The 126,800-nt window shown below is 40.5% G+C and overlaps 2 protein-coding genes across 4 annotated transcripts; one reads left to right on the top strand and one right to left on the bottom strand.

The window, feature by feature from the left end:
* The first annotated feature begins 5,690 nt into the window (after positions 1 to 5,690).
* On the top strand, positions 5,691 to 87,504 carry IPCEF1 (interaction protein for cytohesin exchange factors 1). 3 transcript variants are annotated; one of them, XM_086877304.1, is made up of 12 exons: positions 5,705 to 5,762; positions 42,184 to 42,234; positions 47,433 to 47,660; positions 47,891 to 47,927; positions 48,592 to 48,761; positions 56,443 to 56,516; positions 57,655 to 57,726; positions 60,638 to 60,699; positions 64,416 to 64,504; positions 69,703 to 70,069; positions 77,869 to 78,062; positions 81,553 to 87,504. In XM_086877304.1, exons 5-12 carry the CDS (start codon positions 48,603 to 48,605, stop codon positions 81,751 to 81,753), a joined length of 1,218 nt encoding a protein of 405 aa, XP_086733430.1. In that variant the 5' UTR covers positions 5,705 to 5,762; positions 42,184 to 42,234; positions 47,433 to 47,660; positions 47,891 to 47,927; positions 48,592 to 48,602; the 3' UTR covers positions 81,754 to 87,504. The 3 variants fall into 3 exon arrangements, with proteins under 3 accessions (XP_023779172.2, XP_086733430.1, XP_086733429.1); XM_023923404.2 differs by lacking the exon at positions 47,433 to 47,660 and having other exon boundaries at positions 5,691 to 5,762; XM_086877303.1 differs by lacking the exons at positions 5,705 to 5,762; positions 42,184 to 42,234; positions 47,433 to 47,660 and having other exon boundaries at positions 47,904 to 48,122.
* Positions 87,505 to 95,879: 8,375 nt separating this feature from the next.
* On the bottom strand, positions 95,880 to 119,466 carry OPRM1 (opioid receptor mu 1). Its single transcript, XM_086877301.1, has 4 exons — positions 119,107 to 119,466; positions 104,813 to 105,165; positions 103,388 to 103,908; positions 95,880 to 98,286 (listed from the first exon to the last, which is right to left on the bottom strand). The coding sequence occupies exons 1-4, from the start codon at positions 119,424 to 119,426 to the stop codon at positions 98,248 to 98,250; spliced, it is 1,233 nt and encodes a 410-aa protein (XP_086733427.1). The 5' UTR covers positions 119,427 to 119,466; the 3' UTR covers positions 95,880 to 98,247.
* Positions 119,467 to 126,800: the final 7,334 nt, after the last annotated feature.

Below are 126,800 nucleotides of genomic sequence, written 5' to 3'. Positions count from 1 at the left end.
ACTGAGAGTATTACAATAATTTTGTGCTAATGAGCCGATAACTTTTCGGTCCTCATAAGCAGGGCTTCTTTTGAAAACAACATGCTCACTGAACAGAAAGGAGAGAAAGTAAAAATCCAAAACTTTACCAAACCAGGAAACAGATGGTGAAAACTAGCTTTGCAGTTGGAGTGGATAAAGAATTTTCTTCTTGCACAAATGTTTTAGTCCAGATCTTGCATCCTGTTTTATTACACTGCCACCAGGTAGTCTTCACAAACTGCTCTATTCCCACAATCACATCCTGAATAGACCAATTTCAAGCCCTCATCAGGCTTGAACTTAGATCTTGATGAATTCAGCTCAAGCCTTTTTATTGCAGGTTTTACTTCCCTGGGAGCTTTCCTGTGTTCATCATTCAGTTTTTGGAATATTTTACACATGATTCAGGCAGAAAGGCTTTCCTGCACATGCATTCTCAGAAATGCCTTTGCCAGCAGGATTGGTATCTTGGAGGAGTGTGAATGTTGGCTTCTGCTTGTGTTTTCTGCACTAAAATATTCATCCCCCAGTTTCCACCATACATCCTAGTGCACAATCTCTAAGTGTTGAGACAGAAATGCCCATGGTCAATTGGAAAGAAGTGGTGTGTCCTTTGGAGTAACCTTTGTCCTGCTGTACAGCTGTGGCTTCTTCTCTGTAGCCTGAGCTTTACTTTGCACATGCTGTGGTTATGCAGCACGTGCTCTTTATGGCTGTCACAGGAATGCTTTTGTCTCCTTGCAGGCTTTAAGGTTTTTATAGTGGATAAGAGCTCTTGAAGAAGCCACTGATTAACTCAGCATATTCTGTGATTCACTTAAGATGTGGAAAGAGCGCTCCAAAAAACCTCTGTTTGGAGAATGAAAAAAGAGGGATCAGGCTAAGCTAAATGTATGGGTCTGTGTTGAGTTGAATGCTGCTTCAGTAGTGTGGCAGTAACTCTGCAAAGAAGACACCCCACACCACTGCAGCATGCACATTTGTTTTTAGCCCTACATTTGTAGTATATTTGCTAGAATAATATGAAACAAGGGCAGTCTTTCAAAGCAGTTATATACAGTTCCACACACCACACTTGGGCTGTAAGATGTATGACAAAAGCAGTCAAGAGCTGCTGTCAGTGTGTAATTTCATCAAATTCTGCTGCCTGTGCTGCTGCCGTCTCAGTTTAAAATAGTAACCTCTCTTTATCCTGTTGCCTGCACAGTGCAAGTCCCTAACCATCAATTTTGTCTTCCTTTGTGATAGTTAGCAACTGCTGGTAAGATTGTGTCATTTCCACAGGTCCTTGTGCAGTGGTCTAAAAGCTTAGTTTGGGTTATTCTGGACTTTGTCCAAACGTAGAAAGTCAAATTTAAAAACAGTATTACTGTTCCAACATCACTTAGAGTTGGGATTTTTTTTTTTATACATACTAAATAATAAACAGGCAGGAGTTGTCTGTTGCACATACTTTGCCACTGGAAGAAAAAATGAGGATTACATACTCAGTGGAGGAAAAAACCCTAGACTTTTGGGAGTCCTCCAGTTCCTGCCAGTGGGAGAAATGTGTTTGTTTTAGCATGACATAGAATAGATGTAAACATTTCTTTTTAAACCTCCCTGTGTGGTCACCTCAGTTATTCAGGATGATGTAAGCCACTGACTTTCTCCCTTAAGTAGTTATGGAGTTACTTAATATATTTTTTTGGGAGAGGGGAAAGATATCTTAGGAAATTACATGATTGATTAACAGGTTAATGGAGGCAGAATAATTAAGCATAAAATAAGTGCCAGAGAGTGCCAAGTTTTTATGATTGTGGTTTGTGTTTGTTCTCTGGGGAGGGTGAATGTTCTCTATGCCAGACAGCCGCCAAGGAATTGGAGGACAAGAAGTCAAATTTGCTGTGCCATCTTCATCTGAGAGGGGTACTTGCTTGGGCTTTTTTGGTTTATTGGTTGGTAGTTTCTGACACCCCACACCCTCCTTGGTCAGTGAAGCCCTTTTTCAGTGCAGCCAGAGTAGGAACTGTTGAAATGTACCTGTGGAGCAAACCTGACAAGATCCTGATGGATCACTGGGCTGTGCTCGCTGATGGTGCTCAGCCACCACGTGTTTAGATGTGTTCTGGGAGTGCCTTTGCAGGTGAGGAGCTTCAGACCCTTGTGACCTTTTCTTAGAGGCTTTTTTGTCTGGGCAATATTTACTGAGAGGCATAAAATATGCCATATTCTAAACTGATGTTTAATGTTTTGACCATGTATTTAATTTTTTTTTCCCAAGTAATTGCATGCTTCTCAGTGCTACTTATTAATGTTTTCCTCTTTCATCCCCCATTAGCTGTTTTCAGTACCAATGTTTCTAATGAAATCCTCCCATATTTCCAGTGAAAATGTTCATAATGCCAAGTAGTTACAAATGAGCCATAAAATTTTAATCTGTAAACCATAAAAGAACCCCAACCATACAAAACTCCATTAGCAAAACACAAGAAAAAACCTCTTTTTATACCTTGTGAATAACAGCTTTGTGAATGATAATGAATAATAATGAAACTAAGGATTTTCATCCAGGCAAAGGATCAGCCAGACTTGAGTGGCTGCACCTTGGGTGATTTGCTTGATTTTATTACATGACAGTAGAAAGTGAGGGCTGTAATTCAGGTACTGTAGATTCTTGCAGAGCAACTGTGGTGTTTAAATGTGTCTCCACAGAACATGACCAAAGGCTTTCTCAGGTGTAACACAGTTTTAGCTGAAACTCTTTCCCATGTCACTGAATGTCCCATTGAACATGCAGAAGTCTTAATATTGTCTGGCATAGTTCTTGACCACTGGTTTCTGGGGGGAAGTTGGTATAAGTTCTGTAAGTGGGTGGGATGAGACCAAAATAAATGATGTCCTAAATTAATTATTTCCCTTTTCCTATGTCCTTCCTCTCTGACCTTTTCCTTCCTACATTAAAGCTAAGGGACTCTCCAAGAATTTATTTCTCAAACAAACAGCTAAAAAGTCTTTATAGTGTAATCAGTTTGTTTTGATGTCTGTGACAGTTTTGACCAGTGGCTTCCAACAAAAATAGTGCTGCCCACAAGACAGCATTTCCAAGTTCTTGATTCGTATGTGAATTCCTCTCTGCTTAGTAAGCTGTTGGCTTAGACTCTGCTTTGAAGTTGCTTAGACCACCCCAAGCAGTCCTTGGTCCTTTAGGTCCAGAGACATCGGCTTCTTATCACTGGATAGGAAGAAATGTCTGGTTTTCCCCTCTTTCAGAGTTTTGTAATGCTGGATTCATAAGTTGCATTGGAGAGATGGGTGTGGACCTCCTGCCCTTCCCTGCCTGCCCTCCCCTGCTGTCTGTGCAGTGACTGTGTGGGACAAGAAGGTGAGGGGAAACTCATCAGCTAAAGCAGCAGCCCCTCTCTTCCCTCCCTTATGCTCAAGACATGAGTGACAGGCCTCCGAATAAAAGTCTAATGGGACAAGATCCGTGATTTGCAGAGTTTGTGTTCCTGTGGAAGTGTGGGAACATTGTGGAGGGATGATGTGTCACACAGTGTTAGCGCAGAGGTGATGTGAGTGAGCTGTTATCTAAAAACCAAAAAGGTTTGGCAGCATTTGAGCACCTGGTGTGGCACAGGCATGTTTCACCTAGTGCTGCACAGAGAGACCTTTATTGAAGCAAAGGGGACAAGCGAGCTGGGGCTGCTTGGGAGAGGCAGCGAGGCAGAGACCCCGGGGTGTTCACACATGGGTGAATCTGGCCACAAGTAATGTGTTTGACCTGCTGCTGACCGTGGCTGGCTGCTGTGCTTGGAATGGATGGGGTCTGTGTGGGAAATAAGGCTTTTAGAAGGATGTGGAAGAGGCTCAGGTTTCAGCATCATGACTCATTTTCCCAGTGGTTGACCAATGCGGGGGGATGTGTGATGGGAAGCTGAGATGAGAAGTACTCCTGCTCTCTTTCTATCAAGAAGTGTCAGGGAGTGAAAACAAACATCACCAAAAGTCTGAAGTTCAAAAAATCTGAATCAAGCATGGTAACCGAAGCTCATGACTTCTCCCACAGATCACTCCTGCAAATGTGGCTTTTTCATCTAGTTTGCAATGCAGTATTAGGTGTGTTTTCAAAATGCAGAAGATTTTGGAAACCCTCTGGTCTCACACAGCGTTTGCTGTTCATGTATCTGGCTGTGAAGAGAGACATCTTGGCTGATGAGGCTGACTCTGGCAGTGTTGTCTCAGGGCAGGAGCTGCTGTAAGATGATATTTGCATCACCATGATGAGTTTGATACAGCTTTTTTTGGGTTGGATGTGCATAACATGCCTACATTTATAATGAAGTGGAAGTCAGTTATAAAATCACAAAAAGTGTATAAAAGCCATTAGTGGGAGAAGAGATGCTGCAAAAACATCTGGTTGCTTTCCAACACTCTTGCCTAGTTTGCACCCTTAAGACAAAATTCCAGGTGCTGCCCTAGTGGAAGGTGGCACACTGTGTGATGCCAGAGGCTCATTTCCATTTTTCAAAGCACAGGCCAAGCAACATTTCTGTTGTTTTTCTCTAGGTCTTGAATGATTTCCAGTGAAGATTAGTCTAGTCAGTTTGTTGCCACCTTCTCCCTTTGCTCAAGGTGCCCTTGCTGAGCACCTCAGGCAGTTTTGGCATTGTCACACTTGGGTGCCTGCAGAAGGCAGTGTTGTGTTCAACATGCTTGTGCTGCTTTTGTACTTGAGCATAAATAAGAAATTCTCCTGCTAAGTAAACAGGGCTTGTCAGGCAAGAGGCTCTGTCCTCAGCACTAGGTGTGATTGTCCTTTTTACTTTTTGTGTCAAATCTGATTGGTTACTTAGATCTGTTTTTGATTTATGATTGAAAGGGTGAAATGAAAATAGGATCCTGTTGATGAAGAGAAGACTCAAATGAACATTTGCACAAATTAATAAAGGCCAGAGAAACAAGAGAAGTAAAACCAGGCACTAATTCTTTATCTGAGCAGTGCTAAACAACAAAACCACAAAGTAAACGTGTATGTGTTTTGCATTTGTGTGGGGTTTCATATCTCAGCCTACTGTCTGGAAACTTTTAATATTCTCCTACAAGTTGCTTGACAGTGAGTTGCACATAGTTGTGGGATGCTTATGGTCAAGCTGCTGTTGTATTTTGGGAGAGCAGGCTTCTTGCTACACCTGGATTTTCTGTTCCTTCCCAGCCCTCCCACTCTAAAACCAATGCACATCACATCAGGTGGCTTTCAAAATTATAATCTCATCACTAGATCCTCTTTTCACTGTCCCACTCAGTTCAACTTTTGAGAACAATATGAAATGCATTTTTAAAGGCTGAAGATGCTGGAATACATAAACACAGGTAGATGTAATTATTGTTTGGTTTGAGAACTGGAGTCATTGTAAGGCAACAGATACGCTGCTGTATTTAAGATGAAAAGTTGTTCTTCAAGTAGAAATTGTGTTATGTACTTAGACTATTAAATACATGTTTGATTCAGAAATGCACAAAGCACCATTTGTGCCACTTAAAGTTCACATGGAAAAGCTGAATCACCCAAGCCATCTGAATGATGCACACTATTTGGTAGTTGTTTTCTTCAGCAGGCAGCTGGTGATCTCTCTTCCTGTATTCTGGGCTTGGGTGGGGGAGGAAAAGGAAGACAGAAAGGAGTCTCCGGGGTGGGGGCAAAAGCTATTGCTTCATGTGTGCAAACTTAATGGTTTTCCTGAGATCTCTCTAAATTGGTGGTAAGTTGAAGCTATGTTAAGAGGATTGAAGAGGCAATAGATATTGCAACTAGGTTATAAGGAGTTTTTATTTTAAAGTAATGATGCTTTATGAACATTTTAGGCATGATTTGTTCTTTATAAGTTGTATTTCTAGCAGTTCTTCGTGGTGGGAGACATGGGATATGTGCTAGGGATGGGGGTCCTTCAGACTTGGTAGCTTCTGTGTCTCCTGCTCCCCTCTTGAAATACAGAGGTAAACTGCGAGATTCGTTGCCTCAGTCACCCACCAAAAAATGCTAACTCAATTTCTCATGTGCTGCTCATGTTGTAAAGTTAGCACCCAATGTACATGTTTGTCTGCTGAAGCTCAGTGGTAGTGAAGGGCGTTTAGTGCTGAAAAAACCTCCCAGGTCAGGAGTGGGACAGACATGTGACAGAGTTGGGGGGAGCAGTAGTTTTGCAGAAAACCCCACACGTACTCTCTGAAGCCGCATCCTTAGTTTTCTACATTTAGGATGTATCTTTTTTTTTTGTGGATATTTTGTTTATATTGACATTGGCAAAGAAGTCTTTTTCTTCTTTTTTTAGTGATCTATCTCTTTATTACTCTCTGTTTTACTTATTTAGATGGTCAGATTTTTTTTTTTAGCAAGCCTTGTCTTGTAGTTTTAACTTCCTGAGTGTGCTGGGTTGGGGATTTAATTGTTCTCTATTGTACTTATTAGTACATTTGAATGGGTCTAAAGAGCAGCAGAATGGAAAAAGCAATACAGAGAAGCTTTGCTCAGATCTTGATTGTCTGGCTTTTCTTTGGGTTTTTCTTTTTTCCCAAAGCTGAAGAGGGATGCAGCCAGCAGGCATTCAAATCTTCTTTTGAGACTAAACCAAACTGTGTGACTGTCAGTGTGATTAATGAACTGCCTGGGAATTGATGGCAAATGACTTGTATTTCTAACCAACACAGAACTGGGCCTCTGGTTCTCAGCAGATTCTTCAAGAGAGCATCTCATTTACTGTGCAAGGGGGGCACTTCCATTCCTTTTGGTGACTGTCAATTTAGGGCTGGCAGTGCCTGCAATAACATGAAGTACTTACCACAGCAGGTAGTTTCAGCGAGGGGCAACAGCCCCTCTTGCTTAGAAAACATTGGCCTTTGAGAAAATATTAAATCAATCTATGTTGCATAGTCTTAAGAAAAGATGACTGCATTGGTGTCACAAGAACAAACATTAAAGATTTATGTGTGAAATTTATAGGACAAGAGACAATAAGCTTAAATTGCGGCACAGAGGTTGAATTTGGTTGATGTCAAGGAGAGCTAAGCACTGGTTTAAGATGCTGAAGGGAGCTGTGGAACCTCCATTATTTGATGTCTTAAAGAACGGGTTAGGCAGCCTCTGTCAGAAGTAGCCCGAGTATAATTGATCCTGCTGGGAGGGACAGACTTAATGATCTCTTGATATTTCTACAGCCTTATGAATTTGCAGAGATGTGAGTAGGCTGTATGTGATTGCATCCTGGTAGAGTTCATCAAGTTCTTTCAGGCCCTTCTGGATAAAAGCCGCCATGCACACTTCACCATAACCATAATAGTGACATGTGGAGGTTTAGAGGACCCTGAAGCAATCAAATGAATGTGTGAGAAGATGCACTTCAAGGCCACCACACAGGAAAGAGGGACAGGGAGCATACATTCAGAATCAGTAATTTTGCAGTTTGGTACTTACCTAGAGTAAAATCATCATCAAAAATTAACATTGTCGTTCTTCAGTTAAGGCACTTGCAGAACATTTCAAAAACACCACTTTTTGTTTTGAGGAACTATGGGGGTTTTCCTCTTAATTGAAGGAAAGTATTTGGAATGGTGCTACATTCTGGCAAGAGAAGGTGTATGGATAGCTCTAAAATATAATTTGGCCTTTTAAAATCAAGATGCTAGACCTACAAAGTCTTCTCTTTTATACTACTTCCTGAGTTGAAAGACACATCACTGCCATTTCTAATGTAATTTTTAATTTTTAAAAAGGAAAATAACTTGCAGACAGGTAAGGCAGCTCTGTGCTTATGGAGGTAGCTTGTTTCTGTATGTAAGTTCCTTGTTAAAACAAGCTGTGAAGCAAAAAATACCCACCTTCATCTTTCAGCCAGTGGGTGGCCCGGGGGTATGAGCTTTATGGGAGACACATGGGTGGCATGATACCAAGAAATTTATTTCTCATGCAGTGCAAATCATCAGTGGCCAGAGTTTCCAGAAAGCAGCACCAGATGTCCTGAATATTTTGACATTCAAGTCTGTAGAAAGTTCCAAAGAGGAGGAAGTGAAAGAATGGTGGCAAGTCTCTTGCAAGCAATTTTAGGGATGTGGGACTTCATTTGCACATGAGTGTGACAGCTCTTTTCAGCAAAAAGCATGGTGGGAAGTGGGATAGACTTTGTCTTTACTACCACTCAAAGGACTGAGCCATCTGCTTTTTCATGTCATCAAGGAACACTCTCTGGTCTGCTGCCTTTATCTCTTCTGTGGCATATTTACTCTTTCCATAAGCAACACACGTGCTTCTGCAGACCTGTCAGTATTGCCCTCACTACGATTCAGAGTGCACGTAAAGCCAGTAGTTATTTTAGGAAACAATGGCTGAGTCTCTGCATCAGATTTCAAGATACATTTTTGGGCAAGTTTTCAGATAATCCATTTATATGCAGTTGAAGTGCTTTGAAGATATAAAGTGCCATGTTACAGATAAGTACTGATTAGTCATGCAAATAAATGGAGATATTTTAATTAGGGCAATTTCAACATGACTTGTACTGTGGAAAAGAGCCTATGTAAACATACTAAATAGGTAATTTATTAGTGGGAACAACCTGTGATTAAGTGTGTTGTGTTTTAATTTTTGAGGGGGAATAATATACTTTGCAGTGTAACAATACAAGAGCGTAACATCCTGATAAGCTAAAAAAAACAAAAACAACCTCTCTTTTTTTGAAGTTTTCATAAATTTATGAGATATTTGTGTCTCTTCATGTCTGCTTGAGCCACAGTACAGCTCCAAGTAAGATGGGCATGTTCAAGTATGTACTGCCTGAAATGTGGCAGTCTTGCCAGCTGGTCAGTCTGAGACTCCTGTGGTGTTACAGTAGCTTTGTTCTGGGGTTTGCCATCACTTTTCTGCCAGGACCCTTTCTTGCAGTAACTTTTTGTGTGATCAGCATCATGACTGATCAGGAGTGACAGCAAGCGACTGGTGTGTTTTCCACCAGGCCTTCTGGTGTTGTGTGCGTGGTGTGTGAAGTGTTGCTGGGTCATTGTATATCTACTACAGAGTCACTTTTGTACATGTGTGCAATTATAGGTAAGGTGAATAGAAATGGGGGCCAGGATCCAGGTACTGTTTAGCTACACTTGCTCAGGAGGGCTTCTGAGAGTTGGAGCCAGACCTTTGATGTTCTTGGTATGGTTGCACACTGTGCTGTTCCTTTTCTTGGAATCAGGATTGGGTACCTCTGTGATGAGGAATGGAGCAGAATATCAGACTATTGTTATTGATATGTGTGTGTTTATCACCTTTGACAATATATCTGGACAATGTAAGTGATGAATATTTGATGAACTATGGGAATACATCCATGAAACGATTCCTTGTCTCTTTGTTTTTAGTGCCAGGCCTTGTTTATAGTGGAGTGTGCCAAAGTTAACCTCCAATTAAAAATCAGGAGAGGCAACAGCTTACCCCATGGTAAACACCATGCAGTGGCTCAATTTACTCTCTGTAAGTTAGTCACAACACCCACAGTCTTTTTAATTTATGACTAAAATGCAAAGGTGTAATGTAAGTGGATTTTCCAGTCTGGTTTCCTAGTTTCAGTGGAATTTGCCTGAGCTTTATAGAAGTATAAAAAGTATTTACATGTGTGTATGCCTGTGGGTGAATGTAAATACCCATGTACTGAATTCTGTTTAAACTACTCAACCATAATATTTGAGATGGAATGGCATGACTTGTCAGCTCTGTCTTTCCAAACCTTCCAAAGAGCTTAGACTTACAAACTATAGTCAAGAAACATGAGTCTGCTGTTGTCATATTCCCTGCCCACACAGCCCCCTTACCTAGAAAGAGGATAAAACCAGGCTCAAGTGAAAGTTTAGTGAAACAGCTTATGTGTAATTTCTCACTATATTCCTATATGAGAGGTATGTTTCTCTTTTCTTTTTTCTTTCAACTGAGAATATGTAAGACATTTTCACAATCATTGAGGCTGCAGTACCTACAAAAGTTCAGTCCAAAACCTATTTAATCATTGCTATTCTCATTCTAGTGTAAGAGTTACACTCACAAGTGCAGCTGTGTGCATCTCTGCCTATTTAAAAAGAAGTCAAATTTCATCTAGATTTGTGCTTTGAAAAAAACCCAAACAACTCATGTGACTTCATGACTTTGCTAAAATATGTTCTTTGCCTTTTAAATAGGGACTTTCACTTGAAGGAATTTACAACAGATTTTTCTCTCAGTCCTTCACACTTAGATTTTGGCTTTATTCCAGCGTGTTAAAACTAGATTTATAATTGCCTTATTTACAAGGTAGGGTTTCCCCTTCTCCTTGTTTGCTTAACTTGTCAGATTGTAGACTATCAGGCGCCACTTAGCCTTCTTAAAAAATAATGGTTTATTTCTATTCCTTTTCTGATAAATATCTATTTATTCTCCCGAAAAACCATCATCAGAATGAACAGAAAAAGTGGATTATTCTGAATTTAATTTATAATAAAAGAGAGTCTGGGTTTAACAGAATGGAAGAAACTAGATAAAGCGGTCCTTAATTTGATTAGAAGATAATTTGACTTAAAATTCCTGTTGTATTTTTTTCTCCCGAAAATTACGGATTTAGATAAAATTTGGGTCTTACAGTGATCTGAAATTCCATTCCAGGCTTTAAAGAAGGCCCAAGCATAGTAAATGTTTTGGGGAACAAAATTATTCACAATGGCTTTTGGCTTGAGACTGTAAGTTAATTATTTATTTTTAGCATCAGTCTCTGCCTCTTGGATACCTGACTGGCTCTAGGATACACAGAACCAGCACAGGGACACCTGTTGGGAACACTTGTGCTTTCAGGACATGCTTGAGCCTTTCTCTCTCAAACTTGCCATCGTATGTCCTTCAGCTTCCTCGCTATCTAAAACAGCTCCTTGTCAGTACTTTTCTCTTCCCAATGATCCTATCAGCAGGTCCAGCATTCTCTTTAGGAAGAGAAAGTTAATGGGTGAGAGGTAATGTAGTAAAAATTGGCTTGTCCGTAACAGTGCAAGAAGCAGATTATGTATCACAGCCTGGTGTACAAGTACTTTGGAAATTGTTTGCTTACATGATTTCCTATGTGGATTTTTTTGTGGCATTTGACTGCTTGGCTGAGCTCCTTGGGTCTCTGCTCCCAGACAAACTTTTGCAGTGGGAGAAAGATGTTTTATTGTATTCTGTGGATGAATGCTGGTATTCATACAAAACACAGCCTGTCTAGTCATGCACATAAATAAAAAAATCCATTCAAGATAATGATGACCAAAAGGGAACATACATATGTCAGATAGATCATATTCTGTAAATACAGACAATAATGAGGTTTGTAGAATCTGCTTAACTTAGGTCTTGGTCCTGCAGGCATTTATCAGCATGTGAATACATTTATGTAGCCCTGTTAACTTTTAGGAGTGCTCAAGTTTTTAAGATTAGTCCAAAGGTTCTGGAACACACCTAGTGATTTTGTTAAACTTACCTAGTTTAAAATGTTAGTGTCTTCAGGCTGTGGTGATATGTATGTGGCCATATGTATTTTCTCAGTGGGGGAAGGCTGCCCCAGAGGTGGCTGGAGCTGTTAACTGGGGACTGGCAAGTTGTGAGTGCAGCTCCCAGGGCTGCATGCTGCAGCCTGCCTGCCTCCCCTTCTTACATCTTGGCCTTAGGAAGAGGAAGGTCATGGTGGAGAAAGAAATGTTTAATTCTCATACTGTAAAGTCTTAGAAGAGTGAATGCTTTCAGAAGTGTGGGCCAATCAAGACCTAGCCATGGCTCTTTGTGTTTCCTGCTTGGGGCTGATAAGGTGACTGAGTTTTTATACTGCATGTGGCGTATTACTAGATTCAGGTGTGAAAGTTCTTATAAATGCCTCCAAGTTTGGTATCTGGAGAGGGAGGGAAACTTAGAATGGCTTGTTGGGCCTCATCCACAAGCTAAAACGGCCAAATGAAAAAAAGGACTTTGGAGCTAAATCATTGTTTAAAACCATTCTGTTTAAAACCATTAAAAACAAGACTGAATTTATTGGTTTACTTTTTTTTTTTTTTAAAGAGAAGAGATTTAAAGCACATATATGTTCAACATGGTGACAGTGAGCACTGATAGTATTTCGTAACTATACTTTTTGATACCTTGAAGCTTATGAGGTGTGGTCTCAGCAGACATTGAGCTGATTCCCACACTGTAACTGTTGTTGAATTGACTCAAATGTGAAAGTCCAGGTATCTCCTTAGGGGATATCTCATGCTTTATCATGTGCATGTGTGTTATCAGAATTCAGGTTTGACTGATTTTCTGCCAATGAAAAATAACCTATAGCTGAGTGGTAATGGAAACCTGGATACAATAAATAGCAAGAGAAGAACTTAAAGGGAAAGAATGAGAACAGGAAGCCTAATCTTCAGCTTTTCTATATATAGAAAACACCTCAAGGGTAAGCACATACTGTGTTGTATAAATGCATTTAAAATGTGTTTTGTAGGCACATATTTTCAATGTGTTGTCATGATCAGAAACACATGTAGACTCTGAAAAGTTATGTGAAGCATGCAGAACCCTTGGTCATGCACATAAGTAAAAGCTATGCACAGTGTATGTGTGTGTAAACATTCAGCTGGAGGAACAGCCACATAAGAACTACTTCAGAATCATCCCCAAGTCAGGAAGCCACAAATTATAGGTCTGAAATTTACCACACTGGCATGTCTACATAAATAAAACCAACTGGAAAGATAGGAGAGAAGAAAAACACATTTACAAATAGTATTAGGTTAGAGAAAAGAAAAAATGCTAAACCCTTTTCTTGGCTCCAGTCAGAAGGCAGAAAGATTATTACAGGCAAGAGCTTGCAGACTTTAGCCAAATAACTTCCCGGTGCTGAGTATGAGTCTTGATTTTTATTTACGTATATGCATACAATCAGGGCTTTACACATAATCATTATTTTGATAGAGGCCAAGAGGGAACATGGTTGGATTTGTTTTTTCCCTTTCCAGGTACTTTGTCATCATCTTACTCCCTCTTTATCTCTGCCAAGTCTTTGGGATGGGATGATGTCATCTTCTTTATCTACCTAGTATCTGCCATGATGAGCCCTTGATCCTGACCAAGGGTGTTGGCTGTTTCATGAATGTTGAATTGAGAAGCAGCCATAGGAAAGCTGAATTTCTATTGCAGACAGCAACACTTCAGCTGGAGTAAATACAACTGATACTTGTAAAACCACTGAGACAACTGCTAGTTGTCACAAAGCCTTATATAGGTCTCATTACGTCAGTCCTCTTCCAGTCCTCCCAGCCTTAGCCTGTGCCAGAGCAAACTCCCAGAGCTTCTCTCCCCTCTCAGTTGTCACACTTGCAACTTGCATCCTGCTGCAGCTGGGCTGATGGAGGCTTGGGGAAAGTAGCTGTTCTGAACCATTGGTCGCTTCTCAGCCCCAGATGTTCCTGGAACTGAAGTGAGCTCGGCAGGTAAAACAATTCTTGGAACTGAAGAGTAAGAAAAGGGGGTGCCAGTAGATCTGAAGAAAGAAAGCAAAGGGCTGACGTGGAGCATCCTCACATGGTTGAGAAAGTCTGGTGCTCACTTCATCTCCTGCTCATGCCTGTAGCACAACTGGTGAGAAGGTAGCAAGAATCACTGCTCTTCCTACTGCAGTCTTCGTGGAGCTCTGCCCAGGTCCTCTGCTTCATCCACTTGGAGGATGTAAGGGAAGAGGAAGAGAAGGCAAAGCATTATGTAAGTTGAGAAAACTTCCTTACTATCTAGCAATGTCTGAAATTTTTAAATGGTGGGGTAAAAGGAAGAGTTTTCTCAAGATTGAATGTTATGAAACTAGAATTGAACACACAGGTTCAGCTCTATCATCTGGCTTCCCTGCCAAAAAAATAAAAAAAATTGAGGAGTTTCCTCTGTAGGTGCCTGGAAGCTGGAGGCTTTCTATAGGAGAAGGATGGGTAGGTTTAAAAAATTTAGTTTTTTCCTTAGGCTCTGCTGTCAGACATCAGCAGCAGATGTTGCACATAACCCTAAGAAAAATGACTATTAAGAATGCATGGGCACTAATGCTGTTATGTGGGGACTGGAGCACTGGTAGCCTCTGGACCAGAGCTGTTTCTGTGGGAGAGTACCTCCTGTTCTTGTTCTGAGAGCTGACTTCTGTGTCATTGTAGCTATGGCATTGCCATCAGCTTCATTAACTTAAGCTCATGACAGTTTGGTCAGCAATTTTGCCTCTTTGCATATTTTTATTTCCTGTGTTGAAAGGCTAATTGCTACTGTTAATGAGGTGGATAGGTCTCAGCCAGCATTTAATAACAAGTACTTGTTTTGGGTGCTGGCTGGGGACTGCAATCCCCACATCTGGGGAGCGAAGTTCCCTAGTGTTCTTTGGATTTACATCTGCCCTTCACAACACTTCCATCTGCAGGAGAGAAGAGCCATTGCTTTCCTTGGATGATTAGTGGGACTGAGACAGAGGTAAACTGAGCTTGCTCAGAACAGCAAAGCAAATGGGGGAATGGAAAGGCCTTGAACTGTAAACCAGTGCTCTTCTGCAGCTGGACAATCTTCCCTGCTGTCAGTCTCCTAACTATTCTGTTACTGTGGATAACTCAGTAGTGCATGGCAGTGGTCACCACCCACTACTCAGTCTTTGAAATGCCCTGTGCTTGATGGGGTTTCTGTGCCTGCAGAGGATTCAGCTGAACTGTATTTAGTGAAGACCTTGAAAAAATTAAGTCTGCAGATTATCCCTAAGAAAAAAAAATACAGCTGGATATCGGTCTGTCCGGGATGACTTTAAATTTTCTTTCAAGGTTTTTAGTCTCTACTTTGATCTGTTTGGAGTGATTCCACTTTTTGTTTTTTTTGTGTGGTAACAGAAATTGTCAGTGTCTAAATCTTATTTGTTGAATTATTGTGGATTAGAATGCACAGTTTTCCTTACTAGAGAAGAGGGAAGGAGATGGTTTGAGCTGTGGTATGGAAAAGTTGTGTAAAGAGCAGCTTAGGGTTTGTGTTTTGTGGTGCAACCACTGCCCAGTCCATTGTGTATGTACAGAGCACCGTGTCTTTGGGGACAAGATGCCCATACTGCTGTCACCTTCTACAGCAGGAGGTTGAGCAGACACCTGTGGGAGGGGGACCCTCTCATGGGTATAATCATTGAAATGAACCTGTTATCTCTTACAGATTTTGGTAGAGTCAGATTTATATGTGGCATTCCTTCTAAAGTATCTTCACACCTAGCTCCTAAAAGCTTTTTAGCTATGGGCAATGTTTGGTCCCTTAGAGTTTCTCCAAAAAAAGAGAAATATGCGACAAGGCAGGATTGGAAAAGGATTAAATTAAATATTTAATTTGACTACTATTTTTGGGATTAAAAAATGGTTATAACTAATGATTTTTTTGATATCTTGTATATCTGTAGTCTCTAACAGTTTACACAAATGAATGCAGTTCCACATTACCAACTTCTACCCTGCTTTGGTTAAGTGGAATTCCTGGAGTCATGCACAGCAACTAGATATCTTTTTAGACTCTCATTATCTCCTCTCAGAGGATAAGAAGTCCCAAGGAGCATCCCACTGAATCCTGAGTCTTGTAGGCAAGCCTAGAATCCTTGCTTAGCTCTGCTGGAGCAGGGCACTCCACTAGCTTTCACATTCTGCTCTTTAAACCAGTGCTTCATCCAACCTTAATGCAGTGGCTGGACCAGGAAAAGTGCTGCTGATAGGAATCTGCTGTGGTCCAACAAGTAGTTAATGGTTAAGAACTCCATGGCCTAAGAAGGCTGGGTCATGCTGGTTCAGATTTTTAATGTGGGGTTAGTCTGCAGAGAAACCTACAGCTGATTGTTCCTCCCAGACAGCCTGAGGGGTGGGAAAGAAAGCCTTCTGCAAATTCACTGCTGTACAAATGTATGCTTCATATGTGCATGCAACCTAATATTTATTAAACAAGCAGGTTTTCCTAGCAGGAGAGCTGAGCAGATGTTCTGCATATGGCTGGGGCATGGTGCTGCTTCCCAGCAGAGCCTGACCCCTGTCCTCTCCTGCCAGGCGTCACCAGCGCCAGAGTGTGGGGCAGCAGTGTCCTGCTGCCTCCTGCAGCCTCCCTCATCCCTGCCTTGGCACTGGGGTGAAGCTGTTATTGTGGCTTTTATTATAACTGTTAATATTCCAGCTCAGGATTCCTGAGAAAACTAACATCAGTACCTAATATGTAGGGAACTTTATTTTTGGTGATGGACAAAAACTTTTCTGTTATCAAGATTGTTTACAAGGAACTGCTTATCAAAAAAAACAAAACAAAACAAAACCAACACCCTGGATAAAATTTATATTCCATACAGCAGAGGTTAAGGGGAATGCCAAAGAAAGCATTGTATATCTCGTCTTTATTAAGTTAAACAAATGTTGGAAACACATTAACTTCAAATTCAGTATCAATCTGGTAGTTAAAGTAAAGTAACTTAAAAGGTGGACCTAAATGATGTGACAGTGTGTGTTGAGAGAGAAATAAGAGAAACAGCTAAAAGGACAAGCTGTTTGAAATGGCATCAAGGCTCTTCAGTTGTGCAATTAGTAGAAACTATAGAGAGTAAATATGTATCCATGTCAAGGAAGATTTAAAAAATGCCAATAATAACATGACAAAAATGGTATGCACAAAAAGCAAATTACAGCAGTCTGTTAGAAATAAGGTGCTTTTTTCAAAAATTGTGAGGCATATCCAATAGAATAAAAATGGAAAAGACCATAAGTTCTGGTAGATATTTAGTCTTTTTTGTTTGATTGCTAAAGTCATAAGAAGTGGACTGGGGAGGAAGTCATAGCAAAATTCTTTCACATCATTAGAAACAGAAACCAGAGAAAGATTTTGATACTGTTTGAATTGTAAAAGAAGTAGGAAAAGATTATAAGACTAAGAAGTAGCACTATATGAGCTTCTAGTAGATGTTTCTAGACAAAAGCTTTTTTTTTTTGGTGGAGGAAATCTATGGAGCCATCCCAAAGTGTACTACTACAAGAATTAATTTTAAAACAAATAAAATAAGCTTGTACGTCATGAGCACCCATCAGTATTCATGGAGAATTCTTGAGCAGCTGGGAAAAGAAATTGCTAAAATAGGCACTGTGACATGTAATTAATTAGTTGAATTAGTACTAGAGGAGTAAGAAGAGGCAAATTAATAGACATCATACATTCATATGTATTGAGACATGCTGGTTTTGGGTTTTATTTGGGTAAAGATGATGCTCTTCATAAATCCAGCATTCTTTGGCTTGATGAACTAACCTGATCTGAAGGTGCATCCAGCTGATAAGATGTTTTGACGCAGGTGTGCTAATTCAGATAAGGAGAGCACTCCTGAAGCAAATCTCCAGATTATCCCCTTGCTGTAGTTCGCATGGCAGACAGATCTTGCATCACACAAAATGATGATGATACAAAATCCTTGGAATAAAATTAACCAGATGTGCTCCAGGAGTGCACTGATAATGAGTCCATGAGACTGGACTCATTTATTTGTGTGCATGGCAGATCCTTGGCACTGCAGATTTTGCTCAATGGATTCATTGCTGGTAGCTGATTGCACTGCTTGCCTCTGTGTGTATCACTGCAGCAGGCTTGGATTTCCAGACACCTTTTGGCAGGGCTATAGCCAAAGGCCCATGACAGCTAGGCAGCTACAGCTCTTTTGTGGGCTAACAGCTGATTAAACCATGGGAAGTGAGGGCTGGAAACAAGGTATGGAAAAGGGGAACTTGGGTTTCAGTGCACTGGGGCTCCTCACCTTGAAAAAGAGGATTGCGAGGTAATGTGAGAGGTTTGTCAGTTATGACCACCACAGAGGTGGTTACAAAGTGTCAGTGAATGTCCATTTTTCCACAGGAAAACTGGCATGCACCATTTATTAAAACAATACAAGCAAACAAAGACACAACCAATACCTCAAAAAAAAAACCCCACCAAACTCAGCAAGCAAAAAATCCCAACAAAACTGGCAGTAAATTTAAAGAAAAAATAAGTACCTTTTCACACACAGCAAAATTAAATTGTGGGAGTTAGTATAGATTTCGTTTTGGTGAATGTATAAATGGGTTCAAAAACCAAAGAGAAAAGTTTATGGAAGGACAAGCTGTTGAGAAATAAAGCTCTCCATACGATGAAGCTCTGCAAATCTTTCTTCAGGATGTGCCCAGACTGTGGAATGGCAGAATTCTTCATGGAGACCTCAGTGATGTTATCTCTGTTCTTGACTCTTCTCCTGTGTTCTGTTGATTTCCATTTTACCTTTATTTTGACAGCTTGAACACTAAATAAAAATGCCACTTTTATTTCCTCTCAAAGTCTGGTGTATGATTAAGTAAATAAGAAAATGTAATAATCCACTAGATCAAATATCTTCAGCTTGTTATTGAAGCCACAAATACTTCCTGTCTGCATCTTGGGACACCCAGATTATCCATACTTCTTTTTATGTAGCAGTCTTGGGTCGAGCTCTCTAGAAAGAGGTGAGGATGAAATTGGCACATGTACCTTTCTCTCTAACAATATTGCATTGTCTTGCAATGCCAAAGGGAGATTTCTTTAATTCTGGAGATGCTGCTGGTGCTGTGAAGGCTTGTGTGGGGCCTCTCAGCCTTGTGCACCACCTGTGACCTCATTTGCAGAGTCCTGCTGTAGTTTCCAGCTTTGGGAAGTGGCTTGCACATACTGTTTCTGTGTCAGCCTTGGGAGCAATGTTGAGATGTGAGACAAAGCACAGCAGTAGCAGGGAGGTGGCACAGGGAGGGTGGAAGGCTGCTGTGTCAAGGACTAAGACAAGCCAGAACACCCAAAGGGCATTTGGTAGTTTCTGACTCTGAGAAGCACCAGGGAAGTAATAGAAGTGGTTACAGATGTTGTAGCAGGCTGTAGTACAGCAAGAGAACTTCTTTTAAGTGGTGACACTGGAGAAAATGTGTAGAGTTTCTTAGAGAACTGAAATTATAAGTCCAGGTGAATGGGTATCCTAGTAAGCAGAGACTGCCTGGGAATCTATGGAGACCTCCTCAAGAGAGATGGTGCTTTCCTGAGTTTCAAAGGTTCTTTGAACTTTGCAGCCCAGAGCTGGTGCAGGCTCTTGCAAGAAACATGTGTAGCAAAGTGGGAATCTGTACCACTGGCTTATCTAATCACATCTTCTGTCCTGCCTTCTCACGTGTTATTTTTCACTCTTTCCGTAACCATTCACCTTTGTTTCCCTCCATCTTTTTTTTTTTTTTGGGCAGACAGGGAATTCCTCTATAACGGGAGTTGTTGGAACTTTTAATACATGAGTGTGAAGAGATTGTTGCACTGCTGTTAAGCCCAAAGCCTCACATAACAAGTTTTTTGGGTTTCAGAAGTTGTTTATAGTGGTGGAACAAACATGTAGGAGCAGCAGTGGGGTTGGGGAGCTCCAAGCCCTTCTTGAAGTGTCAAAGGTCATGTGTGGTAATGTCACTGAGTCATGTTGGCCACAGGGCTGGAGGACAGTGAAAGGTCTCTTTATCTGCTTCATTGCCAAGGGCTTGAACGTTGGTACTTTCACCAAATAAAATCATTAAGTTTGTAAAAGACCTCCAAGATTGTTGAATCTAACCTTTGACCATACAACACCTTGTCAACTCAACCACAGCACTAAATGCCATGTACAGTAGTTTCTTGAACATCTCCAGGGGTAGTGACTCCACCACCTCCCTGGGCAGCCCATTCCAGTGCTTAACCAACCTTTCACTGAAAGGATTCTTTCCAATGTCCAACCTGAACATCCCCAGTGCAGCTTGAGGATTTTCCTCTTGTTCTGTTGCTGATTCCCTGGGAGAAGAAACCAATCCTCACCTGGCTATAGCCTCCCTTCAGGCAGTTGTAGAGGTTTGCTCTGAGCCACCCTTTCTCCAGGCTATACACCCCCAGCTCTCTTAGTTGCTCCTCACAAGATTTGTGCTCAAAACCCTTTAGCAGCTTCACTGCCCTCCCCTGGACGTGCTCCAGCCCTTCAATGTCCTTCCTGCAGTGAGGGGCCAGAACTGATCACAGCACTCAAGGTGCTGTTCAAGTGCTAAGTTCAGGGACACAATCCCTGCCCTGCTCCTGCTGGCCACACTATTGCTGATCCAGGCCAGGATGCCATTGGCCTTCTTGGCCACCTGGGCACAGCTGGCTCATGTCCAGCTGCTGTTGACCAGCACCCCCAGGTCCTTTTCTGCCAGGCCACTTCCCAGCTGCTCTTCCCCAAGCCTGTAGCACTACCTGGGGTTGTCATGCTTCCAGACCTTCCTGCTCTCCAGCAGATGAACACTCCTGCCTGAGTGTCACCTATGAACTGATTGAGGATGCACTTGGTCCCCTCATCCAGATTATCAATAAAGGTATTAAAGAGAACAGGCCCCAGCACTGAGCCCAGAGAAACGTCACCTGTGACTAACCTACAGCTGGATGAACTCCATTCTGGGATGGAGTGGATGAACCACTGGGCTCTCTGGACCCAGCCATCCAGCCAGTTTTTAACCCAGTGAAGAGTGCACTTGTCCAAGCCATGGGCTGGCAGTTCCTGCAGGAGAATTCTGTGGGAGACAGTATCAAAGGCTTAAGTCCAGGTGGGCTAAATCTGGAGCCTTTCCCTTTTCCAGCAGACATGGGTCACTTGGTCATAAAAGGAGATCAGATTATTCAAGAAGAACATGCCTTTCCTAAACCCCTTCTGGCTGAGCCTGATCCCCTGGTTGTCTTGTACTTTCTATGTTTTTTCACTCAAGTTTATCTGCCCCATGACCTGCCTTTGCACCAAGGTCAGGCTGACAAGCCTGTAGTTCCTTGGATCCTCCTTCAAATGCTTCTTGCAGATGAGCAGCACATTTGCTGATATCCAGTCATCTGGGACCTCCCTGGTTAACCAGGACTGGGGATGAATGTTGGAGAGTGGCTGGGCGAGTCCTTCCACCAGCCAGTATCCTTGGGTGAATCCTCTCCAGCCCTGTAGACTTGTGTCTGTGTGGCTCAGCTGGTCATTAACTACTTCCTCCTGGATTGCAGGCTTTTATCTCTGCTCCCTGGGTCTGTCTACCACAGCCTGGGGGCCTGGTTGCCCTGAGGATAACTGGTCTTTCTGTCAAAGGCTGAGGCAAAGAGGCATTAAGTACCTCAGGCCTTTCGTTATCCTTGCTGACAATGTTCCCCCCTGTGTACAATAAAGGATGGACGTTTTCCTTGACCCTCCTTTTGTTGTTCATGTTTTTCTAAAACCCCTTTTTTATTATCTTTCACAGCAGTGGCCAGACTGAGTTCTAGCTGAGCTTCCTCCTTTCTCTCTACATGACCTAACAACAGCCTTGTATTCTTCCTGAGTTGCCTACCTCTTCTTCCAAAGGTCAATAACTCTCTTTTTTACCCTGAGTTCCTCCAAGTGCTCCCTATTTAGCCGAGGTGCTTTCAGGGCTGCTGAACACTGCTCAGTTCTGATATGAAAGGAAAATAAATAATTGCTTGTGGTGAAGAGTTTGACAATTAGAGTTGACAATATCGTAGATAATATTGTCTTCTTAATCAAGGATTGTTTGGAAGACTTTCTGAGAGCTGGTTAAGCAATCACTCTTACTACAAAGGAGAACCAGGTGGGAAATCCTCAGTCGTGCCTGCATGGGAGGCTTCAGCACCTTTGCACAGAATTGCTGTCATTAGCAATGTAGAAGTCTTGGTAGATGTGTCACAAGTTCTCAGGCTTTTATGGTTTTGTTTAGTCAGGGTGCAGTCTAGTCCTAACATTTTTACATTCCTCAACTATACCATGGGCTTAACTCTGAGCTGTTTTCCTTATGCTATTTGGAGCTTTTCAAGCTTGAGTTTTTACCAAGGTGAAATTCCCTGTTAAGGAACCTGAAAGATAAAAAGGCTTGGTAAAAAAGGATCAGCGAGTCCCAAATGCATTTCTTTAAGCCTTGAGCTTAAGTGTTAACATAGGAGCCTGTTCAAAATAGAAGGCGATTTTAACCACTGGACCACAGTGACTCAAATGTTTACTAAGATGTATTGCAAAATGCTTTCATTCCCTTCTCTTGCCTTATTATTATGACTGCTGAGCATGAAAAATGCAAATAACCTGGGAGAGTGGAGCAAGGGTGAAAATGATAGCTGGGCAGAAAGGATGACTGGAGAGCAGCCTTCACTGTCCTCACCTGCTAAGTTTGTTGCTGGGCCTGGGACAGCTGCTGTGGGGGAGGAAGAGAGAGAAAGAGGAAGCAGCAATTGTGAATGCTTTGCAACCTCAGCAGAAAATACTGATGAGAAATGGCAAAAGCAGCTGAGGTTGTTGCTCTTCCTGGAGAAGGTGCTGGCATTGCTGTGTGACCTCTTTTGTCCCGCAGAGGTGTGAGAGCTCAGCAGTCAGCTCAGCCCAGAGGGAATGCCCACAGGGAAAATGAGGGACAGAATTTGTCTGGGCAAATTCATTTAACCCAAATGAATTTTAATGATGTGCATATGCCTAATGGTAGTATAATTTGAAAAAACATTATTTGATAAATAGATGTGCGGACAGCAAAAAACCCCGAACAGCCAAAACGTGTGACAAGCTTTTCTTAAAATGTCTCAAAAACTGACCTCTTGCATGTTATAAATTTTTGAAAACTCTGACTTTCAGATGACTATATCCTGGCAGTATTTGAATTTAGGTGTAACTCGTGTGACCCTATAGTATAATTGAATTCGATGCACTCCAAATGACTTATATATAAAGTAATTAAAGTTTATTGATAAATTGCTGATGAATTGTTGACTTTAATAACATAAGTCAATGGCTGCATTGGCTTTTTATCTATTTATCTTGCAACTGGAATGGGACATTCTTCTTTTGGGTTCTTTACAAGAAAGCAGGTGGGCTAACCTTAGTGATCTTAGAGCACAACCTAGAGCTATTTGAAAAAATAGATTTAAGATATGTGAAAATAATATGGGGTGTGTTTAGAAAACTTTGAAGCACTTTAAGATATTTTCTTTTTCAGGAAATAAAATCAGTTTTTTTCCTTTTTTCCTTTTAATTTTTGCTTTTGCTAAATGACCTTGCAATTGGAATCGAAACAGTTGAGGGAGAACGCAAAAACTGTGCATGTTGTTTGTAAGTTTTCCTTTTTAATTTTTTTCTTCTCAAGTAAAGTGTTACATCCAACAACTCTCCTCTTTTCCTGAATAATTTTTTAAGTACCAAATAGTTTGATAAAGGTCTTATTCCTTTTTTTTTGTGTGTGTGAAAATACACTTTAAAAACTTTGGATGACTTGGCAGAACAGCTGAAATATATGAATGAAGAAGGATGTTTGCCGTGGTGAGAAAAGATAACTTCTAAGGGAGCATATTTTTTGAAATTGAATAGTTCATTATCATATACCTAATAGTGATATTTTATGGCTGGATTTTAGCAGAGATTTTAACACATGTACAAGTCTCAGGTTGTCCTAAACTTGTGTCTGTGCTCATACATATCCTGCTTTTTGAAAATATATGTGTCCATCTTCTGGGCAGACATTTTAGTATTTTTTCTAGAGATTTTTGGGTGATTTGCTGGTCAGATGAAGGTTTGGAGCTAACAAGGAATGACAGGCTCACTGCACCACCCAGGCAGGCAGCCTCACTCCAACCTGCAGCTCCCAGCAGGCTCAGCTATGAGCTCAAACCACCAGCTCCCACAGGGCTTTATCCTATCAGGGCTTGAAAACTTCCAAGGACAGAGCCTGCACAACTTCTCTGGGTGACCCACTGTGTCCCACTGTCTTCATAGGGGAGGAGGTTTTCTTTTTATTCTGCCTGTACCTTTCCTGTTTCAACTTCTGCTTCTTGTGTCCCAGCCTTTTGCTGTGTGCCACCGCTAAGAGCCACCTCCATATCTGGCTGATGACCTCATAGGTGGTGGAGGGCTGCTGGGAGAGGGCCCCTGAAGCTGTCCCTGCTCCAAGCTGGAGGCGTTACGGTCCCTCAGCTTCTCACAGAACCAACCATCCAGCTCCAACCCTCTCGGTGTCCCCTCTGAGCTTGTTTCATTGTGTCACCATCTCTCCTGTACTGGGGTGTGTGCCCCAAACTGGACACAGCATTTAGATGTGGTACAAACCAAGCAGAGGGGTATATTCATGTCCCTCAATCTCCTGGCTATGCTTCCATCCCTATGGCCTGCTGGCCAGCTTGCAAGCCCACCACATTCCCAGTGCATCTGGAATACCCACTTTCTGTCATTGGGTTAGTGATAAAAGTGTCCATGCCAACATCTACAGTGTTGCAGGCTCTCTGGCAGGCATTTCAAGCATATACAGCCAGAACAAGCAGCAGGAGCACTAACGTGACTACAGCTGCTGAGGGCTTTTTATCAAAGATGAAAGGATAGCGGTGGCATAAGGCAGTGCAAGAAACTACTTTGAAGCAAAGAGTAGGATTTAGGATTCTGTACGGATGCTGAAGTCTTTGTTTAGTATAGTATCACAATAAAACCAGTGTCAAATGCTTAACTTTGGCAACTGTTTGTTTTCAAGATGTTTAAGCAATTTTCTGGCCACTTCAAGATGTTTTTCTTTTCTGATGTGATGTGATGATTTTTCTTTTCTGTCCTTACAAAGGCAGCTCGTATGCTTCCTGCCTGTGAAGCAGTTTATCTGGGGAGCTACAAACACTTTAGAGGAATTGATTACTCAAGTTTAATAAATTCCTCCGGTGTAGGTAGTTATTGTGTTAATAATAATGATTTAAAAGCATGGAGGTAAAATCTGTGGAAGAAGTGGGTTCAAAGTCAAGTGGTAAGTCAGTGCCAGAATCGGGCCTGGAGCCTCTGAGAACTGATTCCCTGCTGAAAGGCTTTCAGTCTCATGTTGCCTCTCAGCACTTTATTTTCAGAATCTCACACTGGGATTTAGCCAAGTGGTAAAGGCAAGCATACAGCTGATTTCCTCCCCTTTGATTTTGCCAATAACCCTCCCACAAGGGTGACTTGATCTGGAGTAAAGAGAAATACAAAACTGAGGCGATGCGTGTAAACCCCCACTGTTCTCTCAACACTTGGAGCACTCAATGGCTGGTTAATGCTCTCTGCTTCAGATTCACTTCATTAACTGAAACAAGTTAAAATAGAAAAGAATAGAAAAGAAGCTGGAACATCTTTGCTGCTTAGAAGGAAAACTTTATGGTTGTGCTAGTCAGGATCTTGCAATCAAAAATGTTAAGTGCCGATAGCACCTGCTTTGCCTGCAGCAGGTGTGTTTGGCAAATATGAATCATATTGGTTGACAGAGTCTCATCTCATCCCACTTGTGGTCTCTACAGCCTGTGACAGTAGTCATGCAACCAATAGGTTTGCTGGTAAGTGATATGTTTCAGCAGCTTTCCCATACCTTTGGGTACGTTCATTGGTTACTTAGACATCTGAGTAGGCAAAGGAAAGTTTAGATGACACCTTGCTCTCCTGTCTGGTAAGAAACAAGCACTCACAGAGAGTTTTGAATACAAAAATACAGTGTGTAATGGGATTTTATTGCAAATAAACTTCAAATTGGGGGACTTTTTATTTTTTTTGATTTTTCTGTGACAACTGCTGTTCATCTCAAGGAAAAAAAGCCAGGTAGTATGTCTTGAATTTTTAACCAGACAGATGTGTTTTCTACTGTGCAATTCCCAACTCCAATGAAATCTGCTGTAGGAGCACAATGGAAAAGTAGTTTGACCTGCCTGCTTTCACCAAGTGTCACTCATCTCTGTGAGCTGCCCTTGTGTCCATATGTGCCCGGGTACATATGATTCTGATTTTTTCTGCTTACAACAATCCTTTATTTCCTTACAGGCAGCTTGTCAGAGAAACAGGAATTGGAAATTCCTAAATATTTTTGGTTCCCTCCTGCAAGTTTTCCCATGTCCTTGTAGCCATGTTGGCAGGAAGTCCCTTCAGAAATCTTTTTTCTACTCCAGCCTTCCATAACTGCTGGTGTGGAAACCTAGTGATTTCTACAGCCTGTATTTGCACAACTATGTAAATAACTTCTTTTAACTCTCTGCATCACTTACCCTACTGCAATTTTTATTTCTGTGTTGTGTATCTACCTCAAAAGTTAGTGATGGTCTCTGACTCTGCCACTGCTGTGGCCATAAGAAGCTAGTAAAATGAAGAGAATAATGTTTTTATGCTCTGAAATTTGCCATGAATGTTTTGACCTAATGTTCCTGGGAATTACTTAATTCTACACATATTGAATCACTATTTTCCCTGTTTCACAGAGTAATATTTCCAATTCTGTACCAAAGTTCTGAACACTGTGCTTGAATCCTCTTCCTTCTCTTCATTTTATCAGCTTCCATTGTTTGTTCCTTCCCTTTTTGTTTTACATGACAGAGAAAGAGATGTGTTTTCCCTATATAAATCATCATCTAAACTATTTATGTTGAATCCCTTATCAGTAAAGCCCCATTACAAAGCATTGTTTATATTAAAATCCATGTTTGTATTAAAATCCATCTTCCCACAAGAGTTTTTTTTTTTCCCCCTCACAATTCTTGACCATTCTTTTCACTCTTTTCTCTTTAGTCTTACAGATTCCTTCTATTGTTTGCTGGTGATGGCTGTGTTATGTAATATTCCACACAAAACTGCCATTGATCCAAACAAAAGCATTTCTAAATCCATCACATTATTCACTGTTCCCTTCCTCATCTGTCAAATTATTTTGTTCTGTTTTCTGACCACAGCTGAACATTAAGCATGCCCTTGAATATGTTGTACACCTCCTCTTTTAAAGTTCATTTGCAGCAACAGAACTATTAAGTAAATTGGTTGAGTACTTTCCTCTTCAAATGTTATTAATGGAAATTTAGCTACAACGATGCATCTGCTTACTCTTACCTTATGTCTTGAAATGATACATTGGAGGGAAGACCTTACAGACATTGCCTTAGCTATGGGTTAGAAAATGGAAAATTACTCTCTTGGTAAAGAGGGAAAAAAGAAAAGGGAAAGCAACATAAAATAAGTTTATTAATATATTTTGGAGGATATATGAGTGCTTTTCAATGCTGGTGCGAAGTAACATATGAATGCAATGTAAACACTGGTCAGTGAGATGTGATGTGCTGGGTTAACATGGTCCATAGTTAAAAACTAAATTGAGAGTGGAAAAGTTAAAAACAAACAAACAAACCACAATGGAAACTTTCCTTAGATTCAAGGGTGATGTGTCTCTTGGCTGGAAGTGGTTGAGGATGTGGCAGATCTCTCCTGCCTCCGCTGGCACAAGCTCTGAAGTGGATGAATGCAATGAATGCATTGTGCTGGCACATCCTCCTTCCACAAAAGATTCATCTTTGTAGCAAAGTATCCTCTTCTGGATGTGCTGATGCATGTTGCTCTATGTGAACAAAGCTTTCAAGCAACTCCCTGTAGACTGACGTGAGTCATCTGTTTTTTATGTTCCTACACTTCTGCCAAGACTACTAGAAAGCCCTATAATTATAATTGGCATTTGTGGCACCAGCAAGGCCCAAATTAATTTTTTTTATGGATGTCCTACAGGTGGCACTGTAATTTCAGTGTCATGAATAGTAAAGCATGGAGATCTCTGTATATCTCCTTTACCTGACTCTGGACCCTGGAATTTTGCTGTGACAGAGAAAGAGATCTGACAAAATGCAGGAGAATCCCTAAGCAACAGTATCCCTTCATCCTGCTTTGAGGAAACTGGTCTGTAATATTCCAGTGAGTAAAAAAGGAAAAAATAATTTCAAAGTATGTGATGGCCTGACTTATTTTTAGCAATACCTATTGCTTTGAAGAAGGATAAAATTTAACAGAGTACATTCTCTCTCTTTATAGACTAATGTGATATGTGAAATAAGTCAAGAATAGACAGAGCAATGAAAAGTTACTTGGAAATTTGTGCTAGATATATATTCATGCTTGAAGTCCACATACCTTTTGCTAAAACTGTTGAATACATAAGGCAGAAAAGTACCCAAAAATACAAGGTCCTGAATTTTCATTTCCTTTTTTCCACAAGCCTAGTGAATATGTAACTTACAGAGGCATCTCCCTCAAATTTTTAATATATGTTCCACTCTGTTGGTTAGTTGAAAAGGAAATGCGGTAACTAAAGATGGTTGGTTTGAAACTATTAGATCCATGTGCTTGTCTGCAGATCTTGCTGTCATCCCTGCTTGGATGGGATTTCCTGGGACACACCTTGCAGATGACCCAGAAAAACCAAACAGACAGCACTTCGTGTCCCGTCTTTCCTTTTGTCCCAAGGGCTCCCTGGCCTTGGTGTGGCTGGGTTCAGGCTCTACCACACCTTGGGGTTCAGGAGTGAACGCTGGGGCCCTCGGGAGACGGGGACTGGAGAGGTGCTCTGAGGAATGTGTTAGCAAGAGAGGCTGTGCTGGGCTTGGAGAGTGCCCTTTGTCACAGAGACTTGTATACTTTCTCCTGCCTCCCACAAGCCTCTGCTCAGGAATGTATGACAGCACAATTTAAAAACAAACTTCCATTTGGGAAACAAACTAAAAATATTAAAAACTAGCTATCTGGGAATATTTCTAGTATTTTATTCACATCTCCTACCCCATTTCCACATGTCTGGGTTCTAGCATTAACACTTCTGGTAGGCAAGGCTTTTAGCACTTGCTTTGATGCCTGACTGGCGGTTTGTGTAGTCACGGCTTGTAAAGGAGACATGAGCTTCCTCTTGGGCAATTTCATCATTGCAACTGATCTCTGTAAGAGTTTCCTCTCTGCTTTGCAAGGTGGATGGAGCTGACAGGGCAAGCGTGGCTATTCATCAGAATTCCTTGCTGGTAAGGCTGTGGCTTATTTCTTTTTGCTTAAGTGACAAATGCTGTTTTTTCTGTCTAGTCGCATCCATTTTCTTTTTCTTTTTAAAAGACAGCGTAGTTTCAGCTGATTAGGAACAATGTTTACTTGGTACAATAAAGGAAGTTCACAGGGGTAAGTAGCTACCTGATTTTAAAGGCCTGTGTAAAAGATCTCATGTTGTCCCCTCCCCCTCTCCATTTTGGTTAAAAATGCAAAAGGATCACTAAAAAGTAATGAAATAATTAGAAAAAAAAATATTTATTGAGTGGGGACAAGGGACAACATGTATATGGAATTATTCTCTTCTGGACAAGTTTAATTCAGTTATGCTTTAAGATCCATCAAGGGACACTGTGACAATCTATTCATGACTGTTTCATGTAAAGCTGATATTTTTGAAGACAAATGTGTAATATGGAAATTGAAGCAATTCCTTTATTGATTTTGGGTTCCTAGAGAAAAACATGCAAGTATAGTGCATCGTGTGAGGAGAATTTAGGGCACAATATGGGAGTAGATTTTATTGTGCTCTCGTGACAGCACTGAGCAGAATTATTTCTGTTTTCAATGTGAAAAGAATTTTTGAGTCCATTAATTTTAATGTTTCTCTCATACACATTAAATTGAATTAGTAAAGACATGGCTAAAATACTGTGTGAATGGGCTTACCCATACAAAAGGACAGCTGGAATTAGAATCTCCTGTCCTTTGTGCTGAAGCAGAAAACCCAAACCCCTGTCTTTATCTCTGGATTCGAGGTTTCCTCAACAAAATGTGCCTCTGGAGAAAGTGGAGATTAGCATCTAGTTTAATTATTCACTTACCTACTTACTTTCAACAAGTTCTTTTTGAAGTGTAGGTTTCAGTAGTATTAATTGGGTTTCTTGGAAGGTCTATTATCCCTGTGTAGGACCTGCAGTTCAGTTTGGCAGGGTTTTCCCATCATGCCAGTGATGCCAATGTTCAATGGATTGAGACAATTTAAAAAGGAGAGAGAAATTGTTTTGTGACTTCTTATGGAATGTACCTTCCCCTGTGGTGAAACTTTCTAGATGCAAAGAAAGGAGATTCCCACAGTGCCCCTCTCTTGGTGTTGGCTCTGGTGGCAGAGCTGCACACGGTGTGACCAGGTGTAAATCCTGTGGCATGTGGAGGCTGTGTGCCTTGGGTCAGGCATGCTGAAGCTGTCTGCTTTCAAATGCTGCATCACCTTCAGCTTGCCCAGCACGCTGCCTCGCTGCTGCCCCTTTTCCATCACAGGGTGGTGGAAAGCTCTGTTTCACTTTATAAATGGCAAGAGCTATTAATGCCAGGTTGCTAATGTTCGAATGAATTTTGGGTTCTAGCTGTTTGCTACTTGTGCCCATGCATCCTGAGAGACCTGATTTCTTGCAGGGCTGTCCAGCTGCCAAAACACAACATCTGCTTCTCACCTCTTTGAGTGTATTTCCTTGTAGGTGCTCAGCATGGCAGGCTCCCCACCAGCTCTGCAAGGTGATGGGGGAAGGCATCAAGCCAATACAGGCTGAAGGGCTTCCTCATCTTTTAAGAAACTCTGTTTTGTTCTTGTTGATTCCAGATGTTCCCCCTTGCCCCACAAATCCATCCCTTCCACCCTCCCCCGTGGTCTCTCTAGAGTGATAGTGCCTTGGTTGTGGGTTAGTGGGACAAGGTCTGCTGTGGATAAAGACACAGCTGCAGGGCACTGTGCAGATAGCAGTATTGTGCACTCGCTTGATTAAATGGCATGGATTTGCAGCCTGCTGCTCACCAGCCTGCCATGGGGAGATCCTAGGAGATTCTTCTAGGTAGATCCTGCGGTAGGAGCAGTAACCAAGGAAAGGGCTGTCATTGAATAACATGCTGAACAGTTTCACTCTTTGGTGCACAGAACTCTCTTCAAGGAGCCACTCAACCCCTGTTAACTCAGGAGTGCTGTTTACAGGCCAGTGTAGCTAGTACTGGTTTCATGTCTGGAGAAGGTGTCCTCCCTGATGCCTCACTTAATGCTGATAAAATCTGAGTGTTGCACAATCACTAGACAGGGAGATGGGCACAGAGGTAATGTTGCATGTGAAACTATTTCTATTACCCCTTTCTGCATCCCAGTTCCTCCTTGCCCGAAGGAGAGCCACATATTTTTCTCTTAAGAATTTCTCTGGAAAGCAGTATATGCCGAGACACAGCTCATCAAAGCGTGTGTGCTGCGTTTATGCCTTAGCGACATGTGTTTCTAAAAATATTTCCCTTTTGCAGCCTCCTCTACTCTTTAATTGCTCACTTCTCTTTCCTATCATCAAGTTACAGTCTGGCTGTCCTCCAGTGTCTGTTTCTTTTGCTTTTGCTATGGGGCATCTCTGGCATAAATCTTGTGAATAGACTGCGTCTGTCCTCCTCCAGCTCTATCCCCTGCCTCTGGCTTAGCTGAGTCATGCTTTCTCTGTGCTTATGCTTTCAGTTGTCCCCATATTCTTGTGTCCTTTCCCTCCAAACAGCTCTTGTGTGTTGCTTCTAGGGGGGAAGAAAAAAAAAATCTACATAATGACATGGCCTTGACTCACTAAAGACTACGTCTTTAACTGCTTCTTCTGCAGATATGGCTTCCTCATCAGGCCAGAGTTCATCTTCCTTTGACTTCACTATCTTGCTTTTCTCCAAAACCTCCTCTAGTCTTTCTTTCTCAGCAAGCTTGTTCTTATTTCTTCTATTGACTACAATCAGCAAACAAAATCCTGTCCACTCTGCCTTCATTTTATCCTGGCATTTACCTTCAATTTCATCTGAAAATCTCTTCTTAAAACCTTCCATCTGTCATTCTACCTGCCAATGGTTCTCCATCTGTTTTCTGAAAACATGTGCAAAATGTCTTTCAGAAGGTCCTGGTACACCTCAACATGTTGTTTATGATCTAATAAATGGTACTGTACTCTGATCCATTCCTCTGCACATTTTGCACAAATGATTTTATTCACAAACATCCTCCTAGGAAGTACAGATTTAATCCTAAACACAGAATTTTCTCTTCTTTTTTTTTTTCTTTTTCTTTTTTTTTTTTTTAAACCAGATGTAGAGCGTGGCCCGTTTCTCTGGTATGTCATGGCTCAGCCTCTAGTTGAATCCAGCCAGCATGATCAACTTCTACCTTTCCTAAGTCATACTTGCTCATTACTGACAATGAGATCATACTGATAATGCTATCACAGTCTAAGCACTTTCTTCAGTTCTTTGTCCTTATTTCCAAGCTGTTGGTTAAATTTCACATAAACTTTCAAATTGCTTCACTCTCCATACACAGAAATATACTGTTATCCAAGTGTCACTATCTAATGTCACTTTTACTGACATCTCCTATTGTCTGGCCTTGACAGAAGTAATTTCATCAACTCATATCAGTTCAGAAACTCAGTGCAAGGATAGTTTTCCTGCTCTCATTCCTTGATTAATCTCCTATCTTATTTATTTATACTTCTGAGCAGCATTAAACATACTGAGGCTGAACTCTCATTTTGAACTCCCTGGGATTCCTCATTCCCTGGGATCCCTCTCTTAGTTTTACAAGCATCACAGTGTATTCTATCTCATTATTTTTCAAAGCCCTGGTGCTAACACAAACCTCCAACAGTGCCTGACCTCAGGCTTACTGAGACCCAAAATATTGTCCTGCTGTTATCTTGGAGTGTCTGATTCCTGCCTACATCCTCTTGCTGTATCTTGTCTTGAACCTGTCAAGAGCACTTGTCTTTTCTCCCCTCTTCCTACAGTACACACGGTCCATTGTAATGAGAGCAAGCATACTGCAATCCCTGTTGCTAATACTTCAGAGGAGTTTCTTCAAAAAATATTTTGTGTGGTGATGCTGTGAATCACTTTATATATTTTCCTGCATTGTTACATTGTGTAGCTGCTTTGTTATCCTTGTTCCCTCTTGCAAGGTCTCAAGAGAGCTCATGCTCTTATTTTCTGGTGCATCCAAGTCTACCAGGTTCTTCTAGGAGCAGCTTCTGGGTACAAGCACCATCAAAATACTGTACCAGCTGAGTCATATTAATTGTGTTTATTTTCTCTTAATCTAAAGCAAAAACAACTACCAGGCAATTCAGTTTGCTTTAAAGCTCTCTAGTAGTTAATGTGTCTCAGCTAATACACAGTAATTTGCTTACTGTCTGAGCTTTCTGCAGCTCCTTAATAGAGTCTTTAAATGATTTGTGTGGATCTCACAAAGCGCAAGGAGAAAGGAGATGATGTGAAATCGTCAAATTTTCTCAGAAAGCAACAGAGTGAAGACGTTTGTATTTAGTAAGATGCAGCATTTCCCAAATTGGTTGTTTAACATCTCTACAGATAAGAGCACAATAGGGAATTTTGGGAGAGAAGGGAAGAGAGCTGCAATGGAGAACCAGAAAGTATCACTATTTTTTATTTATTTACTAGGAATTTAGTGCACTGGATTTTTTTTTTTTTTTCAGTTGTGGTTTTTGTATTGTGTCTCTAGCCTGTGGTCTTGTGGGTTTTGCCCAGGTGCTACCAGCACACATAAAGCAATGCTGAGATGAAGGTTGAATCTGTATTCTAAATTGCCATGGAGTACACACCATTGCAGGGGTAAGCAAGACCCTCCTTCAGTTTTCTGTGTTCTGGATGTGCTGTCTGTGCCTGGCATACACTTCATTTCCAAATGAAGTGCAAATGAAATGCAAAGATGCATTGTGAAAATAAAATCCTAGAAACACAGTGAATCACAACAATTTAGTCTTGGGTTCCTAAACCCACAGAAAAGTCTTGGTCTTGTACTGGTAATTGCTGAGTCCATAGGGCTTTTTCTCCACTTCAGTGATTTATGATCAGATAGACTTTCAGGTGGTGGTTGTGCTCTGGTCTGTCTCCTGGTGGTAACCTCGGCACAGCGTCAGAGACAGCTGCTCAGCATGTGGAGACGTGTCACTCCTACTTTTGGGCCATAATATAACTTTATGCTATGTCAGATGATATTCTGTTTGGGCTCTATACTGCTGCCTGGATGTGCAAGGACAGTGGGTGCTCAGTTGGAGTCCATAGCTTTCCTCTGCTGCTGCTTCCTCTGCTTTCCCTTTTCAGGACGTGACAAAGTAGGATCATATTGGTTGCACATGCAACACATTATGAAATGTGCTGAAGATTTGACTGACATCCAGTTTGAACAGCTGTTCAGCCTTCTGACCTGACTCTACGGAGTTTTAGCCTTGGCTACCTTGATTTCAACATTTTCAGCATACTTTCATGCTATCCCTGTGGTCAGATCTTCTTTTCCTGCTAAGAACTGGGGCTTAAACTCTGGAGTGGCAGACATTTAATAAAAAACAACACAAGCATGTTGAAAGTGAGTCCTCTGAAGTGGTTTGGAATGGCTTGAATTTTTTTTTCATCCTCATTGATCTCAATACATCACAGACTGATGGTTAAAAGTCTGTGAAATAGGTTTCTTGTGCCAACCTTCTTATGAATTTGGATGAATATTATATTAGTACTTAATTGTATATAAGTTTTAAAATTAAATTTAAGGACTGTAATATAATTTGAAAAATAAACATTTTCAATCACAACATGCTTAACTTTAGAAATTATATTGTTATTGGGATAAATTATATATTATAAATTGCTCTGCTGCAATGGGAAATGCCAAACGTGGGGTTGCTTTTCTTCAAGCATTTACCTCTCATTTATTAATTTTAATACCATATTGGGTTCTGTTGCCAATGAGAGGAAAAACTGAAGTAAAAAGTTAAAAGAATTTATTTAAAGATGATCACAGAAATAAGAATAACTATTAAGGCTTCAATTACTGTGAGATATACAAATAGGTAATAATAATAATAATTTTTTATTGTCTTGATTATTATTTTTTATTACTCAGAAATAAAGAATTTATTTTGATTATTTGTTTTTCTATTATAAAGCTTCAAAATACATGTGTAAGAATTATGAAAAAATGGAGGTGCTCTATATTGAAAAACACTCTTTTAAATATAAAAGGACATAAAGAGCTGGGAACATTTCAGGAGAAAAACAGAGAAGAGAGGAAGCCTCTCTTTAGAAGAGAAATAAGACACACAAATTAACTTTCTGTAGAATGTTGTGAGAACCATAGGATGGTGGAATATAAGTACAAAAGTTTGGTAAAACACAGCTTATGGCATTAAAGGAAATCCAGATGATCTGGGAAAACCTTGAAATTGTTCCTGTGAAAGAAAAAGTTCAGTTTCTATTCCTATGTAAGTAATTTTAACATATGGGTTTCTCCTTTAGAAAAAGGCTCACTGCTTTCATTTCATATTTAACTACAGTGAGGGAAACACTGCAGAAAAGGAGTACAGAAAAGTGTTCATTTCTGTAAGATTCAAGAAGCAAGTGCCTGATGTAGTCAGATCTTCATTTGCAGGAGCAGCAAATAGTTATCTCTAATGATTTATTTCTTTGTGCAGATGTTCTGGCAAAGGCTATGGTATTTAAGAAACAAGAATCAGTAAATAAATCCCAAATGCCTACAGGCTCTGAAGGCTGAAGAAAAGTACTGCAGGAATCATTTGCATGCAGACATCATTTGCAACCAGTCATAGGGGTTTTTTTAAATTTTATTGCAACTCTCAGGGCCAACCAGCTTGTTATGCTACCCACCTTAGACAAGACCCCCTTTTCACACTGGTGAGGGTCTGTATTGTAGCAGATGTCACTTACTGTGATCTTTTTGTGTGGTGAAGGGGCTTTTTTCTCTTGCTTATTGCAAATGTAACTCAAAGTAAATATGGCTGGTAGCAACTGAAGACAAGAATCAATCTCTTTAAAGGAAACACAAATCTACTGCCAAAACAGTCCAGAAGCAGGCAAGCTACTTGATAATTAAACTGGATTTCAGGGCAAAATGTTTCTAAGTGTCCCTTCTCATCCTAGAGATGATTTTTTTCTGCCTCTCAGCAGTCTGGTCTAACTCAGACACACTGAGAACAGCATTTGGCTCCCAGGTGCCTGCCCAGCTCACTGGCCTGCCTGTCCTAGACCTTGGAGAAATTCTATGTTATACATTAACATGTGGATGTTGAACTGAGGAATAGGTTCTGGCTAAATTTCTTTGGAGAAGCTGTAGTGTCAGCAGTCCAGTTTTTTTCCATTCTCTTGTTCCTGGGGAAATGCCTTTCAGCCACGGCAAAAAAGAGGCCACTTGCAAATCTGTATGGCTCAGCAGATGACATTGTGAGCAGAAGGAGTTCCACCCTCCTCTGGTGAAACTTGCCAGGGCAGTTTATCCTTGCTATGCCTCTCCCCACTGGGATTGCCCTATTGCAGAGGTGATGTTTGAGTGCAGCACAGGTATTTGCTGTGCTCTGATGTGTGGGAGGAAGATAAACTCTTCATTGCTCCTGGTCTTTTAATGAAGAGCCAGACGGGATTCTCGAGACTTCAGTTTCTTGAGAATGTGGAGTGGAATTCTTTGATAGAAGAAGCAGCAAGTCCCCCAGATATTTCTTACCTATTTCATCCTCATAATCATCAACATAATGATTCTGCTCTATTTTTTAAAAATCTGTTCTCTTGAGATTTCCCTGGAAGTGTGAATGCTGGCCTTTTGTATAGTGTTATTGATACAGTGAATGTTCCCTTAGTGGAAGAGAGAAGACTTACATCTAAGCTTCAGAGGGTGCAAACAGTAACAATTTTTGCTGGCCTGTTGTTCTCAAATGCAGGAGTTGAAAGCATGCTCCTGCAATTTTTACCTTCCATTGGATGCACAAACCTCCTGCAATGCTATGACAGCAAAGGTTATTCAGAACTGCCTTCCAGTGAGGATATCTCAGGGTCTTCTCAATGTAATAATCCAAATTTGCAATAGAACAGCAGTTCTGTACCTCTGTGCTGGGGTGAATCATGTCCTTGTTATCTCTTTATGCACTGGACCTTGCAGTGCTCCCTCAAAACTGTCTTTGCTGAACAACTGATCTGAAAAAATAGAGGAGGGAATGATGGTCCTCTCTCCTCATCTGTATCTTTTCACAAGGGACTTGCTCCAAGAGAAACCCCTTTGATTGTTGTCTCAGGAGGGTCTATAGGCTTTGTACTTTTTTTTCCCCTTCCTCCCTTCTGTGTTTCATCTTCTGGACTAGCAAAAACCTGTGCATCTTTGGAAGAGAGCAGAACATCAGGGAAGTTCTTCTTTATCCCTGGAATGTTTCCTTGCCCCTTCAGCACACAAACTCTTCATCTGTTTTTGCAGCCAGCTTAACTTTGCCTGCTTTCATTGCCTGCCACAGCAAAACCAAAAAGCCAGCTAGGAGGCAGTAGGAATTGAAGCACTGCGTTCAATGTTTCTGCAAACTCTTCCTTGGCCTTCAGGCATTGCAGCACTAGGAGTCAGTTCAACACTACAAGGAATTTGGGGCAGATGCACTTCATTAATCATGCCATTTTGCTTCCTCATTTTAGTCTGAGGCCATAGAGGCAGCTGGAGCATGTCTTCCTTTTGTTGAACCTCCTCTTTCTTTCCAGCACCTCTCCTTCTGAAGGCAGAGAGCACTGACTCCTGCAACTGCTTGCTCAGAGCTGTCAGCACACATAACCTGCTGCCCTTGGGCTTCCCAGCTGGGCTGACAGGACCTGGCCATGATCCAAGCAGGGCGATGTCTCCAGACCCTTTCTGTCTCCAACACAGGAGCAGTGAACTTTGTTCCAGTTTTTCCTGGCCCTCTCCCAAACAGAGTCAGAAGCCATCTTTTTTAATTGCTTTCACATGAGGGGATTGAGTAATTCCAAATGCATTTGAAAACAATGTTATAACCAATTGTTTTATAAAATATAAATGTATTAGGTATGAAAAATACAGTTTCTTGCTGCTAAGCCTGTGGAAAGAGCCCCTTGGTCTTTTCAAAGTGTAATGCTTATTCAAAAGGTTAAAGTTATCTATTGTGGCCAAAGCTAAAGATATACTCTGACAATTATGTCTTGTGACTATAATTTCATAGACTTGCTCTTTCTGATGCCAATGGTGAACCTGTAGTTTCATCTGCAATTGGAAACATGAAGTCATGGGGACCAAGGTGGGTGGAGCAACCTTATCCAGGATGGGATGGGTCCGTGAACTTTTGTGAAAATTACCTTAGTGTCTATTTGTCATTGCCCCGAGGCAAAGTATCACCTTAATATCCATCTTCCCTGGTGAGCCTGTGTGTGAGAGAAAATCTGCAGGCCAAGAAACTCCTTGTACAAGTTAGACAGTCAATTTAGATAGCTGATTAACCAGTTAAGTACCTGACTAGAGCTGACTAAATAGTGGTTAATGGCAAGGTTCTGTCAGATTAAATTGATCTCTGGTAAGCCCAAGGACAATTAAGTGCTGTGTTCACTGTGATCATTTTCCCCCTGCATTGTTGCAAGAACCCCAGTTAGAGGTAATGTGATAATTTAGGACTATTATGTAAGGCTGTCTCCTTGCCACAGGACAGTGCTTCAAGCGCCGCTGTAAATTGGGGCAATGCTATTCCTAATGTCTGGTGAAATATGTGATTAAGTAAACATTGATTTTTGGGGGGAAAACTTTTGTAGCACTCTCACTAGTTTCATATCACCTGTCAATTCATTGCCCGTTGAAGTGCAGATTGTTGCAGGCAGCCAAATGAACAGAAAACAAGCACAGGGGTTAAAGCTGCTGACCAGTGTGAGAGATGTAAACAGAGCTCAGAGCTTATTTTCCAGGTTGTCTACAGCCCTGGCTTGCTGCTTGGTAAGATATAAATGTTTTTTTGGAGTAGTCTGTGTCAATACCATCTGAACAGGAGCTTTAGCTATGCACATTTTGTGTGCTTCTGTGACACAAATAGTCTGAGTCATGTTGCATATATCAAATATTTTGCTTAGAAGCAGGAAGGCGTATGTCCACTCTGAATGTCATCTGAAAAATGCCTGGAAGGCATGTCTGGCAGGCTTACGCCATGATCATTGCAGATTGACATACTCACTGTAGCTTGTAATTGGCAAGAGACAGCATAGGGCCTTGTGGATTTTGATGTTCCCAAGAGGAATATTACTAATGAATTAAGATTGATTTTTGCAATTAGAGTCATTGGAACCACAGAGTTATCTTTTTCTTTTCCCTTTTTTCCACCCTTCCAAACTACGTTTGATCTTTATGGAGATACTTCTGTATATTTTAGGAGAGATGATGAGTCAAATAGACTACCTCTATCTATTCTTGCAAGACATTTCTGATAAGTCACCTGTCACATTTCCACGTTTGTTGCATCAGTTTATTGCTCACACTTGTTTATTACTCTTCTTGAAAAAGCAAGGGTGAAGTGAGACTAATAAAAATATCCAAACCGATTTTTATAGTTCAGTTGTTAAATCAAAATAAATAAAAAAAGCCCTTTAGAACTTGATTTAGAAATCCTTTAACTGAAACCACATTTGACATTGTATTCAATTCAGACTGAAATGAAGTCAGGTGGTTCAGATAACTCCTAGAAAAGCTAAAGAAATATAGATATGGTTTATCTATGCTGATAATGTAAATCCATCCCCTTTGCTTTTATTGAGTACATCCATTGCAGTTTAGCCTCCAGAAAATGAGAGATTCAAGTTTGGTTTACTGTTTCTGAAGCCATTTGAAGTGGGAGAGGGTTTACCGTGTTTAATTCTCTCTCTTTGATTTATTCCACATTTCAGTTTTAGCAAACTGAGCATCCATTACAGCAGACTGCAATCCTGTTGCACGTCTTCCACCTTAATCTGTAGGCTGGAGGGCTTTCCTCTCCTTCTGTTCCTAGAATTTATCTTGTTATAAGTGGAGAGTGTTAGTAAGAGGGTTAGAATCCCACACCCACCTTTTGGGGTGACACTCCTCTTCAAATTCAGTGTCCACCTGAGCCAGGACAAGGGTACACACAGGTCTTCAGGCTGTAACATAGCACTGTGAGTGCTGTGAAATGGGCTGAGTCTTCTGCTGCAGCTGCTCCAGCTAGGAGTCAGGACACCTTGCTGATGATGTGAACTGAAGGGTTGTCTCTTACTAACCTCTCACTGACCTGCAAATCTCCTGAGCTCAGGTGTGGCTTTCATGGGGAGCTCTTCAGTTGGCCAAGCTGCCAGCCCTGAGCACACCCCTGGGCTGCCTTGGTGTGACCACTACCACCTCACAGAGGGACAAGTGAGGGCATTGCCTATCATGAGATCCCAGCTGCAGCCTGTGTGAGGGGCTTATCGAGGGGCAGGGGGCTGTGGCTCCCAGAGACAGCCCCTGAAGAGTCATGCTGAACCATCCACTAAGGTAGATATTGATGGGCTCTATTTGAGTGGCCACATTTATCCAGCTCCTTCTCCTAATTCACCTGACTGTTTGGAAAGGATAGATAGTTTTCCCACAGTGCACCTGTACAAAATTGAAAATAATCACTTATTTCTCTCTACTGCAGAGATAAGCAGGTTATGCCCTTCCGAAATGTTAGCTTTGAAACAGTTGAGTACACTTGAGTGGATATAAAAATCCTAATGCCTTTTCACAGAGTAACTAATCTCATTCAGGTGGGGCTTTCTTAGGAGAAACAAACTCAGGTTAAGTGTCTAAGAGTTATTTCTGCACTGACTCTGTGATTTTTTAAAGTATCTTTCATTACACAGGGAACAATAAATTATATTCTGTTACTAGAATGGGAGAGAAGTCAATGCTGCCTTTGAACACTGGGTGCTGGCTCAAAACTGCTTATCCAGTTTCTGGAAACTAAACAAATGTTTGAGTTAAAGTCAGTGAGAAGGGTTAGCTGAAATCCATTTCAGCTTCTTTGGCACAAAGCATACAGGAGGAAACATTGCCTTGCCAGTTAACTAATGCTTCTCCTCTTGCTTCTGGTACTGTGTCTGATTCAAAGCTGTGCAGTTCCTCCCCAAACCCAAGGCACACGTGAAATTAAGAAATGACAGGAAATAGGCCACGTCACAATAATTACTGTGATATGGTCTGTTATCCCCTTTCTTTCTTGCTCTGCGTTTGAGGCTCAACGTTAATTTACTTGTATAACTCAAGGTGTTTCCTCTGCTTGTTTGTACTAGCTATGATTTCTAAACATCCTTGAAATTATTGGCCATAACATCTCTCCTCATCATGATATTACTTCAACTTGAGCTACTTATAGAAAGTGCTTCTTTCTACTTTTGAACAGAAACGGCTGCAAGCCAGAAAAATATATGTTTGTTTGCCTTTCTATTTTTGGTTTGAAATTGCTGGAAGCCAGTAGGTGGGTTTTTATTTTCTTTCTTAAGACTTTATTTTCAAACTAAGACAAATATTATGTATGAAGAGTGGCACATATCTTAAATAACTGGTTCTAGTAACAGGAACATGTTGTTGTTAGAAATTCTTCTGAAGTGTGGCTCTATTTCTGGAAATCCTTTCTTGCTTGCTTCAGCTGAGTTTTGTATCCCCTCCCATTTTCTTCCATGATTCTTTCACAGGCACAGGGGTGAGTTTTACAGGAACTTTGCTGGCACCAAAACATTGGTATGCTTTCATTCATCTTGTACACTGCATTGATTCATCATCTGCCCATTCTGCCAACCAAAGGAAAAACCATGCAGGGAGCTGACAGGTGCTTGAGTTAACCAAATGAAATCACCTCATCTGCCACCTGAATGGATACCTACAACCTGGTGTGTCTTTGGAAAATAGAATCCAGACTCTGCTCTTGGACTGCACAGATTTTGGTCTCCAGAAAGGAAAATTTCAATCCATTATAAAATGAGTAGTCTCATCCCATTCAAGAGAACCAGAAGGTTACTTAATTTGTATTCCCAGAAAATGCTGGGAATTACTTTAACAAAGCAGGAATCCAAATCCTATAGATTTCATTCAGACCAAAGACCAAAATTAACAAAAAAATCCACTCTAAATTTTATTTATTTATTCTCTCTCTTGCCTTTCCTCTTAAAACCCCCAAAACCTCCAATTCCACCCAACTTCAAAACCCATCATAATCAAGTAAAAAGCAACCCTCTGGTCACATCCATGAGCTTTGTTCTGTTTATTCCATAAAAATAAGCTTGGGCAGTTTTGAGTTAATGCTACTTACTGCTTATTGATTTCTAAATCAATAAAATCAGTTCACATAGCATGGGATTGTCTTTGGACAATTTTTTTTAGGGGTTGGAAGAAGTCAGAGGGTGGAGTTAGAAGGACAAAATGTTTTAAAGAATTTTTACTCTACTGCCAAGACTTATGTTGTATGAAAATATAATACAGAGCTTAAGTACACAAAATTTTCTTTTTTCACAGCTTTTCCACTGAGCTTTGAAAACATTCATGGAAGCTGATGGCAACATTCTTGTAAGTATAATTGAAGTTATGCCAGTGTTATTGATCATCAGAAGAGGTCATATGTTGGGATTATATCCTTGTAGTCACAAAGACCATGAGCAGCATAAAAGAGCAGCACATGTGAACAGCATCAGTATCCAAACAAGATCTTTCTTAGGGCCAGCCCAAGCAGAGAGGTTGCCCCAGTTCTGCTGTAAGCATAAAATGAAATCTACTGCACATGCCTAATGAGAGGGGTGCCCTCACTTCCATGTTCTACCCCTCCATGGATGAGATAACTGTAACCTAAGATACATAGGCTTAGCAAAGGGTTTTCTTAGCCACACAGCCTAACCCTTGGGAAGCTTAAAGAAAATACAGCTCTGTAGAATATAACTGTTGATCATAGCTGCCTTTGGTGCCTTCTCAGACTTAAGCATTGTGAGTCGAATTTCATGAAACATGAAGCCTGCTGTTTCGTATTAGCCCAATGCCTCCGCTTTTCCACATAGACTTTTTAAAAATTTCCCCTGAAACAGCCTCATATACCTATTTCACCCCATTTTTATTCCTGGGGAGGTCTGCAGGTTGCCCCTGACCAAGGGCTCATGGAGCCTTTGATGCAGCTCCCTCTGACTAGGAAGGGTCAGGAGTCCTTTAACTGGTGCTTGGGAGGGACCTGCCCTGAGGGCAGCCAGCAGAGCCATCAGTTTGTGCAGCAGGGTGTGAAGAAAGAGTGAAATAAGGGGGCCTCCATTGAAGCTGTGGGGCTGTGACAGACACGGTGGTAACAGGGCAGTTTCCCCAGAAGGTGAAGAAACAGCTGTCCCTGCTAGGGCAGAGGCTTCCACACAGAGTGGCTGCAACCCTCCAAGTCCCAGACTTGAGGGGGTGTCAGGAACCTCTCCCTGAGGTCAAGGGAGCTGTCTCTCAGCCCTGCAGCCCTCTTGGAGGAGCTGTGCTGGCAAGTGGAGGAGGTCGGGAGGAACATACAAACTGTGGAGCTTCAGAGGAAGTGGAAGGGAGAGAGACAGGGTCCTCTCCGAGACACAACAGCGTGAAGACTGTCAGTCCCCTCCTGCGATGGAAAAGCGGGCAGTGTCTATGCCTGCTAGCAGAGTAAGAAAATATTCTGGAGAACTGGAAAGATAGAAGCTGATGACTTCTTTTATCAAGAGGAAGCTCCCACCTCATCTAGGAACAGATTGACTGCCCTCATAATTGAGGAGGAGCCAGATGTGTCCCCTAGCAAAGGATGTGGCACACTTAGCTGTAAACCATGTGGGTCTAGCAGGAAGAATGGTGAAACCCTGCAGTGGGTGACTCCCTGCTGCGAGGACAAAGGATCCATCTGTAGGCCTGACCAACCATCTAGAGATGCTTGCTGCCTGGGAGGGGCCAGGGTCCAGGATGTTGTGCAGAGACTGCCAAAGCCTGTCCAGCCCTCTGACTTCTATCCCCTGTTGTTGCTCCATTTGAGCACAAATGATACTGCTAGGGGAAACCAGTATATGCTGGGGGCTGTAGAGCTAAAAAGTAGCTTTGCAGAGAAGGACCTGGGAATATCGATGGACATCACAGGCCAACAATGTGCCCATACTGCAAAGAAGATAAATGGTATCTTTGGCCACATTAGACAAAGTATTGCCAGCAGGTCAAGGGAGGTCGTAATTTATGCAGTGCTGCTGAGGGCACTCCTGGAATGACACCTCCATATAAGAGACACGTGATACACTGAAGAGGCCCAATGAAGGGCCAGAACAATTATTAAGGGATTATTTCTCATATCTAAGATATGAGGAAAAACTAAGTGAACTGGGAATGTTTGGCTCGGACAACTCAGGGCGCTCTTATCCATGTGCATATATAACTGAAGGGAGGATGTAGAGATGAGAACATGATTTAATGGCCAACATGGTGCTGGTGTTAAGTTGATGGTTGGACTTGATGATTTTAAACATCTTTTCCATCCTTAATGATTTTATGATTCTTTTCAGTGGTGCCCAATGACAGGACTAGAAGTAATGGACACAAACTAAAACATAGGAGGTTCCCTCTGAACATCAGGAAACTTTTTTTACTGTGAGGATGACTGGGCACTGTCACAGGTGTCCCAAAAAGTGTGGGGTGTCTCCACACTTGGTGAAATGCAAAAGTCATCTGGAAACGGTCCTGGAAAACCAGTTGTAGATGAGGGGTGGACTTAGATGACCTCCTGAAGTCCCTTCAGTCTTAATTGTACTGTGATTCTGCAGAAAAATAGGACATCTAAACTGACAGAAGTTTCTGCTGAAGTTGTCACTTCTCTCAAATGTTTTTGCTCGTTGCTGGAGCCTGCCTGGCACAGAAGCGGCTATGGACAATGCAGAGTTGAACAGGTTCCTTTGCAACTCACTCATGGTGTGTTTGCCAAGTGGAGGAGTAATAGTTAGCAAGTTTGAAGTCTGTGATGTTCTGCAGGATCACTAGCCCATCCTGTTCAGTCCTTAGCAAACTAAAGCCTACAAAATACAATTACTATAATAATATAGTTAATATAATCAATATAATTAAAACCTACTCTCTATTACCAGTCTTGCACGGAAGTGTATGTTTTGCAGTTATCCCAGAGCTTTCGGAGAACTATTGCTCTCAGATTTCCCTTGGTAAGAAGAAATAGAAATACATCTGATGTTCTTGTTTTTTTTATCAGTTGAACCTGTGATAATGAAATAAATCACTTCCCTGTAGGAACTCGAAAATTATAAAAAAATATCCACCATTGTTAAAAGCAAAATCACAACATTTGATTTAGTTTCAAATTGTTCCAGTGGCTATGTCTGCTAGTTATAGTACATTCACATCTTAAACTGCTATTATACCCCTGGTTTTATTGGTAACAAATCTGCCTTCCACAGTTTTCTCTTTGTTCTGCACTGGTATGAATCTCTAGAACAGTGAAACTTATAAGTATCTCTTAATCAATGTTCACCTAGGTCCGCTAATATAAAAGATTATTGACATTTTATAAAAGAATTTTCAGCAAAGTAAACTTTAATTTAGTTCTTGAAAAAAGTTTTGCCACTGGAGACTTGCTAATGTGTTGTATTCTCATGGAAAATTGAATCCAAAGTGTACTGGTGATGCATTTTATGAATTTTGTGGTAGATTCATTTAAATATAGTTTTTCTATTGGTTTGAGATGAAAACAGTTTTACTGAAAACTGTTTATTTCATAAAGTATCTATCTGACTCCAAACACTGTGCTTTGGAGAAAGAGGTTGTTTTTATTTGTTTATAGATCAACAAAATTTGAGAATGCAATTTAGTGAATCATACCAGATTTTATTGCTACAGTTGGGGATAAGAGCTTTCTCTTGTGTGGAGCAGAACACATATTTTTTTATAGGATGAAGCTGGGTTTCTGAACAGCACTAAAACACAATCAGAAGTTTCAGAGTTCCAAGCTTAGTGATAATTTGTTGAAAATTTACCTCAATTTTCAGGAATACTTGGAAAGATAATGAGAAATGTATCTTAATTCAAAAAAATTTCATTTGGCAGCTATTTTGTTCGAGATTTACCGCTGATTTTATCCAGGAAACTAAATACAGCTCTGGCTGGAGAAACTGCTCTGACTTCCACCATTAATTTCCCAACTCCTCCCACCATATGAAGAGGGTTGGTTCATCACCCATATCAACTTGCAGCAGGATACCATCATTGCCACAGAATAATACACACAAATTTGTAAATTCTTTTAGCTAGCCCAAACTCGCACTAGATGATCAGCTTTTGCCTCAGTCTGATATAAAGTGAAACCCAACTGATGACTTACATAATGTGGGTATTAACTCCTTGACAGATGAGCAACAGACCATGTTATTTTTCTTTAGATTATCAACAAGGTTAGTGGAAAGATTGCTTCCTCCTCAGTTGTGTAGAGAGAGCCACATCCTGTCTCAGTATCACTCTTCTTTTTGTATGACTTTATATTGGTTACAGATGAAATGACCCCAATATAGTGCCATGGCAAAGATGTGATGCTGCTTTGCTACATAGTTTTTGGGTCAGAAGACCAGATTCATATTTGTTTTTCTTAATATCATTTTGGATAGCTCTGAAGGAAAGTAATTAGTTTGTGTGACCCATTGATTCCCTGAGGCTATTTATTATTTCTGTGTGTCCTAAATAGGGCATAAGTTTCTTTGGAATGAAGACATGAAGGGTGGCCTATAAAGGATGGGGAAATAGCAGAGTCTTTAATAGAGCTGATGTGTTTTCTTATTGCTTTTCTTTGTGTGTTGTCATGGAGAATAGTCAGAGAGAGCAAGGCAGTGGTAGAATTAAAAAAAAAAAAAAGAGGAAAAGGAAAAAAAGAATACTCAGTAATTAAACAGGAGTCTGGGATTATTCATGCCTGCTAAAGCCTCCCACAAGAGTGTTCTTCAGGTCATGTCAAATAGGCACCAGATAAGCCCAGGACTGTGATACATGGCTCTGTGCTCTGTGGCACACGCTGCAGAGATGCCTGCTTCAGAAAGTTGTAGCTCTTGTAAATACTGGTGACGGGGTCTCTTCTATCATTGTCTGCAGGCGTTCTAGCTTTACTCACCTTTAACTTGCCTGTGAGAAGAGCCATCAGGTTTTTGAAGAGTGATGTGAAATGGGGTTTTGTTTTCCTGAGAAGCTGTCTGGTGAGGCGGAGGGGCTCCATTAGGGATGTTCATAGCGTAGCTCTGCAGTAGATCAGGTAGCTACCGGCTTGCATAGCAACGTTGTGGCCAGCATATTAAATCATACGTCACTTTAACCAGCATTTGTCATCCAGAGGCTTCAAACCCTTCCTAAAAATAGAAAAAAGTGAATGCTTTCGCTCTCACACTAGAGAAGGAAAGGTTAAGGCAAAGAGAAGTCAAGTACTTTCTCCACAACCAACCGTCCTATCTTGGGAGAATTTACTCCAAAATCCATACCTTCCATTTTCAATTATCTCCTTTTTTGTTCTGTGGTCTTCTCTTCAGTTTCTATGCATTAATTCAGGATTAAGTATGTAGACTGCAAATGCGTAAATAAATTCAATTGTGTTAGTTATGGAGTGACTAAAATTTCCATGTATTTTGTGTGATTTTTGTGAGAAGATATTTCTTAAGAAATATTATGAAACTATTTCATAGGGAAAAAAAATGCATGTTCTGCATTAAATAAAAAAAGGTAAAGGTGAAGATAATTTTTTTTTTCTTTTTCAGGATTTCTTAGAATGAGCTAAATGATTATCAGTCATCTGGCATGTATTTTAATCTCTTCATGTGTGTAAATCCTCCTTGTGGAGCCTAATGAAGCACTAAAATGCTGGAGTTTTAACTTCTATTTTTTAACTTCAAAACCCAGAATACGACTCAGGCAAGCACAGTGAAGTAGAAGCTGCCTGTGGATGTAAAACAGGAAGCAGAAGTAGATAGACACATGTGTAATAGGTTTGTGTTTGCTCTCTTGCTCAACTAGCTATACATCAATTTTAATTAACACGTTTTTTGCTTCAGCTGCTAACGTCCCTTCAGCAGTGAGTGGGTTATGTGTTTCCATCCTGCATATACCACCAGCATCACCACCACGTCCTTCTTTTGCTTCCCCCTCCCCTTTCTACACAAATGTTGCAACACAATCTGAAATTTCCTCTTTTCTTTCCTTCCTGCATTTCTTACAGGTTCCTTTGCGTCAGAAGGCAAAAAAGAAAAGTCAAGGTAATGAGAGATTGTTTTTTCTCTTCTCTCCTGGATTCCTCTTTTGTTATTTTCTTAGTATGTCTTATTCTTGGGAGGGTGAGGATTTTGTACTGCTGCTCATCTGGTGAAAAGCTGCTTTTTTAACTCCACTGATTCTTACACCGATTCTGAGAAAAATGACAACGGGCTGTTCCTTTGGACTAAATCCTTGTGGTATGTTAATTGAATCAAAGCTGGAAATCAGTGAGGCAGAATCAGCTGCCTGCACAGACATACATACTAGTGGTTTTCATGTACTTGGCATAGTAGTTTTCTCTAGCTGACTTAAATGTATTCTTTTCAGTGCAGCTGTGTGAGGGGAAATCTATGCATGCTTCTCTTAAAAGGATCAAAGGCTGTATTTTTAATTTACAAAACCTCATGTATAGTTATCTTAGCATTAATTAGTATCTGCATTATCTATAGCTTACTGTTTTATTTCTGAACATCAGCAAGCCTTTAAAATGAATGTGTGTTGCTGTCATAGCCATTATAAAACTCAATGACTTCTAAGCATATTTTAAGATATGCTTGGATGACTTGCTGAGATTCCTAAGAAAGGATGATATCCTTAATTGGCAGTAACATCTTTCCTGGTAATGCAGCTTTAAGCAAGCACAACACTGTATTTTTAATGGCACAGGGTTCTTTATAATGAGCCGACGGAGGATATCGTGCAAAGAGCTGGGGCAAGCCGATTGCCAGGGATGGCTCTACAAAAAGAAGGAAAAAGGAGCTTTCATTGGCAACAAATGGAAAAAGTTCTGGTGTGTGCTAAAGGAGTCATCACTGTATTGGTACAGCAGTCAGCTGGTGAGTACAGCGTCCAGCCAGCCCCGGGTGCCAGACAAACAGCATCTGCTGGGACTCAGACAAGGGAAGCTGGGGTCACAATTTAGGTACACTCTGAGTACAAATAACTGGGTTTATTTCTCAACCCTGACACTTCTTGGGATCTGGGAAGACTTGTGAAATGTTGTGAAATGTTTACTTGCTGTTTGTTTTGCACTGTAAAGAGTTGTTCTTTAAGGGCACTAATGGCATTTGAATTTGAGAAATGTTTTCCTGGGTATAGGCAATTTGCAAACACTTGTTGTCAAGACTCAAAACAGGAATGCTTCTTCACTTCTTCTTCTGCTTCTTAATTTAATTTTCATAAATGTCTCTCCTGTTTCTCTTTCCATCCTCTTCCATACTGAGATTATTCTGTTTGTCTGCTTGTTTTATTTTTCTTTTTTTCTTTTATTTGCCTTTTGTTCTTTCTTTTACTTTTTGTCCCCCTTTCTTTTACTCTGTGCTTGTTTGATTGGGCAGAGATTTTGATTTGGCTTGATTGCCCATCCTAGGAACATTCAGATATGGTTATTCCCTTCACTTTGCTGTCTGGCACTGCTACCTCTAAAAAGCTCTTATCACATTCAAATGATGGAGTGATAGAGCTAAGAATTAGAGTGTGAAGAGAATTAAAGTATGCCAGCAAAAACACAGGTTGAAACTCAGCAGCCAAATTGTAGATGGACATGAGGTTCCCTAATTGCAAAGTAGCTGCTCTGGAAATCAGCATGTCACAGGAACAGCAAAGGATGAAAGGTTAAAGAAACCCTTATTAATTCTTAGAGAATTTAAAAAAAAAAAATCAAAGACAAATCTGGATGATTTTCATCTACTTATTTCCACTGCAGTAATCCCCATCAAAAATTTTGCTAACTATTTCTGGGAAAAAAATAAAATTATTTAAGCCATTAAAAAAAATCCTCATACCCTAAACAAAGCTTTAGTCACGTAGCCTATTTCACATTCTCCCTTCAGTTGTGGGTATAGTGTTAGTGGTTTTTTGTGGGGTTTTTTTTTGCTTGTGTGTGAGAGAGATATTTGTTTACTTTTTAAAAATACAAATAAAAACTTTGACTGGTACTTCAAGATGATATTAACTATTTCTTTTTGGGGTAAAGGAAAGCAACTCTGCTGGTCTTGGGCTGTTGCTTTTTATGACAGTGGTAGTCTGGTATAGATTTCTTTCAAGACTATTTCAAACACATGCATAGAAAGAAAAGAAATAGGAAAATTGGGGGAAAACAGTTTTAAAGAGGCACTTTTATCCTAATACTAACAGTATCCCTGCTTGAAAGATATGGTGAGGCAGTAATGCTAATGAGAAGTGTTAATACCTTGCAAAACCTTATTAATATTGGCTCTTATAAATCTGTGTTTGCAGTTGTATTTCTGGCCAAGCAGTTTTAATAAAGGTGAGCTGGCTGGCTGACATGTCTCTTTAGATACAGAAAATATCAGAAATGAGTAATCCTGGGGAGTAATCGAGATGGGAGGAAATAAAAAAGGCAAGACTGGGAAAAGTTTGCCTCTTGGAAGAGAAGAGTGATGGGGGAGAAGTGCAAATTCCTCCACTTCCTTCAGTTGTTCTGGCCTGGTTAAATTCCACTCCTGAGATCCAGAGAAACTGTGATCATGCTGGTTCCAGTGCTCCTAGACAGCACTCATCCTTTTAGTCCATGCCTAATTCCTGACTGTCACTGACTGCCCCCAAATAAACAAGGCTGAAAAATAAGTGTCAGCCTCATTCCAAATTATTTCATTTCCTCTGAAGAGCTCACATGGCTTCAAAATACTCCTGTCTTGTGTCTGAGTTCTCACCTATCACAGTTGTGCTTTAGGCATGCTAGCTGGTAGTACTTCTTTGTTTTCAACTTCTGCCAACTCTCACACTCTTTTTTATGTTAAAAACTCAAGGTTTCTTTCGGCAGCTTAAAGTGCAGCCTCCATGTAACTACAGAGTCAGTTGGCGTATGCAGAATGTCAGTAACTGTGGGGTTTGGAAAAGGAGAGGAAGTGTTCTTTGCTAAGGCCTGCTTTCATAAATTCTTGAGACCAGAGGCATGCTCAGAGTTGTATGTGAGATCAATTAGACCCAGATATTCTCACTCCTAGGTTGGTGAAGGAGAAATTGCAGTGACACATTCGCTTGCTTGCTTGCCAAGACTCTGGCCTGGCATTAGGACTGCCTGCACTTCCACTGTCTTCAGTAAAGTTAATCCTTGGTCCCAGGGGGTGCACAAAATGGCAGTCTAAAGTTGTGTTGAAACAGGAGTCCAGCTTCTCACGTGCCTGAGGCTTCCTGTGACCAGCCCTTTTACAGAGGCTGATGCTAAAGGTGGTGATGAAAGAGTGGGGCTGACATCAAAGGGACTGGGGCATGCTGGCTGCCTGTAGCTCTGCTTGACCAGTTTGGTTCTGGTGAGAAATGAGCATGGCTTGTTTGTGGCTGTGTGAAAACCAGACACTGGCAACTGTAGCATAGCAACAGGGTGCTGGACCTTTTTTCTAATGGAGATGGAGAAAATAGAGAGTGGGTGGAATTTGTATGGGAACATGCATTATTCTGGATTTGGGTAGATAACCTCATCTGAATATCATCTTCTTGGTCAAGTTTGTCTTCATGTGCCTCTGAAGCTCAGGATGTTTCTGTCACTCTGGCTTAATTTTTCTTCAAACCACTCTGGTTCTGGGTCTCTCATGAGAGGCAGATTTGGGTACATGATATAGGACACCTGTTGTGACATCTGTAGCTGGTATTTCCTTCAATTTAACATAAAATATTTTGTGAATGCCACAGCTCAAAAGAATAAAAATAATAAGCAGGTCAGCAATAGCAGATCAGACAGCCCAAGAGTCAAACTTCTCCTTCATCGAAATAAAGCTAGAGAACACAGGCAAATCTGAATAAATTTTCAATGAGTTAGCTGAGGTCAAGGCCCAGTGGTCTCAGCAGGCTTGGGAAGGCTGCCCTGGAACCTCTTCCCACACACCCTTATTATTTCTATAAAACATGAGGCAAGTAAACTTCTCTTTGCAGCATGGAAGCGCTCCCATTCTGGGGATGGGAAGCTGTTTGGACTAGGAGGAAGCACAAAGGGATTGGTTTTGCTAAAAAAACAAACCAGGAAATGTCACAATTTTTCCTGAAAACACAGGAAATGTCAGAAAATATATTTTTCTGGCTTTCTGGGTGCATTCAAGAACACCAGACTCTTTGGATAACTGCTCTTCATTAGTGTCCGTTTCTTTTTTTCCAGTACCACTCTCTGCAGGCAGCTGCCTTGAAGACAAGTGTTTAAACAGTACAGTTTGTGATCCTGCCTGACCCTTTAGCTGTTTCAATTCTCATACTGAAACCCCAGAGGGAATTAGTACTCCTACATAGCAAGAGAGGTGGTGGGGGAGGATTGTCACATGTAATCCCGGGCTCCTGGCTCTTTGTGCTTGTTTCGACTGTGTTTGGTAGTGTTGGCTGGAATGGGACAAAGGAATAAATGCCTCTGGCTGGTGGGTCTTTAGGGTAGCTTGACTGGTTTTCCAAATAGAGTTGAAATGATTTTTACAGAATGTGTTAATGGTGGTTGTCATGGGGATTCAGCTGAAAAGAAATATAAATATAAAATAAAAGAGTTGCAGGCTGTGATCTACTGTCACTATTTATCTTTGTAGGGTTGTTTTTTTTTTTTCCCCTCATTCACTGCATTTAAATTGGTCCTCGCTCCAACAGCTTTGCTGGAAGCTGTATAATTACAGTCTTTTAGAAGAAAAAATCTTTTACCTTTGAGCTGTAATAGCTGCTTATGTGGATGAGAAAAAGTCATTGATGTCAGCTGGTTGAGCTGAGAGACTTGGGGACCTATGGCCCAATATCTTACACAAATTATTCACACTTCTATAGGATGTCTCATTGGTGTACTTGGCAGAGAGAATAAAAAGACTAAAATTCTAACCTGCTTCTCCAACATCTATAGGGTCTTCTGGGGGCAGTGCTGAAACACTGATGAAGCCATCAGGACTACCCTGATTTGCACATTGGAGCTGTTCCACAATAACAAGATATTTCATTTTCTAACACTATTTTTTAAAATCCTGCTGCAGCATTACACTACCTTTAAATGACTTAATAAATCTCCTAAAGCCACAACATTTAGATAACATATTGAGGCAATCTCAAAAGGACATTCACCTCTTTCATTGGATTCATGCATTGTGCTTCTTAAATAATTTCTTTTTTTTTTTAAGTGCAAAATTTTTCTGTGAAAAAATGGCTGCTTTCTTTTTTTTTTTTTTGCCACAAGAATTTGCAGAGATTGTTGTTATTAATGAAATTATTTTTCTACAACTTGGAATAGCAAAAGCACGGATCAATGTTAGGCTAACCTCTATAAAACCCACAAGAGATAACAGCTTATTCTTTTAAACATCCTGATTAAGTAGAAAACAGGTCAAGGTTCTCTTTTATCTGAGTTTTTTTAGACCTATTTTACAGCTTTGCATCAAAATCTGAAGGAATCTTGAATGTAATATGTGAGTTAAATAATAGCATGCTAAAGTCATGTTAGTGATAACATTTTGGAGGAAAGCAAGCACTTAGAGTGTCTATACGCTTTAAATGTTTTAAAATGTCATTTTTATCCCAAGAATGACTGAAAAGATGACTTCCACATGTTCTGTTCCTAGGATTTATTTGGAATTCTATTTGCTGACTGAAATAACAGCCTCGGGATTTTAAGTCACTTTTTTTCCTTTTTTCCTTGTTTTCTTTGTTTTGTTGTTTTTTTTTTTCCCTGATAATTACGAAGATACATACCCACCAAACCACTCTTTTTCTGTTACATAGATGGCACATTCTGGATGTGTACAAATAGTGTATTTCACTCACACATAAAATGAAACCTGAATTTGTCTTTAAGTGAACAAATATGAAATCACAGACAGAACCAGTATAAAATCTGAATGCATTGAGAGAGAATGTGTATGTGAGAACATAATCTTTAGCAACTGGAACAGGCCAAATACTGCATAAGAAGTCGAGGGTTTCTCTGTTGTACAACTGTTAAAATTAAAGTGCTGAAATAAAGGCTACAGATCTATATTCATTACTAATTTAGAGAGCATTCCCCTAATCTAGATAGAGGGATCTATCTAAATTACTGATGGGTTGTCAGTAGTTCAAGCCCAAGTTCTATTTCTGCATGGCTGGGAGTGTTCCAGGTGAGTGTCTCCACACTGGCTTTTGGGGTGCTGGTGATTCACTAGTCCAATACAAAATCCAAATGCTCAAATACTTTTATACATTGACAGGAGAGACAGTGACTTATCTAATGGCATTTCATGGACTTAATCCCCTCAGGAGTGCTTTTGCAGCACTCTGAACTGTTTATAGCGTGCAGTCTAAACCAGCGGTTTCTGCACTGATAAATGGAACTGGCTGAGTTGTAACTGGATTTGAAACATGGAAGAAAGGCCAAATCTGTCCCAGACTTGAGTCACTCACTCACCCACCTGATGGCTTACCCAGCTCAGGCCACAGATTTATTGCTGCATACCCATGGTATGGGTTTATTCCTTCACCCAAGGGTCTCGTGGATGACTTTTTCTTAAACTGGGAGTATTGATTCATACTGCAGAGAAGCAACTGGCATTGTATGCATTTCTCATCCAGCAATGTGTGCAATAGTGATTGTTGTACCTCATGGACAGATTTTTGAGCTTTTTTGGTCTCTGGTATTCTCAGACTGGTCTTGGGAACTAAACAGGAATTTCGGTGTTCCGGATCCAGTAAGTGATCATCTTTTTGGAACAGAAATGCTGGATAATACAATCTCTACCTTTAGTAGAGTGCATCCCAAGAATAGTGCTCCTTCATTACTCACCAGTATTTATTTGCTCATCCCTATATACTTAATATACTATGGATCTGGTATGGTAATATTAGGTTTAGTTAGTTTTTATTTAATCTAAATGACTTTAGTCTCATGAAATTCCAACCTGCGGAATGGAAACAAAAGTTTCCCGAATTAGTCACTAAACAAGTTTTACAGAGATGAATACAATCAGAGAGTGTTAAAAGCCCACAGTAGCAAATAAGCACCTTTTCATACAAATACTACTAAACAAGAGATTTTCAGCCCAGATGTAAAAAAATAATTTTTTTCTCCTGTACTGAAAGAAAATAAGAAAAACCCCTTCCACTGATGTGTGTGGGGTGTGTGTGTGTGTGTGTGTGTGTCTGGTAGCAGCAAAACCATTCACTGGTGATGATGTAAAATATAAACTTCTCACATGAATGTTTAATACATGTAAATTACATGAATGATGGTTAGGCCATGATTTATTGTATACCAAAGAACAGATATGCAGATGTGAGGGGAAGCCACCCTCTGAAATATCCTTTCTGTATCCATATTTCAGTTCTTGGAGATTCATACTTCCAAGCATTAAAGCTTGTCTTGATGAACATCTTTTTATAGTCTTGTCATATTCATGCATAATGAGACTTGAGATACTGTCAGTCATCTTCATTTATCCTCTGCCTTTGTAATTGTTGTGTATATTTTACCTGCTTTAACTCAGTGTACATTTTCAGAATTTTAATGTGTCTACGAGCAATGGCTGGAAGCAGCAAAAATGTAATTCAGGAATGAGCACTCTGTGGTTTGGAAAGTACTTTTTTTCCTGACATTATGTCCTACAGACTTTTGTCTACATTATATGTTGCTTGTGTTACAAGGACTCCTAATCTTATTGCAGATGACCAGGTGTATGTAGATAGATGTAGTCAGGAAGGTGTTTCTGCTTCAGATGTTTCAATTTCAGGCAGCACAAACAAGGATTTGAGGCTTGTCACTTCTGTTTTTCTGGAGCAATGCTCTGACTCAGAGTCCTGCTGACTGAGAACAGAGACGTCAATGCTCAGTAAACCTTCTTGCAGGCAGAGTGGATATAAACAGGGTACTGTAAATGTAAATGTCTGCCTGGATTTTGCTACTTCTTGTACTATGCCTGCAAATTCCTGGAGGGAGTTATAGCTGTGTGACCAAAGCCCTCTGAGGCAGGTTTGCAGTGTTTAACCACAGAACTCAGCTGCGTGGGATGACCCCCTTGCACCCTGTGGGCTGGGAGCACTGCCTCTGCTTTGCTTCTGTACAGATGGCCCTGCAAAATGGTCCATGCTGCAATTATACAGGGAACACCCTCCTCCATTTCTACTTAGAATCATCTTGGGACACTTTTGAATTGTATTTTTCAACTATACATAGGTCATTTTACGTGCTGCTGTTACATGTCTGTGTGAGATACACACATGCTGTATCATACACAAACCCTCCTTTTGAGATGGTAGGTACCATCCAGACCTGAGCAGATGATATAACCCTTGTTCATCCTCATTAGTCAACAAAATCTATGCTTACACTCTGCCACTTGCACCAACAGGAGTGGTGGCTTTCCAGCACCCCAGATATGCGCAAATATAGCTGGGTGTAGAAATATTTCATCAGGCGTTAATGTGTCCCCATGGTGATGAGCATATATTTTCACAGTATAAAAAGCTGTCAAAAACAAGCACTTGCATGTTAAATATTATTCAGCATTGGAGTCTACTAGCTTACCAGTTGGCTAATGTGGTGATATTCAATTTTTTTTTCTTTTATGGAAGGCTGAAAAAGCAGAAGGATTTATAAGACTTCCAGACTTCAGTGTGGATCGAGCAATTGAATGCAAAAAAAAGCAGTAAGTTTGTCTCTTGTTTGCAGTTTTGCATGATTTTTACAACATTGCAAGGAATGAATCTCAGCAGTCTTTGACAGTGAAGCTGTGGGGAGTTCTTTTGTGTTTTATAAATAATGAGATATTAATTGAGCTACTGAAAGAAAACCATATTGCAAAAATATTTTTGAAAAATCTCTGCCAGATGTGCTTTGCTAAAGCCACAAATAATAAAAAAACCCCAGATGTGTGCCAAATGCTTTCTTTTTCTTCTCATTTTTTTCATTTGCTGATTGTGAGTAGACTGTGGTTCTCAGATGCCCCCTCTTAGCTGAGGAGGTCAGCAGTGGTGCAAGTAATGCTGCATCTTTCCAACCCTGGACTATTCTTTAGGCTGCTGTGGTGCAACTGAACTTGGGCTGTACTTGAAGCCTTTGGTTGTGCAGGGAATAAATACTTTCTTCAGCAGGGTGCACATTAAAAAAATATTATCTCCAGACTCCATATGCAGCACTGACTTCCAGCTGCTTCTGAGCACCCTTCAAAGGTTTGGAGGGGTTGCTGTTGTTCGAAGTTATAAAGTGCAGCATGATTTTAATTGTGTCCCTCAAGAGAAAGCCTTCGTTTTACTGATGGAGAAGTCAGAAAACTCAGTCACTCTTCACCTACTGTGTGCTACTTGTGATTTTACTGTGTCACATGTCCCTTCCCTCAGTCAACAGTTTTCCACGCTTTGGGGTCTTAGCCTGATTGACCACAGCACACGGAAGATGTTCCATGTCTTGGGTCATTACTGGTGCTTTCTTCCAACATTTTTCAAGTTTGCTTTACATCTCAGAGCTGGAGGAAGCAAAACTGCACATAGTATTTGAGGAATGGGAAAGCAACAGAATTATGTAATGAAATAATGGAAGACTCTTTTAGTCTTTATTCCTTCCTGTTTTAGATCCTGTAGTTTATACACTCTGAATAATGTGTGGCCTAGGAAATGAGCTAAAAATAGACTAGAGTTTTAAAGAAAGAGCTGTACCAATGGACAAGCTAATCAGGATTAATACAGTGGAGTGAATAAATACTTTAAATAATTCATTCAGCTATTATATTTTCTTTTTTATGGAAACTAGTTTTCTTCACGTCTCTTCTTTTTTTTCTATTCCTGAAGTGCTATTAAGATCAGCCACCCACAGATCAAGACATTTTATTTTGCGGCAGAAAATGTTCTGGAAATGAACACGTAAGTAGAAGTGACTGGTCATGTTTCATCCTGTCTCATGCATGAGAACACCCTTTGAAAGTTCATTCTTTCACTGTCAAGCAGCCATTGACAAAGTTATTTGGGGAATTACTGAGTCTAATTTTTCTAAATGGAAGAAAACTATTGCTCTTTGTTCACTAATTATAATTGAAATCAGAATTGCATAATTAGCCCAGTTTTGATACTAATCTTCCCAACAGTTATTGGTATAAATCTCTTTCTGTTAGAGTGGTGCTAAGATTTGATAGCAAGTACAGCACCTGGGAAGAAGTGAGGGGAGAAAGGAAAGAGAGAAAAGTCCCATAAATGATCTAGGACTACAATATAACAGTTTCTGATTTCAGAGTATCATAACAGCTAACAAGGAGGGTTAGATGGATAGAAAGGTCTCTTTCTTTAATGTAAATTAGCATTAACTTCAGCACCAAACTATGCTGCAGTTGAATGATCCTCATGACAGGTCAGAAATTTTCTTTCCACAAATGTCCTGAAGATTAACAACCAAATAGTTCTCAATGGTAGAAGTAAAATGAATATGAATGCTGCCATTTTAGAAACCACTGAGCTATCAGAAAGATATTTTCTATTGATCTAATTTTGGCTGATTTGGATGTATCTCATACCTTTGTCCTTTTTACTTCAGATTGCAGTCTGTTCTCTATGCTATTGCGTTATAAATTATTGCATTAAATGGCCAAATACCAGATACAAAGCAGTGAAATTTAAATGGGAGGAGAGTTCCTGCAACAGTCAGGTCATGGTTTTAATCATGACTCTACTGGTGATCCTTGTGTGATTTTTCACAGGGCAATGACTACTTATTCCCTCTATAAACCTCATACATATTTACCACAATATAAGAAGAGAGAGATTGAGAGAATGTGTGCGACCTTCTGAAAGATCTATAGATACAGAAATGTACAATATTACAGTAGTGTATGTACACAGATATGTATTAATAAATTTGTACTCTACAGATGCATAAAAGTAAATATAGATGAAAAAGAATCTGTTGCCCTTTGCAAGCTGGAGTCTCATGAAGCATTCTGGTGGGGAGATAACCATCCATTTCGGTGTTCCTGTATTTCCCACCAGAGCTCCTGAATGGAGTGACAAGTTCCTGAGGCAGATAGGATGAGGTTGACTGAGAATGTGGGACATCTGGACAGGAATATTTCAGTAGAGAGGGTAACCCTGGTTAAGAGAGAAGAGATGGAAGGACAGATGGAGAAGGAAAATTAGAGCTAATGGAGGATATTAGTAAATTCTAGCAGCCGGTTTGGAGCCCAGCTGAAGATTCTCATGTGGAAAATATTTAGTCTCCTGTGAGTGAGTAAGTGAAATATATGCAGGTGTCTTAGCTCTTATGCCCCAGAACAACTTTGTTACAATGCCACTTCTTGAGTAAATTTCATTTTGGCCTAAAGCTAGGTAGCCTGGTGTTAGAGCAGCCTGCACTATGCTGTATTAACTCCCCATGGTTGCAACTGATGATGTTTTCCTTGGCAAAGTATAAAATACATGCATTTAATACATAAAGTACACGCAATCTCACGCATATGTCAAAACAGACTAAAAGACATCTGTTCTCTTGGCTCCAGTCCTGCAAATACATGTGTGAATGGTTCCACTGAACTCACTGGAGCATTTGTGTGTGTTGAGTTCCTGGTGTGCATAAATGCTTGATGGAGCATGACCTTTTGTAACTCTTCGTGCATATATCGATGTATGCATATACCTGTACATATATCTCTATTAAATCAACAGTGGATTTATTAACACAGTCATTTGTTTCACTGATTTGTCATGTATTTGCTATTGTCATGCACACATGAAAAGTAAAGGCATGCTGACTAGCTGCATGGATTTAGCCAGTTGTACGTAGTTATTAGTGACCTGTCTGACCTCGTAATTAATGAAGTCCTAGAATTTTTTAACAAATCTTTTCCTTGTTAAGGTGGATTTTTATTTTAAAAAAAAAATCATTCTGTTAGGATTAGCTGTCAGAAAAGAGCCAATGGACCACTCTTACATAAATGGCACTTTGTTTCTCTGAGTTGTTTGTGGCTCTACTGCTTATACTGCAGTCTAAAAGTGCAGTTACTTTGATGCTGATCTTACTAGAAAATTCCCTATTGCTTTACTAGAACCAAAATCAAACAAAATGGTTTTTTTCCAGTAACAAATTCCTGCCCTTCATACTTCCTCTATATACACTTTGAGTTTTAATCTTAAAAGCTTGAGCTTTTTCAGTGGTTTGTTACTTAAAATGTAGATAGATCTGAATGACCTACAGGCAAACATAATATACAAAAGTTTGAGAATGTTTCTAGCACTGGAAAAATGCAGCCACCTAGGAAGATAAATGAAAAACACTCTGGTTAATAGCTTAAAACAATACAGGAAGTGAGACTTACTAAAACCAAAAGTACATAGCAAGTTGAAAAATGTCATATGTTATGATCAAAAAGTTTGTTTTCAAGTGGCACAGACTGTTGCCATAGTTTTGGCCAGGGCACCTGACATCATCTTCTATGGCTCCCATGCCTTTTCCTTCATCTCAGGTGAAAGATGACACCTCAACAGCTGGACTAATTCACTGACCATTCTTTAACTTACACAAATGCGACTCCCAGGTCATCAGTGGTACCTTTTTTCCAGTTTCAGGGAAAGATACACCAGGCAACTAATCCTGCTCACTAGAGGGAATATTAATATAGAGGTAACTGGTGCCTTTCTAGAAGATGATCTAAGAAATAGAAACTTTGACATTTAGTCTTCAGGCTAGTGAAAACAGATGTGGTGATGTAGAACACAACTGAAAGGAGCAAAACCCAGAGCGAAGAGTATGCGAGTGTCCCTGACTCTGTGTTCCCTGTTTCAAACACAGGTGGCTAAGTAAGCTGGGAATGGCTGTAGACCCTCAGGCACCAAACAGGAAGAACGAGGAAGGTATGCTCCTAACTGGTTTCAGTGTGTAAATGCATTGTGTTCGTCACAGTTTTTGCTTGGCCAAATTTTTGTCATCTATTTTCTTTCTTTTGAACTGTCATCTTGGGTCTGTCTACTGTCTGAGCTTAGACTAACCACATTCTCACAGTACAGAGTAATCACAGGAAAAGAAAAAATGGTGAGAAACTGTATGAGTGAGAGACACTAGGTGATCTTGTGAGAGGTGTGTATCTACTTTCTGGCAGTTTGCTGGTTTGCTAAGCCTACCAAGTGTGAAGAAGACAAGCTGTCCTGCTCTGGGTTTTGAGCTGGTGATTTATATTATAGGACTTGTGCTGCAGCATGGCAACGTGCAGGCCTGGGAACACCTTGTGCTCTGCAGACCCATCCCAACAGTGTCCTTCAGTCCTGGAGGTTTCAACAACCTCAGTGTTGGGGGATGAGGGGTGGTACTGCTATTCTGGAGCCTACAATTTGTTTCAGAGCCAAACCTTAGTTCATTATGGAATGAGAAACTTTAAAAGTTCTAAAAAACTAATTTGTTGGCTTAATTTGCACACTGACCTAATAGAACATTGATGGGAGGATAACAGCAGTCAAATCACAGGTCTGGGAAGAGGAGCTGGTTTAGAATGAGAGGTACTCTGGGTAATATTATGTTATCAAACCAAGAATGGACTCTGAGGAATATGTGTCATCACCTGGGTTTTGAGTCTCCATTTTTTGAGTATTGGTACCCAGTGCTCCTTTTAGAACTGCTGAGCTTGTGAAGGAGCTGTCATTATGAAGAAGAAACTGGTATTTACAGTAGTATGACCACTTAGGTGATGCAGCCTGTTTTGTGTAAGCAATGACATGTTCCTCTCTGTGTCCCTTCTGCTTTATCACAAAATTCAAGATTGTTGTTAATGTCCAGGCTTGGGACATGTAATTACATTATTGATTAATTTAATCTGGCTCCATTTATGCTCTACCATTAAAAGCAGCTTTGGGACTGGTAAACATGGATACTAGTGATTCCTGGAGAATTCAGGAAGTCTCTTCAGTTTCTTTGTTTTCAGTTCACATTTGTTTCTTGTCAATAAACTTGTTAATTCACACACCATCTAATTCCTCCTGCCTGTATCCTGTTTGAAGCCAACTTTATCAAAACTCTTCAGGATTATCTTTAGGATAAAGGGCTATATTGAATATTAGGTTGTGTAGAAAAAACTGCAAATACTTGTACTCAGGGAGGAAGTGTGAAAATATGTTGTTCATCTTTTCATGAAGGGAAGAGTTCAATGGAAAATGGAAACGGCAAAAATTTTATACATTAAACAAATTTTTTTAAGCATCAAAAAATGTGATACTGGTTGTATTGGTTGAATTGAGAATTATGAAGCAATAAAAATGAGTCATTTCATCAATCTTAATCTAAAAAAAATAATCCAAAAGATATAAAATAATCCATTCAATAACTTCTGCAACAGGTTATCAATAATTTTGAAATAGCACAACCTAGCCAATACTTCTTCAGCTTTTAAAGATAGTCACCCATTTCCCCCTCAGGTAAAGGCCTTCTGATTCTGGTGTCAAACACCTCGTTGTCTTTTCATGTGTGTTTTGTCACAGGTGATCCAGCAGCTCCCTTCAGGGTGGGTGCAGCACCCACTGGTGCCTGGGTGGACATGTCCTTACAGAAACATTGCTGTGTTTCATAAAAACACTGTCTCTACCCATAGTCACTTCTATTCCTGCTGACCAGTTCTTCCTCTCTGTATCACACACCATAACTCTTCAGAGTCCTGGCTCTTTCTGTAACATTTCTTGTGTATTCAGGTACTTTCTGTGCATTTTAACACCACACCCCCCCCTACCATTTCCCTGTTTAGAGTATCAGAAACAGCTGTTGATCCTTTTTCAGTTTTTTGTGTTTTGTGTGTTTAAAAGGGGAGCTGTAGAAAGCATAAGCTTTTGACTGAGTTGCTCAAAAAGGCATTAATAGAGTGCTAGAATTTGATATAGGCCTTGTTGCAGCCAACTTCAGTTCTTTATGCTTAGATGTGCCAGCATATATCTCCAGTAAACAGAATAGAATCTATGTTACTCAAAACCCTACAGTTCTGCAAAAAGTATAGGGAGGAAAAATGATGAACCTCTTTAAGCTTCTCTTTGTTAACATGTTACAAAACTGTCTCCCATGGACAAAATTCTTCTCTCTTTCAACTTTATTCCCCTCACTCTGTGCTTACTAACCCTCACCCTCCCCCTACAATAACATGCAGAAAAATAAAGCATGTGGGTATTAAATGAGTTAATTTTAGATGAAATAATCTCAGGTGACTGTCCAGAGGCCACGCTAACACACTGCTTCCTAGTGGTGTGAGCCCCTGAAGTCCAGCTCTGATGAGGGACCAGCTGGACTTAAGCAACTCCTGCTCTTTGGGGCAGAGCTGGACAGAGGCTCTTGAACAGCACAGGCTGCTGAATGATGTGGCCAGCAAAGGGCAATGCTGGATCCCATGGACACCACAGGGACAGCAGCCTCTGTTCTGTGACCCTTGGCACTCAAAATGTCCTCATCAAGCTCCAACTTTGTCTTTGCAAACTCTCATGTCCCCAGCTCAGTGGGGTAGGGGTGAGTGCTGTCACCCTGCATGTGTGGTGCGGGGCAGGATGCGAGCACTTCCTCCTGTAAAGGTTGCATTTCTGTTGGGAAATGTAGCAAAAGTGATCTTTGTGGCCTTTCTGTGCACAAAGAGGACCTGTAAGAAAGATGGGAGCAAACACTTTAGCAAGGTAGACTGGACAAGGGGTAATGGTTTAACACTAAGAAAGAGACAGTTTAGACTAGATATAAAGATGTAATTTTTTACAGTGAGGTTGGAAAAACACTGAAATAGGTGGCCCAGAGAGATGGCAGAACCTCCATCCCTGGAAACATTCAAGGTCAGGCTGGACCCAGAGGCTTGGTCTAGTTGAAGGTGTCTTTGCTCGTTGCAGAGAAGTTGGATTATATGACCTTTTAAGGTCCCTCCCAAACCAAACTATTCTATGTTTCTATGATCTTGTCCAATGTTTACTATTGCCAGGTCCTGGGCATAAGAACCAGCAACATTCTGCCTCCCTTTTTCTGTGTCTAATTTTATCAATGATCATACTTCATTTAATCTACCTTTAAACAAGTTTGTTGAGAATGTTTTCACGTGCTGCACATATAGTTGAAAGAAATAACAGCATTACTGCCTCCTCTAAAAGTCAAGAGATATTGAGGCTCCTATGAGTTTGTTTTCATAAAAAAAAAAAAAAGAAAAGAAAAAAGAGACAGGTAGGGTAGTCTTAGAGTACTGTGTTTACTTTTGGTATTACCTCTTCACAGGTTGTGCCATGCTGCATGGTGTGTCTATGTGAGATACAAAAGGCTTTCACAAGGCTAATCTATATCTTCCAAAGCTGGATATGAACTATCTGTTTACTCTGAAATTGCAGCCAAAGCCCCAATGCCTGTTGCTAGCTCCAGGAAAACTCACTGGTTACAGAGATTAAGGGATTGCCTCTGCTACTTGCAACAGCTCTCCAGCATTCCCACAAGTGGATTAGGAGACACTGATTTGTTAAAGTGTAGTCCCAAATCCAGAACACCCTTATTGGTGATCTTTGGTTGCCACAGAGCTGCAAAGAGTAATCTGTTGGTCTAACTCTTTATTTTTGCTCATTTTCCATGTCTACCTCAGAATGCTACAGTGAAAGTGAACATGACGATCCAGAAATAACAGACACGCCACCTCCACCCTACACAGTCCAGACACCACCTCCTCCTTCGGTAAGTGCTCCAGTTACTACCTTGTTTCTTGTTGCAAGCAGGTTGAAACAGAACTCTCCTGAGGTGGTGGACCTCTAGAAATAACCTAAAACATTGTCTGGAAACATCCACACTGAATTCCAGTGAAACCTTCATGCACAGACTGCCCACCCCTTGGCAGAGCACACAGCTGGGACATCCTGCACCACAGGGAGCTTTGCACTGTAAAAGATCAGCTCCTTACTACTTATCTTGCTGGAGAAAGGAAGGTGTTGTTCTGCCTCATACACAAATCATGTCTTTTCTTTACAAGTTTTTTAACACACCACTAGAAGCTGGTTTTTTCATACTATTCTTTCTCTTTTTTAAAAATCCATCCTGAAGCCTCTCTCTTTTTGTGACCTTGGTAACACATCCAACAGCTTCATTTTTATTTATTTGAGTGAGCTGTTTTTAAGACTGCTGAATTTGAAGCTGCTTTTATGGCAGTGAAGAGAAGGGAAAGAGGCCTCTTCACACAGAGATAAAAATCTGTTTTTTTTTCTTCTACCTCTGAAAAATAGACTATGAAAAAAGAAAATAGGCATTCTTCCAAAATCTATGTAGCATATTGTCCCAGAATATTCCTTCCTGTCTCTCTTAATTTCATAAATTAAAATTAGAGCTATGAACCCTCATGAGTCTAATCAAATTGGCTTGCCTAATTATTATCTCCTTTTTGCCCTATTAATCTTGTTTCTATACTGTTGTTTTTCCAGTGGTCTCATTGCTCTTACACGTAATTTAAGTGGATTAAAAAAAAAAAAAAATTAAAAATTTTTCCATTTTAAATTTTTTTAAGTAATGAAAGAAAAGTTGTTAATTTGCTATGACAGGAAGCTTCACTAGTAGGTTTGGGGTGGGTTTTTTCCTTCTCTTTGCAGGCTTTAAAAGAAAAGTTTCATTTGTAGTAGAAATCAGCTGTTGCAAGTAGCAGAGGCAATCCCTTAATCTCTGTAACCAGTATTTTTAATTTTTATATTTTTTTCCATCAAAATTGAAAGTTTACATAATTCTGTGTTTAGAAATGACTGTTCTGATTTGGGCTGGCAATAAGGAATCCTGATTCAAGCCTTTCCCTTCACTACCTGAAAGTTAACACTGAGAGGTGTGCAGCAATATACTTGGTACTGAATATTCTCAGGGCATCTCATGGAAGGGAAGTGTCTGCTGCCTCACTGCTGTGGTACAAGTTCCTCTGTGGCACGCTGAAATGACATCCAGTAGCTGGGGTGGGCACAGGAGCAGCGAAGCAGGAGCAAATCCGAAATATACAGATGAGCTAGAGAAGCTTGTGCAATCGCAGGCGTTTATAAAGGAGATGTCGCGGACAGGACTGCCTGTCTGGCGGTCTCTAAGTAGCTCACATAAAGCTGGGAGCGCATGTCATACAGTCACCCACTTGCCCCCCCTTATTTTCAGTCAGATAAGTCAGTCTTCACTTCCTCTCCTGAAACGTGCAACATTTATCACTAGAACAATCCGCCTGGCGCTCGGGGGTGTGAGGAGTTCGCTGCTGTAGAACCTTACTCTTTATTTATTGCCTGCATTAGCTGGAAGTTAAGTGTGACTGAGTGACTATAAATTTCAGAGAAGAGAAGAACTTTGGCAATATGTCTCCCACAGTTATTCAGGGCCATGGGTCAGTTAACAAAGCATCTCGAATTTCATACTTCAGTGGCTTGCCTTTAGGAGGATGGAGATGTGTTTTCCGTCTGCTCACCTCTGAGCGAATGCCTGCGTTTTTCCAGATGATGAGTTTTAAACAGGTGCTGTTTTTAGTTTTCTGCTTTTCTGGTTTCCTGCTTCTTGTTGGTCTGTTGCTGCAGAGGTGATCTCCGGTTGTCTCCTTCCCATATGCTCCTCTTGAGTGCTGGCCTCCGCATTTTGGCAGGGAACACGTGGGAGGCAGGCAGTGGTGCAGATGCCGAGGGATCCTGCTTTCTCAAGCTTTTCCTTAAAGGGTATCTTCCTTTCAGCCTTTACCTTTGTCAGCTGATTTCCCTTCTTCTTATCCCTGAAAATCCCTTCCCTTGTGGACAAAGGTTAGTGTCTCCTGAGCAAGTGTCATCTTTTCACCTCAGAACTGCCCGCTGGAATAAACTCCTTTTGCTGTGGGACTGCCCCAGGCTCAGCTCACTTACATAGTGAATAGGAACAGCTCTGTTTGACTGCAAGCCAGAGTGTTCTAAATACTGTATTTAGTATCCCTTTCACTTCTGGACAAGTGCTGAAAGAAAAAAACACTGGAATCATTGGGAAAGTGCAGCTTCTACTAAAAACTCAATTCTAGGTTTGAAGCCTGTGATTGTCACAGGGAGGGCTGGTTAAACACAGCTCTCTGCCTGTTTCTTTGTTGCAGAGTTCTTGAACCAAGCTGTGAAATCTCAAAAATGTGGTGGATTTGGTTCATATTCTGTGGGTACGGCACTTGGCCTACTTCAGCTTTCTCAAATTGCTACTGGAAGTGACACTTATCTTGTCAACTCAGCTCAATGCCAGAGGCATTGGCTGAACTTAATTTCTTTTCATTATTTCAAGTAGAAAGGCCTCCAAACTTCTTGACATCAACTCCAAACCAAAAATTATTACTCTGGAAACTAACAAAAACCCAGGTGTAGGCTCTGTTACATTTTAGAGTTGCAAACACTTTGCTGTCCCTCTGGCACAAAGTTTGTACTTGCTGTTCTGTTCTCTGCTGACTCAAACCATTTTGAAATTTGCAGGAGATAAAAGTAGTGATGGTGAGGTTCCATGTGTTTGCATGGGTTTGGGAATTGTGGAGGAAAAAAGCAAGTGAGGAACAAGTAATTTATAACATCTGTAGGACAAAAGTTAAACTGACCACCTGCATTAATTTGTTCACGTGTGAATGGATATGCAGTTAAAAAAAATCAGATATGTTGAGACAATAGATTGTAGCAGCAGCAGCCAAAAAAGCTGTTGAAGAGTTTCATGGTCATAATTTTTCTCTAAAAAATATCTAGAGACTCATTAATCTCCAGTGAAATCCTTATGATCTGCTTTTTAAAACATCCCCAAATGGAAATTTATTATCATATGGATGATTTCAAAATTTCCAAAGGAGTCACTCAAATAAGTCAGGTAAACATTTGTCATGCCAAAGAAAAAACAAAACAAACCAATATGCAGAGAAAAAGAAACACCTTCTGGCAGTCATATTTATTCTCACTCATATTTTTTAATTAACACACAATGAAAACAAAAATATATTCCCCTCAGTGAGGCACAATCTTCATTTCAATTACTTTTTTTTTTTTAATGGACAAATTCCAGAAAAATGGAGGCGTGATCCAATATCTTCCTTTTCTAGTTTTGAACAATTTAGAGCAAATTAAACCATCTACAATATATGGGCAAGAGCTGTTACTGTTTGGTAGTTCTGCTTGACTTTATAAACTCTTTAACAATTTGTCTGTGTGATAGGAGCTCTTTGGTGAAATGCTTCATGTCACCTGTGCTCCCAAGGGCATTTTTAGCACTCGCAGTTTACTACAGCATCTCCTTTGCTTGAGGATGCATATGTGAAGGTTTCTATTTCAGAAACAAAACCACACCTGAAACACAGTGCTGTACTTTCCATAGGGGAATATAAATGTCTGGGTCCTGCAATGTTTGGCACAGTCTTACAGGAATTGTGAAAGGACCAGAGAACCTGTCTTATGAGAGATGGTTTTGTTCAGTCTCAACAAGAGGGGACTCAGGGGAGACCTCATTGCCCTCAACAATTCCCTGAAAGGAGGGTGTAGCAGGTGGGGGCAGTGCCTACAGTGACAGGACTGGAGGAAGTGGCCTTAAGCTGGGACAGGGCAGATTCAGACTCAATATTAGACAATTTTTTTTCACCATTAGGTTGGTCAGGGATTGGAATAAGTTACCCAGGGAGGTGATGAAGCCATCATCCTTTGGAACCTTCAAGAAGGATCCAAAGCCAGTGCTGGATTATGTGGTTTAGGGGTTGCAGTGGAAGTCTTGGGTACTTGGCTGGACTGGATGATCTTGAGAGTCTCTTCCAACCTTGACAATTCTATGACTCTATGAATGGTTTTGAAAATTTACAAAAACAAATAAGCTGCTATAAACAAATAGTGCTCACAGTCTGGTATAAGTCCTCCTCATCCTCTGAATTGACTACTTGTTGCATGATGCTATATTAGAAGCACAGGAAGGTTTTTCTGTTTTAATATAAGAAGGAAGTAGTGTACATTACAGTATAAAACACTGAATTGTGGAATTTGAAAATCATTATAAAAAAATTGTTACTCTTGATTTGATTTATTTGAATAAAGTTTTTATCTGGTTTACTGGGTTATAAACAGGTATTCCAGGCATTTACTGTTTTCAGCTTTTTCAGGTTTCCCTAGCAACACCTTCTCAGTAAGTTTCAGTATTTTCCATCTAGTTATGATCTATTTTAATACTTACACAGATCTATTCTACATAAATATTGAGGACAGAAGGTTGCCAGAATTGTGGTCCATCGAGTCTGGTATTCTGATGCTGCCATTGGCCAGTAGGAAATGGTATGCAGAAAGAGTAAATTTCTGCAGCAGCAAGAAACCTGTCTTTCGTATCATGATGATATCATCACAATTTCTGATATTTTCTGCTAAGCCTTCTTGGCCTGGTGAACAATTATCCCTTGAATGGACTAGGAAACACACTTCCTTACTGTACTTCAGTGCTTGGTACCCCTTCTGTCTATCTCTGGTTATTGCACTGGTGGAACTGTTGAGTGCTTTGTGTTCAATGGCTAATTTGGAGGTTTTCTTCTTCACTCTTGATTAGACCAATAAAGTGAAGACAAATTAAAGAAAGAAGGCGAGTGTGAGACCTACCACAGAAGGCTACATTCAGCATAATAGTTTTCCTTGGTCTTTGCTTCTAGGCATTGTCAGGTTTATATCTCTTTTGCCTTTGGCTTCCTGGTGGCTTGGTTTCTGAAGTTACTGCTCTGTAGGAGATTGATTGCCACACCACAGGCTTGTTTGGATGAATAAGTAACCAGATTACATCAATTTTTGTATTTCAGCTGCATAACTATATAACATGTAGAACCTAGAAACAGGAGTAATTTGTAAATAACTATTATTTTTTCTTCCCCCCTTCCTGCCCCTCTTCCCCCCCCTTCCCCCCACCCTTTATTTTCTGGAAAGCAGGATCAGCAAAAGTCATCATTCACCTCAACTCTGTCAAGTGAAGCATCTTGCTCTCTCTCCTCTCCTGAAAGCACTTTCAACTCCCAAGAATCATCATCTTCCTTGACATCCAAAGTGGTTTATTCCGAGAGGCAGTCCTGGCTTGACCTGGTGAACAGCTCTGCCACAGAAGAGGGTGACCAGCCTTTAACGTTCTGTGTACAGATTCACTCTGATGAGCCGCCAGGAGTGGTCTGTGGAGATGCAGCAGAAAGCCAGGAAGTCCAGCTTTCTGAATCCAATGGTGAATCCCAAACCTCTTACTTGAGTGTAGATACACATTGTCTAACTGTGCCAGATGCAACAGGACAGCAACCACTAGCCAAAGGTGAGCTAATGAGAGAGATTTTTATTGCAGAGCCACATAATATAAAAGTTATGGGTTTCCTTAACTTCCTTTCCCCTTCCTTCCTCTATATTCTTCACTGAAGAGTTTTCCAATGGTACATCATTTATAGCATTTAATTTATTGCACATTTAATATATAACCTAGTGTCTGGTTGGTAGGTAACTTTACAGGTTTTCTCAAATGGTATCTATTTGTTAGATCATAACCTCTGTATATAAATTTAGCATAGACATAATTTTATTAACAGTCTTTATTTCAATGTAGATATGTTTTATTAGTTAGGATTGAATTGAAATATTAACAAAGTGTGTCACAGAATGGACACTGTAACAAAACTGTAATATGTAGGGAATGGTGAACATGGGGTTAAGTCAATCCAATTTTACAAATATGTGCTGTTGCATTTACTCGAAGTACATACTCCCTATTTGCTTCATTAAGCTTCATTGCAATCAAGGGAAAACAGCTGAAATCCTGAATCAGAAAGTCTATTAAGACTGGATTTTGTTTAATCAAATAGGTATCTGCACAGTATCCTCCTACTGAAATGTACTGCTAATTGAAAGGTGGCATGGCTCCAGAATTCAGTCATTGTTACTGTTTGTAATTCTCCTGCATAGTGAGGAAATACCTCTTGCCTTTTGAGCAAAGCTTCTTCTTTCTGAATTAAAACAGCTGAATCCTAAGGGCTGTTCCTGGCACACAATTATTCTGTGTACAGAGGTAATATATAAGGGAATAACAACATTCCTCTGCCTCATCTCCTCCCATGATTCCAAATCCTTGTAACAATTTGAAGTGAGTACTTTGTTGCTGAAATAGAAAGGTTGTCTCAGCACAATGCAAAAGAAGGGTGCATCTAAGAGCTTGGGCTGAAAGTATTGAAGTGGTGGAAAGAAACAGCACTGGAGTTGCTGTGAACTCAGGGTACTTCTCTGTAGGTGAACTTGACACTGGAAGATGACACTATGAGGCACATTAGTTACCTTGTCAATCTCCTTATGTTTTACAAATAGCAAGCCTTAGAAAGCTGTCACCCCTTTATGTTGTTGAACCTTTTCTGATTTTACACAAAAAAAAGGACATCAAGAAAAGAAAAGTTTTCATCAAAAGTGACAATTAACTCATTGTTATTTATGTCCAATTTATGTTCACCTACCTTATCCATTTTGTAGGCTTCTCTGCTAGAAAATTCTGCAGCAATGAAGAGCAGAAAGAATTAAAATCCAGAGTGAGCATATATGCTGTTTCTATGTATTGGAATAGAGTGCTGTGTTTTGAGTCACTGTGGAATTGAATTCCCCTAATTCTGGGTTTGCAAGTTGTGAAAAGGCTAGGGCTGGCAGAAATGGAGTCCCTAATGAAAATGCTACAAAGACATATTAAATACGTCTTTACAGAATTGTTTTTTGTAATTTTACCTTCTGGGTTAAATTTGATAAAGTAATGTCATTGGAAAACATTACTGGGGACATTCAAGAGGATTGTTGGAATGTAGATCATAAATGGCATAGTGGCTTATATCTGTTGACAAAGATTCAGTGTTTGCTCTTCAGAAATCTAAACTTTTGCTTAGAATATTGTCTGAAATTGTCAGAAATCCTGCAATAATGCGTAGGTTACTGCTTTCCATTGTAATGTAAGGGTGACAAATACTTTTATGGATGTCATAGAATTAGCATGACACATTCATAATCACTTAAAGTATAGTTTGATAGGCTCAATCATACTAACTAATAAAATGGGATTACAGTGTAAATCAAGGCACATTTTGGTACACCCCTGCAGTGTGCAAGATGGTTTAGTTTTGATAAGCTTATTCTTATCAATGAATTCTTCTGTTGCTCACTGCTTAGCTGATGAGCAACCCTACTGGCAGAACACAGAGCACTTCCATCCTAATGATCACAGTGGTGATCATTGACAGAATCCCAGAAATAGACAATTTCACCAAGACAGTCACTATGGAAACTGTACAACCTCACCAGTTCTTGTCTGCATCATAACCCATTGCTGAACAAGTAAAGCATACACCATTCAGAAAGACAGGTTTGTCTTTCCTTTATCAGTTTGCATATTATGGGCTGGGTGTGGAGAGTGCTGCTGTGTGGTCACCGAAAATATTAAGGAAATATTTTGCAAGGAGATTAAGCTACTTCAATTTAATAATGAGGTAGGAAAAGAAGGATTAATAATAACTAATAATTCAGCTCTTCATGAAAGTCATCAAAAAGGATACAATTCTGTTTCTGTGGCTTATCCCTCAAGAATTTCCCTCTCCAGCTAGTTGGTAAGCATGTGCACAAATACTGTGAGATCAATTCAAGTTGTTGGGTAAAATCTAGCTGCAAATTCTCCTGATTTGCAAAAAACTGGTAAGAACACCCTTGTTATCTGATGCAAAACAAGAAGGCATACCTCAGTACAGTCAGTATTATTTGCTTTAGAGTGCTTCTGAATAGTGCATATCTGACATGTTTCAGAGTCCTGAGACTGCATCCAGAAGGAGACAAGTCTGTCTTTTGTCAACACTTGTCCTGAAAGCACATGTTCCCTGTGTATAAAGATGGCCCTGCTGTCATCAGAACAGTTATGTTCTTTGATAGATTTTGGTCCCAGTCCCCCACAGAACCTACAGACGTGTCTGTGCTCTCTCTTTCACCTGGTAAGAATTAAAAAAAACAACCCTGCCACACTGTTTTCTGACCACATTTTTCAAAGTAAAACCACAAGTTGAGTTTTTGGTTGTAGCTGATAAGAGCTTTGAGTTGAGGTGAAAATTATCTAGAACTGAAGAGCACTCTTGCTGGACAAAGTCTAGAAATGGAGACCAAGCCGAGAAAAGTTGGTACCTAGAAGGAAGAAAGAGTAGCTGTGGTTTTGTGGGAAGAGCTTACAATGAAAAAGTACAGAAACAGTGAAGAAACCTTAGTGATGAGTAAAACAATGGAAGAAACATTTTTAAGAAATAAATGGATTTTATTTTGTACCTCATAAGAAAATCTGCAGATTCAACTAAATTATGATCAATTATTTTTTCAACAGAAATTATTTAATGAACTCTGCTAAGAAACTGTGAGAATCTGGTGCAAGGAGCCATATCATGATATTTTTAACAATCTTTCCAACCATTCTCAGTGGTGTTATGAACATTGTGAGCATTAATTCTCTGCACCAGTCACCAGGGAGATGTTACATACCAAAGAGTGATACAAAGAAGGGGAGTTTATCAGTTTTCTCTTTTGAAATGAGACCAGCATTATGCATTCATTTACTTTTTGGGACTATCTAAGACTTTGGTGATGCAGCTTGCTACACGCACAGTGACAAAAGATTCTAAGCTGCCTGTGAAGCAAAGAAACTGAAAGGTAAACAAGAAGCAGCTGAGAGTACAAACAGCTGTCTGACTACGTGCACTGTATCCAGAAGCTGGCCTTGTCCACTCCAGGATGGCTAGACACGCTCTCCAGCCAAACTCCATCCTTTGTATTTTTTCTGGCAACTACTGGAAGAAAAAGTATATGACTCTGACACACCACCACTATGATCAAAACCCGTAACAGCTAAAGGAAGCCACAGGAACTGAGAGGTTATATAAGAAAATAAGAGTGTGTGTTTCTATTTATTTAGGTGTCTGCTACTATAGCAGTAAGATCCTTCTTCCTTGCATTTTCTGAGGGTTTCATGATCATATGAAATTAGTGCATCTTGGCAAGGCATTCTTATTTTACCACTTCTGGTTTATTTTACCATAGCTCACAGTAGCTGTGGAAGATGTTGAGTGTGCTGGTATTTTCAAACCTGGACAGCTTTTCAAATATGTCTTGGATTTTATCTAGGTTGGTTTAGTGGGAAGGAGTTGGTTAAATAGGAGCTGGATCCATTCAATTCCTTCTGTTCTCACTACTGACATCCTCTTCCTCTCTGGAGTCTGCCTGTGCCAGTAATAGCCAGAACAGATCCTCTGGTGTGCTCTGGCCCCTTTGTTCCCTCTGCAAAAGTCATAGCAAATAGTTAGATCATGGCTGAGACTAGCTGAGAAATGTGCCTGTGGTGAGAATAACTGTGTAGAAAAACAACTTGAATAATTATTCTGTTTCTCATCAAAAAAGCTTTAGAAATCACAGTGAAAACTATGATGTTATGGTTTTTTGAACCCTCTGAAAAAGAGATACTTATTTATGTTGTTTCCAGTTCAGTCAGTTTATTAAAATTCTGCCCCTCACTGCTGAGTCCACTATACTGTCAGACAACAGCATCTAATTGTTTCTGATAACATAGTTTTCCATTATTTTCTTCCAGTCTTTCTTCCCTTAGTTCTGCATTTGCCAGTGAGGAGTTTGCCTGAGTTAAACTCATCTAATTGAATTTTTTTTCTGTATTTTCTATTCCATAATTATGTGGGAAATGTGATTTCCCTGAGGTGACTTCATATTCCCATTGGAAAGTATACTACCACTATGGAGAAGGGCTAGGGGGGTGGATTGGTAGGTAAAGGCAAAAATAATTTATGACTTTTTTCCCTCTACTCTCCCAGCCTTAGGTGTATGTGTTCTCTACCACTGGCATCAAAAATGTTAGCAGAATCAGAAATAAAAGTGCTGGCAAAGCCACAAGAAGCTCGTAAGAGTAGCAAGTACAGGAGGAAGAAGCAGAATATTTTTTCCCTGGGATTAATACACAACTGGGGGTCTGTGAGATCTCAGTTACAGAATGGGAGAACAAATATTTACATTTCAGATAAATTTAGTCAGACATGTTCTGTTGGAGGTGGTTTTCCATGCAAAATGCTCCTTCTGCCAAACATTTCCAATTCCTATATCTTTACCACTGGGAAACAATCAACTTTATTTTTCGCGGCTGCTTTTTGAAAGTTCTAGAAAATTTCGCTTACATAGGCCTAAAAAGCATTAAAGTGAGATTTCAGACAAGCTTCTGTACTGATGCTCCAAGATGAGGAGACTCAATATCTTAGTGTTAATATCTGTCTCCAGCTTGTGGCAAGTTGACTGACAGCAGAGTGGAAGCAGAAAATTGAGGAGGTGAAGAACAGGCATGTTGACCCTCTGGGAGTTTGTTCCTGTCTGTGATACCTCCTTTTAGAGGAAATTCCAGATAAATGGCATCAAGCCTCAGAATAGCGTTTTAGTTCTCCTAAATCAGAATTTTTCAGTTCTTCCAATACCTCTCCCCCTTTCAGATTTACAGCATTAATCTAGTGCATTCAGTGACAGCTTCAAGCCTGCAAAATGTGGGCTTTTTCTTTCTGACCTTGGCTCAGGGGTACTCAGGTACACAGAAGGTAAAATTCCAGATAGATAACAGTCTGGCCTCAGTTTATAGGGGTTTGTTGGCAGACATATGCTTCGTCACCAGCAGCACTGTTCTACACAAACACACAATATTAGGATACTCTTTGATCTGTAGTTGAAATTCATCAAAGATGGAGATAAAAGTGCTTTGTAACCCGTACTCCACAACCTGTAGGTTCCACTCACCCTTGTTTTCCAGCAGCTTGCTAAATTTCCATTTAGTTGCTTTATTACAACTTCCTTTATCCACCTGATATGAAGAATCTGACATGTTCCTTTCCCTTTGAAATTACCTGACCCTGATTAATCTCTTGGAGGATGAGAAGGGTGGAAGAATAAGAAACAGGAAAGGACTTTCTGGTAGAAGTCTTGAAAGTCTGCAGGAGCTGAGTACACTTTGCTGGGCAAGTGCATCATCTGGGAGCCTTCTCCTGGGTTTTTCTGACTTTGGCTTCATCTTTTCTGTGCTGAGTCTTACTGTGCTCCTTAGAGTTTCCCACGAGTGCATGGAAGTTATCAGAATATTTAGCCTGGAAGAAGAGTGTTCACTGAGGGTGTTTTCTCAGGCTTGCTGCTTTGTAACCCTTTTAGGGCACTGAGGAAGGTCATGAGTTAGCCTCAAAAGGTGTCTGGAGCAGGGACCTTAAGTGCCCTGTGGGTTGACTTTATCTAAAAGTTGCTGAACAGGATTGAAGCAACTTTTTTTTTTTTCTTCATACATCGTCTTTTTTGGATAGCTGATAAAAATCAATTTATTTCTCACAGTATTACTATGCACAGTTGTGGTGGGTGATGTCTACAGCATAGTTGAGCCAGTCCTGTGCAGAAGCTGGCTAATGAAACAAGCAGCTGCTTTATCCCAAGAAAGCAGGCAGGAAACTAGTTATTATGAGCCTCATGGCATGTGCCAACAGCTTTCAGGAAATACTACTGCTGTGTATTATGCCTTACACTTCCATTTTTTTTTCTGTTTCCTGCAGCTTGTTAAATATACAACAGTTCTTCTTTTCCTCCTCCAGCAATGTACCAGTGTTGGAAGTTATATTTATTTTTTGTTAAGTTACAGTAGGCTTTTTATAATCCCACAGTAGTGAAGAATAGGCCAGAAACACAGTGAAGGCAAATATTTGCAGCATATCATAAACCCTTTTCGTAACCTAAATATTTAGAAAGAACAGAGATGTAGGAGGATGCTGTTCTTTATAAAACATGGAAAAGATAAGAAGCAGCCTCCATAGCATGCTGACATATTGCAGAAGTCTTTTTGCAGCAGCATGAGTGAGCAGAAGGACTTGTTCCTTTTGTTCAGAATTTATTTGCTGACTGCAGATGATTTAGAAAAGTAAATGTTTACTTTAAGAGAAAAAAGTGCCCACCCAGTTCAACGGGAATAGGAAGGACTGCAGCTGAGAAGGACTAACACCAATACTGCCAGTGATACACTTGGTTAAGTGTTACCCAAAGTGGATCTTGAGGGATTCATTAGCACCCTGAAAACAGCAATAGCTAAGGAAAGTCTAAAGACTTTCCTTTAGAGCTCACTGAAGCCGTGGGGACTGATGGACAAGAAGTGAGTTGCGCAGTCTGTTGCTAAAATTGGCCTTCTGCTAAAACACCCCTACATATGCCCAGCACATTTTCAGTTTCAGTCTGTTAATTTTTAAGTTGTTTTATTCTGAGAAATGCCTTTGCTTCAATTTTCATCTTATTTTATGCTATTCTCAGCTGTTTACTCACTCTTCCTTTCACGGGCTCTCTGCCTTGGAAATGGTCCTGCAGCTTGGGAGCCATCAGAATAATTAAGGTGGAGATAATCAAGGCTTTGTTGTGAGGCCTTCCTTACAAGAAAATTCTCTGCTGCAGTCTGTGAAACTCAGGGGCAAGACACTGGATGCCCCAAGGGTTCTTGCTTTAATCTGTTTTCTAGGGACCTTCTCTTGGGGCCCCTGAAATCTTTTTATGTTTCTTTTAATTGCTCATTTTTAAAAAAACTTCGTTTTCAATGATTACCAAAAACCTGGTGATGAATCAGTAGACCAAAGAGAATTTGCCCTGTGAGTTAGAAGCATACCTGTGAGATAGAAGCAAAATTCACTGTGTGCAGCATGCAGGGAAGGGTGAATGGATGTAGATGTGATCAGAGTTGTTTCATTCAAACATAGAGCTACTGACAGTTGTTCAAAGTCTGTGATATATTCAGAGCATTAAAGCAGCACTCCATGCATGGAGATACAGGCTCACATCTGTTTGGATCATAACCTGATTCTTAACAATATTGTGAGTTTGGAAGTATGTCTTTCTCTTAGGCATTATTAGCCTATAAATTACCCTAATTGCCCTTAGTTTTAACTCTAATGCCATTATTTTCTGAGTTGATTGAGAGTCTTCCTGATGGCTGAACATACCTTTTCTGTTATCTGCTGTCACATTCATGCTCTCATACCCAGTTTATTTTTTTCTTTGCAGACCAGGAAAAATGTGATGATGATGATGAGATGGAGAGGCTTTACAAGTCACTGGAGCAAGCAAGCCTGTCTCCCATTGGGGATCGTCGACTGTCAACCAAGAAGGAGCTTCGGAAGTCATTTATCAAGCGCAGCAAAAACCCCTCCATTAATGAGAAACTCCACAAAATTCGAATGCTGAACAGCACATTAAAGGTGAGTTTGCAGATCTTGCCAAGGGAAAAGAGAGAAAAAAGCAGTTTGGCTGAAAAAGAAACAGTATAGACTTCAGCCAAACTCTAATTACATATTTACTGAAAACCCCAAGGAATTTTGTTAAGTTTTTTAATTTATTTTTTTTCTGCTTCATTGTGAATACTGATCTGCATTATGTTGTTCAGTTTGAACTGGAAGCAGAGGCTATGGCTCAGGAGGGACTCTTCTTGCAGAAGTTCCAGCCCATTTGGAAAATTTAATAAAGAAAACTCTTAGTTAACTGGAAAACTTGCAAGCTCAGCTAAATGCAATAAACAGGGGAGCCTTAAAAAAGGAAGAGCAGACAAAGTACATTGATGATAAAGGACATGAAAATGACCCTGAGCCAAAAAAGGTTTTCCTTATGTGATTATCAGAGAATGTACAGGATGTGCCAAAGCTATTGTAAAGACCTCCTGTAACTAAAATATTTTTAATAACAAAAGCATCCTGCTTTTATGTTGGAAATGTATCACGAACTGGAGGGGTGCAGGGGTTCAGGAGATGTTCCGTGAAAGAGACGGTAAATCTGTGTGGAATATGGGAATTTACGAAGTGGTTTACTTGCCAGCATCAAGTGTCATGGGATTTCAAAGCCTGCTTCTGAATGGTACTGCGGGAAACAAAAAGCTTAACCATAGCATTTATATTGTAAGGAGGAGAAAGAATAAATGCAAACTTGGGGCTTCACTTGTTTCTTTTTATATGCATTAGAAGCAGGAATTGAGTATCTTGTTTCAAATGGATGTATTTGGCTTCAGGCACTGTAAGCTGGAGAAATTCATGCAAAATGGTTGGATTTGATGATCTTAGAGGTCTTTTCCAACCTTAGCAGTTTTATGATTCTAAAAACTTATCCTGTCAGCACAATCATTGGTTTGATTTTTAGTTGCAATGGGATTTTTGGGTTTGGTACCTCAGTCTGTATTGAAAATCCTGAAAAATACAATTGTAAAGGGAATTGGGAAGAGAGGCAATCTTCTTGGCTCCATATGAGACCTGGTGAAGTCTCTTCTTAGTACCAAAGAGTTTTCAGTGATGTGGCAGTGACTACAGAAGTACTCATTTGCATCATCAATAAAGTGAGCCCCCCACACAGCAGAAAGCTAGTTTAAAAAGTATGCCTGTTTTATAGAACAGAAAACTATGTACAGAAACATTCTGCAAGGATTTCCCTGACAGGAGCCTCACTAATAAATCTAAGAACCAGGTAGTGCAAAATGGAGTTGTGCTTTGTGTGACAGTCACTTTCATTAGTATGGGTTTGAATGGAAGCCTTAATGTCAGACACAAGCAAGGTGGTTTTACATTGATGGTGACAGTAAACTGATTTAGCATGGGAGTATTATAAGAGTTGCAGTTAACTTAGGCTTGTCTAACTCTTTTATTAATACAGAAAAATTAGTTTTGGAGTGTTCATCTCTTTGGAGTTTTTTTGGTTTTTTTTTTTTTTTTTTTTCTTTCTTCAAACTAAGAAACTGGAGCATTGACAAGACAAATAAAAAAGCACAGGCACTTCTTCATAATCACAGTTCTGTACACAGCAGTATTTAAGTTAGCCTGTCTGAAAGTCAAGTCCCTACAGGAGGAAAGTGCCATATTCTTTACATCAGTGGAATTATGAGCTTTTAAAGTCAATTTTCTTAATGTATAATATAAGACATAAGATAATTGGAACTTATCTACTGGAAATTTAAAAATCAGGAGTTTTTTGCTTCTGATCCATATGTACTCTGCTTTAATTAAAACCCTATTAGTTTGGGAAGTGATTTATGCAAGTCTCAATGCAATTTTAATTTTAGACTTTTGACTCCACATATTTAACAACAGATTAATGTTGCTGCCACAATTTATCATTAACAAAACATGCTTTGAATACTTTAGAAGAGAGGGAAGCTATGTGTAAGTGCATCACAGTTTTAGTGAATGTAGGAAATAGTTTTAGTGCTACAGGAGAAATTCCATGGCATGACTTTTTGCTGCCAAGTTTGTCCAATAGAAATACTCCTCTCCCTTCCATCTCCTTATCTCCTCTCTTCCTCTCTTAAGCTAACTGCACATATCCCTGCATCAATGCCAGAAGTCTCCTTAAAAGGGCTGGCACTGTGTCTTGAGGGTAGGATGTGTGTAAAATACAGTTGAACAAGCTTTTGGGTTTAAAAAGCAGATAAAGAATCACAGAGACTGGAGCAGTTGAAGCTTCATTAGAGTCTAAGTGGGATATGGGTGTATAAACAGCTGATTGCTGCTATCAGAAGGTGAAAGGAATGCGTGGGAGTACTTTCAGGGTGTTTTCAAGGCAGCCACCAGCACAGGGTGTCCTTGAGTGTGATGAATGGCAGCAAGAGAAGATGGCTACAACTATTCTACCGCTTTCCCACAGACTGGAAGGAGGGAGCCTGGAAAAAGTAGTCAAGTTTTGTTAGTGCAGCATGGTGCTTCCTTAAGAAACCATCCCTGCTCACTGACGCTTCGCTATCCTGTGGTCCATTGCATGGATAGGCAATATGGACTGGAAAAGCAAAGTAGTTTGTTATGCCACAGCATGTGAGGACATCAAAGAATATCAGTGTGTGAAAGGAGGGTGCAATGAACACAGAGCCAGGCTATTTTCAGTGGTGTTCAGTGACCACGACCAGAAGTGATGGGTTCAAACTGAAACACAGAAGGTGACCAAGCACAGGTTGTCCAGAGAAGCTGTTGAGTCTCTATCCTTGGAGATATTCAAGTCATCTGCACACAGTTCTAGGCTGTTTTCAGTAGGTGGCTCTGCCCGAGGAAGGGTTTTGTATCAAAAGACTTCCAGATGTCCCTGCAAAGCTCAACCATTCTGTCGTTCTGTGACAAACTCAGTGTCCCTGCATACGTCACTGCTCACATCTTACAAGTGAACCAGGGTGCCTGCAACAAATGGTTTGAGCTGCTCTTGCCTAAAAGTAGATACTTGATTTATTATCAGTAGCTGGTGGTAGATGGCAGCCACATGTACTGTAGCCACTCTACTGCCAGTGCACAAATTATATCCAAAATTATGTTCAGTCCAGCTCCCAGAGAAGAGACATTTATTACATGGAATAAGTGGTTTTTTGAGAAAGTTAGAACTGAAATAATTACAGAATATTACAGAAATAAATGTTGTTGTGTCTAGCTTCATGCAAGTACTGTCTTGTTGAGAGAGCATAATAATGTGCAAATTTCACATTCTCTCATCAAGTTTTGTTAAGAAGCCTATTAAAAAAATCTAGATGAAATCATAACTTACCTTTAACTGGGAAGATTTTTTGCTGTTAAACATAACTTTGATGACCTATGCCCTAAAAATGGGAACAAGCTGCCAGGAGGATGGGTAATTGGATGTCTCCTTGTGACATGACTCTATTTTTCTCAGACTTTTTTTAGGGACAATTGTATCAACATTTTCAGTGGAAATAACCCCTTGTTCTCTTCCTAGTGTAAGGAGCATGACCTGGCCACAATTAACCAGTTGCTAGAGGACCCAAAGCTGACAGCAGTGAAGTACAGAGAGTGGAGGAGCACAAACATCATGCTGGTCCAAGATATTTATCAGCAGCAGGAGGTCCAGGACACATCCACCGAGAATAGTGAGGAGCAAGAGATGACTCCACAGCCAATCACTGAAAGTGCTATTTGATCAGTGGCACATGGCAAGATTGTTCTCCACGGGTCTTCATGAACAAGCAATTTAAGCTGCTGTATCTTGAGGCTGGTTTTTTGCAAGTGTGCTTCGAAAGGAAAACAACCCATTCTCCAAAGTTTTGAATGCTCTTGCAGAACTTACTGAATGTCAAAAGGGCAAGTTTCCCAAACCTGCCCAAGTTCCCCAAAAAAGCACTCCTGAACGTGGCCTGCATGTGTAAGAAGAGTATTTAACAAAGCAGCAAAGAATGGTTTTTCAGTTTTTGGAGAAGAAAAATTATAAGTGTCCAGCTCCTGGAGGACACAGAACTATGTAACATGTCCTGTATAAATATGAGATCCTTGGGATTGTTTTAAGCATACAACTTACCTTGAAATGAAGCTAAACTACAGGATGTAGTCTACTCTACCTTTTTACCTTCTAAGTTAACCCCATGTATACATTTTCATCTCTGTACCCATTTACTTTCACCACTCTACCAGTTTAAACTGGGTCAAATGGAAGAGTAATAATGCATGAGTTGACACTGTAGACAGCTGCCAGGCACCCAGTTTGGGCTCTGCCTGATGTTTTATGAGTTTCAAATTTATATACAGTCCAGACCAAGAAGGTACTGTCTTTCTACATGAAGAAGAGGTCTCTCGGTTTTTGCTAACATGTAATTTACTCTTCAGTGAGACAAGTTTCAACTTTTCTTATGGACTTGGCAGAATTCCTTGGAAGATTATGTTCTTCTTCCTTATTGTTGACAGATGGGAGTATATAAGGTACAAGTTCATCCCAGAGTCCAGCTTAAGGAAGGTGATAATATTCACAAGGCAGAAGCTAAACAACTAAACTCCTAATGTGGATTTGGAAGTGTAAAACAAAGCTGCAAATATTTTTGTAAATATATGTGATTTTATGGCTTATATGAATGTGACTATGTACTGTATAGATGTTTTATTTATATATTTATATATGCTGAATTTCCTAATATAAATAGGCATATGTGGACCAAACGCACTCAGCTGTGAGTGCTTACAGGTTGACTTGAAATGCCTCTTTATTTTGTGTTCCATTGTAGATCACAGTAATGGCTCTGCAGGTGAAACTACCCTGAGGCATCTGCTGTGAGTCTTCTGCTTTTCCAGCTTTGAGTTTTAGATGAAGAAAATCTGTACAACTTAGGGCCTGAAAAAAGCTTTCTAGAAAGTTTCAAGATTTCCCTTTCGGGAAAAAAAATAAGAGGTTTTGCTGCAGGATCATGATTTTTTGGCTTAATTGCTCTCAGTACAAGGTTTTGGGGTTTTGTCTTCCCCTCTTCTGCAGTATAAGAAACTTTTCAGAGAGCCCAGTTTTGAAAAGCAAGAATTAGTTCACCATTCCCAAATTAATGCCACTACATGAACTGCGACAATCTGCACTTCTGTTGCTATTTCATAAAGATATTCTTTGTCATTAGTTTTCAATGCAGTTTGTCTTTTAAAGCAAAATACACTGTAGAGATGCAGCCATATTCATCTGTCTTTATACATTTTATGTTTTATCATAGCTTGATTGAGAAAACAAAAGATAATGGTGTTAGTGGGAGCATATGAAATCTTTTCCACCAGCGTAGTAATTAGTTTGACTGTTGACGTTGTGTTTTTAATACTCAGCAGCTTTTATTTTAAAATAGAGGCAAGGAAATAGATGAAAAATTACTAAATGGGGAATCAGACATGAAACTCTGGTTGGTTAAAAAGCCATTCTTTTCAGGAAATCATCATATGAGCAGTGATTTCCTCACTTCACTAATTATAACTAGAAGTTAAGCAAGCTTAATACCTGGTGCAATTTGGAGTAATTGCATCTTGAAAATGGAGCCAAATTTTAGGATGGTTTTTTTGTTCTTATTTTTGGGTTTTTGGGGTTTTTTTGGTTTTTTTTTTGTTTTTTTCATAATTCTTCCACCATTCCCATTGAAATGCTGTCAATTAATTTCTGAGAGCACCCTGAAAATCAGGAGTGTAGGGATTAACCTGCTCGGTCCATTTCATTTTTAACTACCTGGTGCTAAGTAACTGATAAATATTTGAGGTCAAATTGCATGTACATTTTCTATCACACATGCAAGTTTCTCATGAAACAAAGCATGTAAACACCATTTTCCTTCAAAAGCATCTTCACTTAGATGTTGAAAAGAAGAACATACTTAAGTGGCCTGTTGAGCTGGGCCAGACAAGTCAGTGCCTTTCACTTCTGGGCAAAGTCTGAGCCAACTCCATTTACTGAAGTAGATTTGCAGTATACAAAGAAAAGCCTATGTGGCCTGTACATGCTGTGCTGGCTCTTTTCACACTCACACACTTGTATAAGCATAAAACAGCTTTCCCAGTTCTAGGGACAAAGAGATGGCCTTGGACTGCCCAAACTCTGCTACAGGTTCTGACAGATTACATGGCCTAAAATTGCTTTTGAATTACTCTCCTTCAGATGGTCAGTAGATACTTATTGTTGGACTATTGAGGTTTTGGACACCTGCTGAGACTGGCCTCTACTTCCGCTTGGAAAAGAACAGAATATTCATGAATGGGGTTACTTCAATCCCAGTTATAATTTTAACAAATTTCAATTTGTTAAACAAATTTTGTTCAGGAAAACAAAAGTATGGGTTTTATGCAAATCCTGTGCAGGAAGTCTAACTCCACTCTCCTCAGCTACTATTTAGACTCAAAATAATGGAAAGCATGGAAAATGGGAAGTGAAAATTGCAGTGAAACAGGATTAATTTTCCGGCATTGCTAATTACTGTGACAGTTTTGCCTGGGTTTATCACAGGGGGCTGCCCAGCAGCGTGAAAGCCATAATCAGAGACAGAATTACGCACAAGCTGACAGCTACAGCGGGGAGCCACCTCAACAGGAGAAATTTGGACAAACCTGCGCTCTGCTCAGTGATGCTTGGAGTAACTTGTATCTCTTGGTCTGGATTTGGAAGACCTGCACTATTGACTCATAGCACAGGGAGCTGTGCATCCCTAGTGTGTGAAAATCAAGAAGTCTTTAACCATCTGCCTCAAGGGACATGTTTTATATACTTTTTTGGGAGAAAGTATGTGTGTGTGGATATGTGCACATGCACAATTTTTCCTATGTCAGTAAAGCCAGTTGGTGCAGCAAGTCCAGCAATGGAGATTTTGGAATTTCTGGTAACAGTATCTAATTTTAACTGTTTCTGCAGCTTTTCTGGAAATCAAATCTCTCTGTTCTGGTGATGTACATCTCATGAGACACCAGAATGAGGTGGGATCACATTTCCTTTCCTATGATGGAAGAGATCATGTGGGGATTGTGAATCATTTTTACACGGAGCTCTGATGATTCAGTCAGTACTAGGGTTTCACCTTGTCATGGTTTTTAAGTGCAGCTGGAGATGAAACACCATGGAGTTGCTTCCCCCTCTCTTTTCCTTCCCCATCCCTGTGTAATGGGGAGCAGAATCGAAGTAAAACTTATATGCTGAGACAAGAACTGTTTTATAATTTAAAATCAAGTAAAATACAGCAACAATGGTAAATGATAATGATAATAAAAAGGAAAGAAACCCAAACAAGTGATGTACAATGCATTTGCTTGCCACACACTGACCTGTCAGGCCCCATTTCCCAAACCCAGACCAGGTCCCCCTTCCAGGTAGCTCCCCCTGGTTTTGGATATTCCATATTCCTGTGGTATGGAATATCCCTTTGGTCAGTTTGAGTCACCTGTCCCAGCTATGCTCCCTGCCAGTTTGGTTTTGTGTGTATTTCCTCACTGGCAGAGAACAAGACAAAGAAAAATATCCTTTATTTAGGATAAACACGGCTTAGCAAAAAACCAAAACACCAGTGTGTTATCAGTACCATTCTCATTCTGAATCCAAAACACAGCACTGTAACAGCTACTGAAGAATAAATTAAATATACCCTAACTGATACAAAGAATAAACAGGAATAAATAATGTGCTGCTTCTCTTTTTTTACAAATAATTTGAATTTTGGAGGAAACCAAAATATATTCAACATATTGAGAGAAAAAGCAAGTTTGGGACAGTCAAGGAGGGAGGGGAAGAACAGAAATGGTATTTTATTTAAAACTCTGTGGAAATTCAGAATTTAAAATTATTTCTAACTTGGAAAAATTGTGAGTGTGTTACGTCTATTGTGTAAGCCTGTAAGCTTACATGTCTATTACAGATTTAATATGGAAACCTGTGTTTTTAAACTTTTCAAGTAGCAAAGGAGCCCATGTAAGCACACTTCTATGAGAGAAACTCCATGTAGTGTGATTGGGTTTGGGGCTTTGAGCTTTATTTTACTCCTTTGCTTGTTTAGTCATACAAAACGAACTAATTGTAACCAACTGTAACCAAGAGAGGGCCTGAGTTTACTTCATTTATATGAGACACGTCTTTCTTCTAACAGGAAGCCAAAGTGGTTTTCTTACAGTAGTAGAGCCAAAGTGGAATTTCCTGTTTTGTGTGGGGCATTTCAAAGCAGCAGACATTTTAAGATGTCAGTGAGTGTTTCCTTGATGCTCAAAGATTCATCCCATTTTGGTTTGCTTCAAGCTGCAACATTATAGAATTTTTAAAAAATGGCCTTCATTCTGAATTGAAACAAAATTTGAGGTGAAAAAAAGAAAATAGAAGAAGCTCAGAGCTAAGATCATGCTGAAATTCATATCTCTGCATAGGGTAGTAGGAACTGAGTTTGCCAAAAGCTAAGCATTTCAACATTGAAAAAAAATTGTAAGGTGTTGAAAGCAGTACTACATTCCTTGAAATTTGCTATGAGGAAAGTTCCAAGACCTGTCTCCTCTGGGAAAATGAATATTTCCCTAATTTATTTCCTCTTGATAAAAATCCAAAGGGAGTGGTTTATAAGGTGTTGCAAGATGAAATATGCACGTTCACTGATAGCTCAACAACCTTGATCTATGATCTGGAAATAGTTGACTTTAGATGACTCGGCCTGTAACAGAGAAAATCCATTTCTCTGGGAAAACACTGTAGCTATCAGTGTCTGAAGCTTATGTTCCCCATCTGATCCATATGAGGTCCATTTTGAAGATGCAGGTGAATACTATTCTATAGGGCAAATAGTTTGTGTCATCATACCATAGCTTAGGAACCACTCCCTGTGTCCTAGGTCCTTAGGACCTGCCCAAATTATTCTGACTCTTGAAGTTGCTTATGGCAGTTTTATCTTTTCCCAGCTAAAAATAGAAAGAAGATATGAAAACACATCTCTCAGTCCCACATGAAGAAAAACTAGCACTGATCTAGCAGAGGTTAATGTGAGTCACCTTACTTACGAGTGTTTAGCAAAATAACTCACCTGGTGAAAAGCCATTTGTGCATACAAATAGCAGTGCTCTTGTGCTGAGCTTTCAGGGCTGAGGTCTGGCCCAAAGGAAGAATGGGTGTGTCCATCCCGCTGTGCTCTGTGCAGAGAGGAAAAGCCATGCACAGAAGAATATTTGCAAGGACTTCTATCAGGCAGCGGCAGGGCTTGCAGCACCACAAAAGCACATGGAATCCAAATTCAGTACTTTATCTACTGAGTCTTTTTTTACTTCTTCACTGGTTTAAAGCTCACAGCACAATGTTGGCACTCAGCGCTGCCTTTTTATTGCTTGTTGCCTACACGTGTGAATTGATTTTCATGGAATGATACACACATCTTGCAGAATGAGAGCCTTGTGTTTGCACTTGTCAATTAAACACTGAAATGAGAGAATATTTTGCTCAGCCTTTTTTTTCCTTTTTATTTTCACTGCAGATTTTTCAGTTTGCTGCTATAAAATAAAATAAAATTATTTTTTGCTGGTGCTTTATACAAACAATTTCTGTGTGGGACTAATATTATTATTAAGTTGTATAATCTGGAACCAGGAAGAGTCAATGAATGGTTTGACTGAGGAATGCCCTCTTAAACTGCTTTTAAATTAGTTAACTCTATTTAATTGGTTATTGTAGGCACTCTTTAGGAAGATTAATCTCTTCTGACAGGTATTGAACATGACTAGATTTTTTTAAGCTCACAGAGCAGCCTGTTTCAATTAAAAGAAGATAGGTATTTTTGTTGAAAGGGTTTCAGGTTGGATATCAGGTTGGATATCTGATAGGCCATCCAGCCAGCAGTATGGTGAAGGTGTGATTCCTGGGAAATGAGCTTGTCCTAAGGAAAAAAGAATGAAAAAAAGAATGAAAAAAGAATGTCCCTGTCTCTGTCCCCTCTACTCCCCCAACCTCCTACATGTTCCCACTGCTTGCCTTGGGCTAATCAGCTCATCATTTGGCACCTCTGTCTGCTCAGCCAAGTCAGGCAGCAGGGAACAAGCTGGACCCTCATCTACAGGGATGACAACTAAAATTGCCTTATGGAGAGGTTCAGTGCCTGACAGAACCCTCAGAAGGGATGCAGCTGGATTCTGCAGGCAGAAGCAGAAGGAGGGAGAACTGTGTAAGTGGGAGGGAAGAGGGGGACTTTTTTCCTTCCAGAAGTAGAGCATTAGCTTGGCTCAGATTCCCATAAAGTTATACCTTTGCTTCTACCAAGCAATGATTTCTATTTTTTCTCCTTGCTAGACAGGGAGTTGTGAAGACAACCTGAGGAAACAGTTTTCATGTGATCTCAGGCTGTGCTCCTGCTTTCAGTGCCTAATGCACCGCCAAACATTTGGTTTCTGGGCCTGAAAACAAAACTGTACAAAAAATCATCCAATGGTATCTTTCTTCAGGATCCTTCCTGGCATGCTCTCTGTGGGAATGCTGACAGGAAAGGCAGTGGGGCACCATATGTCTACCCTTATGCCTGCTGTAACACCTCACTGGCTTGGGCTGCCTCTTGTTTGGCTCTTGCTTTTGCTTTACACCCTCTTGTGGCGGTACAAAACACAAGCTGTTCCAACGTTTGATAAAGGTATCATTGAGTTGCTCATTATGATTTGAACATTTGGCTTTTGCCTGGTTAGAAAAAACAGTTGGGCTTTATTGGGTTTGCTTCCTGCATGCTTGGGATAAGCGTGATCACAGGCAACACAGAGGGGAAAGGCTCCATCCCTGGCATCTGACCCTATTTCATCAGTGCTTGTTTTGGAATGGCTCAGTCATCATTCTTATTATTATTGTGGCTTTTTCTTATTGCTGGAAGAAAGTGCCTACTGTCAGTGAGAAAGTTCCTGTATTATCTTCCTGTTCACAAGAAATATCCTCGTTGTCACTAAGGGATGTTTCAAATTGTCTATCAGAGGCCTTGGTACAATCAGTACATGGGGTACAGCGCACAGTGACAAACTGCTCTGTTATTTTGGTGGGCAAACTGTATCTTTCCCCTTTCCACTTCTTGGCAAAGTGCTTTCAGTCTGTACTGCCGGTGGGAAAACAGAGCTTCTGCATGTTCCTGAAGGAGAAAAGTGATCCCTCAGCACAGCCTGCTGGCTGTTGGCAGCACGACAAGCAAGGGGGAAAAGCAGGTTTGTATCTAAGAGGGGAAACAAAAATAAGACGGTTTGCTGCAGCATCATGATATTATTATTATTATTATTATTATTATTATTATTATTATTATTATTATTATTATTATTATTATTATTATTATTATTATTATTATTATTATTATTATTAATTTTTTTCTTCATTATTCTCAGTACAAGGTTTTTGCCTTCCCCTCTTCTTCACGTGTCCAAGTTTGTTATGGTCTTGTCCCACATTTGAGGGAGTTTTTCAGAGAGGTGATGGTATTTATTTCAGGTGTGAAAATGGAGATGCTGCCTGGGACAACGACCCTCTCCAGACCTGAAACAGAAGCAGTAAAATGCAACAGAAGTCAGAAGATAAAGATTGTCTGTGAGGAAGAGCAAGTGAACACAAAAGCAGCAAAGGCAGACATAAAAGAGCTGGTAAATTAGGGAGTGTGGGAAAGGGGTATAAATTATTGTCTGATGGAAAATGGGTAGCACAAGATTAGCCAATGAGTGGAACACCCCAGCTGGCCATACAACGGATGGGGATGATTCTTAGTATCTGTTTTTTTAATATCCATGTATCTCATCCAGCAATTTGTTAAAGCTGTTTTGCAGAACCACCCTGAAAGCTGAGGGTTCAGATTTCAGAGATTGTTTTGTGGAAAATGCACTTAAGGACCATGGTGTGTTTCTGTCCCTTGTGAAATGTTCTGTGCATGCCTGGTGAAACCCCAAATTCATGGTGTGTCACAAGAAAGTAGCTGAAAAGTCAGGCATTTCCAATGTTCTCAGCCTTTGCAATGGCAGACATGTCCTGGTAAATGACAGGCATGCCTGTGCTCTTGCAGTCCTGTTGCTGAAGTAGAATATTTGTTTCTAAGGTGCATTTTCCTAAATCTTATTCTTTTCAGACAGTAAATTCAGTTCACCTTGGCTAGCACTTAAGTTCATATGTTACAGCAGCTATGAAGATGACTCTGATAGTGTCATTTGCTGTGAAATTTGGAAATCTTACTTTACAAATGTCAGGAGGAGCTCCAAATCAGATTTCATACTGTTGTAAAACACACATATCACCTTCCCAGACAGATGTGATATTTCATCATGAGCATAATTTGTTTTCTTTGGAACAATTTATTCTGTTCTTCTTGCTGCTGATGACATGAGGCAATTCAGGTGGCTCTGTTGTTTCTGAAATGTGTTTTCTAAGACAAGAAAAAGAATGATTTATGGTGCTGGTACTATTTGGAAGAAGCAGATGAGAGCCTCAGGGCTGAGGCAGTAAATAGAGCTCAGCACTTCGGAGACAGTGACACAAATGACATCTTCAATGGACAATGTGGGAATTTCACTCATTAAAGAGAGAAAGGAAGCCTATCCCATAAGGACTCTGAGAAATTATGAAGGCAGACTCTGTGTGACAGCGCTGTTCGTACAAAAAATCAGTGTGTGAAGTAACCCCTGGGAATAAAGTTCAGATGCAGGAAGGTATGGACTGGTTTAGGAGCATGGCTGCTCTGGAGGATTGTAGGGTGACCTGGTTGGGCCACAGCCCAGGCAGGACTGGACAGCACATCAGCTGACATCTGGAACTAGCTTAATGACACAAGGCAGGAGGACCCCATGGAGAGATAACGCAGGACGCAAAACTGCCTTAGTTCCCAAATTCTATTTGTTTCATAGGCACCACCTGGCAAGGTAAGCCTCCAGACATGGTAAACCGTGTCTTGGTGTCAAGACAGGATGGGAAGGTGAGACAGGGTAGAGACAGGTCCAGTCCCAAAGACATGTAAGAGGCAGTTACAGTAGGTCAGTACCCTGGGCCTGAACTTGGAGTGCAGCCTGAACCATGGTGCCACTTTTGGCAAGGTTCACAATTCAGTTTCTCCAGCCTGCAGTCTTCCAATGGTTTTGTTTCTTTGGAAGACATGAAATCCTACTGTGTGGGTTTACACCTTCCCTGATATGCTACCTCCTGGATAGTGATAAATTCTGTTTATTGTTCAAGGGAAGCTACAGAGACACTGCACAATTGCCTAGAAAGACATAGCTATCTCTGGGATCTTATGCCACCTGCAGCCTCCCAGTAAAATGACTTTGGATGAGAATCTTTGCAATATTTTTGTACTCCTACTTTGTCAAAATTTACAATAAAGGTCAGAAAAAAGTCATACACAAATCTGTATTCAGTTCTTAATGTAGCATCCAATTAATTTCACTGCACCAAATTCACCTTTGGGATTAGCTGAAGAAAGAGATATAGTTTTTTCTTTGATTCAGTGTAAGTTTTAGAATAATTTGTAGCTGCAGCTATCAGGCTAAATTCCTAAGTGCTTCATTAGTGAGGAATATAGAAGTAGTACAGACAAAAATGAAAGAGAGACATTTATTCTGTATTGCTCCAATTAATCCTTTCTAATCCAGCAGCCTTTTCTGGAGTACACATAAATTTGCACATACCCACAGATTCACAGATGAAAGTGCTGATATTGATTGCAAGAAAACACCTTGAGATTGAAGAAAGCCTGTACACTATTGAACACTCACAATACTTCTTTTCCTCATAACATTTTTTATAACATTTTATTTCACTGTTATTTTCATCATAAACTTAAAAAAAAAAAGGTAATACTTCTTCTAACACTCTCATTGATATCTCTGCTAGAAGCTCAGTGGCAGCCATCAAATACATTTTCAGAAACTATGCACTTAAAAGGAAGAATCCTTTCTACAAAAGAATAGGACAAGAAAGAGGATTGCTGCTGTGTTGGAGAAGAGGCAGCAGTAATTCCACTGAACTTACACCAGTGGTAAAACAGCAACTACGAAGCAGGAGCAGGAAATGTTAATGGGAAAGGGGTGGAGGGGTGGGAAGTGGAAACCTTAGTAAGACAGCTGTGGAGATAACTACCTATGTGACATTTAAAATTTGCCCAAAGTTTTACTCCATTATGGGTAGTATGGATTTCACTGAATTTTCCTGCATAATAAAATTACTAACACTGTTTGGTTTCTTCTTCTCACTCAATTCTAGACTGTATTTTATTATTGATGTATGTTAGTTTAGGACCTGGAAGAGATTGGCTGAAAATTTCCCATTGTTACCTGGAATTTACTGCAACTAGTGACCTGCATTACTACTTTTAAACCAAAACATGGTGAGGATTTCTTTAGATGGTGTTTTGCTCATCCCTCACAGGCAAATTCACCAATCCAGAGATTTGAAAGCCAAACCCAAATTCTGCAGCCTTCTGTTCAGACTTTCTACACAAGCATTCTGCTAGTCTTTTACCAAGTCCAAGTGATCCCAACACATGGTGTTTTGCTTTAAGAAAAGTGTGGAGGGAAAGTATTCTTGGTTCAGTATGTTGAAATCCCATTATACCTTGATGATCCATCTTCTGAAATGTCTCCAGCACATAATTACACAGGGGAGTCACATGAATTGGCCGTTGCTTCTATTCCTACTGATTGCAATTTCTTTTCTGATTGTTTAAAGACCCTCTGCTATTGAAGGGACTAAAACTTCCAGCTGGTGAAGGGTCTGGGGAGCACAGGTCTTTGGAGAAGGGGCTGTAACTGTACACACCACCTGTTCTTCTGCCTATTGGTTGAGCTGAAGTAGAATCACAGAATCACTTAGGTGGGAAAAGAGCTCTAAGATCATCAAGTCCAACCATTAACCCAGCACTCCCAAGCCCACCACTAAACCACATCTCCAAAGACCATATCTCTATACATCTTTTAAGTACCTCCAGGGATCAGAACTCAACCACTTTCCTGGGCATCCTGTAATTCCACTGCTACTTCTACTTTCACACAGTTAACATGGGGATTCTCTGGCACATCTAGGGCATCGTTTTGTTGGGAGAGAAAAAGCTTTCTTATAGTTGTCCCATATTCAACTTCCAAATTACAGAGATGATGATGGCAGTATAAAAGGCCACATAAATGCTCTATCAAATTCTTTAAAAAAAATTAATCTTCTGTTGCTCTGTAATGAACTGAATTAAGCCAAGACCATCAGCACAGAGGGAGGTTATAGTTATTAGCAACACCAATGGGAGGCCTCCTGTTCAGAGTTCATCTGGTGATGTTCATCTTCTCCATTACCAAGAATTAATGTCAGTGCATGAAATTTTGATCCCTCATAAGTGGGTACTATGATACAGTCTGATCCTCTCTTGAAAATAAAAGTCTCATAAGCATTTATAATAACTTTTGTGTTAGTCAGTGTTATGATGCTACCATTCTCTGTTTTTATCTAATTGCATTATGATACATGGAAGCAATCTTGATTTGTAAACCTTTCAGAGCAAGAAGTTTTGTCTGCCTTTATCATCAGACCTCAAACCACACTTGGATCTACCAGGTTGTATTTATCACTCTGACTCAACTGAGAAGAATGAGTTCTTCTAATGCTGCCTACTGACAGCATTACAAGGGAAAAATAAAACAGATATTTACAGAAAGAGACTGTGACAGTAAATTGATGTGCAGAAACAACGTGATGCATCATTTACATGTGAACAGTGTATGCCTGGGGCCTGCCTGTTCCCTGTTCTTTTGTCTTCTCTTTTCTGGAACATCAGATACAAGAAAATATCCCAGTGAAGGAATACAAAAAAAGCAATTAAATTTGAACAGGCTGTATCATCTCTGCTCTATTGAGTAAACCAAACAAACATTTAATATAAGTGATTTGGATATGTACATTCAGAGAATTGGTGACAAGAAGTGAGAGAGAATTCAGATGACCCTGAACGAAACTGCATCTTATTCACAAATATATTGCTTCTTTGAAAAATTCAAAAGAAAATAATTCGTTGTTGGAAATCTGTGGGGAGAAAAAAGTAGAAAAAATACCATCCTGTGTCAGGTAAAAAGTTCAGCCAAAAATACATGAAAGTCCAAGAACTTTTTCCTACACTTTATTTGACAAAATGTAGTACATGGAATCACTCATCAAGAGAAATTTTTAAAAGATCAGGAGAAACAGCAGCTGGTGAAATTAGGAATTGGATACCAGTGGAAAGTAAAGTGCTGATCTTATCGCCTGGTTTGGAGATTTCAGTACTGGCAATTCCCAGATGATATCTTTTCCAGGCAGTTAACAGTCCTGACAAAAAAGTCATCACTTTGATCCTACATGTTGAAGAAAACGTTTGATGCAAAGCAAAAACGGAAAGAAAGTCTTTCAGTTTGTTTGTACAAAAAGGGTTTCAAGAGAACAAAGATCTTAAAAACATAGTTCTGAGAAAATCAAGTAACGCAGAAGTAGGTCACTAAAAAAAATATTGAATGGTCTTTGGAAAATCAGAGCTAAGCTGTTTTTTTTGTAAATTTGGCAAAACACTGACCTTATATAGAAAACTGCTTTGATCAAAAAGACCCCAACACACCAAAACCTGTGAAAAATAAGTAGCACCCTGCCCAGAAGACTGTGTCTGCAGGCAACCCACATTGGGGCAGGGGCCCACTGGAGGCCACCAAAGTAGCACTTTTACCACTGCAGCTGGTGCATAGTTGATTTCCATAGTTTTTCTTGATTACCTGAGTCCTTATGGTTAATTAACAAGAACTAGTTGAGACTGTTTTTCCCATGACACAATCTAAGTGCCTCATTATTTTATTAATTTGGAGATACAGAAGGGCATGATATAGATTTCTAAGGTTTCTTCCCATTATGCAAAATGAGAGTCAGATGCCTGTAGCACAGGTAAGCCTACTCATGCTACCTTGACTTTATTAACAATAAAGCCAAAAGATGGGGAGTTCAGCTGTTGAACTCCCCCTTCCCTTTGTTAGTTGAGTAAACTGGCACGAGTCAGCTCAAAGCCAACTCAGCTGCATATTTCTCCTGCTAAAGCACCTGCAATTGCACTCAGCTACATTCCAGCTTCAAGAGAGACAAACTCATGCAAAGAGATTTGGTTTCATGGAGACTTGGTACCCCTGCAGTGGAAAATGTCAACTCCCAGGATGGAGTACCTCATGCTGAGGGGGCATTTATGTAGAAAATCTCTTCAATTTTCCTCTTCCCTTATATAGAGACTCCTTCAAATAAAGAGGGAATTGGCTGATGTAATTGTCAAGACACTCTCCATTACATTTTAAAAGTCATGGCTGTCAGGTGTAGTCCCAGGTGATAGGAAAAAGGGAAACATTGCACCTGCCTTTAAAATGGGTGGAAAGGAGGCCCCTGGGAAACAAGGTATCAGCCTCACCTCTGTGTCTGGGAACATCAAGAAGCTCCTAGAAGTTATGTCAAGGCACATAGGGGACCTGGAGGTGATTTGGGACAGCCTGTTTGGCTTCAACAAGGGAAATCCTGCCTGACCAACCTTGCCTTCTACAATGGAGTGAGTACATCAGTGAATTAGAGAAGGGCCTTGGGGTGTCATCTGTCTGGACACAGGTAAGTCTTTTGATATTGTCTCCCATGATATCCTTCTCTCTAAATTTGGCATGTGTGTATTTGATGGGTGGACTGCTCAATAGATGAGAAACTGCTTGGACAGCCACACCCAAAGAGCAGTGGTCTAAGGTTCAGTGTCCTGATGGACATTGCTGACAAATGGTCTCCCTCAGGGATCTGTTTGGGATCAGGGCTATTTAATGTTTTCACCACAAACACCGACAGTGGGGTTGAGTGCAAATCCACAAGAAACAGACACTTTTATTAAAGGTTTACAATGCAGATACAGAAGTTGTGTAATAATACTCTTATTTACTGCAAAGCACTACCAATGAACATTAAAGCCTTATGGAAAAAAATACATTTTTCTTAGTTTTTGCTAGTGCTCTGCTAATAAAATTTACTTCCTCATATCCTTAAACAATCAAGGCTACATTATTACTGCTAAACATATTTACAGTCAGGTTTCTCAATTGTTGGACTGCAGAAACAGAAAATGTCCTTAAAAATATTTGGCTGTCTGCTGGCAAGTCACAGTATTTTGCCTGTGTGCTTCATTCAAAGTAAAGAAGAAATAATGGTTTCAATGAATTATGTAAATTTTGTGAAAGCTGAACTTTTGTCTACTCACAAAACTATGACCTTAAGTTCACTTAAGCATGTTTTTGGTCTATCAGTTAAGACTTTCCAAATAGTCGTTCCAATATTTTAAAATTATTTGATTGTTGTATGTGAGCATGTCAGAGTACTCTGAATCCATCAATCAGGTAATAATGTCATAGGATGTTAGTCCATATAAATCTAGTGTATTCTATGTTGGTTTTGTTATTTAAATAATACTACTGTATGGTGTAAAACAGTGTATCCACTTCTTCCAAGTGCCTATCTTACGCTGTTTAAAAATTAGATGCAAAACTTCTTAGAATGGTGATGACTGGTTTAAGCTTTAATCACGCCTATGAGGCGATACAGCTAAACTAACACAAAAATTAAACATAAATCTATATGACCACACAGTGGAATTTTCAACAGAAAGAGAAAAAAATTAAGGCACTTCTGTTATATCTAGCTTTATATTCTGCTGATATATAGGCTACATATTTAGCTGCAACACAGTGATGAAACCCAAATAATCCTTTAATTTACAACTTGCAAGGATTTGGTCTTCAATCTTTATTATGCAGTCTATGGCAGAAACAATTTCACATTATAACCTCACTGATACACAGACTTTAACAATTGAAAATAAGAAATACATTTTCGCTGCAAAAAGACAAAAAAAAACCTCCTCTATATAATTGTATTTCAGAATACACATAAATTCATCAAAGTACATTTCCCCCCAGTTAACTACTGATGATTTATTTACAAAGCAAGTAACAAACAACGTCTAGAAAATACCATTGCACCACGAATTATCTACATGGGTATTTCTAATTTTCATACGAGAAAACAGCTAAGAAGGCATTTGCTGCAGCACAATGTTTCTTCCTGAAATCTTAATGTGTTTTAGCAGCTAACACAAAATGCAGATGCAGACTGTATCATGTAAACTAGAAAAGCAAACATACTATGTGCTTGGTTAAGAAAAAATAGATGTCTAGCAGACTGTTTTTTAATTCTTTTTTTTTTTAAAAAAAGTCTAATGCATTAACTGCTCCAAGTACTTCACATAGGTGCTGTCGTTTACTTACAAACTGAAAATGCTGCAGAGCAGCTGAAATTTGAGAAACTACTTGAAAGAGAAGACATCATCAGCCTGTGCAAGCTCTGACAGGCTTATAGCTACATTTTTATTCACAATGAAATTTATGTTAATATATGCTGTTTTGGGGATCATTTGACAATCAGTAACAATGGAGAATACTTTAATTTACTCATCTCTTTTAGAAAAAGTGATAGCTCGTTGTTTTGATTTTAAAATCTTTTTTTAGTATATGTGAACTAGAAGGAGAAGATGAAGTGTGGATGTGGGGTTTTTTTTTGTTATGGGATCATTGAAAAAAATTTTCCTTTGAAACTGCAGAACACGCAATCCTCGCAAGAGAAGTCCTCTTGAACTACAAATGTGTTTTTCTACATGACCTTGTGAGACCTCAGCACGCAAATAACCTGCACAGAAAACACCTCAACAAATAAATTTTAAGAGTAAATAGAGTGCACCCAACAGTATTACAACTTCATATCCCATTATTTTCCATCCTCAAAAGCTCACCTTATTTTTCAAACTATAGTTGTCTAGCCTTTGAATTTTTGTTTCCAACCTGTTTTAACAGCACTGTGACTTACCAAAGGAATGCCAGGTTGCTACAGGCACAGCAGCTTTGTTTTAGACTAAAGTATGTGCTCCTGGCAAGCAGGACTGCCGCGAACACTGGAGCTGGGGAGGCCCCGGCACCTCCTGGCTCTGCTCGCTGTTACATCTCATGCTTCTGTTATGTGCAATGCAGATGTGCTGCAGAAGCAATTTTTGACAGATTGGAAAAGCAGGCACTTTCCTCTGTGGTATTTTTTTGAGGGAAAGTATATCCTGCATGTTCCCACTAGCACACTGTGGCAGTGGCAACTGCTCTGAGAGCCATGCAGCAGGAGACCCTGTCACGGCAGTGGAGTAGTTTCAGCTTCTTGAAGTTCCAACTGAAAGGAAAGAAATTGCAAATACAATGAACAATTGCTTGATATCTTCCCACCCACAAGTTTGTGCGTGCGTTTTTTTTAAGGAGGAACTGATTTCCCATTTGCACTCCTGATGTAGAAAGCTATGCACATAGCCCAGAGTAAGGCAAGAGTATGCTTCTGCCATGAAGCAACAGAGGAAATGATCACAAAGAAATATTAGTAGGTCTGAAATTTGAATTAGAATATGCTTCATATAGAACCAGTTGTTCTCTTTCTAGGGTGGAACTCTATGAATTTCACAAGCATGGAAAAATTTCACTCCCTTTCTGTATTCTTTCTGCAGTAGTTACAGGGGGATTAGTATTTTAGTTGAATACATTCTGTGCTTATATCAGAACAGTGTCTAACTTTTGGATTTTCAGTTATAGTCTAGTTTAAATTCTGTGTGAGGTGGTCTTACATCAGCCATCAAGCCCAGCAACCTCTCAGCCCTGAATGTCCCCAGTCTCCCTGCTGAGTCCTACTTGCATGCAGGCACGGCAGCACTACAGATGTTTTCATCAAGGAAACCTGCTTACTGCATGGCATGTCCTGAAAGACTGCAAGCCCTCCTTGCTCAGCAAATTTTCTACCAGAACCCACTGAGAGCTGGGTGGGAGACACTGCAAATCAAGGGTTTATGGAATGGAAAGCAGAGGCACAGAGGAAGCCTGGACATTCACAAAGAGCCCGTATCAACACATACCAGCTACAAAAGAAAGCCCAGTTTTAAGGATCTATTGAACTTAGACAAGTGTTTCATGGATGTCACTACCTCGCCAAAAATAGGCTTTTAAAGGAACCAGTACTTGAAAATTATTATTGAAATACAGTATAATTCACAAAGGAGATATATTAATTTTCTAAAAATACCCAGGAAGGCCATTCTCTGTTAATACAGGTAGATGTGAACCTGCCAAAGAAGCTGCCCTTTTTTTCATGTTTCTGCAACTGGAACCACCAGCATTTCCCGTATTTGTTTACGTCATATAGCACAAAGAAAATTAAGAAGTAAGAAAACACTTCATTTATTTAATCAAAGTGAAACTAGCTTTCAATTTTTCCTTTTTTTAACTTAAAACATTTTTCTCAAATCCAGTATTCTTTTTATTTCTACATGTGTCTGCCAATCCAGGCAGCAAAGGCAAAGCTTTCAGGGCTGAGCCTTTTGTTACTGAACGTATCTGAGGCCTCATTTTCAGAATATGGGGAGGATTTGCAGTTTCCATTAATGCATTTACACATTTCAGTAGTTGACAAGAAAGCATCAGAAGTTAAAACTGAAAAGAATAGTTACACACAGGATAACTAAACAGTCCTGAAGATGTGCCTATACATGATTTGCTTGGTTGCTTGGATACATTCAGGTGAAGCTGCTATAAAAGCACCTATAAAAATGGGTCATAAAGGAACTAATCCATTGAAACAAGTTAAATTTCTCAGATTTCTATAATTACTAATAATCCAGTTCCCTAATTATTTAAGATTTTTTTGTTATAACACATAGCTATAGTAAAAACTTAGTTTTCAGGGGAAAATAACTATCAATTTATCTAACATTTAAAAAAATTAAACCTTCTTTTAATCTCAGAGATAAATTGATGCAGAGAGACTCTGAGCATCTGAAGTAAAAGCTATTTCAATATCTTTATCAAGATTTTGATACAAATCTATTAATGTCAACAACATCAAAAACCCTCAGCCATCTGCAATAGCTAATATTTGGTCCTTCATTCCCCTCCCCTGCCAATACTTGCTCATAGAGAAAAGTTCAAAGAAAGCAGTTTTGCTTTTCAAGCAATTTTTTTTTTCCCCAGGATTACATCACTCCTTCTTGTGCAAATGCACTTACAAGATTGCATAAACCCTCCTGAAAACTATAAGCACTTAATCTAGACTTTTTTGGTAATGCCAAAGAACCACAGAGCAGACCAAAGGCCATTATATTAACTTAAAATAATATGAATATTTAAGATATTTCCTGTTGGTGCTTTTGAACTTATTGAAGACACTGTTGTTCATCCAACAACTTAAATACTTAAGAGTGCTAATTCTAAGTGCTTTTAAATGCTTTAGAAGTGTTAGGCCTTATGTGATTGAACCTTGCAGTTCTCATTAACATTAGCAAGAGAAACAAATTCTCACTTGGCATAAAAACAACTTGTAGAACATCTGTTTCTTAGAAAATTATATGAAGTGTGCCAAGTACTACACAGCCTTGAAATCAGAATTCATACCAAATGCCAAGAGCTTGTCCATACAAGAAAGAGTTTGTCAGTCTTCAATCAATAGATACACAAGCTAGACTTTCTTTTACAGAAAGCACTTACCTGTGAAAAGAATTTCCTCAGAATGTCTGAGGGAAATACTGGTTTGTCTGAGGACTTATTTTCTTTTTTCTTTTCTGAGAGCTAAAGCTGCACTCACTCTAGGGCTTTTTTGTGTTTAAAATAATAATATAAAAATATTAGGTATTACACTTGTAGTTACTATTCCAGAGAACCCTTTTAGTGTAGATTAGTTCGGCAATCTTGTCTCTCATTCTGATAAAAGCAGACATCAAAAAATGTCTCTTACAGAAATGTTTGCTGGAGAAAAAAGACAAATTAAGTTTAATATTAAGCTTTGAACATGGCTCGCTGTGAATGCATTCTGTAGAAATTGTGGAGAGTGAGAATGACTGTACCAAACAGCTGCTGAGCTGAACTCCAGGGAGAAGGCCCAGGTCAGCATTCAGGGAGCACAGCTGGCAGAAATAAACCAATGGCAGCATCAGCAGCTGCCAAAGCAAGGACTGCAGGGATGGTGGTGAGGGAAGTGGAGTTGGACACTCCAGAGTCTTTCAAACACCTGAACATGCAAAGATCTATCCATCCACCTGTGAGGACCTGAGCTACCAAGTCCTGCCTTCTTCTCCCTGGCTCTGGGGAAAACTGATGGTTAGTTGCTAGGAAGAGCTACCAAAGTAGTAAAATAATTTCTTCCAGCTCTGCATACACCTTCTTTGTTCCATGCAGACTGGATCTTTGCTTCAGTTTCCATCCTTACTGCCTCACTTGCACCTCATTCCTTATGCTTCTCTTTCTCCTCAGCATTCTTCCTCTCACTTTCCTTTCCCTTCAGTGTCCTTCCCTTTCCTTCTCTTTATTTCATATTACATATGCTTTATTTCTTCATAACTAATTTATTTCATCACTGTTCCCTGAAGGAAAAATAAACCAAACTCAAACCCTAACCAGCAAAGAACCCAGCTCTAGGACTAGCTTCCTCCTTATTGCCACTCTCAAGATCACTTCACTTGCTTGCTCCATCCCTGCCCCAGCAGGCTGTCTCTCTTGGTGGTGTAGGCTGAAACATCTCTCTGGGAAACACCACCTTCTATTCTGTGCTTGCTCAGTGCTCAGGGAAACAGATTTTATTTCACTCAGCCTCTAGGCAGTACCACATTAATCTTTTCTATGGGTAGAAGTTTAGGTGGCTACAGATCTAGAAGTAATATAAAGATATATAACTAAATGTAGAAAATGGGTGAATAGACACTGCATTCTAAAAAGCTGGAATTGTACTAGGCAGAAATACAATCTTACTGTCATTGCATGCACAAATTTGATTCAATTGAGGATTACAAATGCATTATTAACAGATGAATGTAGTAATTTGCTACACCTAGTATTTACTACAGATATATACAAACATACATACCTACATACATACATATGTGCACCTATGCCAAGTTTGGCAATTCTGCTTCACCACTAGACTGAGCAGGTGCTGATTTCACAGGCCACAGCTTGGCATGTATGAATCAGACACTGGTGAACAATACCAATTGTTGATGCTTGATAAAGCTTCTCGCTTTAGCCCTTCTCCATTTAGACTTCCCTCCTTTCTGGTGCAATTACTTTAGTCTCCTTGGAGATGGGAATATTCTTATCTGGGCTATCTGGCAGCAGCTGAGTGTCAGGCAGGCAGCTGCTTTCACAAGAAGCCACTGAGCTCTGCGCCTCAAGGAGGCAGCCAATTTGTGGCTGAAGTGGCAGTGGTGAGAAACTGCTGCATGAGCAACCCAAGTATTTTGCTGAAAGGTGATATGGCGAGGAATGAACCAGGCTCATGCCTTTTGCTCTTATTTTTAAAGAATTACAGAGACAACTCAAACTTCTTCTAGTGCTTTTAATGTGCTTGAACTAATTCCATGAATGTTAAGATTTGTTTTCATGTTTTACTGAGATGGAGCCTGGAAATTCTCAAGACTAAGCACGGGACCGTGGATACCGAACATGTATGAAAGAGCTTCTTCACAAAAACTACCCAAAAATAGGCTGAATAAAAAAACCCAAAACTAACTCTTGTTATCTGATGTGCCATAATCTTCCTACTTCTTAAAGGCTTTTTCTATATGGAAAAGGTATTTTCTTTGTATGCCCAAAATGGCAAAACGGCACACTTGCATTTAGCACGTGTGTATATATTTTCATATATGTTTATGTATATATATATATATATGTATACACACACACACTTCTAACTCCACCTTATTCACCACATAATTATATGACACAAGAACTGCATGTAGACAAGGCCTATTTCTTGCATGACTTTCAGGACAAACAAGGCCAGGTAGGCCTTCTTTGTACATCAATCAAAAGTGAACAAGCACAGGTTTTTATCTTTTTATTCACTGTAGCAACGAGCCACTCCTGTCTCAGACAAGGAGTATGAACCAGGAAATTAATTTTTCAACCAGGTGAAAAACCAGGTGATTAATTTTCAACCTGCTGCAAACATCCTGCAAGTGAAACACTGTTTTATGTGCTTTGTACATGCATGCACGCTGGACCCAGTCACTCAAGGTACCCTTTAGAGCCCTTGGCTTCTGAGCATCAAGCAGGGCAGAGAACAACTAGCACCATGCAGGACTGGGGTCACTGTGAATGCATACACCAGTTTCAAACACAACCTTGAAAGTGTTCAGACCTTCCAAAAGCTACAGATCAGTGTAAGTGGTAAGTTCGGAACACATGTCATCTCCAAGCGGCTGGCCTGGATCCAGAGATGACATCTCCACTGCTAGTCATACCTGATGGTTAGTCCTGTCCACCGTGTTGGCAGTGGAAGCATGGTCACGAGTGTTTTGTCGGACTCGGGTGGAGTTTTGCTGCTCAATGGTTGAGGAAGTGGGAATGCAGAACTCTCTGAAACACCTTTTGAAATTCTCATCTAGGAATGCATAAAGGACTGGATTAAGGCAGCTATTTGTATACCCTAGAGCAATACAGAAGTGCCAGGAGACAGTCTGGAAAGTAGTTTCTGGGATGTTGACCAGAGCTTTAATGATAACATAAATGTGGATGGGAGTCCAGCAGACAATAAACACTGCCACCACCACAAGAACCATCCTTGTGATTCTCCGCAGGTTCCTATCCTTCTCCTTGGAGCCGGATAACATGCGGACGCTCTTCAGGCGTAAAATCATCAGCCCGTAACACACGGTAATGATCAGGACTGGCATGATGAAGGCAAAGATGAACACACAGATTTTCAGGAGGTTCTCCCAGTACCAAGCAGGGTGGGAGAATGTAAGTGTACAGTCAATTGAGCCTGAGGAAAAAGAAAACAGCAGAGAAGAACATGTAGGTCAGTTTTCATTTCCTTTTCTTTAAACCTTTCTTTAATTAAATATAATTTAATTAAATATACGAAGACTTTACACCTAAGTAAACATGTAAAATGAAGCAATCTGTGACCTGTCATTGGCATAAACATTGGTAGGACAGTGCTGCAAAACAGGCATGAAGCGTGAGTTAGGAAAACAAAACCAAATTAACATGTTCTCTTTTGCAAATTATGGCTTGGAATTTTATGTATACTAAACAAGGAAGAGATCTGAATTGTCATAAATGCTTAAACTTTGACTCAATTCCACTTTAAGTATAAAACATGGTAAAAAGGAAGATCGTTAAGCCACCATATATGCTGAGAGTTTGGGCATTTCAGGGCGGAGGGGAAGAGAATGACATGACACTTGGAAACTCTGCACTGTGAAGAGTCTGGATTTATGGTGACATGCTGTCACTGCCCCTTTAGAGCACCAGTGGTCCAGAAAGTGCTGTCTGCCCTATCTACGACTGCCAGCTTTCCAGTGGGAGTATCCTGGGTAAAGCACAGGCTCCTGTGCTGTAGGGCAATGCAGAATGCCCCACAGCAGAAGGCAGGCAGGCACAGATGCTTTTCCAAACACTGCAGTAACTGAGTGGACAGCAAGACTTGCATGGACCCCCAGAAGTTGCTGGAGCTGCTTGTTGTAAAAGTCAGATCACATGCACTTCTTGTCTAGTCAACTACAGCCAGATGCAAAATTGCTGAAGGGGCTCATTTGCACTGATACTTGCTTTACACAGGTTGGAAGTCAGAAGTTAATTCAATGCCTCTACACTACAGTCAAACAATGCAGAAAGGAGTTTAAATGTTGAGTACTCAGTTTAGGAATGAAAGCCAGACTTACCATGCCTGTATTTAGTAGTTGCCATGAACATAACTGGCAAGCCAATGGCAGAGGAAAGAATCCAGTTGCAGACATTGACAATTTTGGCATTTCGGGGAGTACGGAAATCAAGGGCCTTAACTGGGTGGCAAACGGCCACGTAGCGATCCACACTCATGGTGCAGAGCGTGAAGATACTGGTGAACATATTGTAGTAGTCGATGGATATAACAATCTTACAAAGGATGGTACCGAATGGCCAGGTTCCCATCAAGTAATTCACACTCTGGAATGGCAGAGTACTTGTTGCTAGGGCATCTGCCAATGCAAGATTGAAAATATAGATGTTGGTGGCAGTCTTCATTTTCGTGTACCTAGAAAAAAAAATTGGCAGAGGATGTGAATGACCACAACTGACATTGTTATATAAAACTCAATTCAGTGCATTATCTATAAGAAGCTTCTGTAAAATAATGTGTTACATACTGCTAAAGATCACATTTTTTGCTTTTAACCAAATGACCATGCTATGATTCATCTACAGGTTGGCAGTTCAGCGAGACATCAGCTAAAGGGTTTAAGGAAGAAATGGTTAATTTAACTCATGCAGAAGGAAAAGATACATGTAGAAGAAACAGTATTATAGATGCTAAAGAATTGAGAAGCTGAAAAAGTTGTGTATTAATAGACCAGATACTGATACCTACATGGATAGATTTTCTGTACCTGCTGATGTCATGCCAAATATCTGTCCATCTAATAACTACATTCTGTAGAAATAAAGAATTCATTTGTAGGTTGTGGAGTAGTAATGTCATTCCAAACGAGTAACACTTGAAACCCACTTTTTCTGTGGATGCTGTACTCATGCAATGCTACAAAAAACGTTTCCATTTAAGCAATGTTCCTGGCCATGCTTCCCTGATTGCTGCTGAGGTTGCTGGGCCCTGTGACTGCTTGGATTCTGGGGGGTCAGGTGGCTTGCTCTTTTGATGAAACTTCTGTTTCTGCAAAACTAGTAAGAAGTGTTTGATTGAGTATTTTACAATTCATAGAGTGCAATTCAATTCATATTGTTGGGGAACCTGCTAGGGAAGACAAAATGTAAAATACACTATATCATGGGTTTTATCTCTCTGAGTTAGATCTCTTCAGAACATGAGTCAGTTGCAAAAAATCCCAATTAAAGGATTGTGTAGGGAATGTGTATTTGGAACTTTTCTTTGGTAGGGTGTGCAGAAATGCAGACTTCATGTTGAATTGACCTGGAAAGCTTTAATGATGAACATTTTAAGTCATTTGTACTGGATCTCATTTCATGAGAACATAAAAATGTTCTCTCATTTTTAGCACTGTGCACGAGAAGACACTAACAATCCTAATTTCAGTGTAAGGTGGTTTTTAAAAACAGATTTTCAAGTAGATCCAAACTCTATCTTGACTGCTGCCATGAGAAAGTATAATCTGAATATGATACTTTCAAGTTGTAAATAAACTCCATATTCTGAAAGTTCTGTAAAAACTTTTCTTACTCCATTTATATAACAAGTTTGTAACTAATATAGGAGGAGGTAAATGCTGCAAGCATCTACAACTCTCTCTTCTGGAAATTGGAAAAAATGTACAGAACTGCAGTGTGGGAGAGGTACACAATAAAAGCTACAGCTCTAAAAACTGTTTGGAGGGAGAAGAAAATATTTCTCAGGCAATTTGCTGAAGCATCTTCCAGCTGAGAATGAAAGCAGCAACATTTATATTTTGCTTTTACTGTTATCCAGTACCAAGCCCTGTGGTTTATCAAAATGAGAGCCTCTCCAAAGGTCTGAGATATCCAGGAGTAGCTGAAGGTGTGTCCAGAGCTAACCTGAAGGTCTGATTGTGCTGCCAGCAGACACATCCAGCTTGCTCCCACCTTATCTGCTCGGGCAGGGACTGTGACAGAGGGGAAGTGGCTCTCAGCTCTGCACAAACAGGCTAAGGTGACGAGGATTCTGTGCCCTCACTTGGGCTGCTGATCCCTGCTCAGACCAAAGATGACTGCCTGCCTGTTTTACAGCTGGACAAGAAAGCACATTTGGGAATGAATGCTGCTCAGTGCTGGTGCCATCACAGGTGATGCTGGGACAAGTCTGTCTTACATCTGCATCATATAATAATGATAAAGCTTTGTTATCACTAATTAAAGCCATTATGATTTAAAAGGAATGATTGACACAGCAAAAAAGCCCAAACCATCAACCAGTTATGTAAATGATTTTCAGGTTAGCATGACAGAAGACAGACAGAAAAACATTCTGAATAAATAGAATAGAGTAGAATAAAGTTTCTTCACTGGTCATGTGTCTTATTCCACTTAAATGCTACATATTTTTCAGTTTTGCTATCTAATTTTCATTGTCAGTTTAAGTTTAAAAGTTCTTGGACTTACTTTGTTTAATGGCCTTAAAAGACTATCAATGAAGGGTTTTGCTTGATGTACTCTGTAATCTTTGTAATTCTAATCATGCTGTTCTTACAAAGCAGAAGCAGAGTTCTTATGGTGATAGAAAGTATTTACCTCCACAACTGCCTAATCAACAAAAGCCTATTGAAATTTACAGCATTCTTTTCAGTGAATTCTATGGGATTTGGGCGTTTCTCTGTACGGAATATTTGAAGATTTTATAAGGGGCTTATTTCTGCAAGTACAATTTGTAAAACATGTATTTTTCCAAATAAGTAGATTACCAGTGTCCCCAGGATTATTTTTTTGGCATGACCAAATAAATACCAAAGCAATTGATTAAATGTAATTTTAACAGCATGAGAAGTAACAGGCAATAAAAATGGAGCTTTTCAAAGTCTTGATCTTAGCTGTTATTACACTTTTTACTAAGGTACCAGTCTACCTGTTGGAACAAGCAGAACAAACATTTCCATTATCCAGACTTAGATGTGTATGTGATGAGATTTCTACAGTTGAGAGGGAATTAGTAATAACAACATTTTTAATGCAATACCAAAATTTATAAATGCAATCTTTTAAGACACTGCTTTCACACTTTCATTCAAACTCATTAGAGAATCTAAAAATTAACAGATGAGAAGCAAAAAAACCTTAATTGCAAACTCATGAAAATCTGAATAGTGGTATTTAGATTACATTGAAATTTCAGCATCTGAAACATTAAGTGTATTAAATTTTGCATGACAATGAGCAAGGTTACGAGTGAAGACAGAAGTTGACTTTGGGTGGCCTTTTATTTTACAATTCTATAATGAAAAGACTAATAGAATGTGATGATTCAGGGGCTTTTTGTGAATATTTAGCACAATACTGCTCTTGGTACATACTCAAATTATTTATGCTCGTTATAATACTGGCACCTACTAGTATAACCCATCTAACTCCTCAGTGCAGGTTTTGTATCATAAAATACCTGTTTATGAACTGTTGTTTTGTTGGTAATAGCAGATAATAAATCAGGTTTACAACAGTAAAAATATACTTTATGTCTGTAATTTTTTAGGGAAAGCTTAGCCTTGTCTTTAACTTCAATCCTACAAAGTTTTAAAGTAGACTTCAAATTTGAAGACCTGAGCTGTACAGATACACTCAACTGAGATTTGGAATAAGAAAAAGCAATGGAGAAAAGAGTGAGAATTCAACTCAGATAGTCACCAAGTTCCTAGCATTCGAGGATTAATAGGAAGTCTTGAAATGGATCCCTCAACTGTCTGCCCACAGGCCACCTGTAGTTTGTAAACCAAAAAGAACACCAGATTAACCTCAGAGAGACTCCAGCTTCCAAGCTTAACAGCACCTTGGACAGGAGCCAGGAGCACCTTCCCTTCCACTTCTCATGCAACAAGAGAGATGTGAGACACCTGCCATGGCCCTGTTTCTGGCCTGTCCTCTCCAATAATTTAGTTACTACCTTCAAATATTTTTTAGGAGTCTCTTCTTTTGAGCTTCTTAAAATTTAATGAAATCTTTAGTTTGTATCAGACTTTATTTAAGCCTCACAGAGTTTGTATACTGCTACTGTAGTCTATACAACTAATGTAGTCGTGTCCCTGCTGCTCCTTGGTCAAGTGGTTTACATCCATGTGGATTGCTGAGCTATCCTCTCCTCCAAAGCCTTTTGCCCTTCTGGACCAGATCAGCTTTACAGCATCCTTGGACACTGGGCTGGTGCAAAGAAGCTAAAGAGGTCCACATTTAGCTCAGTGTAATACAGAGAATAATAATAATAATAATAATAATAATAATAATAATAATAATAATAATAATAATAATGCAGCTCAGAGTAATACATAACATTACAAACTAATTTGCAAATTTTCCTCTCTGAGTAACATCAATGAGGAGGAAAGCAGAAACAGTCTTTTGCACTTTGGAAATGGGCTGGTCAATGACAGTCTGGTCATAATTACTGGTAATAATTACTTTTGAACAAGACAAAGGCATGCAAGGTTTTGCCTTCAGAATGCTAATTTGGAGACAAAGACTACTTCAAGATCTGTGTTTAAGTTCAGTGCAAAATACATGAAAAACTGGACGAAGTCACTGGAGATTCACTGCAGAAAGCAGTCACTCTCAAAAATGGTTTGGCTGCTGAAAGAAACAACAGCCAACAGTTAGGTCTTGCATAAAGACAACCTGACTCGGCTCTTCTTGATGCTGGAGATTAGGTTAGCATTTCAAATTCACGTTCTTCTTGCATAAATGACTTGTTAAACAAATGAAGAATCATTATGTGCATACATTAGATTAGTTGAGGTCGCCTTGGGTGGGAAGATTTAAAACATGTGAAGTATGCCTAGTTGAATCAATTTAAATTCTTTTTTTCCTCCATGATTGTTCTGGTGCACCTTGCACATGCAACTCAAAAACTGTAGGAAAAAGGGACTTTTTTGACATGTTTTCTTGAGATATCAGGTGCTTTCAATTTTTCTTGAGCCCTTAAAGCTTTGAACAAATCCATGACACGTTCAAGATGGTCTGTAAAAACCCTCGAATTTTTTTCTGTCTGCCAATCCAGTTTTAATATTTGACACTGAAATGAAGTCTCTCAAGCCACATTCTGGAAAGCACCTTTAAGCTAAAGGGTCTCAAATGATGGACTTTACTGATGTCCATCTATTTTATCATCCTTTTCTTTTCTTCCCATGGTAATGGGTCTCTACAGAGTGAAAGACCCATAATATATCTCAGCCACTGCTGTGATACGTGCTGTGGCAGGCTGCAACCTATTAAAAGTTTTGAAGTCATATATATTCTGAATATGTCTAACCTTCCTGTCTGCAAGCACATGACTTAATCAGCTTGAAAACTTAAGTCTTTGATTTTTTTATTCATGGGTACTTCTGAATGCTTATTCCTTAAGCCATTGAATTTCATCTCTGGCTACAAGCACCATAAATTTGTGCACAACCCTGATAGGTTATGAGGCAGTAAGGCTGCCCAGATTGGAGGTGCCACCCTTTAGATGTGTGTTCCACTGAAGAGATCTTATACAAGGCTGCAATTTAAACAAGTAAGCCCTGAGTGAAACCAAACCAACAACAAATTGAAAAACTAAACAAAACCTTGAGCAGATACAACAATATAGCTGAAAGCGGTCACACTTGGTTGCAATGGAATTGTGCAATTTGCATCGCACTCGTTTACTTCCTGCATGGAAAGTAAGTGAAATGGGGACGTGAGGAAGCTTTTACTGCCTTTAAGAAAGACAGAGGCAGCTGCTGCTTCCCCTCCTGTTAAAGCCTTGCACAGCACAGCGTTACCCAGTCACTGCTGTGATCTGTCACAGTGGTTTAATTAGAGATGAAAAATATTAGGCATCACTTAACTGTCAAGGCATAACATACTGAGGGAGTGCTGTAGATCTAAAATCAAAGAGTTTAGTTATTAGACATACTCAGTCATACTTCACATACATTGTCCTGGAGCAATTCTCTCTCCTTTCTTCACTCACTGGCAAAGGAATGTCCATTTTCTGAGCATTTATGTGGTCAGTGTGGACCTGAGCACAGGACAGGGAACTGCTGGACTGTAGTTGCTTCAGTTGCTACTTCTTTCTCCCTAACAATTTGTTCTCCCATGTCATTCTCACTTTATTGTCACTTTATTCTCCTCCATAGCACAAATGAGATTTGGCCAGAATGTCACCAAAGTTTACTTCCATCTCTGACTTCTCAGCTTATCCCTTCCCCTCATCAGGACACTGCCAAGGCATGTGCAGAGCCATCTTACAGGATGCAGGAGAACCAAGCAGAGCACATCACCTCCTGGGAAGCAGCACCAGCTCAAGGCCATTTTTCTTGTACTCAGAACCCATCAGGAACTTATCTCATACCTCAGCTTTGAAACAGGGTGAGCTAAACAAAAGCCTTTTAGTCAGAGTCACCTTTAGACTTCAGTGCCAGTCATTTGGGAAAGGATGTGGCACCAAGAGAGCTGTGAGGGCATCTGACTCATCCTGTTTTCCTGTGTTGGACTTCGGACTAAAAATGACTTGCTGCTGTCTTTGTGGCTCTTCCTGATTTTATATTTTTTGCTACTGAAAGGCATCACATAGAAGTCCTCTTTCTGCTATTCAGTTTGAGCCACTGAGTTTAGTCCCTACCTGGAGAAAATAAAACAAGCTTTTTTCTTTTGTGAAAAATAGCTATTTTCAGGAGGAAGGCTGCTCCTTTCCCTTGACCGAGAGGATTAACAAGCAAGGAGATTACTTCAGACAGAACAAACAGAAACTTCACAGTAGTCGTAACAGGTAATTATTTTATGATTTCTTATTATTTTTATGCCTTCTAAAGTTAAATAAATGTGAAAAATACCCTGTCAGAAATACATACAAAATAAAGCTGATGTGATGCATTCTTTTTTTTTAAAAAGGAGTGGAGAACCGGTCAAGAACAGGTATAGCTATATCACTTGCCACAAAATATTTAAGATGTTGCCATGTCTCTTAACTCCTAACTTCTTCTTCTTTTCCCAGGCATCATAAAAAACAACTTAATGATAAAAAACAAATGACAGGAATAAGTATGCTCCAGTGCCCAAACAGTCATCTGCCGGTACACTTCCTTCCCTTCCAGCCTAGTTGAATGGGGGGAAAATTACCTGCCAATTATTTCAGAACTTAATCTGGCCTGTTTGTCAAACCACTTTTATTTGAGTCTCTGTTTGCCTGGTGCTGAGGCATATATGGGGCTCCAATAAAGGTCGCTGCTTTCACGGTAATTGTGTAACATATCTCTCTGAAATAAATCAATGGTGCTAAAAGGGCTAACTTCAATATATTGCCATTATCCAGCAGCAGGTGCTTATTGTTGAAGGTTTTGCTTTGCTGGGAAGACATAAAAAGGAAAACTGTCAGTATATTCAATTTGACTTTTCCCCCTCTGCCTTCAGGGAAGTGTGATGGAGAGTAAAACTGCTGACTACACCTCTGATAAATGTGATGACATTTTTCTAGAGGGGACAAGTTATCAGCTACTTTGGTTTCCAGGTGCTGGTACCCTCCTCCTGATCTGTAGACTTATCACCTGAGATAAGGACTGTACATGAAATATCCCTGGTCAGCAGGGAAGCTGTCAGGCAAGCCTTTGAAGACAGTTTTAATCCTAGTAGAGGTGAGATCCCTTAAGGTGTGGTAGGGAACAGCAGGCAATCCATCCCCCTGGTCAGAGGGCAGCAGGGGGGTGGTGTGGGGCTGGAGGCCAGGCCATACACAGGCACTACAGACCAAAGTAACACAAGGTATGGCCTCTTGCATACAGGAGATTGAGACCTTCTGGTGAAGCTGTTGAGTGTGATCTGGAAAGGAGCAACAGAGGTGAGGCAAAGGAACTAGAGAGAGAATAAACGTGAAGGAAGGCTTGCCTATGATGTGGGGAGAAGGGAAAAGCAGGCAATGGTGGAAGCTGTGATGACAGGAAGAAAGAGCACAGTTATGTGAGAAGACCAAATCAGAAGTACTGGAAGTCATGAACTCAGTCTCTTCGTGACAAGAATGAGATAGTGTCTGAAACTGCTGCTCTGAGGAAGTTACTAAGACCACAACCTAATGAGAATTATTTGGGTAATTGGCTCCTTAGATGATTTTTCTATAGGGGCAGCACATCCCAGGGCTGAAGACTGGTGACAAGGTCTGCTCTCTGTCCCCTCTAAAAAAGACTTCACTCAGTTGGAACTGCTCCACAAAACACGATGAGGAGGAGATTGTTCCATTTTACACAAACTTATTTTTGTTCTGAAGTTTTATTCTGATCTGAGATACAAGATCTTATAGCTGATAATTGAACACTTCTCAGTAAGAAGGTGGAAAAAAATCTATTTCATGTCCTTCACAGTTATTTGATTAGCTATGGTGTGTCATCTCTAACTTTTTTCATCATGTAAATTCAAAGGGAAATATAAATAAAATTTAGATGTGTTTAACATTAAATAGATGAATGAGAATGCTTATCACAGCTCAGTTAAGTTGTGGAACTCCTTGATAGTGAACACCATTAAAAGCCCACTTCCAAAAAGGACTAGGGGTCTCTGAAAGATAATTATAATATTCCCACTTTTAATACCATAAACCCAAACTTCATCATATAAACAAAAGAAGACACAAATGGTTATAGAAAGAGCTTTCTTTTAGCTCAGCTTAAGCAGAACAATTCAGAAAATAGTTACTTTTGGATTTTAAAAAAATATAGTTACAAGAGTGGATTTATATTTTGAAGAGACTTACCAAGCACTGAAAACTTGTTTTCACTTGGAACCATCATGAAAATATATAATTTTTTTGAAAAAAAAAAATGTTAATGAAGATCTCTACAACAACCATTTTTAGAACACCTAAGCTTAAAAATAACCAAGTTATAATCAGTAAAAATGCTTCAAATGTTTGTTTTGAAGCAGCTTTGTTTAATAGCAGCAATCTTTGTGACCTTCTTCTTCCAATCTTATTTTTGATCTTCATTTTTTGGGGGAAGTGCTGCATGTTAGATATGTCCACAAAAAGCTACTGAATAAATGCTGATGCAAACTGCAGCTCAGAGTCTCTCTGCAGTCTAAAAGTCTATTAGAAGGATAATCACAGTGTTGCCCCTATTTTTTCCACTCTGTGACTAAACACCAGCTGCTGGCTATGGCTGGAAAAGAGGCTAGGAAGCTAAACTATGATTCTGAGGCACTTGGACTTGCATCATGTTATGTTTGATATTTTTGTAAACATATCACCTTTTGATTTAAGAAAGTTATAAAAGGTTATCCACAGTGTTCAGCAAAAGTTATGCTTGATGGTTTGAGAAAACACTGTAAATTAAAATGAAATAAAGCTGTACTTGAGGATTACCTTAGCTAAATAGCTCATTAGTCATTAGCTTGCTAACAGTTATATAATATAAGCAATATGTGCATACAATAGTTTATACCCTTATTGAAGCCTTGAAAAGTTGGTAACCTTTGATTCATTTTTATAAAGAAATTAAAAAAAAACAAAAAACAGGCAGCTTTTTACAGGCAAATTGAGTGAGAAGAGTTGTTTTTTGCCCAGAACTGCCTGGTGGTAGGCACTAGCAGAGCCAGAGGGTCTGTGCACCTGGGCCTGGAATGCTGTCCTGTGTGCAGGAGCTCACTGAGACTGGGGCCAGGTACAGGGTCTGGAGATGAGTCTGGGGCTGCAGAGCTCTCCCTCATCCCTCAGGTGGCTCTGCTTCCTCAGTGAGATGGGTGTTACCCCCAGGTTGCAACCTCACAAATTTTTGGTCAAATTTTCATCATGTCTGTAAAAACATAATTTAAAAAAAAAATAAAAATAAAGGCATACATTCCATTTTAATTATCTGCTTTCCTTCATCTTGGGGGAGGGAGGGGAGCTGCTTGCTTGTTAAACATTTACCCACTAGCAAAGGTTAGTAAACTCTCTCACAAACAGTATGCAAACAGGGACACCTGCCTTTCCGTAAGGCAGGATGCTGAAGGTCACCCCCTTGCTATGCTGCTGATTTAATTCAGCTCCTCTGCTGCTCCTGCCCAACAGTGCTCCCTCAGCTCTACTCTGGCTGGTGCTGTGAGCTGTATTAATTCATAATTGACATGACTGGATAAGGCTGCTGAGGCTTCCAGCTCTTAGCATGGGGGTGGAACCTTTGCAGTCGGTGGAACAGGCAGGACACACACACCCAAGCAATGCTGTGCAAATGCAGAGAAGTTCATGAGACTGTGGACAGGAAAGAAAAGCAGAAATTCTATGCACTTCTTGGCTTCTAAGCTCCCTGACCTATGCTGTTAAAAAGGATGCTGAAAGTCACCTTACAAACTGCATCCATAACACCATGTCACCTTGCAAACAACCTATTTTTCAGAAACACTTGTTTTCACCCACTTTCAAGTTTGTGATAATTTTCAGATTTTTTTCTCTCTAAAAAGAATCTTCCCTTTTGTGCACATGTGTGAGAATATTTATCCCTCTGGTGACATCAATTATTTCTACAATATAAATTTCAACTCTAAGTCCCTCCTACTTAATAAAACAGTTTTTTCTGAATTGTGAGTGAGCTCAGCTGAACTAACCAGTTTTCAGTGCTGCACAGTCTTTCCAGATTAGATGATGCTTCAGACACAGCTCTTTTTTTTTCAAAACACTATTTAGAGGTGGTTTTGAGATACACAGAAAGATTTCTCTTAATTTCAGAAAGAGGACTTTGACTTCTTTCCCTGTTTGCCTTTTTTTTTTTGTTTTCCTTGAAGCAGTGCAATCATTTACTCAATGAAACAAGACATTTCCTTCCTCTACAAAGGATTGTGGAGAACCTGAGACCTCTTTGTTTATGATATGTGAAAAATTTATAGCAAAACAAATGAGAAATCGCTCTGAACTTGAGTGGCTTCAGCGGCTGTTGGTGGAATTACAGTTCTCCCAGAGAATTTGGATTGTGGAGGACTGGGGCTTCTGTGAGCTACTCCTCTCTTCCAGACATGCAATGCTTCAGATTTTCATCTAGGATCTATTGCAGCTTTCTAGCATATTGCCTAAATCACAAGGCATATTCTTATTTCCACTCTAATCGTGAGACTAATATCACACCAACTCGATGAGAAAGCTGGAAAAGCCTTTGGATTACTGTGTAAATTAATTCAATGCCACATGGTACTAATTGTACACTGTCTAGTTGTACTCTGCAGCAGCTAGAAGTAGCATTTGCTGTTGATATAGCCATAACAATGTTGTGTTCATATTAGTAATTTACATTTAAACAGAGCACGTGAGGAAAACAGAAAATAAAAATTATCTACACATTTTTCAGATCACAGGTAATTTATAGCTGGCAGTAAAACCTATTAAATTACTACTGCTGTCACTTGAAGGCATTTTTTTGGTACTTGAGAGAGGAAACAGCTCAGTGTAAGTAACATGAGGTTTAACCTCACACACTACATATCAAACATGTAAATATTAATTCAAGGATGAAAGCATTCAGCTGAACAGAAACCATCTGGCAGAATGAGGAGAGTGGATGAGAATGCATCAATTATAACGTAATGTGTATAAATTGGAAATCCATGGACCTCCTTTGCACAAAGAGCCTTCTTTTCACATTGATAATCACAATACAAATTTCTAACTCCTCCTTGGACGTATCTGCTTTCTGATCCCTGCTTGCCCCAGCAGGGATAGCAGGGTGGCATTGTGGAGCGATAGTCATAGTCTCCTGATACTGATAGTGTCAGGCACTTGCACAGCTCTGGCTCCAAACCCCTGGATTTGCCTTGTGGAAAAATTTTAAGAGTAATAATGTTTACAAGATGATATAATTATTTTAAAACTATTTCCAAAGAAACCAAGTGCGAGATGTTAGCATGCAGCACACTTGATCTGCAGTCACTGTTGTCCACCAGGGCTGGACTCTGAAAGGCGAGTAGGACAGTTTCAAATAACTAAGCGCCTACCTCGCAACTCCTAGTATTTTCAAGACAAGCTAGGTACAAATATTACTTAAAAATCGTAATTTTTAGTAGCCTCAGTTCCTCTCACAATTAATCTGAAATTCAGTGTTTTGTTCTTTCTGAGCAGGCATGATGGGAAAGGCAGATGAAGAAGGGGAGTTTCGTATTAAGACAAATTCAGTCCAGAAAAACTCTGGCCTCTTATGTTGGATACCAGGAATGAATGCGAGCACATAGGGTCACCATTTCAGAGGTTCATATTCTATGATTTGGAACACTGTCAAGCTAAATCACTAAGTCCTCTGTTGCTGACCAGATACACTACACCTACAGAGAAGCACAGAAAGGAACTGTATTTTTATGCTGCTTAAGCCACAGATCCTATTCAGCCATTAGCATGTAAATTCCTTGTCATCCCAATTGCTAAACACCTGCGTGGTATTAACTGGGAAGAAATTCTATCATACCAAAAGCTGTTCTTGCATAGGAAATGGGGGATTTGCCATAAAATTGCTGATGGTTTTGGACAAGCCACTTAATTTGTGTTTTCCTCTGGAAAAGGAAAATATATTTTTGCTTTTGCCTATTTCTTCTGGCTTTTGTTTCTAAGCTGTGATCTCAGGGAAAGATGCTTTCTTTAGATAGAAATCTAAATACAAGTGCTTCATTCGATTTGGCTTTGTGGTGCAAGTGTAATTCAATTAATTACTGTAAGAAATATGAACCTAGTATGGGTTGTGCCCAGGATAATAAATACGTAATTCCAGGGACAACCTGTGGCATATTTCTCTGCTGACAGCTCTCCTGTCTCTGTTACACTGTGCATCTGCTTTTCCTCCCAGAGGAATGCATTCAGCACTGCTATGGTGATTGCAGTCGTGCCCCCACTCAGAAGCCTTTCTGCAGATGACTCTTCCCAGACAGCTGGATTTTCAGACTGATCAAAACCACAAGACAGAAGAGAATCTCCCCAGTTCTGTGCATGCAGCCTCTAAAGTACAGCTAAACCCACGAGGTTTCTGAGCTGCTCTAGTCTGAGCCACTGGTGGCTATTACTTGTGTTGACACCAGCTGTACCAGGCGCACAGGCTTTGCAGTGACATCCCTAAGGCGTGTCGAAGGAATCATGCTCCATCCTGCTGCAACCCCCCACGGTGTCCGCCACCCTCACCTCTCCCCGGCTTTCTGCACAGCTGGCACCACAGAGCCGCCCGCTGCCGCTGGTTTGCCAGCGAGGCCAAGAGACAGCCCCGCTTCCTGCGGCCCCGATTCCTCGAGGAGCGCAGAGCTCGAAGGGAGAAGAGAGGAGAGCTCCGGGCGCTCCAGACGGGGGGGAATTGGAAGTTCTGGGGCTGCCTCGATAGGAACGGAGCGCGCCCCTGGGCCATCCCCATCTCCCCCCTTCAAAGCGCCCGCTGAGCGCTCCAGGGCTCAATGGATGCTCGGTTTGGAAACGAGGAGCAGGCACCAAGGGGATGAGCTGGGTCGGGCCGGTCCTGCGGCGCTCCCGTGGCTCCCGGGAGGTGGCGGTGTTCCCCCACGGAAGCCACCGCCCAGCTCCGCTCCGCCGCCAGCCCGGCCGGGGAGCCTCCTTCGTCTCCCTCTCACTCGTTTGCCGCTCGTTTACGGGCGATGGATTTACCGCGCGTGATCTGAGCCGGGACAGCCCCGCTGGGGGCTTCTTCTCTGGCGGGTGAAAAAGTTGCCAAGTGCGGCAGCACAGCCGGAACGCCGGGATTACGGAAAGCGATCACGGCACGCGTATTTATACACGTCTATGTCTGTACATATATAAACGTATTTCAATATACAAATACAGATCTAGACACGAGGCAGAGGATCTCCAAACACGGCCAGAGAAGCGTTTCACCGCGGTGCCATTTACATTTTTGTTCGTGCATTTGGGAGAGGTGGATGGAAGACGAGAGGATGCGTGCCGGCTATCCGTGTCCCATCCCTATCCGTGTGCCAACCCGTACCCGTACACGCTCACAGGCAGTGGCTACAATGCCTTTAAATCCTCGCTCCTTAGGGGACAGGTGCGGGATTCAGGCCCCGCCGGCCAGAGCCGCTCGCAGAGGTGCTGCAGCTCAGAGGGTCCATAGAACACCCTCGGACGCACAGCGGGTTCTGACGGACCGGCCGCCCCTCACGGCTCCACCGCAAGTTTCTCTCCCCCCATATCCCGCTCCGGCTCTTTATCAAGAGCCCCCTTCCCTCTCCGGCGGGGGCCGGCGCCCGCCCGCACCCCGCAGCGTGCCCGGCGGAGCGGGACCGCAGCATCCCCGCCGGGACCCCGTCCCGCGTCCCGGCTCCCGGCGCGGGGTTCCGCCCCGACGGCAGCGGCCCTGGGCTGCGGGGCGGGGCAGGGCAGGGCGGCACTCACCTGACGATGACATACATGACCAAGAAGTTGCCGAAGAGCCCCACGACGCAGACCACGGAGTAGAGGGCCATGATGGCGATGGCGGTGACCACGGAGGGGCCGCCGCCCGCGGGCGCGCAGGGCCCGCCGCCGCCCGCGCTGCCATTGCCGCTGCCGCAGGGCTCGGAGCGGTTCCAGCCCAGCGCCGCCGAGGCGTTGCCCCAGGCCGGGCAGGGCGGCCCGGGCGGGCGGCAGGCGGAGGCGTTGGCGGCGAACGGCACCTCCAGGGCGCCGGCGAGGAGCGGCGCGGACCCGTTGCCCAGCAGGTAGGCGACAGCCATGGCTCGCAGCGGCGTCAGCGCGGCCACCCGCTCCCCGAGCCCGAGGGACGCCCGGCACGCCGCGATGCCGCCGCGGTGTCGGGGAGGCGACGGCGCCCGCCCGCCCCGACGGCGCGCCCCGCCGCTGGGTGCGGGCACATGTGTGCGGCGGGCGGGGCGGGCCGGGAGGAGGGGCCGAGTCCGCAGGAGCGGCGGGAGCCGCCTCCCGAGCCCGCCGCCCGCCGCCGCCGCTCCGCCCAGGCCGGCGGGACCCGCGGGCGGCCGCCCCCAGCGGCGAGAGGGGCGCACCTGCGGGGCCGGCGGCGTTCCCCTCCCCTGCCGGGGCCACTTGAAGGCAAAGAGCTTAAAATGTTCCCTTCCCCAGCGCCACAGGTATAGTGGCAAACACCGCGGAGAGAGAAGCGGGGGAGACTGACTTGGCACTGCCGGTGCAGAGAGGAGATCAGTGCGCGACTGATTATCGTAGTGAGTCAGGGGTCTTGGCAAAACGACGTCCTCGGTGATTACAGAGATAACAGATCCTTGTAATCAAATGTGATGAACTGTATGGCAACGCTTTGGGAGGGGTTGTTGTGAACAGAATTGTCCTTTGGAAATGACTCGGGTCTCATGGATCCTGACGATTTTCAGAGGATCTTCTGTTCAGAGCTCCAAGGATGTTCTCCCCTAGATGTTGGTCTGATTGTTATCGGATGTGATAACACAGATAAGTACATCAAAGACCGTTCTCTTGAGTCGTACACTCGTTTTTACTGGGTGCTTAATTCTCACACCGCTTGTTTGCACCAGCACCTTTTCATGATCAGTTGTTCCAAATGACTACAGAGGTTCAGGGCTGCCTGATGGCTGATTATTAGGACTTAGCTCATTTACTGTCTTGCTAATGAAATCAGAAGAGGTCCCTGGAAAGGCAGAAAAAGTATCTCCTGGTGAACAGGAAAGTGACAAGGTAGGAGTCACAGGAAAGTGATTGCTCCCGCTGCCGCATCATGGACGCACACTTACTCTGCTCACCCTGTGCAGAGCATCTCCCGCTATTTCAAGAGTGGTAATGACAAAAGCAGAAAAGAAACAAGTTGCAACCTAAGAGAAAGATGCAGAATCCCGGCATTTTAGTCTAAGGATTACTTATGTGCTTGTGCCACAGCACAATGTGTTTGTGCCACAAGCAATGGGAACCAGTGCTGCTCAGGGCAGGCAACAGTAGCGGAATTGACCACACAGTCTTTCCATGTGTAATGGTAATATAATATATAATATATAATCTGATAATTTGTGGGGAGGAAGAAGAGGGAATGGGAAAGGAGTGTCAATGGACTTTGAGAGGGATAGAGATCTGGAGATTTTGTATTTCTTTTTTTCATTCTAAAGTGAAATGGAAGGAGAAGAACAAGTAAGCTATTAATGGGCACTTTCAGTAGATAGCATGTATTGCTTCATGGCGAAAGACAGTATTTTCAGCATCCTTCATTGGTAGGAGAGAGCCATTTAGCATTGCATTTAGGAAGAGCTTTAAAACAGGAGTTATTTTGTCTGTGGAAAATTCTGTGGACAAGGGGTAATGAAATCAAGAACTCAGATATTTTATGTGGTCAAAGACACTGTCTCTTTATCTCCTTCTATAGTCATATACAGAGCAGGAGGAACAAGGCTTTAAAACTTTCTCAGAGACTTTCATCTCTGGGTATGTGCACAGAGTGTGGGAGCCTCTCTCTGTGCTTGCTCTTTGTTGCACTAAAGCCATCAGAAGAGTTTTATGTAAGCCTGTACACAATTAGTATTTGTGCCTTTCTGTGGAAAGGATGGGAAAGATTGGGAACAAAAATCAAGGCTGCCAGGAGTTCCACTCCATATCTTGTGTTATAGCCAGATTTATATCATCCTTACTATCAGAAGGCCCTTTTGTGCATTAAAAAAACCTTTAAAATTACATTAAAATGTCTTTAAAAAAACCCTTAAAAAAAGCTGGCCAGGTAAATAGAGTGCTATATACAAGTCTTTATGACTGCTCACAAGAAAGTGATTGCACACAAAAAAATTATTATGCCCAAATAAATCAACCTTTGGCAGGTGTAGATGAAAACTTAGGATGTAGAGAGGCCTGGCAAAAAGCCCTGGGAGTCGAGCCTGTTTAAGACAGGCCTCATTAAGCAAAATTTCAAAGTAGGGGAGTGATAGTTGAATGCACCTCTTTGCAAAGTTATTACAAGTGTTACTTCACAAGGACATAGGCAACGTGAAATAAATCTTTAGGATAATGCTTTCAGATGGTGAAGATCATTTTGGGTGTAATAATGTGTGAGACCCTTTCTTCAAATAATTGCATATAATATAGGACTGTGTAGCCAAGATTCTGGTGAAAGGGTGTTTGTGAAGTTGAAGACCAGTAATTCCTTCTTGCTGGTAGTATTTCAACTTTTGCCTTCTTCACAGAAAAGGAGCAGTCTCAATAATTTTCATTATTTCTGTATTCACAGATCACCTGTGTCTCCTTCCTAGATTGTGACAGTGACTCTGCAGATAAAGGCAATCTGTAGAGTGGAAAATACTATATCCATTAGTTGAAAATAAGTACTTTAAGTTTCATCATCTCTCAGTGTTTCTGCCCTTGTAAAAAAATAAAATGTCTCTTCAAAGTTTAATAGATGTAGGTATAAGTGATAGCTTTTGTGTTTGCATAACAAGTTTGAAGGGTGTCAGCTGGACCACATTGATGTTTGGATTAGATGATATTTAAGGTCTCTTCCAACCTTGACAATTCTGTGATTCTGTGATACAGTCTTCAAATTCCTTACCTGGCAAGGCTGTAAACCAGATTCCTGACCATTTGTTACGGACTGTATTAACTGTCCTTGATGGTTACCTATATTCTCAACTATCCTTGAGAAACTGATAGTTTTACTTTTGCTGAGTTGGAGGTACATATTGAATGAGAAGAGTGAAAGGTGTTCCAAAAAACTACTTACTGTAGTTAATGACATAAGGGTCTAGAGGAAGTTAGTGTGTGATATTAATTAAATACTATAGTAGGGGGAGAAGTTCAGTTCATATAACCCTACACTTTCCTACTCTTAGGTATTTTGACTCTGCAAGTTCAATTCTTGGTCGTTGGTTAGGCTATCCAAATCCAGTAGCTCAGCAGAGAGGGGGTTGCTGCAGCTCTGCACCCTCAGGTCCAACTAATAGCCAGACTGGGCTTGTATTCCCAATAGTAACACCTGCAAACACCAATATAGAACCCACACACAAGCATATAGACACAGCTGGCCCCACAGACCGGCACAGACACCAACAGAAGCACAAACTGCACCAACAGCCTCACCCTGTTCCCCTCTGGCTGTCTAGGGTGAAAATGCTAGGGGAATATATAAATGTACATGTACACCATGTGGCTGTCCTCAGTGAGCATCTGGATCAGACACTCAGTCTCCTTGTAGCTGCTCCCTGCATCCCAGCTGTTTGCACATGGACATAGGAGCTCTGAGGCTGCAGCACCACTCAGGCTGTGGGTATGGACCCACATTCAGACACCCAACACACACATGGAGGGGACACACTAAGGCCCCCTAGGAACCACCCTCAGTATACCCAGTGGTTGGCCTGTATCTCTCCTTTTTCCTGCCTGTGCCTCCTCCCTTGTGCATCTGGTGACACATTTTTGTGCAATCCCAAGATACTCTTCTGCTGCATCCTGTTTTGTGTCCCACATCCCTAGGCAGTGACACCCCACAGTCTGGGAGGTGCTCCAGGCAGCTGCTCCCCTATGGTGTTGTTTATTGTGCCTGGTCCATGGGGCTGGGGCTCCCCTGTGACAGCCTGGGGACCTAGGGAGAGATCTCATTTCTCTGATGGCATTTTCAGTGTTCCCCAACCTGCCCTTGTGTCCTGGTGCTTCTTCTTGTGTGAGGAGATAGGTCTTTTTTGGGATGGTGGTTCCTTGAGTAGCCAGGGCAGAGAATTATTTAGATTATCCCACCTGCTACTATCTCTGTGTCTCTCTCAGCATGTGTTCAGATACAGATCACATAACTTAAGAATCATCTCTGCCAATCTCACTGCTGAATACTGATTTCTCTAATATAGCAGAAAGGAAGCATTAGGCATACACAAAGGATGCACCTGTTGGAGAAATACTGCCCACAGAGACTGACTAGTCTGCCCACTCACAGATGGTAATGTAGGGAAAAATATTGATGTGGCCATAAACTTGGCTTTTGCTGAAGGGAGGAGATTCAAATAGGTAATTTACATATGGTTATATACTTCTAGGAAATCATCAGAATGCACTAGTAAAATATTTGTTATGAGCCTCACCGGTTCCACAAGGCATTCAGAAATAAATGGAAAACTCTGAGCCATCATAAATTGCCTTGTGACAAATATTACTTCTAAACTACAGTGTAATGCCACTTCGGTAGCACTAAAAGTGGAGCATTATGTGACACTAAGTAATTGCCACCCATTACATGATTAATGAAATTAAATAATACAGAGTGGCAGAATAAAGAGCTGACTTTGATTCTTGGAGGGGGATGACATAAACGAAATCTCTACAAAATGGGCAGGGTGATATCTGGCTTTTTGATTTATCCATGTGATTTTATTTTGAGAAATAAATTATTTTCAATATCAAAAGGAGAGGGAAAATGAGGGATTTTGAGAATTTTCCAATGTATGCTTTGATTAATTTAAGAAATGATTTAAAGTTACAGAATTTAAAATCTGACAAGCTCTACTTATTTTCAAATGAGGAAATTGTCTCAATATTTTCTCCTGTGTGGAGTGTGAGCTTATGATTCTTTCCATAAACCAAACTGTGGGATTTTGTTTCCTGACATGTTTATCAGAGTCAACATTTCACTGCCTCTGCCTGCTTACATTTCCAAAACTTTTCCTGGGCATCCTATATGGATCTATTTTTAGGATTGCATTATTTATTTTGTCCTTCCAAGTCATATCCTGTTCCTTTTAAATCCTTCCTTGTTTATTATTTCCTTTGCAGCCCTTAAAAGAAATGACAAAACATACATTTGATCTATCATAGGGAAATCTGTCCAGTGTAACTCTGCTGATATAATTGCCATCATTCATGTTCCCATATGAATACTCTTAATTTGAAATAATGAGGGGTTTTGAAATAATGGGTAGTTTTACTTCTAATTATTCTTGCATAGAAATGTTAAAAATGTCAAAGATAAAGCATAGCTTGGTCAACAGCAGCTGTTTAAGCACAGTTTGGTCTTCACACTGTATGTTTATAGGGTCATTCTCACACAGCCACTGCTTCAGACCTGAGTGTATTCATCATGGTGTGCATGTTCACCTGGTTCTTTGTGTCTTCATCAAATCTGGCCTTCATCTGCCTGAAGATGGGGGGCCATTGCAAAGAAAGAACATAATCTGTCTCTCAGTGCTTGTGCAAATACTCAGGATGCTGCCATGGGTCACAGACATGACATATGGCCGAGCTGAGGAGGCAGCTGTGGAGATCATGGTGTCCAATAGCCCACCCAGACCACGGTCATCTACTGCAGGTTGCTCAGGGCTGTCCTGTCATGTTTTGAGTAACTCCAAATATGGAGACTCCACAACCTTTCTGGGCAATCTCTTCCAGTGTTTAACCACACACAAACTAATGAAGCTTTTTTCTTATGTTTGAATGGAATTTAAATTTGCTGGCTCCATCCTCTTTACACTGTCCTGTCATGTATACACATTGATTAGATCCTCCTGAGCCTTCTTTTCTCTAGGCTGAACCCGCCCAGCAATCTCAGTATTTCCTCATACACCAGATTCTCCAGTGTGGAGAATTATTTTTGTGGCCCTTTGCTTAACTATCTCCATATGTCCATTTCTTCTTCGTCCTGAGGAGCCCAGATGTACCTCACCCATGCTGAGCAGAGTGGCAGGAGCACCTTCCTCAATGTGCTGGCAATGCCAATGCCTGTGAGCCTCTGCCCCACTGCAGGCAGATCCCATTTCTTAGGAGTTCTTGATCTTCAAAGTGGGTCCCAGCATGGTACCATCCCTGGAGCCATGCAGTCACTTCACCTAATACACTCCCCTGGTCTCCCCTGCCCAGAACAGATCTGTAGAGAGCTAATAAAAATATGATGATGAGCTATGTCTTCCTGACTTCCTTAAATTTTACAGCTTAGACACAGAAAATAGAATGCTAAGTCTGAGTGATGGACTTCCCAAGTGATAATATCAATATTGGGGTACGAATATAAATTTTTTGAAGTTTAGGTAAAGCACATACAGCAGCTGACTCTCGAGGCAAAGTCATGATCTTCAGCCCTTAGGAAAGCCATCTGTAAACTACCAGGGCTGGAAAATTGAAAATGTTTCTTGGCTAATGAAAGATGGAGAGAGGAGGAGAGAGGATTTGATTTCAACAGCTGTCTATCTTACCCCTGGTGAGGGTTCCCTCTACCACTGAGCATATTTATCTTGACAGCTCTTTTAGTCAGATTCTCAGTCTCAGTGTTTTGACAGGCAATATTGAAGTTGTTCTTTTTATCAAAAAGAACATGGAGAATGATCCAAAAAGAACAAGGAGTAAGCAGTAGTGTCTTCAGTCACAGTTATTCACACCTTTCCATAGAGAATTTTTGATCTCTCAGTTCTCAGAAAAGGCTCGACTCGGGAAATTGCTCTTCCCTGTGCTGGCCAAGATTAGAGTATTTCTTATTCCAATCCTAAATTCATGCAGTTTAAGAAAAAGTATATGCCGAGTTAATTTAAAAAAGAAAACACCTAATGAAAACACCTCAACCTCATATGCCAAAAGCATGATGTTAAAAATATATCTGCAGCTTCCATCTGGATATCAGAGGTAATTTTTTTTTAATGGGAGAAACTGTTTCCCCCTGAGGAGCCATATTTTGCTACGTTTCAAGAAGAGAATGTAAAATCCAATGACTGTCAAGGCTTAGGTATTTGAAATTGAGATTTGACAGTGATATCCTGAGATTTGATAGTGAGATTCTGATGTTACATGCATTGCAAATGTCATGCTGCAAAAGGATTGCCACATTGTTGTATTATGATGTTTTTGCTTTATTGCCTTTTTGCTATTTGCTCACAAGGGATGAATACACTGAGACAAGATGAAAGCACTAAAAAATAGTGCAGCTGAAGCTGACAGTTGACAGCTCAGGGCAGTGACTTCCTGGGATGAGAAAGATTTATGCTTTTTCTTCTTGTGAGTTTATTTGCAGCTAAGATATACTAAGGATTAGTTAGATTTAAATATTAGGTGTCCAGCATCCTAACGGATCATCCTGGTAATGTCTCCCACAAAGGGATATGTTGGCTCTTTTGAACATTCAGTGAGACCTTAATCCTCTGTGTTCTTCTGGAAGGACCTCT

Source organism: Cyanistes caeruleus, chromosome 2 (genome assembly GCF_971803275.1).
Source record: "Cyanistes caeruleus chromosome 2, bCyaCae1.hap1.1, whole genome shotgun sequence".
Taxonomy (NCBI): Eukaryota; Metazoa; Chordata; class Aves; order Passeriformes; family Paridae; genus Cyanistes; species Cyanistes caeruleus.
Note: the sequence above shows the minus strand (reverse complement) of the source record. Positions and strands in the feature narration are given on the sequence as shown.

Bases quoted from the DNA above. Each gene is read 5' to 3' on its own strand.
- OPRM1 (XM_086877301.1), bottom strand. From the start codon at position 119,426: ATGGCTGTCGCCTACCTGCTGGGCAACGGGTCCGCGCCGCTCCTCGCC. The intron at 105,166-119,106 runs GTGAGTGCCGCC...TTTTTTTTCTAG, and splicing joins GTCATGTATGTCATCGTCAG to GTACACGAAAATGAAGACTG. The intron at 98,287-103,387 runs GTATGACTAGCA...CTTTCCTTTCAG, and splicing joins TGGACAGGACTAACCATCAG to TTGGAACTTCAAGAAGCTGA.
- IPCEF1 (XM_023923404.2), top strand. From the start codon at position 42,211: ATGGAAGCTGATGGCAACATTCTT. The intron at 57,727-60,637 runs GTAAGTAGAAGT...TTTCAAACACAG, and splicing joins AATGTTCTGGAAATGAACAC to GTGGCTAAGTAAGCTGGGAA. The intron at 78,063-81,552 runs GTGAGTTTGCAG...TTCTCTTCCTAG, and splicing joins TGCTGAACAGCACATTAAAG to TGTAAGGAGCATGACCTGGC.